A 118,772-nucleotide genomic window follows, 5' to 3' on the forward strand; every position below is an offset into this window, starting at 1 on the left:
CTTGTTCGAAAATAGAGGCTGAGCATTCCGTTATTTGCGCGCGGGTCTATTCAGATGGTATTCGGGACACATAAAATCGGATTAGGTACGAAGATTCAACATTAAAAATTGAAGTGGTATAAGTAAAACATACTTTTATAGATTTGATTTGTTCGATTATATTTCAGTAATTTAACTTCAAATATTTTTTATGACCTAGGCTGTTTTCGGCTATTGGTTTTTGTCTGTGATCAATATTCTGCCTTTGTCGAGTGAAAATCTAAAATGTGCGTTTGAGATGTTTGGTAGTATTCATGATTCTGTGGTGAGCAAAAGAGATTCAGAGTGAAATAGTTGATAGTGCCGGGATTCAGGGGGAGGGATTGGGCACCCACAAAATATTCAGTTCTGACCGTTTCAACTGGCACCCAGTACATTTTATACTTTGAAATATACACATGGGATACAATAGATAACCTTAAAAATATATATTTTCGCAAAGTAGGCCCACTGTGTTTACTGTTGTCAACCGAAGGTTCATTATGGAACTAAAAGCGACAAATCCCCTTTCTTAATCATAAGAATCTCTTTTATTTAGTGTGTTGGAAACATAAAATGTTTGATAAATGGTCGGCCCCTTAGTGAACTCAAGACAAATTCTAACGCCATCCTACTATTTTCCAATGGGGTTAACTCTCATAAACAGGGATGTTATAATTTCCCTCGGAGTTTATATAATATCCCAGGGATATTTGCTATATAATATGTTATAATATCGCCGGGATTTCCTTTAATATCCCAGAGATTGTATTAATACAAATTCCGTTTATATTGTAACATACACTAAACCGCAAAAGAAACGTCACCCCAAATAACATTGCATGAAAAGTTGTCATTTAAATATTTGGGTAATTTTTCTCAAAGTTTCTAAAATTTAACATTACCTTGTCCGGAAAAAACCCAAAGCAGATGACAATAAAACCGATCGCCCAAACGCATCACGGCAACGGCCATGGTAACCCGATAGAAATTTATTTTGCATTTGAACATAATGTAATGAAATGTAAAATCAAATGACAAATGTTTTCTTTCTATCGATCGAACACGCAAAATTCGTGTCTGCAGCCCAGTGTAGGCTACGGAGGCGCTGATAAATCACAATGCTTTTAAGAATGTCTTTTTCAAGTTACCGTACGAAAGCAACAGATATTTTACGTCCGTCTTCTAAGGTTCGTGGAAAGTATGTTTGAAACATAAAAATGTTAATTTAAGTTTCTTTTCTCGTTTTATAAGTTACATAAAACACTTTCCCAGGGGTTTTATGACACTCTAACGTGTTTTATCCTACACATTTGGACTCACGTTCATAATATGAAACATATTCTGTTGTATTATTTTACGTTTAAAAGACCACCGTAACCATAGTTTTGCGAGTGTGAGATGCACGTGATCATACCTGCATATGTTCTCCCACAGGTCAGGTAGTAGGTACACTCTCATTAACATTAGATCTGTTACTCCGATACGACACACCCTGCTGGCAGGCGTGATGTTTATGGGGAAGTACCTGTACACTGTATGCAGATAATGACACAGAGTGTGGATGTTTTGAAATACCATAGTAACATGTGTTTGAAAGTGTTGGGTAGTGGGAAACAATCAGGAAGTGACAACAGATGGGACGAAGCACATACTTCGTAGACCGCCTCCGTGGTCTAGTGGTAGAGCGTCCGCCCGGAGAGCGGAAGGTCCAGGGTTCGATCCCGGGCCGCGTCATACAAAAAGACGTTAAAAGATTGTACTTGTTGTTACCCTGTCTGGCGCTCGGCATTAAGGGGCTAAAACAAGGACTGGTCGGCTCGGAGTCAGTATACTGTGTCTGAGTGTGGGGTATTCATGTTAAACTGCGGCATGGTATCTCAGTGAGCTAGCACTATAAATCGGCATCAGTCCGGACTAGTACAAGCAGCCACACACACACATACACGTGCATGCACGTCGCTATATAAGTGCAATAATCTTGGACGCGACGTTAAACCCAATTTCACCTCACCTCACATACTTCGTGTATCACACTTGATGGTGTTATGTCAATTATTTCTTTACATCACAGAGCACTTGCATCCTGAAATAATAGTATAAATACTGTTGGAAAATGAAGTTTCCGAAACGGAAGACATCATGAAGTTTGCTGCGGGGCTGTTGTGCCTCTTCATCTCCGTCGTCAATGTTGCTGCTTGAGAGAATGGAGCTGAACTTAAACGAGGGGTGTCCCTTGAAGGTAAGAATGTATGGCGACGGTCTATAAATTATCGAGTTCAATAGCCTCAGTGAAGATCCAGGTTGAACTTGTCTTTAACAACCCATGCTTGTCGTATAACATTGTCTTTAACAACCCATGCTTGTCGTATAACATTGTCTTTAACAACCCATGCTTGTCGTAAGAGATGACTAACGGGATCGGGTGGTTAGGCTCGCTGACGTGGTTGATACATGTCATCGTATCCCAATTGCGAAGATCGATGCTGTCAATCATCGGATTGTCTGGCCCAGACACGGTTACTTGCAGACTGCCGTCATGGAGCTGTATTAATGCAGACTGCAGCGTTAAACAACAAACAAACAAATTCAGTTGTAAGCTGAATCTGCACAGCATGTCTTACAGACCCGAGCCCCATTCCACGAAGCAATCTTAGTGCTAAGTCTCTCGTAGTCCCCATACTTAACATGGACCTATGACAGTCGCTGCGATCGCTTTGTGTAGAGGGGCCATGGTGCTAATTATGGAATGAGAGCTCTTTGGGGTTCTAAGTTGCTGCAGATCTCTGGTTTATAAGACTAAAGTATTACAAACAATTGCTGTTTACTTGGAATGATACATCAGTCACATTAACCTAAACATGATATAGAATGTACCTTTGGGTGTGGTTTCAGGACGTTCGGGAAAGAAGATTGTTGATGGCATTGATGTGACGAAACTAAACAGCAAGTCTCTAAACGCCTTCATGGATGCTGAGGATGAGAAGTTTGTTGGTGAACTCGGTAAGTAGCAAGATACCAAGTATAGAAGCAAAGATAAATAGAAAACGTCACGCCAGAGAAGAACCGAAACAGACTCAATTGGGCTAAAATGGCAAAACGGGTGAAAATTATATGAATGGTCTCCAAAGGACAAGGTTCACATGGTCCACATGGTTCACTCAGAATGTCCTCAGACCCATAGTTTTAAACATACACTGGCTCCTGCTGTTTCCTATACCCCCCGAATCAGATTCCACTGGGCATGAAAGGCAAAATAGCAGTGAAAATTATATGTATATGGATCATTTTTTTATTCAGAAATGGCCTGATGAATTCTATGGATTCAAGTCTAACATTTAGGGTTGATATTATCACCATACTTTAAAGTTCTGGCCAAATTGGAAAATACAGAACACCATACATCATTGGTCTTACCAACCCCTGAAGATCCGGGTTAGAATAGGCTTCTGCAACCCATGCTTGTTGTCAGGCTCGCTGACTTGGTTGATGCATGTCATCATGTCCCAATTGCGTGAATTGATATTCCTGATATAAATCACTGGATTGTCTGGTACAGACTCAATTACTTACAGATTACTTACTCTAAACCGACTTTTGTTCAAAATGTAATGAAATTTGCTACATGTGTAGTTTCACGATTCAAAATTTTGACCTTTACACTTTGACCATGCTCCTATATTTTCTCACACTGAAAACATGAGCTTCTCAGGAACCACTGGACCAATGAAGATGAAACTCACATGCTTGTACCAACCAATGATGACACTCCAATTGGTTCAAGAGGTCCAAATCCAATCTGCCAGAGCAGCCATTTTAAACAATCAATTTATGTCATTTTGTAATCAAATTTGATATTTGTTCAGCAACTGGGTTTAAGAGTCGGTCTTTGTTTACATTTGGACTGTTGACAACATATCCAGGTGAGCTACAGTGCTGTGGCACTAGTCAGCTGTTTCTTCTTCTGTTATCAAGTTCTTCCTTGTCTTGTTGGTTTTTCTGTAAAACAGTGCCATTTAATCATGATTCTTTCACAATCAAACTTATGTCCCTAGATCTTCAAGTGGCAAGTCGATATCTGTCAAGCAAGAAGACAGAACGCAAGAGGTGGTTTGCCCTTGTGAGGTATGCACCAACTGCATTCAAGGTGGCCAGAAAAATCTACAAAAACTTCAGCGTGTACCAGTCAAAACCTCCAGGAGTGGGAAGTGGGTCACTCGTCAGTACACAAACCCATCAGGCAGTTACAGGCAAGCACGGAAAGACTTTTTCAGATTGAAACCGACTGATGTGAAACCAATAAAAGGGGGTTACAAAGGCAAACTAGGCAAACATGACATCAATGTACGTCGTCAAAGTCGTCCGACAATTGAGATCCAAACAAAGAAAGGAAACATGAACCTCAAGAGAAAGTTCCGGTACGGCCCTGGCAACTGATGCTGTATTCGGATGACCTACCTGATTCAGTAAAGTAATTGCATGAGTGTGGTGCTTCATATATTATTCCTAGATAGTGAGTGAGTACAGTTTTATGCTGCTTTTAGCAATATTCCATCACATCGAGGGACACCAGAAATGGGCTTCATACATTGTACATTGGGAATCAAACCCGAGCCTTCCACGTGACGAGCAAACACTTTAACCATGAGCTAACCCACCACCCTTTCCTAGATGAGACCAAACCAATATAATATTTCAGCGCAGACACCAATTCCATTTCTAACCTTCTCTCTTGTCATACATTGTCTCATAAAATATGTAAAAGAATACATTTAATTGGTGTGTGTGTAACTTGATTCTGATGTTCCACCTGATCATATGCCAACTCCAGCTCGAAGTATGAAGTGACGAGTTAGGTTCCCTTGTGTAGAGGACCCGTGAAAATGCGGGGTAGAAAAGGTCTTCAGCAACCCATACTTGCTGTAAAAGGTGACTATGCTTGTCGTAATAGGCGACTAATGGGATCAGGTGGTCAGACACCCTGACTTGGTTGATGCATGTCATCGTATCCCAGTTGCATGGATTGATGCTCATGTCAATCACTGGATTGTATGGTGCGGCGTTAAACAAAAAAACAAACAAAAAAACCTTGTGTAGAGACAAGACTAAAACCAGAGCAAAAACAATACCTGACTAAAAAATGCTGTTTCATAATGTAAGTTGAGGTGAAACGGGGTTTGACGTTACGTCCAAGATTGTTGCACTTATATAGAACGTGCATCCAGTCTGTACTGATGCCCATTTTAGTCCTAGCCCACTGAGATACCATGCCGCAATTTAACATGAATACCCCACTCAGACACAGTATACTGACTCGGAGCCGACCAGTCCTTGCTTACGCAACTTAATGACGAGCACCAGGCAGGGTAACAACAAGTACCATCTCTTAACGTCTTTTGGTATGACACGGCCGGGGACTGAACCCCAGATGTTCCGCACTCGAGGGCAATTTTAGAAGTTATAAAAAGCAAGACAGTTATTGTAAAAAACTATATCATTGGGTGTGATTTGGCACAGAGACCAGAGAGTGTGTGAGAGTCCCGTGTCTGAGTGTCTCCTGTGTCTGTCCTGTCATTTTAATCTTTTTTTGTTCGTTTAACAATGCACTCAGCAACATTCCAGCTCCATGACGGCAATGTTGCTTCTCAAGTTTGGACCAGACAAACCAGTAAATGTGCAACATCCCATACCAGCATGGTACGATGACACTCAAAGAATCACCGAGCCTGACTCCTTTCAGTTGTCTCGTACAACAAAAAAGGGTTGCATGCAATTCTCTTAGTAGGGGAAAAAACACGTCAGTTTCCTGCGTCCAAGCCTTTAATTTTTAAAATTCATATCTGATATGAAGTGTACAAAACAAAGGAAATCAGCTTCCAAATGGAAGTTGTAAGGGTGACAAAACCATGGAATGAAGTATATAAACATTGTTGTCGTTTCAATATGAGAATCAATATTTTACAAGTAAAAATATTTCATTCAATTAAAGACTGACCATTTGAATTTTCAGGGAGGAAGGTATTTATGAAAATAATTATTTGTCGCAGACATATATATTTTATCCTCAGATTTTACGCTGGGTTTTACGCTGCTTTAAGCAATATTCCAGCAATTTCACAGCGGGGGACACCAGAAGTGGGCTTCACACATTGTACCCATGTCGGGAATCGAACCCGGGTCTTCGGCGTGACGAGCGAACACTTTAACCACTAGGCTACCCGACCTTCCCACGTCCCTAATGACGTGACATGTGGAAGGATGATACAACTTGAAATAACTGTAAACAAATAACAGATCAAGCGTTGACACAGTGGGGATTATCTGTCCAACATAAATACTACAACACTGTACAGAAAACATTTAATTATTAATCATATTTCAAAATTCATACAAAAATCAAGCAACTTAAATATGAAACACCTCTATATTTAGCATATTAAAACAATTATATAAAATATTCATTTTTAAAGCATTAGACGCATGTTGATATGTTAATATAAGGCAATTTATGTTAAAAACACTTTCTTTTGTAACAGCATTCACGTAACAAGTTTTTAACTTATTTCATGTTGTTATTTAGTCATACAATGTTATCCAATTCTTTCACAGACTTCATTGGTAAAAATGCCAAGAAACTGGAGAAAATTGTTTTGAGTTTTTAAACAAAAATGATTTCAGGGTTGATGTATATTTCCAAGAACAAACACCGCATTTCCTCCATTAGATGCCAGGGCTCCAATACATGCCTGCCTCTAATCAATGACACGCTCTGTCAAGACAAATAGCAGCCAGGACTCTACTACACGCCTGATCCATCATTTGATGAAATTAATGATCCCCACACACTAGTTTACAGCATGTAATGATTACTCCCTTATAATTGTTTTGATCCCATAACAAAAACAACAAAACAACATAACATTATCATTATTTTGTCTAAATGAATCATTTTCAACTTAAAGGAATAATATCTATCCACCAGATTCCAATTTATACAGAAGGAGCTCACGGAATTTTATAAGTTAACAAATTATGCTTCCGTCATTAATTGGAATGGAGATTACTTTAATAATCTTTGGTCAAGCTGTCATGCACTTTTTATTTCTTTGAATACATTGATATCAAAAAGTATGTAAATACTCTGCAAAAATAAAAAACCAAAAAAAACCCCCCAAAACAAAACACAAAACAACAACTTCAAAGTAACTGCCTATTCACATTCCACAGAAACACAGTTGTTCTATACACTGCATATTTACACAACATACTGGTAACCTGCATGGCAGTATTCCCAGCCAAAACAAACACTAACAACTATAAGATAACTACAATAACAGACATTTCAGAATATAGTGAAACAGAATTGTTTTACAAAGCTGACATCTCATTGGATCAATACCCACAGTTCTTATATTTTCATTGGGCGATCAAAGTTCGTCACTTCATCAGTGGTTGGTGCACAGGGGTATCAAACTGGATGAAATATTCTAAAGTGCAATGTGATTTAACATAAAGTCAGTTCATTATCAAAACTGAAAAAAGAGAGGAATATTTTATTGCAACAATTACCGTATTTGACGTAATAAGCGTCCAGGGCGCTCTCAAAATTAGAAATAGGGGGCTCTTATTAGAATATTATTTTGTCGGAAAAAAAAGAGAGTTGAAAGATAAATTTCGTGGTTTATGCTGACAGCCTGAAACGTTTATATACGAGAGATATATTTTTCCAGAATTTAAGGGTGCATATAACACACGAGCGCGAATAAATAAGTATTGTGTACATTGATCAATCCAAAAGGGTGCTAATTGGGATTGCTCACGAGCGGGGTGCTTATTACGTCGAATACGGTAAATAAGAATGCATAAAACAAAATGCAAATCTCTGGTTTACACCTTTCATTGCAGGAATGTAATTCACACACTATTACGGTAGATCTTACCATCAGTGAAAAGAAAACTGACAAAAATTATCAAACTACTGTGGTCAAAGATACGAAAGAATGCTCATTTAAAGCATTTCTGCGTAGTTAAATCTTGTTTGAACTTTGTGAATGGAAACAGAAGTCTTCAACAAAAAGGAAAATAGAATTGGTTCTCATTTTTTCAATGTGCTTATGTATCAGTGTTTTGAAATGCATGCAGATGCACCACAAAATATTCTAATTCCTTTGAAAGCATTTATATAATATCATCTAAGCATGCTCAAGTACAGGTGAGGTGAGGTGAAATTGGGTTTTACGTCGCGTCCAAGATTATTGCACTTATATAGCGACGTGCATGCACGTGTATGTGTGTGTGTGGCTGCTTGTACTAGTCCGGACTGATGCCGATTTATAGTGCTAGCTCACTGAGATACCATGCAGCAGTTTAACATGAATACCCCACTCAGACACAGTATACTGACTCCGAGCCGACCAGTCCTTGTTTTAGCCCCTTAATGTCGAGCGCCAGACAGGGTAACAACAAGTACCATCTTTTAACGTCTTTTGGTATGACGCGGCCGGGGATCGAACCCCGGACCTTCCGCTCTCCGGGCGGACGCTCTACCCTCAAGTACAGGGAGGCTTGAGCAAACATTCATACCTACCAATCTTGAAGCAGATCTTTCAAATATAATATTATCTGTAAACTTGAGTTTTACAACCTACAAGTCTTGGTGAGAGAATTTCTATCTAATCTGTCTGTCCGTATCAAGAGTAGTTATTGAGCTATCAAAATAATACCATGGAATTGGGATTCGGAACTTTGTGAGTGAGTGAGTTCGATTTTACGCCGCTTTTAGCAATATTCCAGCAATATCAAGGCAGGGATACCAGAAATGGGCTTCACTCATTGAACCCATGTGGGAAATCGAACCTGTGTCTTCGGCGTGACAAGTAATCACTTTACCCACAAGGCTACCCGACAGCCCCTCGGAACTTTGTATTTCTAAGTAAAGTACACACCACTATGAACAGAGTCAAAATCAAACTTGTTGCCATGGAAACAAAAGGCACCACTTCATGATCTGTTTGATATATCTGCCAAGTTTTGTTGATATTGATCGTTTTTTTAGTTGTGCTCCGGGAACGAAATCCACCCAAGACGGATGGACAGACAGACAGACAGACAGACAAGGCGTTGACTGTATCCCCCCTGCATTATATGCCGGGGGGATAAAAATGAAATTAAAAATGCTTTACTTGTTTGCAACTTTTACGTACATTCCAAATATGTTGACATCAACCCTGAAAACAATTGTTTTTGTCTGATTACAGATTGATAAATAAAATCAGTAAAAACATAAAAATTATTAACAAATTTGTATGAATTCCATAGAAATCATATCAACAAAGATCATTAACGTTCAGTCATGTTCATGACAAAGGCACCGGTATATGGGGTTGAAAAACACCCGGGATTTAATAAAACAATACTATCTACAACAAACAAATCAAAACCTAACAGTAACATGACATGATATAAACAGAAATGAGAGCTTTTTTCATCTTGCAAAGTTCACCTATCATTTATGCACAATGTTTTTTTCCCAGAAACTTAAAATCACCTCAAGGTTAAAAAATTATGTAAATTTACAAAATATTATAAATTTACCAAATCATATTACCAGATATCTACAACAAACAAATCAAACGCTATCAGTAACATTACATTATATCAATGGAATAGCGTGATATGCTCATCCTAATAAGTTCCTTGAATTATGTACAATGATGCCTTTCATATTTTAGCATCCTGTGATAGTGCATTATTGATTTTCAAAACTTGCAATTGAAGACTTTCCAGTTTGTAGTTCACTGATGAGCATTGGACAACTTCTACATAAAAGAAACCGCAAAACAACACATTCCCTCAATCAACAAGACCTATCTCCACTGACCATGGTGCTTCTTCCAAGGTGCCATTGTGAAGTAATTCCAAGAAACCTGATTGGCTGTTGCTAGGGCCTGCTTGACCTTGACCTTGAGTATGGTTAAAGGCACTCATTGGGAGTGATGGCTGAATGTCAACGAGATCAGGAGACAGATTGTGTTCATAATCTGACATAGTTGATGAGGGACTCTGACTTGGGGTGGCCTGGAAAATGGAACATGAAAATTTGAATTCATTTTCCAAAACCATAGCACTATATTGTTTGTGTGAGATCAAACACAATACCTCACAGGCTTGTTGTAGTGAGTGAGTATGGTGCTGACAAACCTAGAAACATAATCGGGGCGAACCGGGATTCAAACCCACAATCATAGGTTTCTGGCCTGCCCAAGGGGCGCAACTCTGCACAGCGAATTGCGGCACCTAAGACGACTGGGCCATCCGTGCCACCCAGGCTTGTTGTAACCATCACCCTTGAATCAATATGTCGGCCTTGTGGTGTTGACGTGTCTATTTTTAGATTTATGTGATTTAAACTTGATGAGATCAAAAACATTTAATAAACACTCTAAAACCAAAACATTTTTGAACTAGACATAGGTGAATTTGATTGAAGTATGAGAACTTGTCGATGAAATATAATCTGGAAAGAAATCTGTCATAATCTGATCTGATGTCATCACCATGGTGGAGCCAAATCACTGACCTGGAATTCGAGATCACACGTTTCATACCAGTTATTACAAAAGGGTTTCTCACTCACAGGTGTGTAAAAAAATCTGAGCACTCATTGGTCTGAATACTCAGTGTTTTTCCTCATGCTGGAACATGGCCATGTCTTCATTTGTTCGTTAAAAAATATCAATCGCAAATTGGCCCGATGTATTCACGGGAATTGGTGCATTAAACATTTTGTTTCAGGCAATCTCATTAAAATCACATCTTAGTGCTCACTGCTGCTACACAAAGTTCTGATGACATTTCATTGCACATCATGTCAGAAGAACATTTTGTAAAACTTTGAACGACCCATGAAACGACTAACAGGAAGTCGACATTAGACAATCATTAGGCTATTGGTCAGCTATTGGTTACGCATTAGCGTAAGGGTTAAATGTTCAAATCAAACAAGCAGGATTCCATTTTAGACTATCTTTTACTAAGAAAGTTTCTTTTCTAATAAAACCACTTTGGTTCGTGAAATTGATAAGGGAACATCTCCCCATCTTTTGACTGGCGGTATGACCCATCAAAAACTGGATCAACTTACGATATTGTACAAACGAAGGACATATAGGTCAAGTTTCCGTTTGAACCTTTGAACACATAGTGAGGAGGTGATTCACTATGGTTTAATGAGGCTATGAACAATATTTCAGTTATATCGCAGAGTATCAGCTGACAGTGGGAGGAAATCCTAAGTGATGCAGAGGCCTTAGACGTTTACCATTTGGTGGAACCCACTAGCATGGATATGGTGCTGACAAACCTTGAAACACAATCGAGTGAGTGAGTGAGTGAGTGAGTGAGTGAGTGAGTGAGTGAGTGAATATGGTTTTACACCGGTTTCAGCAATTTTCCAGCAATATCACTGAATTTAATCAGGGCATTTTGACCTTTCTTGACGAGGTGATGCATCTAAATAATTAAAAGAATTTAATTCAAAATCCAAAGAGGTAATCAAATAAATAATTTGCTTTTATACTACTAATAATTACATTAATATCACTGATTCTGATCTGGAAAGAGTTTCATCCCTTGGTATCTCTGTACGTGTGTATGCTTATATATATAATCTGCATTTTAATTACATTTTTTTTAATTGTTTTTTTGTGTGGCATATTCTAGTTGTATCAAGACAGTGTGTATGTTTAATAATAGAATTTGTATAAAGGACTACAGTTCTGAAACTGTGGCTTGAAACTACAACTTGTACCTACCGACTCTGGACTAGTACACGGCACATGCATAGCAGCTGACCAGGTGGTCACGTTGCTACTGATGGTCGAAGTGGTTCCTGCTTGAGGCATTCCAAAATTGTTACAGAATTGCTGAACATCTTTCTGCAATTGAAGAAGAACTTAACATGTAGATGTAGTCAGTTTATATACAAATCTGTATCATTTAAGTAACAGGTTATTATGATCATAGTATATTTGGTTTAGGGACTGACGATCGTAAATTCTGGGTAGGGGTAAAATAAGTTTGTTCCAAATATTAAATAGCAGAAGAAATATCTTTGTGTCAGATGTAAAAAATATTAATTTAAAAAAAATTAAAAAAATTAATTATTTTTTTATATATTTTTTTTATTTTTCTATTTTTTTGGGTTGGACGTATTCGATAGAAAATTGTTTGAAGCGGTGTCCCCCAAAATATCTTGCAATCTAACATCTCAAACCAAGTGAGGATAAGACATATGAATGAACTTCTTTATTACAATTAGGAGCGACATTTCGGTGTAGGGTCTAACGTTGTTATCAAGCAAATGATGTTCAGAGTGTGGTTGACAAGCCTATTAAATTCAGGCACATCTCAAACCCTCCCTTCATCAGAATATTAAATGGTCAGTAACCTCTTCCATGAAGCGATCTTAGCGCTACGATGATTGTCACTCACATACTTTAACACAGACTTAAGACGGTCATAGAGCAGAGTTGCGTCCCCTGGGCATGCCAGCTACCTATGACCATGGGTTTGAATCCCACTTATGATTTGCTTTATCAGCACTATACCCGTGCTCGTGGGTAAAGTATTCAACGTCTGAGACTTGCATCACATCGGGCTTTCCTCCCACATGAAGCTGACATGCTGTGATATGATTGGAATACTGTTAAAGCAGGGTCAAACCCAACTCACTCACTCACACACATGCTCATATGTAAGTACATGTCAAATGGGAGAAGTATGTTTGCTGGCAAAATAAAAGAAATTTTGTTGACTGTCTGACACTTTCTCATAGTTACATATATTTTTACAAAAAACAAATTGAAAAAATGGTTTCTGAGTCTTATAAAAAAATTGTATTTATATATGCGTAAACATTGAAAAGAGGTTCTTAAAAACATTGTGGTAACTTATCAGCGCCTCTGTAGCCTCATGGCTCACTCACTAGGCAACAGATACAGAGGTTGAAAGTTTGATACAATGAAATATATGAAAGACATTAATTTTGTTGTTTGATTTTGCATCATTCCACATATTTCCGTATATAGATTGTTTTCAAATGCAAAACAAATGTCCAGCAAGGGCCATTCTATAGAATATCCCTCGGTCTGCAGGGATTTCATTAGAGTGAGTGAGTATGGTTTTATGCCGCTTTTAGCAATATTCCAGCAATATCACGGCGGGGGACACCAGAAATGGGCTTCACACATTGTACCCATGTCGGGAATCAAACCCAGGTCTTCGGCGTATCGAGCGAATGCTTAAACTAGGCTACCCGACCCCCACGATTTCATTAGAATATCCCTGAGACAGAGGGACTTTCTATAAAATATCCATAGGATAGAGGAATATTCTGGAGAAAGACCTTGCTGAAAGGTTAGGGACCAGTCATTAATTTAAATTTGTGCAGGATGGTTCAGGTTTTTGATGCAGTAATGAACTGAAAATATTGACCCTCCCTCATGCTTGTCATATTTTGGGATGACCCTCCCTGTGTCCAAGTACATTTTTATCATGATCCCCCCGGAATTGACAAAATGCAAAGATATATTTTCTCATGAACCTCCCCAAATATGTGTATTATTTTTTATGACCCTTCCCTAGAGTCTGTGATATGGTTTGGTGACCATGCTCTGATTTCATCTGACCCAACCATCTCACCCCCATTATAGATGACCGGTGCCTTATCCTGTGAAATGAAGGCCCCATAATACAAAAGGATTGTTATAAAACACTGCAAAAAGACTATCAATAGATTACATCAACCTTCCTCCATACCTGCAGGTGAGAGTTTGGGTTGTAGGTCGTCGGCTGGCTTGATGAAGCAGACAGAAACCGAGGGATGTTTCCGCCACTGCTGCTGGAGCTATCACTGCCCGAGAATCCGTTCTGATAGAACACTGTGGATGCCTGGTTAACGCTGTCCTGCATGGATGTGCTACTCCCAGGAGAATCGTCACATCGTCGCTTCTTGACCCTATTCGGCCCACCCCGGGATGTGTGTCGCCCTGGGCTCTGGCATGTTGACGTCACCGTCCAGATGTCCAAGTCGCCACCATCGCCACCGTAGGGGTTCTGAGGCTCACTGATGTTCATGCCACTGGAATTGAAAAGAGTTGTGTGTCACGCTGCCTTGAACAGTAGTTCAGCTATACCACAGCAGTTCATCTTAAGTTAACTGACTATAAAAATCAAGTTTCCACCCTTGCCGAACTAGGCTGGAATTTTGTAGCGTGACAACCCCACCAGTGGCTATTACATGTTATGTGCCTTCTATGTCCTTCCTATTGACCAATCAGATTTGACCTCTCATATTACTTGCATCTGGTTCAAACAAAATTTATCACAAATGCAAATAACCAGTTCTATTTTTGCCAATATTTCTTTTAATAAATTTGATCACCTTTTAGGGACTTGTCCTTTAATATGTGGGTGGGTGGGGGGGATGGGTTTGGGTGTGGGTGTGGTGGGGGGGTGGGGGTGTCATTAAAAAATGTCACATGAAATGGAGGGATGTTGGCAAAATATGATGCAGTGCTATAATTAATAAAAGACCAGTCCCTCAAGTCAGCAGCTCACCTGAAGCTGAGATCTAGACCCATGAGTGTGATCCAGCCTGGGTAGCCTGAGTTGTATTGCTGGTTCTTCTTCTCAACTGACACAGGAACAATGAAAGGTTTCAGTTCATGTGACACTTCATTTTCAGGGTATAGATTCAAGCAACCACAGTCAAAATCCATAAAAAATAACCCACTGTATTCTTGAGCACTAATCAGAAAGAAAATGGCCTATTATTTCTTTTCAGTAAATTTTGGGCTTGATTATTTTTATAAATAATCCCCAACAAGATCTAGAGGCTGTTAAACATGATAAAGAGGCTGTACAACACTACCTAGCGGCTGTACAACAAGACCTAGACTGTTCAACAAGACTTAGAGGCTGTAGAAGACCCAAAGACTTAACAATGAGACTTAGAGTTGTACACACCTTGAACTGTGTTGTATTTCTTGAATGATGCCTCACGATCTTTGTTGTGGGGGAAGAGAGTTTGTAACAAGGCTTCTCCGTTTTTCTTCTGGTTGATGAATGACCTCAAGATGTCCGCCAGACTGTTCTTTGAAAGATGTACCTCCGTTCGAGGTGGAGAAAACGTCACTGTGTCTGTAAACAACATTTGAACTTACATGACCTATTGTTAACAAAGACTGACTAATTCGATGACCAATCATGCTTGATGTCAATTCCCAAATATTATTGGGTATTTAATCCGAATCTTGAAATTTTCCTACCCTGTCTGTACCAAAAACTTTTGAGACTATTAGCCTGATTTTGGCATCACTTTCAATAGATTTCAGTGTTAATATATGGACTATTATTATCATGATTACTAAATTAAATGCTATTCGAATTGGGCATCAAAATTGAGGCTAAAGTTGTTGAATGCTCACCAAACTGACATGCCTGAAAAATAACTGACCCCAAAATATTTTGTTCGTCTGTTGTTTAAAGCTGCACTCAGCATATTCCAGCTATATGTGGCGGCCTATAAATAATTGAGCCTGGACCAGACAATCCAGTGATTGATATTGTGAGCTACGGTCCACACCATTGGGGTACAATGATAGAGCTCACAAACCCCACATACATAATACTCGAGAAAGTCTATTAAGACAAGGAAAAAACTTACCTGAACAAACGAACTATATATAGACATATACGTAATAAGATATATGTAAGCCATTAGCCATTAAAATATCAGTGTGCAGAATTGTAGAAACATATTCCAGAATGAAAGAACATGTTTACCGTATTTTCTTGAGTATAATGCGCACCCCCCTCTAGCGGATTCAGTATTTTGGAGAAAAAAAATTTGAACGTCAAACACAGAAAAAAATTACACCGTAGATCTACCCCTTCAGCGAAAATAAGTTACATACATAAGTCCAGATATATAAAGAACACTTTTTATAGCCAGACAGTGTAATTACATGATTAATTTGCGTTCTTCAGTATGGATTTGTTGACATGGTATTTCCGGTGTTACGTGCCCAGGGTAATATCTTTCCATGGGGAAAAAAGCATCAAAACTCATAATTTCATGTATAATGCACACCCCCTTCTACACAGCTGTGTTTTTTGGAAAAAAAGTGAGCACTATACTCAAGAAAATACGGTATTACCAAAAAACAAAGAAAAGAAATTAGATAAGTATTGTATTTCTGTGTTCAAGTCGTACAATGGTTTGGGCAAAGACCCCTGTTATTTGTTTGTTGTTTAAAACTGCACTCAGAGACATTCTAGCTATATGACAGCGGTCAGGAAATAATAAAATCTGGAGCAGATAATCCAGTGACAAACATCAATTGGGATACGATGACATGCATCAATCAAGTCAACAAGCCTGACAACCCAATCCTGTTAGTCGCCTTTTCCGACAAGCATGGGTTGCTGAAGACCAATTCTACCCCGGATCTTTGGTGTATATAGAAGTAGAGTCAAAGCTAACCTTCATATTTGAGGGCCACAACAATTCCTCCTGTGACTCCTTGATGGTCGCCGTTCACACACGACTCGGAGAATCGGATGAGGAAGGTCCCGTGTCTCTGGTTCATCAACTTCTTCCGTACACTGGTCTTGCTCACAAAACCCTTGATTTTACTGCAACATATTGGCAAACTGGTCAAACATTTGGATTTTGCATGTTAGCTAGAAGTCTTTAAAATTCTCAACTACTCGAGGCAAGGGAGTTTACTGACTATAAAAGTCCAGTTTCCATCCTTGCTAAATTAGGCAGGATTTACTAGGTTCAATTGTAGCGCCGCCAGTGGCTATTACAAGTTATGTCCCTCCTATTGACCAATCAGATTCCACCTCTCATGTCACTTGCATTTGTTTGCCCAGTCAAGACGGTCCAATTGATAATCAAGATTTATATTGTGATAAAACGGGCCTTACTTCGCGAAGTGCACGAAACCATGTGAGCACCTTGATTAAAAACATGAAAAGATTTGGAAAATATATGTTGATGTTAAATTGACGGTACACATGCTTTGCAAATCCTGCAGTCGACCGAAATCTAAACGTCTAACCGAATGTTGATTTCGTTATGCGATTTTGGTTGGACTATGCATCGACTCATTAGTCCAGCCAGAACATTACTCCATAATTACAGCCTAGTTCGGCAAGGGTGGAAACTGGATTTTTATTGTCAGTTAACTCCCTTGCCTCGGTAACTTCAAATTCGAAAAAAAGATTCAACTTCATGTTCCTGTGAAGACTTTTTATGAATGTTCAAAGAGTGTCAAAGGGCAAGAAGCTCACCTTACTGAATTCAAAACTGACTTCAAACTTAAAAAACCGACAACGATAAATTAGTATATTGGAAATCGGTTTCAAGTCTCCAAAATGAAAGCTAATTTTATTGTAGGGGTGAGAGGGTTGCCAAAAAATCTCTAGGAGAGGGTCATACAAAACAAGCATGAAATACTCACATCCCTTACCAATATGTCCGGTTTTGTGCAAGGCAAGAGTATCTTGTATGTTTTACAAGATTTGCTCTGGAAATGAGCACTACCACCATTTTCAGTCTAAGTCAAAGTCGTTGCTATGGAAACTTCAAAAATCCCAAACCAGTTCACCACTAGACCTATCTATTTGCAAAGATTGGTTAAGATATCTCTCGGGGTTTTTGAGTTCTGCTTGGGAAACAAAACGTTACGGACGGATGGATGGATAGCACCAATTCCTATATGGGTATAATAATACTCATATTTGGAGAAGGTCATGAAAAACTGGGCATCTTACGCTAAAATATAAAGTGCTTTTGCATTTTGTCTTTTCAGGGAACGGCATTGAAAAAAATGTCCAAGGACATGGGGAGGGTCAACCCTAAATACAAGCAGCAGGGGAGGGTCACAATTACGGTAGCAGTACATTACAGCACAGTGCAACCTCTGACCCACTCACTCCTGTAATAAATGACTGATCTCTCAGTTTTGTATTTTAACAATGGTTATAAACAGTTTGTGTTTTCAGATTTGCAGGTGTTATTGAGTACTGTAAATCTGGAAAGATTTGCGAACAGCAAAGTACTGTGAAAAACATAACAGGCACACACTCATTAGTAACTGATGCTCGTGTCTCCCAAACCCAGAGAATAAATTGAAAAAGGAGTCCAACTCAAATCTAGAATGATATGGCAAGTCTCGATTGCCTCACCTATAGGCGATTAAGGATTGTTCTGGGCTCCATTTGGATTTTAATGTTTTAATTTTGTAGATATATATTTTTAAATAACATAAATATATTTCTGGGACTAAATGTCAGTCTTACTTGACGTTAATGCTGTTGGTTACAAAGATCTTTTCTGGGCATTGAATTAAGAAACAACGCGCCCCGAGTGGTTTATTCTCCCTGCAGAGTTATATGGTCCGATAAACAAGGACCACAAGTCATTTATTTCTAAAATGAGATATCAACATTGAAGGACGTTGATAAAATGTACAAGCTTTATAAAAAGTTACCTGTATAGACTCCCTGAATAGAATCCGACCTCTGCAATGTCGAACAAGTCCATTTTATAAACAGGTGGGTTAAGTTTGGTATTTCTCGCATAATCTCACAACCCTCACGTCGATTATCTGTACCTCTTCTCCCAATACCGATTGTCATATCTCTCCCACTTTTGGATGCGTTTGTTCTATGGGGAACAACTTACTAGACACTTCCCTCTCAAAATTAACATCGATTATATAAAACGTAATCAAGTTGCGAGTGCATATTTGAATCGCCAGAAATGACGTCACGAGGGAACAATGTTTTATTGTGAAACAAACCACGCTCCGTTCTTCATTGTTCTTTGCAATTTATCACATAGCTATCTTATTTTACCCAATAACACCAGAAATGTGAAAACTCCTCATGCAACAAGTGTATCCTGTTCGTACCCATCCTTCCAGGGTTCCAGGAGAAACTTCTCTATGAGGTTGATGACAGCTTGGAACCACTTCCAGAAGGAGAATTCCACATTCTTATCTTTGTTGATGTTCATCTTACTCTGCAATACAAGGACATCTTATCAGGCATCACGTCTCCATGGCAACTAACCAGGAACTGTATAGTCAGGGGATTCTACGCCAACTGCCCCTGACATGGAATTTGGGAAACATCTTTATTTTGTTCAAACTTAGAATTTTTTAAATTTCATATTTTTAACCCTGTATTCTGAGAATGCACTCAATGCAATAATATAAAACTAAATATTAAGTAGACTTCCTGTTTACTGGTCCTGAATTCAGTGAAATTCAGTGAAATTTAGTTACTGTATTCGACATAATAAGCGCCCTGGGTGCTCTCAAAATTAGAAATAGGGGGCTCTTATTAGAATATTACTTTGGTGGAAAAAAGAGTTGAAAGATAAATTTTGTGGTTTATGCTGACAGTCTGAACTGTGTACGACAGATACATTTTTCCAGAATATAATGCCCATAATTAAGGGTGCATATAACACAGAGTGCGTATTATACACGAATAAATAAGTCTTGTGTACATTGATAAATCGGAAGGGGGGCTAATTGGGATTGTTCACTAGCCAATATATTAGCAAATATCACAGTGGGCGCTTATTACGTCGAATACGGCATTAGTTATTACATGAATTTATAATTCCAATTTGAGAATTTGTACTAAGATTTGTTGCAGACTTGAAGCTGGATATTGGTCTCTGAGCAGGTCTAGATAAATACCCGACAAGAGTAACAAAACTTTGAAAAGATATTGAAAGACTACCAAAATACAATGCCAATTACAAACAATCTTAAGGAGTTAAAATAGGGTTGTCATGATTTTATTCTATTACTTTTTATGGAAATATTTTATGTGTATCTGAATTGCTCCCTGTATAAAACAAGGTGATGTAAGTACAGTATATCCTAGGAACAGATACCCACACAACGGATGTACACCAAACAATGCATAGCAACAATCAGTGAAATAGTAACAGCTGATGTAAGATAGAATTCAGATGAAGTTGACACAGAAAGTGAAAGAGCACATCATTCAACAAGTTTTAGAAAGATTGTATACATCGTCAATACTGAGAAAAGGTTTTGAAAATACAATGTTCCGCCAATATCTTTGAATACATGTGACCATTTTGCAATGTGTATTTTAGTCAGATGATGAAATGAGTATGTTTTTAATGAAATCAAATGACCACTATTAAATGAAATGAACTTCGTTCGAACCTTGCCTGATTCTGACACAATGTATAGAACACATGGTCGCAAGACTACGACACATGCAGCTGAGAAATATTGTTGATGGAATCTAAGCACGAGTTGGTTTCCCTCTCACATCAACATGGCTGTGTCTGGGTTAGGTTGTTATGAATCTATAGGTTATTATCTATCTATCTATCTATCTATCTATCTATCTATCTATCTATCTATCTATCTAAATTAGGAATCTAACTGTCAGAGCAAGAAGGTAACTCGGATACTGGGGACCTATTCTGACCTCAAATCTCCACAGGGAGACAAGCATGGGATACTGGGGAATGGGGACCTATTCTAACCTCAAATCTCCACAGGGGGACAAGCATGGGATACTGGGGAATGGGGACCTATTCTAACCTCAAATCTCCACAGGGGGACAAGCATGGGATACTGGGGAATGGGGACCTATTCTAACCTCAAATCTCCACAGGGGGACAAGCATGGGATACTGGGGAATGGGGACCTATTCTAACCTCAAATCTCCACAGGGGGACAAGCATGGGATACTGAGGACCTATTCTGACCTCAAATCTCCACAGGGAGACAAGCAAGGGGTACTGGGGACCTATTCTGACCTCAAATCTCCAAGGGGAGACAAGCATGGGATACTGGGGACCTATTCTGACCTCAAATCTCCAAGGGGAGACAAGCAAGGGGTACTGGGGACCTATTCTGACCTCAAATCTCCAAGGGGAGACAAGCATGGGATACTGGGGACCTATTCTGACCTCAAATCTCCACAGGGAGACAAGCATGGGATACTGAGGACCTATTCTGACCTCAAATCTCCACAGGGAGACAAGCAAGGGGTACTGGGGACCTATTCTGACCTCAAATCTCCACAGGGAGACAAGCAAGGGGTACTGGGGACCTATTCTGACCTCAAATCTCCAAGGGGAGACAAGCATGGGATACTGGGGACCTATTCTGACCTCAAATCTCCACAGTGAGACAAGCGTGGGATACTGAGGACCTATTCTAACCTCAAACTTCCCCAGGGAGACAAGCAAGGGATACTGAGGACCTATTCTAACCTCAAACTTCCCCAGGGAGACAAGCAAGGGGTACTGGGGACCTATTCTAACCTCAAATCTCCACAGGGAGACAAGCATTGGATACTGGGGACCTATTCTGACCTCAAATCTCCACAGGGAGACAAGCATGGGATACTGGGGACCTATTCTGACCTCAAAAATCCACAGGGAGACAAGCAAGGGGTACTGGGGACCTATTCTGACCTCAAATCTCCATGGGGAGACAAGCAAGGGGTACTGGGGAATGGGGACCTATTCTGACCTCAAACTTCCCCAGGGAGACAAGCAAGGGGTACTGGGGACCTATTCTGACCTCAAATCTCCACGGGAAGACAAGCAAGGGGTACTGGGGAATGGGGACCTATTCTGACCTCAAACTTCCCCAGGGAGACAAGCAAGGGGTACTGGGGACCTATTCTGAACTCAAATCTCCAAGGGGAGACTAGCAAGGGGTACTGGGGACCTATTCTGACCTCAAATCTCCACGGGAAGACAAGCAAGGGGTACTGGGGAATGGGGACCTATTCTGACCTCAAAATTCCCCAGGGAGACAAGCAAGGGGTACTGGGGAATGGGGACCTATTCTGACCTCAAATCTCCACGGGAAGACAAGCAAGGGGTACTGGGGAATGGGGACCTATTCTGACCTCAAACTTCCCCAGGGAGACAAGCAAGGGGTACTGGGGACCTATTCTGACCTCAAATCTCCACGGGGAGACTAGCAAGGGGTACTGGGGACCTATTCTGACCTCAAATCTCCACGGGAAGACAAGCAAGGGGTACTGGGGAATGGGGACCTATTCTGACCTCAAACTTCCCCAGTTTATTCATATACTTTGTGGTCAATATTCTATGATCATTCTGAAATTTAATTCATACTATCAATGTGGATAATGTTTTTATATTGTGAATCTGTGTGCTACAAGTGAGAACTATATTGCTGTTTGGCGACCTGCTAGTGTTGCATGAATCATGCTACAGCAGAATTTAAGTGATGCGACACAATCATGTTGAACACAATGACAGCTGATTAAATTTGGAACAGATGATTTGGCCGACTGTGTGGTGTCAGGCCCTGATAGCAGGGGATATTGCTCAAGTTTTCAGTCAATGGTTTGCCTGGTCCAGACTCAATCAGTTCCAGGTTGCTGTGGATATACCTGGACTATTCCTGTCTTCTAAATTAAATGGCACCCATTCACTCACAACAACTCTGAATTGCTTATAAGCTTTGACATAATATTAAGTAGGTATTGTGAAGTGATGTGATGTGATGTGATGTGATGTGATGTGATGTGATGCGAATTGATGCCAATTGATGTGATGTGATGTGATGCAATGCGATGCTAAGCGATGTGATGTGATGTGATGCAATGCGATGGGATGGGATGTGATGGGATGTGATGGGATGCGATGCGATGCGATGGGATGTGAGGCGAGGGTGAGGTGAGGTGAGGTGAGGAAAAAGGGTTTAATGTCGTGTTTATAGATTATCATGATTATTGCACTTATATGCTTCTGGTAGTCCAGACTAATGCCGGTTTTATAGTGATAGCCAACTGAGATACTATGCCGCAGTTTAACATTAATACCCCACTCAGACACAGTATACTGACTCAAAGCCGACCAGTCCTTGTTTTAGCCCCTTACTGCCAAGTACTAGGCAGGGTAACAACAAGTACCATCTTTCTAACATCTTTAAGAATGATGTGGCCGTGGATCGAACCACCAACCTTCCACTCTCCGGGATGGCTTCACAAGGTCTTTACAAAGAGTGGATGAAGGAATGCTGCTGAACACAACAGTCAGCAATATTCCAGCAACATCACAGCTGCCTGCATATCATCCAATCTTGGCAAGGCAAACCAGTGATTGATAGTATGAGCAAAGAGATCAAAACATCAGGGTAAAAGGAACCTATGTACAATGAACCAGGTGGCCACCTATTCTATTTCTCAGTGTCACCTCTTCCAACAAGCATGGATTATTTGGGACCTGTTCTACCCAGAATTCCCAAAAGAAAACCCGCAGAGAGTAACCAAACAATGGAATCTGTACACACATTAAACAGAAACTGCCACAACAATTATAAAAAAGACACAAATCCAACAAAGTGTGCATAATGATAACAACCCACCATATTTTCCGCATGGAGGCCGCAGCAAACCAAATGTGTACACACCCAGTTTGTTGCAGTCTGCATGTTATACTGTGTTTGGTTCCATTGGGGCGGTTGGGTAGCCTAGTGGTTAAAGCATTCGCTCGTCATGCCGAAGACCCGGGTTCGATTCCCTACATGGGTACAATGTGTGAAGCCCATTTCTGGTGTCCCCCGCCGTGATATTGCTGGAATATTGCTAAAAGCGGCGTAAAACCAAACTCACTCACTCACTCACTCCATTGAAAATGTGGTGGGTTTTAATCATTCCGATGCACATCTAATGGGGATTGTGTCTTGTTTGTAATTTGTGTGGCTATTCCTAATTAAAATGTGTACATATTTCATAGTTTGGTTACTCTCTGCTGGTTTTCATTAGTAGGGCGGCATAGGGACGTGACACTCAGAATTTCTTCACCGAAATGGCACCGCTTCATACAATGTTAGAGAGTTTAATCTAACATATTCAGCCTGATTTATTAGTAGCAGAGAATATAAAACATGGTTAAAACACTTAACAATTGGCTCTCAGGCAGTGACTTTTGTAAAATTTGTATTTAGTAATATTGAAAAATAGATCCTAGAGCAATGACATTGAAGAAGACTAAGCTCCTAGGTCTGAGGCCCATTTCTAAAGTTACAATGTAATTGGCGTCATGTGATAAATTGAAACATTTAGTTTTTCTAACATGGGTCATCATTTACTCATTTTGACTGATATGAATCTTAAATCAGAAAAATTACAATGGTGTTGGAACAACTTGCTATAACTGCCAAATTGCTCCAGCTTGGTGTTTCTTTCAACAGATTTGTGTTTTTTCAATATCTGTGCAGCCCGAATCTGTTTCAGTCATAAAATGTCAGGAGCTTTCACTAAAACTTTACTGAGGGAGCATGGTGTCTAAATAAAATTTAGGCATATTTTCAACCAGAACATCATCAGATGCAGCAGATTCTGATTTTATGATCCAATGACTTAACAACAGAAATCACAGATTGATTTTGTGATCCAATGACTTAACGACAAAAATCACAGATTGATTATGTGATTCCACATTTAATTACCATATATCCACTTACTCCACATTAATTACCATATATCCACTTACTCCACATTAATTACCACATATCCAATTACTCCACATTAATTACCACATATCCACATTAATTACCACATATCCAATTACTCAACATTAGTTACCCTATATCTAATTACTCCACATTAATTACCACATATCCAATTACTCCACATTAATTACCACATATCTAATTACTCTACATTAATTACCACATATCCAATTACTCAACATTAATTACCCTATATCTAATTACTTCACATTAATTACCACATATCCAATTACTCCACATTAATTACCACATATCTAATTACTCTACATTAATTACCACATATCTAATTACTCTACATTAATTACCACATATCCAATTACTCCACATTAATTACCATATATCCACTTACTCCACATTATTACCACATATGCAGTGACCCTACAATAGAAATCACATTGTATTTACTATAGAAACTATGCGCAACAAAAAGCAAAAGAGGTAAACAAATCTGATGCTACAATTCAACAAATCAGTGACAATCTGTGTCACCAGACATGTTCTCGATTCCAGTAGATCTTGAACATAGTTGTTTTTGTAATAATTTGATGTGTTGCTTTACAATGGCACCCCATAACACAATAGCCTCTTGACCAATTTCCAGACCAAAAAGTAAATAATCTTCATAAGAGCCAATTAAAAAGCATTTTCTTGTGCATTTTACAGGTCTTTTTACAGTACACACAGCAGTGTGGAAAGGGGATGTAACTACCAAGTAACAGAAAAGGAGGGTATTACCAAACTGTACTTAGTCGGATAACAGGTTTTATTTTCATATGACTGGCTATTGCAGATAGGCCCAGAAAAAGTGCGTGAGTGAGTGAGTGAGTTAGGTTGAACAGTACTCCAGTTATACCACGGCGTGTCAGCTTAATGTGGAAGGAAAGCCTGTGGTCTTAGGCGTTTACCACTTTGGTGAAACCCATGAGCACTGGTATGGTGCCGACAATCCTTGAAAAATACTGGCTATTGCAGATAGGCCCAGAAAAAGTGAGTGAGTGAGTGAGTGAGTTAGGTTGAACAGTACTCCAGTTATACCACGGCGTGTCAGCTTAATGTGGAAGGAAAGCCTGTGGTCTTAGGCGTTTACCACTTTGGTGAAACCCATGAGCACTGGTATGGTGCCGACAATCCTTGAAAAATACTCGGGGTGAACCAGGATTCGAAACTACAAGGTTTCAAAGGTTTGTGGTATGCCTAAGGGACGCAACTCTGCATTTGAGGCTCCTTATCCCCCTACAAAAAGTAACTAGAAGCCTTAATTCAGGAGAGAAACTATGAGAATGAGAATTCAAAGGCAAAAACTTCATTTAGAACTGTTAATGTAAGCCAGAGGTTCACAGTGTTAAAACTATTACTCATCAGTGAATTCAATGAAAGTCTCTGTAACTTGTGAGACAAGATGGCAAAACAGAAAGCAGAAAACTATTTTATTTTACGAAGAATAATACCAATACCTACATAACTATTTGAATTAGCATTTAATTTGTTCCCTGTCTGCTCATCATGACGAAGGCCCGGGTTTGACTCCCCACATTCAACATGTGAAACCCATTTGTAGTGTCCCCAACATCATATTGATGCAATATTGCTAAAATCGGTGTATAATACACTTTCACTCACTCACCCTTTTATGTTGATACTATGTTTGTTTGTGTCATACATTAAATATTAATTTAAACATATTTTTTTCAAATTAAAAAAAAAAAATCAAATTGAAACTTCATCCACTGATGTCAAGAAGCAGCTCGTTAATCGCGTACAAGTCATAACTATTGAAAATACAATGTGTGTGAAATCTAAACATTTGTAACAGGAATACAAGAAGTTCATTTATTAGTCAAATGTTCCCAATTTTGTATCATGAAATGTAGCATCAGATTTGTTACTAAGACAACAGCAAGATACTCGCCATAAGGTGACTTACAGATAGACTCACCACGCAGAACTGAGAGAAGGTGACGGTTGGTCCCTGGCCTGGGCTGGTCTTCTTGATTGACTTCCCTGCAACACACACACAATACACAGGACGTTAGCCATGCACGTTCCTTGAGGCAAAGTCTATGGCCAATCAGAAACTTTGTACCTATTCTCAATTATAACAACACCAAATATGGGACATCAGACAGACACATTCAATGAGGTCATGTCTATGCCTAATTAGAAACCATGAAACCTTTCTTGACTTTGGCCACATCAAATAAGGGACATCTGATACACTTTGAGAGCAGCTGTCTGTGACCAATCAGAAAATGGGTAACTATTCTCAATCATAACAATACCAAATATGGAACATCAGACAGGTCATGTCTGTGACCAATCAGAAAATGGTTAACTATTCTCAATCATAACAATACCAAATATGGAACATCAGACAGGTCATGTCTATGGCCAATCAGAAAATGGGTAACTATTCTCAATCATAACAACACCAAATATGGAACATCAGACAGGTCATGTCTATGGCCAATCAGAAAATGGGAAACTATTCTCAATCATGACAATTCCAAATATGGAACATCAGACAGGTCATGTCTATGGCCAATAAGAAAACTGGGAACTATTCTCAATCATAACAATACCAAATATGGAACATCAGACAGGTCATGTCTTTGGCCAATCAGAAAACTGGGAACTATTCTCAATCATAACAATACCAAATATTGAACATCAGACAGGTCATGTCTATGGCCAATCAGAAAACTGGGAACCGGGCCAATCAGCAACCTTGGCCACACCACAGATGGGACGTCAACCGGGCATGCTCAGTGAGTAATGTTTTTACCAAATCAGCATTAAGTACGTATTTCCGACATTGGCCAGACCTGATTGTGTGCAAGGAACTGAAAAGGTGCATGCTGTTTTGGCAAGGAAGACAATGGACATGTTCAACCACTTGGGCTGGGACGGGTAACTCAAGTACTCAGGCTGGGTGGGTCCTGAGAAGGAACCAGCTACCCACAGGAATACCGGGACCCATGGTCATGTGATATATTGTTTAGACATTAAAAAAAACACCTCCATGGTTACACTGCAAGTCACTACTGTTCCCATTTCTTTCAGGCTATGCACACATCCCTTCTGACTTTTTCTTGGTTTGAGTAAAGACAAAGCTTTAGTCAACTTCAGTGTATGCACGATCATAATATATTTGTATCTAAATAGTTTTTCCAAGGGCTCCAGTAAAAAATTCCAAATTGGACAATTTTTACCCAACATTTGAAGCCTACAGCAGGGTACATGGGTAGGGTAGGGTAACAGGGGGTTAGATCCCCAGGTAGTCAATGTGGACTCATCCCAGGCCTACAAACATTGTATATTGATAAAATTAATACAAACATGTCTCTGACAAGAATACATGCACATACCACTGTCAAAGAAAAGGTTTAAAATAGCGCTGTGGTTTTGTAGCTCATCTTGATGTGGAGTCTACAGTGTAAAATGTCAACAAACACAGCCATTTAACAAAAGATATATACAATGCATGACAGATGACACATGGAGGCCACAACATAAGCTCACCTTCAGTCAGGTGAGCTAAAGATACTACTCATTGAACAGATTCACCATTTTTATCCATAAATATTAAAATGCAATTTTTTTTAACATTTCAACACACCGATGCTAATATGTTTGTAAACACACTGTAAATAATAACCTGCTGGTAGAGAAGTTTATAGACACAATTTTATTTATTTATTTATTTATTTATTTATTTATTTATTTATTTGCCATCAAACCCATAGTACAAAAATGGTTTACACATACGATTTTATAGTAGAGAGTTATTTCTTAAGGAAAGAGAAACAAGTGATTTATCTTATTGTGAAGATATAATTCAGGAACACGGCAAAGTTTAACATGTCATAAACATTTGTTCACATAATGTTTGTAATGATTAAAGATAATCATTTACAGTTTTGGGTATTTACACTCACTTTAGTAGAGCACACAGTGGTATATAACATGTGTTTCGTCTTCAGTTACATAACAATGCTTGCACAAAACAGTTTGATCATGTCAATTTTCGAAACCTCTATAAACCAACTGGCTACCCAGGGTGTTGTAATATTCTCAGGTTGTCGTATCAGCTGAGAACTGCATAACGAAATGCTGTGTTTGGTTAATCGCTGTTTACTGATATACTAAGTGACGTCTGTACAGGCTGACGGCTTCCTGGGACTCACGCCGCACATGTGTATAGATGTATAATGCTGATAGTCTAAGATGCTAGTATCCTGACAGATAATTATGGATCATATATTATTATAGGTATATTAATGTCAATCTGTTACAGGTGTTATGGTTGAGAAGTACCTGTGAGTTTCTCCCCGAGGAACCTGCGCTCATCCTCCTGCAGGTCGCGGGGGCTGATGGTCCGGAGGCAGGAGCTCAGCATGTCCAGCACCTTGTCCAGGGGCAGCTCGTTGGGGAACGGATGCTGGAAGTTGTTGTACTGGAACAGGGAGGGCAATAGAGCTGGGGTAAAGTTCCAACATACGTGGGGTACTGGGGACCTGTTCTGTGATTCAAGGGAGACATACATTGGGTACTGGGGACTCACTCAGTGATTCAAGGGAGACATACATGGGGTACTGGGGACTCACTCTGTGATTCAAGGGAGACATACATGAGGTACTGGGGACCTGTTCTGTGATTCAAGGGAGACATACATGGGGTACTGGGGACCTGTTCTGTGATTCAAGGGAGACATACATTGGGTACTGGGGACTCACTCTGTGATTCAAGGGAGACATACATGGGGTACTGGGGACCTGTTCTGTGATTCAAGGGAGACATACATGGTGTACTGGGGACTCACTCTGTGATTCAAGGGAGACGTACATGGGGTACTTGGGACTCACTCTGTGATTCAAGGGAGACATACATGGGGTACTGGGGACCTGTTCTGTGATTCAAGGGAGACATATATGGGGTACTGGGGACCTGTTCTGTGATTCAAGGGAGACATACATGGGGTACTGGGGACTCACTCTGTGATTCAAGGGAGACATACATGGGGTACTGGGGACCTGTTCTGTGATTCAAGGGAGACATACATGGGGTACTTGGGACTCACTCTGTGATTCAAGGGAGACATACATGGGGTACTGGGGACCTGTTCTGTGATTCAAGGGAGACATACATGGTGTACTGGGGACCTGTTCTGTGATTCAAGGGAGACATACATGGGGTACTGGGGACCTGTTCTATGATTCAAGGGAGACATACATGGGGTACTGGGGACCTGTTCTATGATTCAAGGGAGACATACATGGAGTACTGGGGACCTGTTCTATGATTCAAGGGAGACATACATGGGGTACTGGGGACCTGTTCTGTGATTCAAGGGAGACATACATGGGGTACTGGGGACCTGTTCTATGATTCAAGGGAGACATACATTGGGTGATGGGGACCTGCTCTGTGATTCAAGGGAGACATACATGGTGTACTGGGGACCTGTTCTGTGATTCAAGGGAGACATACATGGGGTACTGGGGACCTGTTCTGTGATTCAAGGGAGACATACATGGGGTACTTGGGACTCACTCTGTGATTCAAGGGAGACATACATGGGTTACTGGGGACCTGTTCTGTGATTCAAGGGAGACATACATGGGGTGCTGGGGACCTGCTCTGTGATTCAAGGGAGACATACATGGGGTACTGGGGACCTGTTCTGTGATTCAAGGGAGACATACATGGGGTACTGGGGACCTGCTCTGTGATTCAAGGGAGACATACATGGGGTGATGGGGACCTGCTCTGTGATTCAAGGGAGACATACATGGGGTACTGGGGACCTGTTCTGTGATTCAAGGGAGACATACATGGGGTACTGGGGACCTGCTCTGTGATTCAAGGGAGACATACATGGGGTGATGGGGACCTGCTCTGTGATTCAAGGGAGACATACATGGGGTACTGGGGACCTGCTCTGTGATTCAAGGGAGACATACATGGGGTACTGGGGACCTGTTCTGTGATTCAAGGGAGACATACATGGGGTGCTGGGGACCTGCTCTGTGATTCAAGGGAGACATACATGGGGTGATGGGGACCTGCTCTGTGATTCAAGGGAGACATACATGGGGTACTGGGGACCTGTTCTGTGATTCAAGGGAGACATACATGGGGTGATGGGGACCTGTTCTGTGATTCAAGGGAGACATACATGGGGTGATGGGGACCTGCTCTGTGATTCAAGGGAGACATACATGGGGTGCTGGGGACCTGCTCTGTGATTCAAGGGAGACATACTTCGGGTGATGGGGACCTGTTCTGTGATTCAAGGGAGACATACATGGGGTACTGGGGACTCACTCTGTGATTCAAGGGAGACATACATGGGGTACTGGGGACTCACTCTGTGATTCACGGGAGACATACATGGGGTGATGGGGACCTGCTCTGTGATTCTGTGACTCACCACATCATTAGTGTTGTAGCAGTACCACAGCAGTGACCCGAGAGCCTCACAGGCCTGGTTGCTCCCCGTGTTGATGATGATGGGTAATGACATTGTCTGAAAGCAAGGTGACATCTTCAGAATACTTACATTATGCTTATTTCAGAATAACTTAGCATGATAAAGACCAGTCTTGTTTCTTTGTTCTTTTTCTTCATTCAGCAATATTCCAGCTATATGATGGCACCCTGTAAATAAGTCTGGACCAGACTAGTAATACACATTATGATCCAACACGTCGCGATAAGATGACAAGGAATCCATTAGCCATGAAGTCATCTCTTACAAGCAATTTATCAGCAAAGTTTCAGATGAGAAGTGAATGACTCTTATTATTATTTCACACAAAATTGATTGGACGGGTATTTTCACTAAGGTAGGTAATTGTTCAGGATTTATCATCATAGAAAGAACCCCTCCCAGAAAACTAGTGCAATTCAAAATATTTTTTCATCTTTCGTTTCTTAAGGGTTGGCGGATTTAACGCTGCTTCTAACATTATTCCAGTTATATCAGGGCGTGTCAGCTTAATGTGGGAGGATGCCCGGAGTGATGCACGTTTCAGACATTTACCACTTTGGCGAAACCCACGTGCCCATGTATGATGCTGTCAAACCTAGCAATAAATCCGTCTAAACAGAGATTTGAACCATTGACCATAGCGGCACATTACATGCTTGGGCCAAACGTGCCCCCTTCTTTGCTGGAGGAAACATGATAACAACATTTACAACCAAGATCCTACCTCAAGGTCAAAGATCCATTCGCTCTGCAGAGTGACCTTGGTACTGAAGGTCACACGATAAAACTGTTTTGAGACGCGACTATCATCGTTGTCCTTCATGCGACTAAAGTCCTTCACCTTGAGTTCATTGAAACAAGCCTCTGGTCTTGACCCTGCAGTTTTAAACTGGGCCTCATTGTTTTGGAGGGAACAACTGACTTGTTTCCTGCGCATAGTGCCAATGTCTGTCTCAGCGAAGAAGTTTGCAACAACGTTTGAGGAAATCTGCTCTATCTGTAGGTAGCTGAGAGCCAGGATACTGCAAGAAAAAGAATTGTGGTCAGACCGGAAGAAGACCACTAATGTAGTAGAACATGTGGACCAAAGGGTATGTCAAGAGACAAGGGAGGTTCTTGTAAGTCATTTTATATATTTTAGTGTAAGTTGATTGAGATGCAGAGGGAGCCACGCCTTGAGTGAGTTGCCTTTAACATTGCTAGATCTCCCTGCCGGCCTACCTGGCTGAAGCATGGATCTCCCTGCCGGCCTACCTGACTGAAGCATGGATCTCCCTGCCGGCCTACCTGACTGAAGCATGGATCTCCCTGCTGGCCTACCTGACTGAAGCATGGATCTCCCTGCCGGCCTACCTGATTGAAGCATGGATCTCCCTGCCGGCCTACCTGACTGAAGCATGGATCGCCCTGCCGGCCTACCTGACTGAAGCGTGGAACTCCCTGCTTGTCCCCTTGTTTCTGGCGCCAACCATCTTTAGCACTTCTGGGGGCTGCGTCGTCACAATGAAGGTCCTGGTGCATAAACATAAATAATGTAATACCCCTACTTTTACCAAACCTTTAACAAAAATACATAATAACTGTTCTAAATTGTAAATATCCACAAGGACAAGCTCATCATTTGGTTGGGTACCAAATTCCAGCTTTAATTATTATAATTTGATCTCCGCTCCACCATAATGAAAACTATTACAGTGTTTAAGTTGTGTCTCAGTGTGTCAGCTAATTGAAGCAGGAATGTGTGTGAGTGTGTGAGTGAGTGAGTGAGTGAGTGAGTGAGTGAGTGAGTGAGTGAGTGAGTGAGTGAGTCTGTGAGTGAGTGAGTGAGTGAGTGAGTGAGTGAGTGAGTGAGTAAGTGGGGTTTAAACACTCATCCCATTCAGGGTGAAGGGTTCCTTAATACTCTAGGGATCCATATATAATTACTTATATTATATCTTAAACATAACTTTATTTCAGAGACTAGATATTAGTCTACTGCATCACTTATGCCACCACATCATGTCACATTCAAAAACAAAGTAACTGTCCATATTTATTATGTCCCTCTAAGAAATTGTGTACTTATATTCATAAACCTCACTATTCTCTCCAGTCCACCCTGGCCTAAAATAGGTAAGAGGCTGGATATTCAAGCCACAAAAGGGCAGTGGTTAAAACGTTGGCTAGCCGAAGTTCAATGTGTGAAGCCAATATCTGGCTTCCTACACCATGATATGGCTGCAATATTGCAGTGTAAACCTAACTCTCTCTCTCACTCAAGTCACAATGAAACTAAATTGCTCACTCCTCCAGCAGCTTCTTGAACATCATACGCAGCTGCATGATCATCGTCTCCACCTCCGCGTTATCCTCCGCAGCGATAGAGGGCGCCAACTGTTCCATTTGTTCCACAGACTGTAGTGATGTTGAGATGACCTCACGGAAATCGGGGCTGTTGGTCAGTTGAAACATCTTCCAGCACACGTTACCAAGATTTCCGCACCTGAAATGATGAGTCAGCTTCTAAATGCCCATCAAAGACGAAATTGAAAATATAGTCTTTTTTTTGTGTCTTTGTTGACAAAGCACTTAGCAATATTCCAGTTATATGACAGTTGCCTGCAAATAATCGAAGCTAATTATGGGCAACAATCCGACCACTGGGGTATGTGACACGCTATCGACCAAGTCTCATATGACCAGCATGGGGACATATCTTACCCAAATCCCTATTCAGCAGTTAATCATTAAAACATGAGCTTAATGCCTCAGTCCATGGGGTCTAAAATATCTACGGCCAATAGCCATTATAGGGCCGCCGCAGCATTCCCACGGTCACACACTGTAGCAGTCACATGTGTTTAGGTAGCCGCATGGCGTATTTTTAATTTGTGGAGAAAGAAAACCTGCGGCTGCTATAAGGCCTTTGAAGTGATGACGCACGGTCACCTTAGAGCATCCCTGCAGCGGCCATAGGTTTTTGACAAATGCCAAGGCAGACGCAAGGTAGCCGCAGGGTGACCGCTACACACCTGGAATATATATAAGGAGGGCTTAGCCACACACATTAGGACATTTCATTACAAAGTTTCCCAAAGTTTCCCAAGTTTTGCACCATGCTGCCACAACTTTTTGGGGGTCTGCAAAAGTTAATTGTAATTCATAAGACCCTTGGGCAGCCGCACGGCAAACGAAAGGCCACTGTGCGCCAGACATATCATTGATGTGGAACTGCTCTACCGCATGGCTACAGCGAACCTAGAAATTAAAAAAATTAAAACTCTATGCTATAATCCCTACGGCATGTAAAAGATAGGGATACGCCCTAGGGCGAAACTGAGGCCATCGTCTCCCTCGATTCCGGGGGGCTACGGCCGCCGTATCCTAGCCATAGAGCAAATTCGACTGAGGCATAAAGGAGATCCATTGAAAACCTTTTTTTCAAACGTATGCATATTAAAATACCAGCTAGAGGCCCAGCTGTAGCTGTGACGTCATAGTGGAGAGACCTCCACCATTTTGTTTCATTTACAGTGCATTAATCTACATGACAATGAAGTAATTTTTCGTTATTCTTGGCATATTGAAGATGCAAAATTGGGTATTGTGTGGGCGTGTGTGTATACTAGTTCATCAAACAAATGTACCAAGTGTGATTTCTTAAAATTTCCAAACAAAAAGGCTGATTTAGCGAGGAGGAAAGTTTGAATAAAGTGATGTCAGCGAGGAGAAAAATGGAAACTGAGTGGTCATGCCATTTTGTGTTTCTTGCATTTTGAGGCATCTGTCCATGAACAAAAGAAACTTGGTTACAAAAATACATTTAGCATTCACTGTTACAGATAATCCATGACTGACTACCCTCGTACAAAAATTACAAAGAACCATCAGTCTGATCACATTCATTCGGTAGATCTTCCTCGCTTTCCTCACTGTTTTCAACAGTATTTTGACTAACCACTGGCTCAAATCAATATGTACAAATATATGTAAGTTCATTGAGTGAAACTTCAATGTTTTCGTCAATGGCATTGTGAGTTGATGCCATGGCGAACACTAGTAATCTACCAAACACTATACAGAAACAGTGATCGTCAGCAAGCCTACTCTACACTTTGACATCAGGTCACGTGATGACAACTCTGCTCATTAGCTCTCGGTAGTTTCTGGAATACGAAATAGGTTTTCACATTTGTTTTTGTCACAAATATTGCCTTTAGAAAGGATACTTGTTTTAATATGCTTTATAAATGATTTAATCCCATATTTATTCTTTAAAGCCCCTTTAAGCAGAGATTGTGGAAGCTGACCATTTTTCCAGTTGTTCTATGCGAGGTTTTCCCGCGGCCCGGACATATGCCAGTTTCTGTTGGTGCTTGAACTCAGCCACCTTCTCCAGGATCTGAGTGTGGAGGACTTGAAGCCCCCTGAGCTGGACACGCAGCATGTTCTGTACGAGCTGAAACACCAAGTTTCACAGTGTACACAGTAGTTTCTCAAATCTCAGTGGATGAGTGAGATGGGTTTATCTTGACTGAACCCAGGTCTTTGGCCTGATGAGCAATTACTTTACCCTCTAGGCTACCCCACTGCCCCAAATCACAGTCAATGAGTAAGTGAGGTTTATCTATTTGAATTTATAAATTCAAAGGAAGATAAAATAAAATTGAACCATTTCAACATACTATTCCAAACAACAAATTGAAACCTCTTGATTTAGAACATTATTACATAAATTATCGAAACATTTTAAAATATCAGGAATTGAATCAATGTTTAAACTGAAAATACAACTTGAATGCCACTTTGAAGAGTTTTTAGTTATAATTGGAAATGTCAGCATAGTCAGCTCAATGAGGGAGGAAAGTCCAAAGTGATGCAGGTCTAAGATGTTTACCACTCTGCCTATTTGAAACTTGAAATATGAATCACAAAAAACATTTATGTCTTTGACCTTGGTATGTCCTTGTAGGTAGGTAAAGATTAAACATAACAACATATTAAGTTTTGATGTGGTTACTTGGCTATTTACAAATCAGAGGTGTCTGTTTTCTTGTGAATGTTGACGTTTAATGAACTTATGACACCCTAAACCTGATCCCTTAAGCCTGACCCTTTGAACTTGATCAGTGTAACAAGTTCCAAGTCTCCTTTAACACACAGTGGATGATACAAAATCAGTTTTAACTTAAAATGGGACTTGACCTTTGATAGACATGTCACTGAAACACAAAGTTTGTAAGACACATGGCAATATCAAGTTTCATACTTCTAAAAACCAAGGTTAATGCATAACCATGATCTACAATAGCCCTTTGACCTTGACTGTTGACTAATCTTAACCCAAATCTTTCCAAACAGGGCCCCAACCTTGTGAAGGGGTACACTAAACAAAATGACAAATGCATTAATACACTTTGATACAGTGTACGAGGGGTGTTCATTAAAGATTTCCCCTGACCCACTTCCGATGGACCTAGTGGGATGAAACTTGGCATAGGTATTAGTTTTTTTTCCACCTAGGAACCACCAAGAGTTACACACTTCTCCCATCGTTTTATGCAACTATGGAGACCTCGCTTGTAAAAGCCTTCATTTTGCGTCTCAAACCAGGACTTGACTTCAGAAATCAGTGTTTCATCATCTGTGAAACGTTTTCCCTTCAAAAATGACTTCATGGTTGGAAAGAGGTGGAAGTCAGATGGTACAAGGTCAGGAGAGTAAGGAGCATGTGGAAGGATTTCATAGCCACAGGACCGCGCTTCTGTCTGGGCAACATGAGAGTTGTGTACTGGAGCATTGTCTTGCAGGAGACGGACACCCTTGGTCAGCATGCCACGCCTCTTAAGCTTGATAGCATCCCACAATTTCAGCAGCAGTGAAGCATAATAAGCTCCTGTAATTGTGGTACCCTTTGCCAAGAAATCCATCATCACTACTCCCTGCTGGTCCCAAAACACAGTGAGCATGACCTTGCCTGCAGAGGGTTAGACACGTGCCTTCTTTGGGGGTGGTGACTCCATTGCATCGACTGAACTTTAGTCTCAGGATCATAGTGATGGACCGATGTTTCATCCTGTGTGATAAGTCTGTCAAAAAGATTTGCCTGTTTTTTTTGGCACATGTCCAAAAGATCCTTTGAGCAATTGACTCGTTCCTGCTTTTGGAAAGGTGTGTGCAACCTGTGAATCCATCGTGCAGACATCTTATGCATGTTCAAATTGTCATGGATGATTTTTTCAACAGACCCTACACTGATCTTGACATCTTGTGCTAACTGGCGAACAGTTATACGTCGGTCTGCCAAAATGGCGGTCTCCAGTTGATGGATAGTGTCCTCATCAATGGCTGAATGGGGGCGACCAGCAATGGCAGCTGTTTCCACAGATGTCCGACCACCCTTGAACTGGCGATGCCAGTGTTTAACAACGTCATATGATGGGGTATCCTCTCCATAAATGGCTTTCATTTCATCGAAAGTTTCTTTTGGTGTGCGACCTTTCAAATATAAAAACCTAAACACTGCTCGGTATTCTACTGGCTCAATTGTCACACCCTACTCAATCATAACACCTGTAAAAGTGGTAAGATTAATAGTTCGGTGCTGCAAATTCAGACATAACCCACAGATCAATGTATCATTACACATGTGAAATTTCAACCAAATATGATAACACTATGTGGTTTAGGGGAAATCTTTAATGAACACCCCTCGTAACTGCAAGCTTTTAAGTGACCTTGACCTCTGATCTTTTCATGACAAAAGAGTTCCTCTAAGCCATTTGCATGAACATAATGAAGTTCATGAAAGGATAGTAAATGAACTTTGCATGGTAGACATGAGACAATTCAAAAGAATCAGCGAAGGCAGTCTTCATCAACTATAGGCTGCTAATTAACCAGAAACTATTATTTTGTTTTGGACTTGTCAGAAAATGTCTCAAAGTATCAATACTGACCTGTCTGTTGCCATTGAACGAAAAAATGTTCTCCTCGATTATTCGCTTTGTCTCATTCTGTTTCTCAGTGATCATACACATCTTTTCTTGGTCCAAAGTTCTTCCCATTTGATTGAAGATAAGAGAGTAGTCAAACTCTTTCTCTTCTGAAAAATGAAAACAAATATGTTGACACATAAACATTCAACAGACACTACCATGCAATACATCCGTGGGTAAGTCCTGGTGAGCAAAAAATAGAACTCTGCCCCCTGTGGTTCAAGTTGTTTAAACTGTATTTTTTATCACGGGAGAACAACAAAATTGGATAAATAGGAGCAGCAGAGTATGATAATGCTGCTTTTAGCAATATTCCAGGCATATTCCAGGAAATACTTTCATCCAATGGGTGGTCACTAGTTTGGTCAGTTGGAGTATATGCTGATAAACTACTGTAAAGTATACAGTATATAGGCGTTAAACTCTCGTGCCTCATGAAACTTGTACATTTCAGCATGACAGACCTTAAACAACAAACACTTGACTGCACGACCCGCACAGTTCATATGAAATCGTGCAATCTGCTCGAATGTGAATGGTGGAGTTTGAGTGATCTGCAGTGTATATTCTATCGAACTCGAGTATCTGCCTGTGCTCTAGATAGATAGAGAACTTGTGTCAGTACTTCATGGAGATATTAGCGTACTGTTGTGAGATGTGTGTTGTTGAACAGGTGCACATATTACATAGCTCATGGAGCCCTGCTAATCGATGTTGAATATGTGACAATATTTTCAAGTTTTGAAAAGCTATTACGATTGCTCAGTGTCAGTTTTAAGAAAGAAATGAAGACACACTTAGGAAATTACAACCCCACAGAGTAACTTAACTGTTCATATGTCATGATAATATCGGACTGTATGCCATTAATAATGGATGACGTCATATCGTACTGCTCTCAACAATGAAGCACTATGTCATATCAGCTGACCAAACAGCACTGTGATTCACTATGTAGCTTCAGTAACCCTATTTCTCATTTTCCCGAGGCAAGGGAATGAACTGACTATAAAAGTCCAGTTTCCAAGTAATGGTGAGCAAAAAATAGAACTCTGCCCCCTGTGGTTCAAGTTGTTTAAATTGTATTTTTTATCACGGGAGAACAAAAAAAATGGATAAATAGGTGCGGGAGAGTATGATAATGCTGCTTGTAGCACTGTGATTCACTATGTAGCTGCGGTAACCCTATTTCTCAACTTCCCGAGGCAAGGGAGTGAACTGACTATAAAAGTCCAGTTTTCACCCTTGCCGAACTAGGCTGGAATTTCTGGGCTTATGTCCCTCCTATTGACCAATCAGATTCCACCTCTCATTTCACTTGCATTTGCTTCAAATATTAAAGCATAGCGTAGACGATCAAATCAGATCAATAATCAAGATCTATATTGCAATAAAACGGTTCTTACTATGCGAAGTGCATCAAATTACGTGAGCACCTTGATTACAAAAATGGAAAGATTTGGAAAATATCTGTTGACACTAAGTTGTCGATACACATGCTTTGCAAATCCTGCAATCCACCTACATCTGCACAGCAGTTTAAGAACCAGATGTTGATTTCGTTTTTCGATTTTGCATAGACTCATTAGTCCAGCCAAAATAATTCCATAATTCCAGCCTAGTTCAGGAAGGGTGGAAACTGGACTTTTATAGTCAATTAACTCCCTTGCTTCGGGGGAATGCCTATTTCTGTGCTGGTCCCTATGAACGATTATGATTTTGACTTGTCGCTACGGTCTGTCCCTGATCTGAATGTGAATCACACTTTATATGCTTCAGTGAAGTGCATGTGTCGTGAGCTAACCATACATGCAACATGATTACTTCCTGATCAAATACGAGCACTAATATTTTAAAGAATGCAACAATATATTTGCTTTTCGAGTTGGAAACCTCAAAGATTTTTATGGCGGCCTCATAGCCATACCCTTTAGAAGATTCCAACCTGTTAAGGACATAGTAAGTTGTCTGATCAAAATATAAGTACACATATTTGACAAGTGTTTTTGGAAATAGTGTTTTGGTGGGATTACAATTCATCATGAGAGATAAGCGTGGGACATTCTGTAGCCCTGTGGAGCGACAAGTCAATATCAAAATTGTTTTGGGGAGCAGCACAGAGATATGGTGCAGCTAAATCACAATGATGCACATGTGCAATGCCGTACAGTCATTACATTCCATCCATTAGGGGAACAGTTTGATAATGAGGTCTATCAAAGCACCCACCTATCAGTTCTTCCTTCTTCTGCTTTGCGATGGAGAGATGGTTGTTGGCTGTTTCAGCTAACTGTTCCAGGTTCTGACAAGAGAATGGACATAATGACAGGACCTCAGAGTGAGAGTGAATGAGCGGGCGGGTGGGTGGGTGAGTCTGTGGGTTGAGTCTGAGGCCACTTTGCACAGTATTCCAGTTATATCACGGCATGTTAGATTAATGTGGGAGGAAAGCCTGAATTGATGCAGGTCTCGGACGTTTACCACTTTGGTGAAATCCAAGAGCACGGGTTTGGTGCTGACAAACCTAAGAACATAACTAGGATTCGAATCCATAATCATATGCACAGCGAATTGCAGCGCCTTAGACGATTGGGCCACCTGTGCACCTGTGATTCAAACTCACAATCATAGGTGCCTGGCATACCCAAGAGATGCAAATCTGCACATTGAGGCACTTAGATGACAGGGCCATCCCAATACCACCAAGTGTAAGAGAGAACAAGAAAATTTATCACCATACTTCTTTCCTCACAGCGATGAGGGCACATGATATGACATGGCTTTAGGGGGCTGGGGGTGTTGGGGTGATCAGGTGCATGCACACACCCTGTTTTGAATCGTGGTGGGGGACACCAGAAATGGGTTTCACACATTGTACCTATATGGGAATCAAACCCAGGCATTCTGCATGACATGTTACAGCTTTAACCACTCGCCTACACCATCCCCTTTTGGGAGTTTGTGGCCTGCAGCAAGAGTTATGGTTGTTGGTTTACCTCAATTTCTCTCCTGAACTCTTCCAGTTGAGGGCTGAAGACATCAATGACGGGGACCTCCTCCTCTACATCCTCCTCCATCTTCACCTGCACCTACAACAACAAACAAGAACATAACAACAGGGGCACTTTTAATTCAGGTATGATTCATCTTCCCAAGGCAAGGGAGTTAACTGACTATAGAAGTCCAATTTCCACCCTTGCGGAACTTGGCTGGAATTATGTATTGGCTGAACTAACAAGTCAATGCATTGTCCAATCAAAATCACTTTACGAAATCAATATCCGACATCCGGCATCCTTATGTTTTTAATCAAGGTGCTCAAGAAATTTGAAACACTTCGCGAAGTAAGATCCGTTTTTATTACAAATATCTTGATTATTTATCAGATTGTCTTGAATGGACGACACCATTTTTGTTTGAAGCAAATGCAAGTTGCTTGTGTTGTTTGTCACTAATATGAGGATTACGGGTGACTATGGGGACCATTTTCATTATTGTGAGTGAGCGAGTTTAATTTAGCACTGCATCATCCCGAGGCAAGGGAGTTAACCGACTTTAAAAGTCTAGTTTCCACCCTTGCCGAACGAGGCTGGAATTCCTAGGCCCGATCGTAGCGCCACCAGGAGATGACATATCCCCCTGGTGCAATGGAGTTTGGCTACTTATATTCCACTTTTGGTTCATCGCCATTGGATACCTTCAGTTACCGGTAAGAGAAGAAAAATATAATGCTGTTCAGTATTTTTCAAAATTTCCAATCATCAAAAGGCACCAGTTCACCACTAGACTGATCTGTATAGCAAGTTTCATCCAGAAATATTTAACAGTTTCAGAGTCCTGCTCCGGAAATGAGCACTACCCTCATTTTCAGTATAAGTTAAACTTTTCGTCATAAAATCAAAATAATTTAAAAAAACAAATTAAGAAAGAACAAAATCCCCAATCATCAGAAGGCACCAGTTCAGTTCACTACTAGACTGATCTCTACAGCAAGTTTCAACAAGAAATATTAAACAGTTTTGGAGTTCTGTTCCAGAAACAGAAAACAACTTCATGAAACATCATAACGAAACAAAAAAACAGAATAAAATAATATTTAACGGTTTTAGAGTCCTGCTTTAGAAACGGAAAATACTGATCGCTATATCCCCCCTTTTTTTCAACCCGGGGCATGCAGTCAACAAGCCCAACCACCAAATCCATTTAGTCACCTCTTCTGACAAGCATAGGTTGCTGGGGACTTTGGTTTGTTTGACTCAAGTTCATACCCACTTTATTACCTACGAGGGAAAACATATCAGGGTTCATAAAAATCACATGTTCCCTAGGGTTATATCACGTTACAAGACAACAGTGTATTGTATCCGTCATCTGGACGTTATTCAAATCTTATTTAGACGTGAGGTCAAAATGACGTCACACTAGAAATCATAGACATCATAGCTGAAGATTGTTGACATCAATCAACAAATTGTGGTTCTGCTGCTGTTTCGACTTGCTTTCCTCACAGGTAAACACTAAAATTCGTCTCTGTATGTAGACATCTTATCTGGCAATAAATAGAGGATATTACATTTGTGTTTAGATCATACTATGTTTATGACACCCGTGCCTAAATTCCTGTATTTCCTCTCGCTTGGGAAATACCAAAACTTTAGACAAATTCATGTCAGTCCAGCAGTTCATGATTTCCGGAATTTCATCGTGGCACCAGTTATAATATACAGCTCCTCTAAAATTTATTTTGATTCACCCAATCAACTCACTGTTGTATTTTATAAAACATTTTTTATATAAAATCATTTAGTTCAGTATGCATAAAAATACTTATCATGATTTGTTGTACGTGATTTCAAAACTTTACATGAGCTACTTGACATAATCTTGAGCTATGGATCTGTGATATCACATGTGATGTGTTTATGAGTGTCAGTTCACACAACATACCAGTATGTTCATTTGAGCATTAAACCAATCTAATATCTTTTGAGTATGAATAAGGCTAAAAAAACTATTCTTGGTTCTCAGGCACTGGCTGCATCATCATAAAGTTTGCCGCATGTTTCATTTTTATTTCCAATTTTAAAAACAACAACCAAAAATCCTTAAATATTCCAAGTCCAAGTCAGTTATATTAAATCAACATTGACAGTAAATATTATTTACCAACTTTCGTTACATTCCCCAGACTAAAAGTACTATTTATTGGGTTAAAAGAAATGTCTTCGTTCTCAGGCACTGCCCGCATCATCATAAAGTTCAACGAACGTTTCCTTTTTATTTCCATTAAAAAATAATAATATCTTGAAATATCCTAGGTCCAACAGGAGTCAAATACTGAATTCCAGTACTTTAGTCATCAAGGAATAAATTTATGTAGGGAGGCCCTCTCCCAGGTTGATTGTACACAGTTGTTTGTTGATTACAAAACTGTTTATTGGTTACATACTAGTTTGAACACCTCCCCGCAAAAAAAGAAGAAAAAAGACACCACCGGCCCGCTCTATATTTTCAAAAACATTGCCTGAGAACCAATTCTTTTATTATTTAAGCCTAATTCATCATATATTAACCAACATGTATACTATTCGTGTTTCTTGTGTCGGTGAGTGTATTTCCAGCTATCTTTGAACCTCTAGCTAATGGCTTTTAAGCCATTATTTGTTTGTTTTGATTTCTCAATTCCAGATTATTACCATCCTCTGTACTTACTCTGTAGCCAGAGATAATCTTCTTCTCGTCATCAAGTCCATGAGTAACAGCTTTCAGAAACTCTGTTGGGTTCTGGCCAAAGGAATCCTGCAAGAGAAAAATGTTCAACTCTGATTGGCTGGTTTGTTTTTTAACGCACTCAGCAATATTCCAGCTATATGACGACAATCTGTAAATAATCGAGTCTGGACCAGACAATCCAGTGATTGATGTCATGAGCATCGATCCACGCAATTGATATGCATCAACCAAGTCAGTGAGCCTGACCACCCGATCCCATTAGTCGCCTCTTAAGACAAGCATAGTTGCCTTTTACGGCAAGCATGGGTTGCTGAAGACCTATTCTACCATGGATCTTCACGGGTCGTTCAACTCTGAGGCGAACCTGTGCATCTTGGAACATCTTGGCAGGTACAGACTCATCTGAACGTGAGTTGAAATTGGGTTTCACGTCATATTTGAGATTATTGCTCTTAAATAGCAACATGCCTGCTTGTATTAGTCCGGATTAACCCAGGTTCTATAGAGATACCTCACTGAGATACAATGCCACAGTTTAACATGAATACCACTCTCAGACACAGTAGCTTTCGTTGGCTGAAAACAGCGACTCTACATATCATCTCTATGTATTCGCCATGAAGGAGGAACGCTGTGTAATATATGTGAGTTACAATGTTACATCACATCGGCAATATAGTGCAACACAAACACATGAAGCAGTTTACGGTGATGAATGTGTGGAGGAGGCTTTGAAACTAAGTGCTAATGACAGACAAAAGGGGTAGAAACTATATTTTATTAAAAAGTGCCCCGCACTGGAGCTGACCTGGATATGTTGTCAACAAAAACAGACACTTAACTGCTGTCAGCATTGATATTCAAATATTTTCTAAAAAATACTGTAGACTAAAACCTGGCACATGCCAAAGTTCAGATCTCTCAGTCTGGCAATTCCAGAGGAGAAAAGGTTTTTCATAGCCAAATCTGCATTTTGAGAGCCATATCAAAGTGCAAAAGTCAAATGATGATTAAAAATTTAAAATATCTCAACAAAACGTGAAAATAATTTTTTAGCCCAACTACTCACCACACACGAGTGAGTGGGTGAGTGAGTGAGTGAGAGAGTGTTGGTGAGTGAGAGAGAGTGTTGGTGAGTGAGAGAGTGTTGGTGAGTGAGAGAGAGTGTTGGTGAGTGAGAGAGAGTGTTGGTGAGTGAGAGAGAGTGTTGGTGAGTGAGAGAGTGTTGGTGAGTGAGAGAGAGTGTTGGTGAGTGAGAGAGAGTGTTGGTGAGTGAGAGAGTGTTGGTGAGTGAGAGAGAGTGTTGGTGAGTGAGAGAGAGTGTTGGTGAGTGAGAGAGAGTGTTGGTGAGTGAGAGAGTGTTGGTGAGTGAGAAAGAGTGTTGGTGAGTGAGAGAGAGTGTTGGTGAGTGAGAGAGTGAGTGAGAGAGTGTTGGTGAGTGAGAGAGAATGTTGGTGAGTGAGAGAGTGTTGGTGAGTGAGAGAGAGTGTTGGTGAGTGAGAGAGAGTGTTGGTGAGTGAGAGAGAGTGTTGGTGAGTGAGAGAGTGTTGGTGAGTGAGAGAGAGTGTTGGTGAGTGTTGGTGAGTGAGAGAGTGAGTGAGAGAGTGAGTGAGAGAGTGTTGGTGAGTGAGAGAGTGTTGGTGAGTGAGAGAGTGTTGGTGAGTGAGAGAGAGTGTTGGTGAGTGAGTTGGTGAGTGGGAGAGTGTTGGTGAATGAGAGAGTGTTGGTGAGTGAGAGAGAGTGTTGGTGAGTGAGAGAGAGTGTTGGTGAGTGAGAGAGTGTTGGTGAGTGAGAGAGAGTGTTGGTGAGAGAGAGTTGGTGAGTGAGAGAGAGTGTTGGTGAGTGAGAGAGAGTGTTGGTGAGTGAGAGAGAGTGTTGGTGAGTGAGAGAGTGTTGGTGAGTGAGAGAGAGTGTTGGTGAGTGTTGGTGAGTGAGAGAGTGAGTGAGAGAGTGAGTGAGAGAGTGTTGGTGAGTGAGAGAGTGTTGGTGAGTGAGAGAGTGTTGGTGAGTGAGAGAGAGTGTTGGTGAGTGAGTTGGTGAGTGGGAGAGTGTTGGTGAATGAGAGAGTGTTGGTGAGTGAGAGAGAGTGTTGGTGAGTGAGAGAGAGTGTTGGTGAGTGAGAGAGTGTTGGTGAGTGAGAGAGAGTGTTGGTGAGTGAGAGAGTGTTGGTGAGTGAGAGAGAGTGTTGGTGAGTGAGTTGGTGAGTGGGAGAGTGTTGGTGAGTGAGAGTGTTGGTGAGTGAGAGAGTGTTGGTGAGTGAGAGAGAGTGTTGGTGAGTGAGAGAGAGTGTTGGTGAGTGAGAGAGAGTGTTGGTGAGTGAGAGAGTGTTGGTGAGTGAGAGAGAGTGTTAGTGAGTGAGAGAGAGCGTTGGTGAGTGAGAGAGAGTGTTGGTGAGTGAGAGAGTGAGTGAGAGAGTGAGTGAGAGAGTGTTGGTGAGTGAGAGAGTGTTGGTGAGTGAGAGAGAGTGTTGGTGAGTGAGAGAGAGTGTTGGTGAGTGAGAGAGTGTTGGTGAGTGAGAGAGAGTGTTAGTGAGTGAGAGAGAACGTTGGTGAGTGAGAGAGAGTGTTGGTGAGTGAGAGAGAGTGTTGGTGAGTGAGAGAGTGTTGGTGAGTGAGAGAGAGTGTTGGTGAGTGAGAGAGTGTTGGTGAGTGAGAGAGTGTTGGTGAGTGAGAGAGAGTGTTAGTGAGTGAGAGAGAGTGTTGGTGAGTGAGAGAGAGTGTTGGTGAGTGAGAGAGTGTTGGTGAGTGAGAGAGAGTGTTGGTGAGTGAGAGAGAGTGTTGGTGAGTGAGAGAGTGTTGGTGAGTGAGAGAGTGTTGGTGAGTGAGAGAGAGTGTTAGTGAGTGAGAGAGAGTGTTGGTGAGTGAGAGAGAGTGTTGGTGAGTGAGAGAGAGTGTTGGTGAGTGAGAGAGTGTTGGTGAGTGAGAGAGAGAGTGTTGGTGAGTGAGAGAGAGTGTTGGTGAGTGAGAGAGTGAGTGAGAGAGTGTTGGTGAGTGAGAGAGAGTGTTGGTGAGTGAGAGAGAACGTTGGTGAGTGAGAGAGAGTGTTGGTGAGTGAGAGAGAGTGTTGGTGAGTGAGAGAGAGTGTTGGTGAGTGAGAGAGTGTTGGTGAGTGAGAGAGAGTGTTGGTGAGTGAGAGAGAGTGTTAGTGTGTGAGAGAGAGTGTTGGTGAGTGGGAGAGTGTTGGTGAGTGAGAGAGAGCGTTGGTGAGTGAGAGAGTGTTGGTGAGTGAGAGAGTGTTGGTGAGTGAGAGAGAGTGTTGGTGAATGAGAGAGAGTGTTGGTGAGTGATAGAGTGTTGGTGAGTGAGAGAGTGTTGGTGAGTGAGAGAGAGTGTTGGTGAGTGAGAGAGTGTTGGTGAGTGAGAGAGAGTGTTGGTGAATGAGAGAGAGTGTTGGTGAGTGATAGAGTGTTGGTGAGTGAGAGAGTGTTGGTGAGTGAGAGAGAGTGTTGGTGAATGAGAGAGTGTTGGTGAGTGAGAGAGTGTTGGTGAGTGAGAGAGAGTGTTGGTGAGTGAGAGAGCGTTGGTGAGTGAGAGAGTGTTGGTGAGTGAGAGAGTGTTGGTGAGTGGGAGAGTGTTGGTGAGTGAGAGAGAGTTGGTGAGTGAGAGAATGTTGGTGAGTGAGAGAGTGTTGGTGAGTGAGAGAGTGTTGGTGAGTGAGAGAGTGTTGGTGACTGAGAGAGTGTTGATGAGTGAGAGAGTGTTGGTGAGTGAGAGAGAGTGTTGGTGAGTGAGAGAGTGAGTGAGAGAGAGTGTTGGTGAGTGAGAGAGTGAGTGAGAGAGTGTTGGTGAGTGAGAGAGTGTTGGTGAGTTAGAGAGTGTTGGTGTGTGAGAGAGTGTTGGTGAGTGAGAGAGTGTTGGTGAGTTAGAGAGTGTTGGTGAGTGAGAGAGTGTTGGTGAGTGAGTTCTGGAATGACTAAAAGACATAACACAACACCTTTGAGGATTGTGCACTGTGTACTGACCTTGATTTTTGTCTTGGCATTGGCGATCTCCACCGCCTCTAGTACATGATATTGGTCCTCCTTCAGGGTCTCAATGTCATCAGACATGAAAGTCATCAGCTCCTTGTACAGCCGGCATGCCTTCTGCTCCTCTATCACGTCCGGCCTGAATCAGGAGAACATCATCATCATCATCATCATCATCATCATCATCCAACCACATCATCACCATCACCACTACACCTTCTATACGCCACCACAATAATCATCTGCATCATCATCATCATCATCACTATTTCCCACCACACCATCAATACACCATCATCATAACAAGCGTATAGTCGACGAAGTCATCTATATCCCCTGCCCATTTTAACACGTTATGGTCCCAAACCAGGTAACTGACCCAACATTTCCTTAGCCCATGTCAAAATAGCTGCAATGGAAATTCTAACATTTCTAAAACTCCTTATATCAAATGGCACCAGGTCAGTATGTGCTTTATACATAGACATGCAGTATTTGGCAAGGAAATATTCAACAGTTTATTTGTTTTTCTCCATAAGTGAACCCACCCTATATTAAAACTTAAATCCAACTTGTTGTCATGGAAACATAAACAATAAACAATATGGTCCTGGTAGACATGCAAAGTTTTGTAAGTAAGAATTTAACGTTTTTTGTTACTCTCCGTAAACGAACACCACCCATATAGAACCTAAGTCCAACTTATTGCCCTGGAAACATAAAACAAAAAAAAAGTTTCTAAAATTCATAAATAGCAAAAGGTCCCAGTTCAGCATGAGTCTCATAGACATGCAAAGTTTCGTAGAGAAGTATTTAACGGTTTCTGAGTTATGCTCCGGAAACGATTTCGGGACTTACGCACACACACATGGACGGACGGAAACCATATCAATATCTCCCGCCAACTTCATTGGGGAGGGGGATAATAATCATCAGTTATTCTGTTAATGTGAGCTAAAAATGATAATATATTTTTTTCAAAACATCTGAACATGCAGCAGCTGCAGATGCCAGTTGCCAAATCAGTTTGTCGTCTCACGTATCTATGTTAATGCCTAAAGTGATATATTCATAATATAATGGATAATGTTTATCAAACATTGTCATGTTATTATGAACTTAGCAAATCCATGTCTACACAACCATGCAGAGAAACATCCATGAGGAAGACGCTCACCAGATATTGTCCTCGAACCAGCGTGCATACTTGCGCCGCACAATCATGGGTATGTGCAGCTGGTTGTACAGCTGGCATAGCTGGTTGCTGAGAGGCTGGTCCAAGTTCTGCTGCAGCTGCTCTCGGATCTCCTGCCACGACATCGCCACTATGTGTCTGCAATGTACACGTGGTATATAACATTCAATATACAATATATACAATATGTTTACAATATATACAACATGTACAATGTATACAATATATATAATGTATACAATATATAAATAATATACACAACATATACAATGTATAAAATGTATACAATATATTCAATGTATACAATATATGTAATATATACAATATATACAATATTATATACAATGCATGCAATATATATAATATATACAATATCACCATATATACAATACATGCAATGTAGCCCAATTGCGTAGATCAATGCACATGATGTCAATCACTGGATTGTCCGTTCGAGACTTGATTATTTAGAGGCCATCATCATATGGCTGAGTATGGCATTATACAACAAACAAACAAACTTACCCCCCGGGGTAACCACAAACATAAACAAGCAAACAAGCCATAAGCAAACATAACACATTAATAATGCAGAGAAACCTGCTTTTTTGAAGCAGTTTGTGCTGAACATAAGTAATAAGATTTTTAAAGTCATTTACTCAGTAATTATAGAGATTACACAATATTGTCAATTAATCTGTTGTTATGAAAAACATAATAATATAGTTTGGTTTTTATCATTGGAAATAAACAGGTTGTCATTAATGAAACAATAAACAACACTTATGCACCATTTGTAGACTAACATCTAGTCTCTGAAATGAACATATCGTACAGAAAAAACAGTTGTTCAGTTATCTTAATAAAAATATAATAAAAAGGGAGCCCAGTGATTCTCTTCATTTTCAGATACTGCAGGATTCTAGACTTGCCAAACATTAGACTTGCATGGGCTGTATTTGATTTATATTTGTATAAGGGTCTGTAAGACAGACTACACCATTTGGGGCAAGTGATTATTCTGTTTGCACCCTAGGTATTATTTTGTTTGTTTTACAAAGATGACCTCTACAGTACACCTATGACCTCCTACAATACACCTATGACCTCCAACACTACACCTATGACCTCCTACACTACACCTATGACCTCTACACTACACCTATGACCTCTACACTACACATATGACCTCCTACACTACACCTATGACCTCTACGCTACACCTATGACCTCCTACACTACACCTATGACCTCTACACTACACCTATGACCTCTACACTACACGACCGCCTACACTACACCTATGACCTCTTCACTACACCTATGACCTCCTACACTACACCTATGACCTCTACACTACACATGACCTCCTACAATACACCTATGACCTCTACACTACACATGACCTCCTACAATACACCTATGACCTCCTACACTACACCTATGACCTCTACACTACACCTATGATGAGGCCACACACAGAGTTACAACAGATTCTCTCTTCTACAGACTTGCTACAGTATCGACCAAGCTCGATGTTTATTGGGGCTGCTCCTTTTCTTAACTTAGGAAGTGCACTCCTGTGTGATCAGGGCACAGGGTGAGAAGCATAGGCATCTGGAGAGTATTCATGTTTAAAAATACAATATATTCTTATCTTATTACCTCCCTTACCCGAAGCACTCTGTGGTTGTAAAATGGCATAATTCCAGTCCATTTTAAATCTATCAAATATCACACGTTGTACTTCAGCTGTAATCAGTCAGGGTGGCCTCTTTGGGATGCGGATTTTCAATTCCTACCGCAGGACCCGGTTTTTCGCGTGCGTGGGCAAACTCACTGAAGCGCATGTAAAAGGACTTTGAATATCCTGTGTATTGGTGTCACTTCACCGTTAGCGCTTGGTTGATTCCCGGCCTTCATTACCACCAGGAGACTCGTTTAGGTAATAAAATACATGTTAAATTTTTTTGCAGAGGATAAAATGCTCTTAACCAAGATCTCTGACTTATTACATATCCTGAAGTTTAAATTTTGTTTTCTTCTGGTAGCCCAGTTATTCCTTCCATCAATATTTCCCCATTGACGGACTTATGGAAGGAGCCACGCCATATCACCATTGACAGCCATATTTGGTGCAAAGTTCCGTAAGCATAAATAAAAACATATGGTACGTATAAAACATATCTTTACTCATACACGTAAAAGTCAGAAGGAGTGCGTGAATAGTCACAGAGAAATGTGAACATTTGTGACTTGCGGTGTCGAAACTATATATCATTACACTAACCACAGGTGTTGGCAGTCCTGAGTTATCCGACCCAGCCATACCTATGACCACCTTTAGAAACATATAAACATCAAGATTGGTGACACTCAAGTATCATATAATTCATAATGTCATGATCACTGTAAGGAACCAATAAGATAATGTTGTTATCACGATCTGATAAATATGCAGAGGAGGTCACCCAGTGGGAACTACTTTCAAGCTCCACAGAAATGATCAAATCTTATAATACAGTACATTACCATGATTACACCATTTCATTACCTTTACAGCAAACTTAAGGCCCAAAACACTACTATGATACCCATATCAAGTAACCATCGAGTGGTTTATCCGGAGAGCAGAAGGTCGGAGGTTCGTTCCCCAGCCACGTCATACCAAAAGAGGTAATAACATGATACTTGTTGTTACCCTGCCTGGCGCTCGGCATGAAGGGGCAAAAGCAGGACTGGTCAGCTCGGAGTCAGTATGCCGTGTCTCAGTGGGGTATTCATGCACACACAATACAGTACACTACACCATTTTATTACTTTACAGGACCCTCATATTGCCTGTAAGACTCAGGAAAATAATTATTGGGGGTCCCTTGGACCCCTCGTTTTGTAGGTCAAGGTTAAACCACAACAGGGTTTTTCTACGTGTCTGTTTATGTATACAAACATTGCTGCAAGTCATTTGGAACTTTAGGAAAGATTCACCCAAACACTGCATTCATACTGGTTTCTGAAGCTACTTCAGGGAAAATATGTCTTCAACATGTTAAACAATGTTACACGATGATTACTTTAAGAATGACATTATATGATATAGAAGTTATTACCCTTGTGTGTTTTGTATCATAACATGTTTTGTATCATTTATTAAGTATATAAATAGAGGTTATCATGCAAGTGTGTTTAGGGATGGTAAATATCCTGTATTAGGAATAAACATTGTAGTTAGCAAGCCTTGGTGATTTACCACCTCCATGGTGGTTAATTACTGTAAAGGCGACATTTCGGTATAGATCCCGAAAATCGCTTTTACATTAATTAAAGAGATTGCTATCCATAAATTGTGTCTAATTCTACTGATATTACTGTTGGCTTAGCACATAATGAACAGTTATAAAACTTTGATACACCTTTCAAGAATATTTAACAATAATATCAAAGTACATAAGGTGAAATAAATATGGGGATATGAACACTATGATAATCATGGTAATATGTGTAAACAACCCACAAAACCACATTCATTAATACACACAACCTCCTAACCAGGAAATTATTCCAGAAAATGCAAGTGAAAGTAATTGTGAATAAATATGCAAGGTTCAAGTAAGAGTGATTTTGTAATTGAGTTACAATATTAATTGCATCGGCAATATTTCAGCCAGTAAGCAATGGGAACAACTTGTTAAGGGTACATACTTCTCGAAAAGGGACAGAAATCTATATGTTCAATATCACATATTTTTACATAAATCATACTGAATCACAGCAAAACAATGTATCTAATTTGTACTTGGCTGTAATTACTATTAAAATACTGGCTATAGTCCATCAGCAACTAAAGTCAACCCACCTAATCAGTCTGTTACTTTCGTCACTAGTATGAATCCGAGTCCTGTAAAAGTCTGTTTGGTCAAACTCAGAATGTATAAGTCTTAGTCTACATACCATGTATACACTAGAACTGAATTGTTTGATAATCAATTCTTAGAAATTGATGGATGGCAAAGCAGACAAAACAATCATGAATGAAAACTTCTTAACTATACTGTAATAGTGATGTTTGTTATAGATCCTTACACTCTTGTCAAGCAAGACAGTCTTGCTTTACAACGGTACAAGGGTCTATACCAATCAGTCACATTACAGTATAGATCCTTATCCATGTACATTGGTCAAGCAAGACAGTCTTGCTTGACAATGGTACAAGGGTCCATACCAATCAGTCACATTACAGTATAGATCCTTATACATGTACACTGGTCAAGCATGACAGTCCTGCTTGACAACGGTACAAGGGTCCATACCAATCAGTCACATTACAGTATAGATCCTTATACATGTACACTGGTCAAGCATGACAGTCCTGCTTGACAACGGTACAAGAGTCCATACCAATCAGTCACGTAACAGTATACATGGCATAGATCCCTATACAATGGTCAAGCAAGACAGTCTCGCTTGAAAACAGCATAAGGATCTATTCCAAACGTTGCTATTACAGTATATTAAAGAAGTTGTTATCCATGATATTTTTGTCTACTTTGTACACTAAACCGGTGCAAAGAGCCAAGTTTGGCCTGGTACCCTGAAAATTCTGGGCACAGAATGGCTACCCATGTGACCTTAAGGTATCCCTGCTTTGTGCGTGATTCCCGACCAAGATTTACATCATCACTTCCTCCACAAATAGTTGTAAATAATCCTAGCCTATCACAAAAACAAGAAAAATGTAAAGCGCTAAAACACCAACTAATGACAGATACTGATATAGTCGGACTTACGTGACACTAACGTTACTGCCTCCAGAGCACAAGGCTTACTGCACAGTAACCATGGTAACGCCTCACCACTGAACTCTGGTCCAGTTCGAAAAAAAATATTTATATGTAAATTTGAAGACTATTATTTTACAGTCACTGAATGAAGTTAATGCTCCACTGATATTAATGAAAGAGTAATTTATTCAAGCCATATAGTATTACTCCACAATCAGGTTTTCCTGTAACCATTCAATATGGACCAGCTCATGGCTGGATGGAAGCACATTGAAAAGGGCATTAAAAGCGAGATATTTGAGCTACAGCATAATTTTGTGTACAGCCAGAAATGCCCTGGCATAAAGCCACAAAAGCTCTTGTCAACAAAAAATACTAAAGGAAGTTTAGTATTTTATTTATAACTTGCTGTATATAACTTTTATAGAATTTCTCTGTTGTGTGTAAATAGGCACACATCTATGTGATCAACAGCATAATCGGTAGTCCATTTGGCTCTAAATGAGAACAATGAATTGCAGAATAACTCAAAATTAATTAGGTCATGGTGAATTGAGCATATTTTGCATCGACATGCAGCTTATATGGAACATTATGTTCTTATCTACATCTGTTTGATGTCTGCAGCTTATTTGTTGCTATGACCAAAAGGTCAATAGAGTCAATGCACTGTTGTCTCCATTGTGCAGAGGAGTTGTGTCCCTTAGATGCACCACAAACTGCTGATTTGTGGTTTGTACTGATTATAATCCTTGGTTCATCATCAAAGTGGTGGATGGGACATGTTTCACAAGAAGGTGTTATCTCAAGATATAATCATGCAGCTTGTTGGAAAAGGTGTGTGTGTCTTGTGATCACAAGTCAAATACAAATTAAGATGAATGTAAATAAATTGCCTGGTTACCATGGTTAGCTGGACAAATTCCTAAGCAAAAATGTACTCTATGCTTTTTTGACAGTGACATGACTACTAGAAAGATGAACAGACAATTGCCTACAGATAATTTTCAAACTTTGTCACCGATTGCCTTCACGGCAATCCATTGGTCCGCCTCCATATTACTTGACCTTTATCAAAAGCAATCTATACCCTTTTCTCCAGAAGCGCCATATTTGTTCAGAGTTTGATTGGCCTGTCATAACGTCATAATGAAATGTAGTCAGATTTCCCACACAGTAACAAAATTAAACACGGAAATGTTTCGAACATATTTCGGCCAAATCCAACTGTTCTTCGTTCGGAAAAAGACCGCTTCACCTGTGAAAGGCCTCACCTACGCCCCTTTTAGATACCTATTTTTCTGGTATAGGAATTTATCTAGACATGAGCAGAAGCTGATATTTGACCAAAAGTCTGTAGAAAATAGCAGAAAAAATTCACAATTTCAATTAACATAATTAAAAACGAACAAAATCAAAACATATTAGAAAATTAACATTAAAAGAAAATATCACAATTCCCCCCTCCCTTCCCCCCTTGCCTGACAAAGGCACTTAGTTTGGAATCGTAGATAAATCTCTGGATAATTATGATGATGATTATAATTATCCCAGTAATTTTTCAAGGTCAATTGTCAACTCGGACTCAAACCCAACTGAGAAGGACGACGGCACATTTCCTTTGTAAACACAAAAATACCTGACCTAAAATTTGCATAAATGTATAAGTAAATCATCTCAAATGATATAGTTTTTTGGGGATTTATCCAGCTGAGAAACCTACCCTCTATATTATTAAATATATAATATAAGTTCGTACACAAGCATGAATATGTTGCATTTCCTACCAAAGTATACACTGCACAAGTGACCATGTATAGCGCTGTATAAGTAGGTTTTGAACGACAGTAAATCCAATGTAATGAATTATCTACACAAACTATTCAACACCAAATACGGATGATTTCACTGAAAAGAATGTAATAGTACACATCCACAGAATGTTCACAATAATCAGTGTATCCTGGTTACTGCGTCACAAATCCGTCCAGCAATTGTTTACGTTTTTACCTGTTAATGGATGTCGCTGTTTCAGCCAAGCATATACTCAGCATAGACTTCCTTCCCTGTTCACCAGCTGTCTACTGTGCTAGTTCTCCCTTATCGTGCTGTACTAACTAAAGTCTTCTCACATGTATCGACTCTCGAACCACAAGATGTCGATGCTTCCCCTGCCTCCTACACAACAATGTCTACGCAAGGTTCTCAGAAACAAAACGTTTACATTTTCCTGGTATTTGGGACGAAATAACAAGAACCGGGGATTCCCCGACTTTCGATTCCTGGGGAACACTGGGATACCGTCTATGAATATATATATGAACAATGGTAGCGCAGAGTCGGGATAAGGAAAACCCAATCTAATGAGAATTGACTCACGGGAAAGGTCAAAAGTCAAGGCATAGTAATCGCGGGACTGTGAGATTTAAATATTGCAAAGCTGGAGATAAATTACTTTGGACGTTTCAAATTTTGAATTAATTATATTTTTTTATATAAATAATATTTGTTCAGTGTGCCGGGGCAGTATATATCGTATGTATTTTATAACTTCATAATTATATCTTCATCCAAAGGAGAGAATATCGTGATTTTGTTATCCATATGGACAATAAAGGTCCTTTTCAGCAACACCTCTAATACTGATTTCACGTACCCCGTGCCATTGTTGGCGGAAAGAAGACACCGCTGTTCACGTAACTGATAAATGTTTGCTGACATGATATGACACTACACGAGCATCATACTGAGTTTAGGCCACTCGTGTCAGGCTTCAATCACGTATTTCCCAGGGGAAAAACAAACAATTCTGACACTGATTCGTGAAATCTATATGACACCAATACACAAAGGTAATACTAATGATAAACTATGATAAAATATTATTATTACCTTTGTGTATTGGTGGCATATAGATTATATATATATATTTAAAATAAAGTCAACGTTATAGTCCAACATCTTTATATCAGTTTAGGACAAGATAAAGTAGATGTTGGACTAACGTAGACTTTATTATTTTATTACTTCCACATTCCTGGGGGACACCAACGCACGCACACGCACTCGCACACGCACACACACACGCACACACACACACACACACACACACAAACAAGTATGTAGAAGGGCTAGGGATTGTACTTCTGTCCATAATATCACATACACTATATGAGGAGGGCAAAAGCAACTGAGAATTAAACTGTTGTAAATGTGATTATGTCTAAACTGCAACAGTTCGTAAACGGTAATCTGTTGCTGGGTAATTTTGTGTAAATATAAATTGGTTCAAGAAGTTAGGGGTGAGAAATGGATTTGCAACCACATGGCCCCCACCGTGTTTGAAATGTTGTAATTTGCTGCCTAAAAAGGGCAAATCTATTGATTTTTCAAAGATAAGAGGTCTAAGATACACATCAACATTTTCTTTTTAACTTTTTAAAGTTGAAGTGTTTTTTTATTGCTGACAAAGCGCAAGGACAGGGGACTTTATGGATGTAATATCGCTAACTATGCTATCTTAAGGACTTGCAACTTAACCTGAGAGAGAAAAAGGTTGGTTTATCTATTTCATATAACTGTTGTATGGTGGCAACGTCAATAAAATGAAATAAGTTCTTATAAGTGCGAGTGAACATCTCTTTTCCATGATGGACATTCTTACCTGAAGTGCTCCTGGACACAATGGAACAGTCTTATGCCATCCCTACCCTTAAAACGGGAAAGTAAGCAAAACACACTCCCAGTATGTCCAGCGTAGGATTTTTGTGTACAAAATATGTTTTGTTTTAAAAAAAAATCCACTTATTACTCATTACGTCAATCCATTATACCTTACCTACTGTAATCGTTCAGATTAACACATGTCCTGATAAACGGTGTATTTGTTGTTTAAGGTCGCACTCAAGCTACGGTTAAAACGAACTCAAAGGGACCACTTTTTAGTTCGTTATAACCGTAGTTCGTTTTAAGCATATATACAGCAAATGGCCAAGTCAAAACATAAATTCGATATATCCGCTAGTTCCTTATAAACGTAGTTTACTGTAATTCAGCTATATTACCTGAAAATAATTGAGCAACGATCCACGCCGCCGGGGTGCAAACACGTGCCATTGACAAAGTCATCGTACCTGACTACCCGATCGATTTGTCTGCCTCTCACGACACGCATAGGTTGCTGGGGACTTATTTGAAGCCGGATTTAACCTGGCATTGAGTACTGTCCTTTCCCATCAATAGTGCATGGCCGGAAGAGGTCCGGGCTAAAGAGGGTTCGCTGTACAGTTCTGTTTGTTTGCTTGTTGTTTAACGCCGCACTCCGCAATATTACATCTATATGGACCATACAATCCAGTGATTGATATCATGAGCATCGCAAATGGGATACGATGACATGCATCAACCAAGTCGCCTCTTACGACAAGCATGGGTTGCTGAAGACCGATTCTAACCCGGATCTTTATGGGGCTTCACTTTACTTGTTCCACATAAGGAATACCCCTCTTGTTTCCCCATAAACTGTATTAGCATTGAACGCAATGGGAACATACTTTAGCGAGAACCTACTGGAAGATGTGATGGGATGTTGAATGTCCGCCGGTGTTACGCGAGGAAGTGTTGGCAAGTGGACTTGTACACGCCACTTGGCTTTAGTCAATCCCTGTTTCTTAACAAAGCATACACAACTACTCAATATGTATACCATCTGCTGTAGGGTACATATTCGTATATTCCTTGCTGACAGATGCTTGGAGTTTTTTACTGGTATTCGTTAAAAAAACATGTTATTTCCCTTAGAGAACACTCGCTGTCGGAACTATACTTTGTTATATACATAAATAAAATATTCATGAATTAACATGAGAACACACGATGACGGAACTACCTCTTACTGTATATTACTCCCCATACAATAATAATAATAATAACAACAACAACAACAATGCCAGGATCACACGAATGGTCTTTGCTGCATTTGGTTATAATAATCTGTCAAATAATAATATTTTTCGTTCGATTTTACATAAAACGCGAGCAGCGATGGTGGCAAACTATCCGTATCTCACTCGATGATTCCAACCAATATCTGTAACAGATACGGTTACAGCAGCTACCTGTCTCTGTAACAGATACGGCTACGACAGCTACCGGTCTCTGTAACAGATACGGCTACAGCAGCTACCTGTCTCTGTTACAGATACGGCTACGACAGCTACCTGTCTCTGTAACAGATACGGTTACGGCAGCTACCAGGCTCTGTAACAGATACGGCTACGACAGCTACATGTCTCTGTAACAGATACGGTTACAGCAGCTACATGTCTCTGTAACAGATACGGCTACGACAGCTACCGGTCTCTGTAACAGATTCGGTTACAGCAGCTACATGTCTCTGTAACAGATACGGTTACAACAGCTACCTGTCTCTGTAACAGATACGGCTACGGCAGCTACCGGTCTCTGTAACAGATACGGTTACGGCAGCTACCAGGCTCTGTAACAGATACGGCTACGACAGCTACCGGTCTCTGTAACAGATACAGTTACCGCAGCTACCGGTCTCTGTAACAGATAATGCTACGGCAGCTTGGGGCCTCTGCAACAGATAATGTTACGGTTGGGGTTGGTTGGGTGTAAAGTGGAGAGAGTGTGGTGTGGGTTGGGAGAGGGTTAAATCAATTTTCCCGTTTCCAGCAATATATGTGTACACTTCCACATACACCCTCTTACTATAGATCAGTACGGTGCTGTCTCCAAATGATGTTATTACAAAGCTAATCGTCGCCAAAAACTAAACGTGGTATACAATTCTTGCCATTTTTCATCCATGCCACGAGTCAAAAGACCAAACTAGAAACATTGACACAAAATCATCAACACTGACAACACCGACAACAACATTGACGACACCAGTATCAGTATCTGCGACGACATAAAACAACAGGACATCATCAACAAATTGATTTTGATTCTCCATTAGAAATGTACAGCATTTTGAAAAGGACAGACATTTTTATTTTACCCGGTGATTATATTTGTTTTCACCTATATAGCTGCAAAAGGAGATACATGTATCTTTAAAATACAAAACTGTGAGAATGAATATATTTCAAGAAAAACACCTGGCTTCTTTGTAATTATTGTGGCAGACAATTTTCAGTCTGAAGCATAGATATTTGATAAAATACCAGTCCCGCCCCCTAAAATGTAAAATGGTCGACACAACATTCTTTAACTGTAGTCCTGGTCATATTTACTGTTGCCATGGAATGTATTTTCACAGGGAAATAAGACTAATTTCTCAGGGCCGGATGAACACATGCAATAAGTGTTCTGACCGCACCTACAACTTTGTTCAATTTGTGGATTATTGCAATAAGTGGCAATTAAGGGTTAATTCTACCAAGAGTAAAATCATTATTTTTCGTAAGGCAGGTAGGCTTAAAAGCTATGAAAAGTTTTCTCTTAATGGCAGCCCTCTTGGGATAGTCCCCAGTTATAAATATCTTGGAGTACATTTTTCTAGCTCGGGTTCCTGGTATAAAACTCAAAAGATATTATCCCAACAAGCTTGGAAGGTAATATTATTGTTACAATCACATGTGTACAATTTTCACAAACTTCCCCTGAAAATGTAACTTCGTATTTTTTATGTTAAAGTACTGCCCATATTATTATATGGCTCAGAGATAAGTGGATTTCATCCCTCTAAAGATATTTTAAATGTTCATGATAAATTCTGCAAGCTTATTTTGAAACTGAGAAGAACTGTTCCTAATATTGTAGCAAGAGCTGAACTTGGGAGATACTCGTTAAAAGTAAATCAACATCTGAAAATCATTAAGTACTGGCTGCGTTTATTAACTCAGAACGAAAACAGTATATTATATCACACGTATGTGTACCAGTATGACCGGGCAGAAAAGGGTCTAGATTGCTGGGCACTGAAAGTTAAAAATCTGTTATTTTCCTTTGGATATGGTGAAATTTGGAATAGACAATCACTTTCTTGTATTCATTCATTTATATCCGCTTTTAGAACAAGATGTATTGATATTGATAACCTTTTGAATCTTTTGACAAATTATCTTCATTATATTTGTATAAATCAATTAAACTATCAAATGAATATGAAAATTATTTAAGTGTTGTGAATATTGCTGCATTTAGGATTACTCTCTCACAATTTCGCCCGTCGAGCAGTGATTTTATGGTATCACAGGGTAGAAAGTTAGGTATTCCAAAATGTGAAAGACTTTGTCCATTTTGTATCATTCCAAATGTAGAAACAGAATACCATGTTTGTTTAGTTTGTCCGTTTTATGACGATCTTAGAAGAAACTTTCTGCCAAGTTATTATTGTACATCTCCATCAGAGCATAATTGTAAAGTTTTATTTACCACCAGTAATGCTTTCACAATCAATAATCTTGCCAAGTTTACATTCTTTGCTCTTAAAATGAGGAGCAAGCAGTTGTCCATTATATAAACTATTAATTCTACCATCATATGTATATGGTCTCAGATACGTTTGTACTGATTAGTATTGATATTACTACATGCACTGGTGGCGCAACATGTTTGAATGCTTGAATATATATTGTAAAATGGGCCTGTGGCCTGATTTACTGAAATAAACCACTACTACTTTGTTCAATCAACAGGTGAAGCTGTGCAAGGTCTGTCCTTCGGTGGTAGGCAAATCACTGGCTGTAGCGGAAGATCTCGATCACTGCAGTACCTTTCCTGACGGGTTACGGCGGTGCAGGGAACGAGGTCACCGGAAAAGTATGACTAAACTTTAGGCGTGCGATAGTCCACGTCATAACGTACTTTGATAGCTAACTTATCAAACGGTCTGTTATCATTTGACTAGAGCGCATGTCAAATAACCTGAATTAAAATATTTTGAAAATAGGGACACGGTTGGTTTGTTTGATTGTGTCGTTGTTTAACGACTCGCCCTGCAATACGTCAGCAACATTAGAGCGGCCTTTAAACACCAGCAGTCGGGTCTGGACCAGACAAACCAGTGATTGACATTATTAGCACCGTCCATGCCATCGGGATATGTGGATGGATTCAGAATCAACAACAAGATCCATTTAGTCTCCTCTGACGACCAGCACAGGTTGCTGGGGATCACAAGATCCATTTAGTCTCCTCTGACGACCAGCACAGGTTGCTGGGGATCACAAGATACATTAAGTCTCCTCTGACGACCAGCACAGGTTGCTGGGGATCACAAGATCTATTTAGTCTCCTCTGACGACCAGCACAGGTTGCTGGGATCACAAGATCCATTTAGTCTCCTCTGACGACCAGCACAGGTTGCTGGGGATCACAAGATCCATTTAGTCTTCTCTGACGACCAGCACAGGTTGCTGGGGATCACAAGATCCATTTAGTCTTCTCTGACGACCAGCACAGGTTGCTGGGATCACAAGATCCATTTAGTCTCCTCTGACGACTACCACAGTTTGCTGGGGATCACAAGATCCATTTAGTCTTCTCTGACGACCAGCACAGGTTGCTGGGGATCACAAGATCCATTAAGTCTCCTCTGACGACCAGCACAGGTTGCTGGGGATCACAAGATCCATTTAGTCTCCTCTGACGACCAGCACAGGTTGCTGGGGATCACAAGATCCATTTAGTCTCCTCTGACGACCAGCACAGGTTGCTGGGGATCACAAGATCCATTTAGTCTCCTCTGACGACCACCACAGGTTGCTGGGGATCACAAGATCCATTTAGTCTCCTCTGACGACCAGCACAAGTAGCTGGGGATCACAAGATCCATTTAGTCTCCTCTGACGACCAGCACAAGTAGCTGGGGATCACAAGATCCATTTAGTCTCCTCTGACGACCACCACAGGTTGCTGGGGATCACAAGATCCATTTAGTCTCCTCTGACGACCAGCACAGGGTTGCTGGTGAGCACCCGATCAATTTAGTAGCATCTTACGATATCAGATGTAGAAAAGAGGCCCTATTCTCACCCCGGAATCCCCGAATCCACACGGTAGCTTGTCCTTTACATGGCCCAGAAGTCCTTAATGGGTATACGAAATACAAACCGTCGTCAGTAATCCGCCTCAGCCCTTATCTAAATACAAAAAAAAATCGCTGTGTTTGTCTAGAACTATGTGAGTTGGCTTCGATTGTTTCACATATAAATCCCAGATTCAGGGTTAGTCTTAGCAACCCGTGCTTGCCGCCGTAAAAGGCGACTATATTATATGCTTGTCGTAAGAATCGACTAACGGGATCGGGTGGTCAGGCTCGCTGACTTGTTTGATGCATCTCATCATATCCCGATTGCGTAGATCTATGCTCATTTTGTCAATCAGTGGACTGCCTGGCCAAGATTCGATTACTTACAGACCGTCGTCATATAGCGGGCATATTGCTGAATGCGGCGTTAAACAACAAACAAACAAACAAATATACGTCAAACACTACTCACGATAAGCTTCCACGGCCCTTCTCCTGCAGGCAGGAAATCGCTTGATATATTAGTTTCTAAATGCAGATTGTTTACAACGGAATATATTTCCTTGCTTTCATTTCCTGACTAATGTTGCCGATTTCGGTTTCAATAATTGAGGGCAACGAAGAGAGGCGTGCTACACCAGGTACAAACATTGAATATGGGTCCTGAATAGCTCTTTATGTTTGTTTTTTGTATTGAAGGCGTTCAAGTCGGATGACAGGCGAATACGTTTTGCATGTAATTATACAAATGTCATTCAAGTCTATTGAAAAGGCTTTAAACACCTTCTATTTCCATCCACACGTTCAACGGCCACGTTCAATTTCAATATGTTTGTTTCCTCAGGGTAAATAGAAAATGTTTTCTTCTGCAGTTCAATTTTAGCATGAACGTATGTTTGATTCCTATGACATAGGATCAAACGAATAATAATATTTAAGTAAGACACGACAGTGCAGCATTCACCGACGTGTGTGTATTTACTTGGATCGAGAGATCGGTAGATCGGGGTATTGAATGGCAGATCGGGGCACTGACGGGTAGATCGGGCTATTGACGGGTAGATCGGGGTATTGACGGGAAGATCGGGATATTGAATGGTAGATCGGGGCACTGACGGGTAGATCGGGGTATTGATCGGAAGATTGGGATATTGACGGGAAGATCGGGTATTGAATGGTAGATCGGGGCACTGACGGGTAGATCGGGATATTGACGGGAAGATCGGGATATTGACGGGAAGATCGAGATATTGAATGGTAGATCAGGGTATTGACGGGAAGATCGGGGTATTGACGGGAAGATCGGGATATTGAATGGTAGATCGGGGCACGGACGGGTAGATCGGGGTATTGACGGGAAGATCGGGGTATTGACGGGAAGATCGGGTACTGAATGGTAGATCGGGACACTGACGGGTAGATCGGGGTATTGACGGTACCCATCGGGATATTGACGGTAAGATCGGGTATTGAATGGCAGATCGGGGCACTGACGGGTAGATCGGGATATTGACGGGAAGATCGGGATATTGACGGGAAGTTCGAGATATTGAATGGTAGATCGGGGTATTGACGGGAAGATCGGGGTATTGACGGGAAGATCGGGATATTGACGGGATGATCGGGATATTGAATGGTAGATCGGGCTATTGACGGGAAGATCAGGATATTGACGGGCAGACTGGGTATTGAATGGTAGATCGGGGCACTGACGGGTAGATCGGGGTACTGACGGGTAGATCGGTGTACCGACGGGTAGATCGGGATACTGGCGGGTGGATCGGGGTACTGACGGTACCCATCGGGGTATTGAAGGGTAATTCGGGGTACTGACGGGTAGACGCTTCGTCCAGAGGGGGCTTCAAAACGCCTTGCGCAGATCCAGAGACGGGCATTCTTTTCGAAGCATACTAAACATTAAGTTATACGAACATTACTATTTCGTACATTCAGAAATGTCATTAGTGATCTAGTATACTAAAGTAAATGTATTGTAACAACACTATGACTAACTCATTTGATGACATATTTACAACACAATTACATGATTACTGAACACGAATGACAAAATCTTGCGTTGACGATAAATATTAGTGTTAACTTTTTTTATTATTTTTATTACATATTTGGACAAAGTTTTAGATGGAAAGAGATGTTATTTAAAAAGGATAAAACAGGTTTGACACTGCCAAAATGATATAGATCTGCTAAGAATGTTAGGAAACTGCAACTGCATTGTAAACACTGATCAGAAAAGAGAAAAGTTTCAATAGATTAGATCAAAGAAGTGCCCTACACCTTCAAACTGTCAATGGACTATATAAATGCCCTGCTTATTTTCTAGAATATACAAGTACATGTTTTGTGAATCTGGTCTGTCTCCCAGGCCCATCTTCTCGAGGCAAGGGCGTTAACTGACTATAAAGATGCCCACACCCTATGGAATAAATTAAAAAAGGAATCCAACTCAAGTCTTGAATGATTTGGCAAGTCTAGATTGCCTCAGCTCTAGGCAATTAAACCTAATTCTGGGTTAATTTATATATTTTATTTTGTATTTTGTAGATTTAAAAAAATAATAATTCTGGGACAGAATGTTAGTCTTTGTTACAACATTCAGATTATTTTTTTTCGCTCGAAGTAAGAAACTAAAATTGAATATTAGTTGTTGTTTTAGCTATTTTAGCTATAGCACGGTCGCCTGTATATAATCGAGTCTTGGCTAGACAAACACGTGCTTGATATTATGAGCAACGTCCCATTCTCTAGGTCTATTTTGACACGTAATCAACCCGGTCCGGTTTAGCCCCTCATACGACAAGCAGACGAGTGTTATGGCAGAGAGAGAGGGGACATCGCTTTCTCGCCTTCAATTATGGCCGCGAGAGAGCGATAAAGGGATAAAGCGATAACACCAGGCGATAAAGCTATATCGCTTTCTCGTCTCGTGCTATCGCTTTTTCGTCTCGTGTTATCGCTTTCTCGTCTTGCGTTAACTGCTTTCTCGTGCTATAGCTTTATCGCTTTCTCGCCGCCGTAATTGAGGCCGAGAAAGACGATGTCCCCCCTCTTTTCACTGCTGTTTTGCTTTTTGTGCCCTGTGAAGTCTGTTCCGACCGATAATATAGACTTGGCGTTCTAGTTTTTGAATTTACTGGGCATAATTCAACCGTAGAATCACCACAGGAGTAATCACCGTACATGGTGATGGCTGGATCAATAATATACTGCCGGGCAAAAGAAAGTATACACCCTTGTTTGATGGTGGATAAACATGAAACAAACCAGAAATGGTTATTCGATGGCGATGTCTTTGATACGTGTTATAGTTGTGTTTTGGACTTCTTTTGAGGTGTTTCCGGCGACCGTTTTGATAACGTCTGTATTGGGGTCAAATCCTATTTTCAAGTGTATACTTTCTTTTCCACGGCATTTTATGATCAAAACCCCAATCGCCAATTCTCAAATATTGTATTCAAACGTAATAGAACCCGATTAAAGTTGTGGGATGTCTTTATGATATAGAACAGGAAAATCTTTTTCTTCTTCTTTTTCATCTTAGTACAAAGGTTTCAGTATCAACTACGGCCATAAAAAATAGCATTTTAAAGGGGATAAAAACTGATACAAAGGAGTGAGTGAGTGAGTTGGATTTAACGCCGCTTTTAACAGTATTCAAGTTATATCGCGGCGTGTCAGCTTAATGTGGGAGGAAAGCCCGAAGTGATGCAGGTCTCAGACGTTTACCACTTCGGTGAAACCCACGAGCACGGGTATGGTGATGACAAACCTAGAAACATAATCGGGGGGAACCGTTCGAACCCACAATCATAGGTTTCTGGCGTGCCCAAGGGACGCAACTCTGCACAGCGAATCGCGGCGCCCTAGCGACTGGGCCACCCGTGCCCCCTATACAAAAGAGTGAGTGAGTGAGTTTGTTTTTACGCCGCTTTTAGCAATATTCCAGCAATATCACGGCGGGGGACACCAGAAATGGGCTTCACACATTGTACCCATGTCGGGAATCGAACCCGGGTTTTCAGCGTGACGAGCGAACGCTCTAACCACCAGGCTACCCGACCGCCCCTATACAAAAGAAGTAAGAGTGAAACTGTATACAAATGAAAAATACAACATAGAGCTGTTAACCTTTTAATGTCAATTGTAAAAAAAAACCATGTTGAATAGCTACAAGAATGAATTTGATATAAGAGTTAGTGGGATTTAAAGCCGCTTGTAGCAATATTCCAGTAATATCACTGTGGAGGACACCAGAAATGAGGTTCATACATTGTACCCATGAGAAGAACCCGGACTTCCGGCGTGACGAGCGAACGTTTATCCACTTGGCCACCTTACAGCCCCTTGACATATGAACTAAACAATAACTATTATACTTTAATAACCTGAGAAAAGCAAGACGTCATGAATCTCATTATCACTATCATAATATTGATAGTTTACAATTCAAGGGTGTCAAACACCTTTGTCATCACATTTTAGTCGGTTAATTATTACATTGAAATAAAATATAATTGTCTTTTCATATTTGTCAATTATTATTTTTAATTTCTTGTGTTTCCATGGAAACAATTTGGACCTTTAATAATTATTACTACAATTATTATACATCGTTGAATTTGATATATAACTGAAACTCTAAATATCTTAGCGGTATTCTCTATAAAGTGCTTGGCAGAGATTTGATTTGATAAAAGGCAGTTCAAAAACAAACATATGCCCAAGTCTCTACGGCATTTTAAATAACACAGTTGCCCTTTTGGGTTTCAGACAGAGGGGCCAGTCATACTCTACATGATTGTGACCTTTGGGGGGTATTCTATGCAAATTAACTTTGAAATGAATCATTGATATCAGTATTAAATGTACATGTACTTAAAAAACCCGATATGTCTAATTCACATAAATATCAAGGAAATTAGATCAGATATTGGCGTGATCAGTTATTGGATAACTAACGTGAAATGGGGTGACGTGAAATGGGGTTTGACGTCCCGTTCGAGATTATTGCTTCTGCGTGTGTGTGTGTGTGTGTGTGTGTGTGTGTGTGTGTGTGTGTGTGTGTGTGTGTGTGTGTGTGTGTGTGTGTGTGTGTGTGTGTGTGTGTGTGTGTGAGGTTGCTTGTACTAGTCCGGGCTAATGCCGAATTTATAGTTCTAGCCCAGCGAGATACCATACCGCAGTTTAACATGAATACCCAACTCAGACACAGTATACTGACTCCGAGCCGACCAGTCCTTGTTTTAGCCCCTTAATGCCGAGCGCATTTCAACGTCTTTTGGTATGACGCGACCGGGGAGCAAACCTACGACCTTCAGCTCTCCTGGCAGACGCTCTATCACTTGACCACGGAGGCGGTCGATGCATATTAATGACTGCATATTAATGCCTACTGATCAACCCCTGCTTGACTGAGATTTGGAAATCATTAAATTTCTGTAAATAGGAAGCAAGTTTGATAAAGAGCTAGGTGGCAAGGCACGTCAACACTTTCACTTCAGTTGCTTAGTGTCTAACATACCACTAATACACATTAAAGTTGTCATCCTACGTTAAACATCATCTGGAATTTCCACATTCCCACCCAATTCTGTATTCTCAACAAATTCATATTTAATCAAAAACTTCCTGAAATTGAAATGCATGTTCACCTTACAAACGAATTCAAACGCTTTAACCCAATCGGTTTCTCATCTTTCAGGACACAATGTCGAGTGCTGAAATCACAACTTAACGTTCACGTGCCACCATACGCTATCTACAGTGCAATCACCTTTTGAAGCATATTAATATTTACATATACACTCAGATGAAAGTACACCTTTCTCTTTAACACTTATGGTCCATCTTTATGTTTGGGGTCATAAGTAGTTAGCTCAATTCTACATTAGGGTAATGAAGTCTCATTATTTATAGTATTACGATTAAAATTGACTTAAGTTGCATGAGACCCATCGATTTCCACATTTGTGTCAGGTATACCAAAATCTCCCGATTCGCCAGACAGCTTATAATCACATAGGCCATGGTTGAACTGATTATTAATCCATGGATGATATCTTTTCAATGCAAGAGACTAACCCAAATCTTAAAATAAATAAATACCCACACTAGGTTACTAAACACAAATAATTATAATTATTGAAATAATATATTGCTTTACTTTTTCATATATTGTTACATGCTTAATTATGTAATGCATGTGCTCTATTTGCAGATCATTTTCATCATGATATTGACAACATTCTCAAACAGCAAACATACCGAGGGGCAAAAAAAACTAAACCTCTCAGTTGAAATCATCATGGTTTTATTTTCAAATGAAAATATCTTAAGATGCGATATTAAATCCAGAAAATGAACACTACGGGCGCATAGTCAGAACCCAAAGAATACTTCTCGTGGTTATATTTTGTAAGATATAATTTAATTTAAAATCTTTAAAAACTAAAAACACAAAAAATATTTTAATTTGATTTCTTCAAAATATTGACACACTTGGGGGTGTTATTCAACCACTTTTAAAAAAAATATTCGATACAAAAATAACAACAATTTTGCTATATGGAGCCGAGACTTACTGTATGGAATTACATGTATATGATACAGTGGAGTAACTACATCTCTATGCATGTAAGCGATTCCTTGGCGTCAAACCTAGCACCCCAAGTTTAATGGTGTATGGAGAAAGTGGATGATATCCCTTACATATTTATGCAAATATTGAAGTGATTAAGTAATGGTTAAATTAATGCATATGCCATTTGAAAGGTACCCGAAGAAATGTTATAATATGATGCTACAATATGATGACACGCAGGGTTGTTGTAATTGGGTAACTAAGGTCAGAAACCTTCTTAACTTTTGAGGCCGTGGAAACATATGGTTAACTCAGCATACTGGCATATCATCAAACTTTATTGAATGACATGTACATTCAATTGGCATGCGTCTCTTTCATTGTCCAGTAAACGTGCTTCTTTCATTGTCTCGAAAATGAACATGCTTTTCTTTAAGAAGCGTCTTGTTACTGAAACATATTTATTTAATGTAAACGTTAGTAAATTCCGAGTACAGCTTGCAATATTGCGTTGTAGCTCACGTGTATTATATATTGAGACTGGAAGATATACAGGTATTCCACACGAAAATAGAATTTGTCAGTGTTGCAACTTAAACAAAGTCGAAAACCAATACCATTTTGTTTTTGTTTGCCCTGCATATTCGGAGCTACGACGTTAGTAAATTAATAAGTTTAGCAATTTTCTTTCTCCATTAAACTTTAGTGTACTCATGTTATCAGAAAATGTTATATTTTTGCGGAATTTATCAGTATATATATTTCACGATATGAATTTTAGAAAATCTGACCCTTACTACTTGACAATTTGTAATCTACTATAGGCCTGTGGTCTTTAAGTATGTAAAATAAAGATTGAGTCAACAAAAACATCGCACAATACACAACTACTGATGGGTATCTTAGACTTCATATCTTTGAAAATCAATACATCTGCTTTTTTCGGCATATATTTACAACATTTCAAACATGGTTGGAATCACGTGTTTGCAAATTCATTTCTTACCCTAACCACCTGATGTTTAAATAATCATAATAAAATTTAACAACAGTTCTTTCAGTTTTTAATTACATAAAAAGAAACGGTATACTTTCTTTTGCCCATCAGTGCATAGTCCTAGTAATTCTAATCCAATTTCACAAGGTTTTCAGGCATCCAAATACTTTCGGTGAGGGGGAAGCGCACCAAAGTTCGGGGCCCATTACAGTGCAGTGATGTGTTGTGTTTGATATCCCACTTATCACATCACTACTTCATATCGACATGGTTTCTTTGTCATTGCTTGTTCAAAAATAATAAAAAACTCAAAACGTCAACTCCAGAGAATAACCAGTCTCGATTATCCGCCGACACAGTTACATTTAGTGTGAGTGGCAAAATAGTGTGACATTTATATCAATCGATCCCTGAAGATAAGTAGTTTCCTTGCATTTAGTCTTTAGTCTATATAACATTAGTTTGCTATTCGAGCGTTTTTCGTCTATTTATAATGTCCAAGAAAATAGGAATAGGCCCGCTGTGATTATTTCCTTCTATTTAACCCAGTCGAGGATATTCACTCATTAGAGTGTTGAGTTAATTAAAATCAGTGATGACACCAGGTGTTCGCGAAAATGGTAAGCATATCCTGCTCTAGCACCCGCTACTCACACAATTCCTACTTTTTGAACCATTTTAGCCGGACCGGAAAGCATCTGATAACTTTGATGACAATTTCTCAATGATCTGCTCATTTCTTAAACTGTGCTGACCTTGATGGCCTCTATAATATCGTTTTCGATTAAGGGTGTCCTCTGGTCCGGATTACCACAACGATATTCCATCTGCATGACGGCGGTCTGTAAATAATCGAGCTTCTAACCCGCATCTTCACTTTACTATAGAGACATAACATATAAATATGGAAATAACTCAGCGTCAGTTTTGCATAAGATTATACTTAATGGTATTTAACTTTCAAACATGTTTAACAATAGATTGATAAGACCCATGAAGATCCGGGTTAGAATTGGTCTTCAGCAACCCATGTTTCTTGTAAGAGGCTGCTAAGGGGATGGGGTGGACAAGCTCGCTGACTTGGTTGATGCATGTCATCTTATCCCTAATGCGTAGATCACTGTCAATCACTGTCAATCACTGGATTGTCTGGTCCAGATGCGCATATTTACAGACCGCCGTCATAGAACTGTAACATTGCTGAGTGCGGCGTTAAACAGCGGCTGTGCAGCGTTGCGTCCTTTGGGCACGCCAGAAACATATGATTGTGGTTTCGAATCCCGGTTCGCCCCGAGTATGTTTCTAGGTTTGTCAGCACCATACCCGTGCTCGATGGGATCACCAAAGTGGTAAACGTCTAAGACCTGCATCACTTCGTGCCTTCCTTTCACATTACGTTGGAACACTTTACAACTAGAATACAGTTCAAAGGAGCGTTGAACCCAATTCACTCACTCACTCTGCTTTTAGTAGAGATTTCGTATGATTATGGAAATGGGGTTTGTCGCTTGTATTTACTGTAAGGATTTCGTGTGATGAAGAAATCATGTGGGGATGGAGGATTCACCATCAGGATTCAACAGATTCGAGTGATTTCTGCGACTTTAACCATGCTATGGTTGATACCAGTATATCATTTGACTGCAAATGTGTTATATGTATATAACGTTGATGTGATACTTAATACCACCACCAAGGCTTCATGTGTATGTTTGTTGTTTAACGCTGCACTCAGCAATATCCCAGCTTCTATGGAGGCGGTCTGTAAATAGCAGAGTCTGGACCAGACAATCCAGTGATTGACATCATGAGCCTCGATCCACACAATTGGGATACGATGACATGCGTTAACAAAGTCAGCGAGTCTGACCACCCGATCCCGTTCGTCGATTCTTATCACAAGTATAGTCGCCTTTTACGGCAAGCATGGGTTGCTGAAGACCTATTCTACCATGGAGTCAGTTTTGAGTCAGTTAGGACAAAATCATTGTGTTCTCGCTATACAGCTGTCACACGTAGGTCTGACGGTGTGACAATTGCATTGGGATCCCAAGGAGCATTTAAAATGTTAAATGTTTAATATTTGATTTAGAGCCGTCACATATTACATACTCATATTATCTACCACAGACCCTACTCCTCCCAAACCACAGGGTCATTCTCGAAATAAAAATCGAAATGTGATTTCTTAATACAATTACCGGTTATCTGAAAATAATATATTTAAAACGGTTACATTATTGACTTATTTATATTTATATTTCATGACTGAAATTATTGAACAGTATCAGAAAACCTCCCACACAATCCCACTCACGTTCAGCTCAGCACCATATAGTGATATCATATTGTCACGAATAATGTGACAATTATTTCCAAAAAGGTACAGAATAAATGAATATATCGCCATTCTTGTCACACGCGATTTAGTTTACAAGCAGAGTTATTTTATACCTGAACATTGTGGCCTATAAAGCCCTGATTTAGGATAGGATTATAAACGTTCTGAAGTTTGCTGAGAAAACAATATGTGACATGCTGGATTTTCTCATTAATTACATCAATGTGAACTTTGGGGAGAAGACATTTCTACCAGAACAAATGATCAGTGACATGTGGTTAGAGATCCTAGAAGAATATTCTGTCAGTGCCCCGATCGAGCCTTTCAAGGACTACATGGATAGAAGGAAACTTGGGGGCCAAGCGTGGAACCACTACGACACTCATGGACTTCGGACTACCAACCACGTCATGGGTTGGCACTGCAAGTTGAGTCTGCAACTAGCCGGCTCACATCCGAACCTATTTACGATAATCCAGTTTATCAGGAATGAACAGGAAAATGTGGAATGCACTGTGATGCAGTTAACATCTGGTGGCACCACACAAGGTAGGTGAATTTGACAATGCTCTACAGAGGTACAAACAACGGATTGAGAACGTGACCTGGGATATCGAGACGCGGTGTCACATTTGACTGGTTATTATAATTAATTGTTAAATGTCAATTTTAAAGTAGTGTTGGGGTACCCAGTGTGGGTATGCCAGGCACACATCATCCCTTAATCCTTAAATCCCATGCAGTAATCCTTTATGTAAACATTATATTAGAACAAAAGCGACTGGCATTCCGGGACGACCCCTGAAGAAGGCATCTCCATAGGCACGACTGTGTTCCCCTTCTTGCCGTTGCGTTTCTTTAGGCATACTCAAGACAAGGCAAGTTGAAGTATAACTTAAGCGCCAGGTATATTGATGATCTCAAATCGGTCAATAATGGTCAACTAGACAAATCCCTTTCGCTGATTGAACCACTTGAACGATAAATAAAACCGTCTCATCTGTTTCATATGTAGATCTATGCATAAAGAGTCAGAGTGACAATACACTCTCCACAAGACTACATGGCTAGAGAGAGACTTCAACTTTCCAATGGTCAATTTTTTCCTTTATGTCGAGCAATATATTCCTGCAGTTCTAGCCCTGAGTGTCTACATTTCACAACTTTTTAGGTACAACTTTTCTTCCAAAATTTCAAAGAGCGTCCTACAACTCTTGTTAAGAAGTTGTTTGATCAAGGTTAGGACATTCAAGACCTCAGTGAACCTTTCAAAATGTTTAATGGTAGACACATGGAGCGCATTTCCAATATTGACGCATCATTGTCAAAATATCCCTATTTTGATTTGTAACATATGTTCCCGTGTTTTGTTTGCGGTGAACAAGTGACTTGGCTTTGCATGTGCTTGTGACAGGCGCAACCAGTGGGGCAGGATGCGCTCATCGTTTCGCGAACACCTAGTATTTGATAGTTTCATAAAACGCATACTTAGGAGACAATCGGAATCATACTATGAACTCGTAGAGATTTCTTAATGAAAATGGTTTTGTCGATTTTAGTAACGATCAAGTCCTGTCAATGGAGTTTCGGTGTATGCAAACATCTTGCAAACTCTCATGCGGAAATAAAATATTCTGAATTTCAAACGGAAACATTTCATTCTGAACAACGGGGACAAGTGTTGGTATTCTGTATTTAGACAATCAAGTGACGACCAACTACTCTGCTTCAGAATACAGTCGACGTATGTTTGCTTGTTTGTTTGAGTTGTTTGCCAACGTCAGAGAGCAACTAGCCAGCGTCAGAGTACAACTAGTCAACGTCAGAGAACAACTAGCCAGCATCAGAGAACAACTAGCCAACGCCAGAGAACAACTACTAGTCAGCGTCAGAGAACAACTAGTCAACGTCAAAGAAAAACTAGTCAGAAAAACTAGTCAACGTCATAAAACCATTCATCAACGTCAGAGAAAACTAATCAAGGTCAAAGAACTAGTCAGCGTCAAAGAAAAACTAGTCAGAACAACCAGTTAACGTCAGAGAACAACTAGTCAACGTCAGAGAACAACTAGTCTCGATCATCCACCGGAATCCACTGGCCGTTAAAAAATAGAGGTGAAAATCAAATGGATGGATCCCTGAACAATCAGTGTGACAAACCGGAGGTTCAAATTATGAGCCAAATCCTGCGCCGTAGGGGTACGAGATACGCTATCAACCAAGTTACTGCTAGGATACCCGTATCAAATACATCACCATCGAGTGGTCTGTCCGGAGAGCGGAAGGTCGGAGGTTCGTTCCCCGGCCGCGTCACACCAAAAGACGTAATATCATGATATTTATTGTTACCCTGCCTGGCATGCTCGGCATGAAGGGGCTAAAGCAAGGACTGGCCGGCTCGGAGTCAGTATGCTTTGTCTGAGTGGGGTATTCATGCAGACAGACAGACAGACAGATGAGCTGTAAATATTGTGTATGTGAGACAGGTGTTGACGGATGAGCTGTAAATATTGTGTATGTAAGAAAGGTGTTGAAGGATGAGCTGTAAATATTGTGTATGTGAGATAGGTGTTGGCGGATGAGCTGTATCTATTGTGTACGTGAGATAGGTATAAAAACGTGGTCCTTCTCCAACGTAATACAGTGTGTATCTAAATTGAAAGAGTGAGTTCAGATTTAAATTGGGTTTTTGATCCTTAAACCTACGAATCTATTACCACGTTTTTATTATCACTGTTTTCTTGTTTAATGACACCCTGGTTCCTGGAGAACAGCCTCGTAACGCTACTGAGGTAATAATGGATCTAGGGGACTTCGACCGAGTCCAAGTAAATTCAAAACGTCAGTCTCGATTATCTGCCGAAAAAGATTTCACTGGCCGTGAATGGCAAAATAGTGATGAAAATCAGTGATGACACCAAGTTTTCGCGAAAATTATACGCATATCCTCCTCTACTCAAACAATTATGTTTTTTGAAACATTTTAGCCAGACGGAACACATCTGATAACTTTCATGACAATTTCTCATAGGTTTATGGCGTGCCCAAAGGATGCAACTCTGCACAGTCCATTGTAATATTTTGACTATATCATAAGCATGTGTGTATGAATTAATATCAAATTGTGATAATACCAGGTAAAAATACACGTTATTTCACAAAGAAGATTTTCTTCATATCTTACTGTGTCTAAAATATGATTATTAACAAGATGCGTCACATGATTGCCGCTTCCCACGTGATGGACTCGGAGGTCGCATTCACTGATCTCATCGTTTGACGCCGTATATTTAACATTTAGTGTGGATTTTTGGAAGAAAACATCTTCAAATAAAAATATCATCCATGAAATAGCATCATTCGAAATAAACTGCCGGACAAAAGAAAGCACAAAAACGATGTTTGATGAATTTGTATTAATTGGGTCATATTTGGTCAGTTTTCAAGTGTCTACTTTCTTTTGCCCGGCATTTTATAAATGATTTCTGAAATACACAGCACGTGCACTTGCGGGTATAACAGGGTTTTGAATCTCATCAATTCCATTCAAATACATGTACTTTGTACCAAGTGTGCAAAACGAAGTCATTGAGTCCCAACCTTTATATCATTTAAACACGTTTATAGCCTACACTTAGTACCATGTGATATATCAATGTCGTTCTCAAGTGACACCGGTATCATTAAATTGATCAACTCGAAAAGAACTGGAAAATATGTTTTATTAACTTAAGGGCGTCTTCTGGTATGGTTTTGTTGAATGCATGTGTACTCTGACAAAGAGAGTTTGTGATGTTTACTTTATTAACGTTTTATCAATATCTTTGTTTGTAAAACGCCACACTCAGCAACGTTCCAGCTAGTTGACGGCGCATCTGGACCAGACAATCCAGTGATTGAAATGTGTCATGGATCTACGCAATGATGACATGCATCAACCAAGTCAGCCAGCCTGACCACCCTATCCCGTTAGTGTTAATTACGGCACACATGGGTTCCTGAAGAACAATTCTAACCCGGATCTTCACGGGTCTGATATATATGTTTTTGAACATGTTTAAAAGTTAAATACCATGAATATACTCTTATACATAACGGTTAAGACGTTGAGTTATTTTCATGTTATGTCTCTGTAGTAAAGTGAAGATCCGGGTTAGAAGTTCGATTATTTACAGACCGCCGTCATGCAGGTGGAATGTTGTTGTGCATAATCCGGACCTAAGGACACTCTTAAAGGGAAACGATATTATAGGGGCCAGCAGGGTCAGCCCAGTTTAAGAAATGAACAGATTGATGATCGTGGTTCGAATTCCGGTTCGTCTCGAGTATGTTTCTAGGTTTGTCAGCACCATACCCGTGGTCGTAGGTTTCACTAAATTAGTAAACGTTGGAGACATGCATCATGGGCCCACATTCGAAACTAATCGCACTTGTTCTTGAGAATATGTACTACGTAAACAAACCCGTATTACGAACTGTTATTTTGTCTATTTAGAATAAGTATTATGACTTATAATTGTATTAGAATGTACAAATGCGAAGACACTACAGCAGTTTTCACTTCTACGAACATCGAAAAACTAGGTCGTGGGGTCATATTCATGAGTTATTCCTTTTATGGAACAAGTTCTCGGAAAAGTTTGTGGTGATAGGCTTGTATCATGTCCGAGTTCAATTCAAGGTTAGACATATTTTCAGGCTTATATCGCCACCAACACTTATGATTAGATTGATATATATATATATATGTGTTATACTGGAAAAAGTAGAATGAGTGGTATTGCCTCTGTACTGAGAGTGTAACGAAGGTGTCGCGCGCTGGGAAGGAGCTTTATATGAACAACTGATAATGCGGTTTCGCCTAATGAACTATAGTTGCGTCAGAAAGACAATCTCATTAAAATCAGACCTCAGTTCTCGAAAACTTTAACTTCGAACGATAGTTACGGGTTTAACGACTGTGTCCATACAATCTAGACCATCTATTTGCCATTCCATAATGTGCTTTTGTTCAGGTTTCAAATTTGAAATCGAGAATAAATAAGTTTCGAAGCGTTGTCGCCAATTTGAAATTAGTACCGTAAAGCACGAGAAAGCTGCCTTCTGATTGGTCATTCCATTGATCGGTCAAAGTTCGCGCAAGGTCGGTCTGACGTGACCCGAAATGGGATGTCCTCAGATATTTGTTTAGCGGTAGCGAGAACTAAGATCTGATTTTAATGAGAATTGGTCAGAAAGACGTTCAAACATTGACAGTGAATTTCAGGGTTAGAATCAGCGTCATAGCACGATGTCGTCATACTGGTTTCACGAGAATGAATACCAAGTTATACAAAGCACTGTTCTAAAGTGCCCTTCATACACTGGTGAGAGAAATAGCCTAACGAGTTGTTAGACAGATTCGTTACTTTTACGAGGCAAGGGCGTTAACTGATTATAAGTGTCCAGTGGAAACTGGATATTTATAGTAATTTAACTCCCTTGCCTCGGGTAGATGTTACTTTTACTGATATTAACAAAAAGTACGATATATTTTATCAAGCCCTGAAATTTGTATTTATCTTCCAAACCTTGCTTTAATATATACACCAAAATAGAAGTACAGTTTGAGTTATAAGCATATAACATTTGATTACTTTATGCTGTTGGAGTAGATCTGTTCTTTTACTGAAACAAATGTACATTTTACTATAAAACTGTAAGTCGTACTTCCATGTGGAAAGGTTCAATCCTTTAACTGCAAATGCGTCATATTTATATAACGTGGATGTGATACTTTAATAAAATATATATCTATTTGAGATATGGAAAGAAGGGTTTAATCTTTCAACAGTCACTTGTGAGGTGCCGAACAAGATGGCTATCACGGCGCTTGAAGCCCGGTATCAGCTGTTATCTGGTTATTGTGCCCAGACGGAAATAAGCTAGAGTATGACCTCACCCTGGTCCGTTTCATACCACCACCAAGGCTTCATGTGTTTGTTTGTTGTTTAACGCTGCACACAGCAATATTCCAGCTATGACCACCCGATCCCGTTAGTCGTCACTTGCGACAAGCATAGGATAAAAATATGTGTTCTCGCTCTACAGCTGTGACATGTAGGTTTGACGGTGTGAAAATTACATTTGGACCCAAAGGAGCAGAGTGAGGATAAAATGTTTAATTTAGCGCCGTCACATATTGCATGCTCATATTTTCTATCACCGAGCACCCCCCCCCCCCCCCCCCCCCCATATATATATATATATATATATATATATATATATATATATATCGCCATTCTTTTCACACGCGATTTAGTTTACAAGCAGAGTTATTTTACACCTGAACATTGTGGCCTATAAAGCCATGGTTTAGGATAGGATATGCTAACATCAATGTGAATTGTGGGGAGGAGACATGTAGGCAGAAAGAATTAATCCCCATGGCACCAAACATGTTCCCTTTCTTGCCGATCTCTTTCTTTAGGCACACAAATCGGAATTCCTGTCCGGATTGGCAAAATCAAGACGAGGCAATTTAACCAATAAGTGTAAGTTAAGCTTCAGGTGTGTAGTTGATCTGATATCGTTCAGTAATGGTCAAATAGACATTCCCCTTCCACTGATTTAAACACTTGAACGGTAAGAAGTAGATACCAGTTAAACCGTCTCATCTCTGCATAAGCTCTATCCATCAAGATTCAATAATTTTGTTGATGGAAGAGTTAAAAAAGATTAGAGTAAAGATTCAGAGTGACAACACACTCTCCACAAGACTTACATGACAGGAGGGATGACTTCAACTTTTTAAATAGTCAGCTTTCCCTTCATGCCGAGCAATATTCCTGCAGTTCCAGCTCTTTGTGTCTACTTTCTACTTTTAACAACTTTTGAGGTACAATCGAGCAAGCTCTTTCTACCGAGATTTCAAAGAAGAGTTACGTACAACTCTTGCTGAGTGTATGGAATCACTGGGAACGATCCAATCCTGTTCGGTGTATGTAAACAACGTGCATCTGTCACGCGGAAATAAAATAACGTGAATTTCAAACTTTGAACCGGAATCAACGGGGACCAGTGTTGGAATTCTGCATTTAGTGAAGTGACGCCTAACTACTCTGCTTCAGAATACAGTCGATATGTGTTTGCTGGTTTGTTTGTAGTTAGATGTCAGTATCATTCCAGCTTTATAACGACCTCCAGTATATGTATATATAACACGTCAATGTCAGAGAACAGCTAATCAACGTCAGGGAACTACTAGTCAGCGTCAGAGAACAACTAGTCAGCATCAGAGAACAACTAGTCAGCGTCAGAGAACAACTAGTCAGCATCAGAGAACAACTAGTCAGCGTCAGATAACAACTAGTCAGCATCAGAGAACAACTAGTCAGCGTCAGGGAACTACTAGTCAGCGTCAGAGAACAACTAGTCAGCGTCAGCGAACAACTAGTCAGCGTCAGGGAACTACTAGTCAGCGTCAGAGAACAACTAGTCAGCGTCAGGGAACTACTAGTCAGCGTCAGAGAATAACTAGTCAGCGTCAGAGAACAACTAGCCAATGTCAGATACCTTGTCAGCGTCAGAGAACAACTAGTTAACGTCAGAGAACAACTAGTCAACGTCAAGGAACAACTAGTCAGCGTCAGGGAACTACTAGTCAGCGTCAGAGAATAACTAGTCAGCGTCAGAGAACAACTAGCCAATGTCAGATACCTTGTCAGCGTCAGAGAACAACTAGTTAACGTCAGAGAACAACTAGTCAACGTCAAGGAACAACTAGTCAACATCAGAGAACAACTAGTCAGCGTCAGAGAACAACTAGTCAGGGTCAGAGAACAACTAGTCAGAGAACAACTTGTCAGAGGACAACTAATCAACGTCAGGGAACTACTAGTCAGCGTCAGAGAACAACTAGTCAGCGTCAGAGAACAACTAGTCTCGGTCATCCGCCGGATTCCACTGGCCGTAAAAAATAGAGGTGTCAATTATATGAATGGATCACTGAACATCAGTGTGTCAAACCAGTGTTTGATATTATGAGCAAAGTCCTGCGCGGTCGGGGTACGAGACACGCTATCAGCCAAGTCACCAGGCTTGATCAGTCGATCAGATTAACTGGCTTCCTACAACAATCATGGGTGTTTGATATGCAATTAATGAATGATGTGAGTGAATCGTGTTTAACATCGCCGTCAGAAAGTAATTTCAAAGCGGCGTGTAAGTACTCCAGTGTGGACCAGGCGAATCATTGACAGAAACCATGAGCAAGGGCCACGTGATCAGGGCATGCAATCAACCTAGTCGATCAGTTTTATCACCCGATCCAGCTTTAGTCAGCCTTACGACAAACATGACATACAAAGCTCTATACAGCTATTTTAACCCAGAATCTGTTTTAACGTAAGCTCCTCGAGAATTTTTTTACTTTTACTTTCGGTCTCGGGGAACGAATTTCTTCCTGGTTCGGGACAGCGGGGCAATCCAATATTCCTCCTCCGCCATTCTAGGGGTAATGTTCTCGGCACACAATAGACATTCTTGTGCCTTTCGAAATCTCGTCCTTTGAATGTGTCCTCAGTGATCTTTGATATAGAAAACGCTATTTAACCATGCGTGTTTTAGGCAAACACACGGTATTAGAAAACACCCATTGTATCAAGATAAAGATTGATAGATGTGACAATATCGTGGTATATATAAAATTCGTCATATTTTAAATATATATAAACTGCCGAGCAAATCAAATTTGGATTTGACCAAAATATTACAAACGTCATCAAAACGTTACTTGGATTAAAACAGTCGCCAAAACACAGCAAACGTAAGGCCCAAAACACTACTATGATACCCCTATCAAATACATCACCAATCGAGTGGTCTGTCTGGAGAGCGAAAGGTCGGAGGTTCGATCCCCGGCCGCGTCATACCAAAAGATACTTCTTGTTACCCTTCGTGGCGCTATATAAGTGCAATAATCTTGAACGCCACGTTAAGCCCCATTTCACCTCACCTCACATCACCATCCTCAAGTATTTCTTGTTTGTTTCATTTAAACTACCATCAAACATGGGTGTATACTGTCTTTGCACGGCACTTTACTTTGTACAAATCACATTAAGAACCATCATATTGCGGATATTGGGAAACTTCAGCGTGTTACATAACTTTTCAACAGTAAACTTTCCCTTCATGTCGAGAAATAACTCAGCAGCTCCAGCCTTTGGTGTCCACATTACACAACTTTTGAGGTACGATCTTCTAAGAGTTCAAAGAGTGATATACGATTCTTGTTCAAAAGTTCTTTGATCACCTTGGATCATGTAGTTTCACAGGAGATGTGTGTGGTGACACAAGAACAGAGACAAAGGTCGTAACTGGATAGAAATATAAAAAATACACACATACCATGTAAAGTGGATGAGCTGTTAATTTTGTGTATGTGAGATAGATGTTGACGGATGAGCTGTAAAAATTATGTATGTGAGATAGATGTTGGCGGAGGGCTGTAAATATTGTGTATGTGAGATATGTGTTGACGGGTGAGCTGTAAATATTGTGTATGTGAGATAGGTGTTGACGGATGAGCTGTAAATATAACAAAATAGGTGTTGACGGATGAGCTGTAAATATTGTGTATGTGAGATAGGTGTTGACGGATGCGCTGTAAATATTGTGTATGTGAGATAGGTGTTGACGGATGAGCTGTAAATATTGTGTATGTGAGATAGGTGTTGACGGATGAGCTGTAAATATTGTGTATGTGAGATAGGTGTTGACGGATGAGCTGTAAATATTGTGTATGTGAGATAGGTGTTGACGGATGAGCTGTAAATATAACAAAATAGGTGTTGACGGATGAGCTGTAAATATTGTGTGTGTGAAATAGGTGTTGACGGATGATATGTTAATATTGTGTATGTGAGATAGGTGTTGACGGATGAGCTGTAAATATTGTGTATGTGAGATAGGTTTTGACGGATGAGCTGTAATAGTGTGTATGTGAGATAGGTGTTGACGGATGAACTGTAGATATCGTGTATGTGAGATAGGTGTTGACGGATGAGCTGTTACTATTGTGTATGTGAGAAAGGTGTTTACGGAGGAGCTGTAGATATTGTGTATGTGAGACAGGTGTTGACGGATGAACTGTAGATATCGTGTATGTGAGATAGGTGTTGACGGATGAGCTGTAACTATTGTGTATGTGAGAAAGGTATAAAAACGTGGTCCTGCAACCTAACACAGTTTGTATCTAAATTGAAAGAGTGAGTTAATATTAACGACGCATCGCTTTTCACATTTTCAGTAAAATCAATATTGATATCAATACAAAAGAAACTCGCAGACAAAAGTAAAAAAAATATATACAAATATATGAACGATCATACACATGAAGTGACAAATTCACCATTTATCATACAGACACATTTCCTAAGTTTACCTGTTGACCCACAAACGTTTTAAGAGATTGGACAAAGTACATTTAAATAAACAAGCACTCTAGATCTAGGAGTGTAACAATTGATCGAAGTATCAATACAAAGTAGCGCGTATGTCAATTGCCCGATGACATTGTTGACAACTTAAAGTATCAATACTTAACAGTGCCGCGAAATGTCAGAATCAGTTTATTCTCAGAAACCACAAAAGGTGGTATAAAGAGCATATTACAATAAATAGTTATGCATATGTACAAAAAGCAGACAAGATGGCAATTAATAACAACATGTGATTACCTAGCATTTTTAATACTAATGGACATTTTTACAATAAATCTCGATAATTTTTTAGATCCTGTGTGTTTGTTGTTGATAAGAGTTTTACAAATTTTATAATATTTGGCCATTCAGTATAATATTGTGAGAGAAATGTTCGCCTCTCTCTTTTAAAATAATTACATCTGAATAAGTAGTGAAATTCATCAGCAATAGATGGGGAATTACATAATTTACAAGTTCTATTTTCCTTTGGAATATTTTTCCATCGGCCAGTCTCATTAGGTAAATTATGATTACAGGTTCGAAATCGTAGTATTGGAATTGCTATTCGTTTTGGCAATAGAAGATATTTATCGAGAACCGGAGTGTCCTTTAAATGTTTATAGTATAAGCCTTTAGAACTAGAATTAACTTCACTTCTCCATTTCTGAAAAAAGGGATCTTTAAGTATTTGCTCTACTTCTGACACTAGCCACTTTGTTGTGCAGATTGACGGATTGTTAAATACATAAGATAATCCAATACTGTCTAATATATCCATAACACATCTAACCCAGGGATTTGTTGATGCAATAGTCTTGTTCCCGTCAATTGACAGATATTGATATAACAGCTGTGAAAGTTTATACACGCCAGTTTGATATGTTAATTTGTGCCAGAAAGATATCATTCGTTTACAAATTATTATTCTTAATGGTAGCCTACTTAATTCGCCATATATCATATAACGAGGAGTTGAATGTCTTAATCCTGTGATAAGTCTGAGGAATTTGAGGTGTATTCTTTCTATAATTTCTAAATTTTCAAAGCCCCAGATTTCTGAACCATAAGTTAATATTGGTAATACCATCGTATCAAAAGCTGATAATACACAGTCCAAAGGTAAATTTAAATTCTTGATTTTTTTATCAGGCAAAACATTGCTTTCAAAGCATTATCACTGAGGGACTTAGGACTTGATACTAGTTTTCTATTCCTGTGAAGTACAATTCCTAAATACGTATAAGTGTCGACAATATCTAGAGTTTTATCAGAATAGTGAAATTTATGTTTCGAATTTTTCGATGGGCCACCACCGAAAATCACAATTTTTGTTTTATTTATATTTACATGTAATTTCCACTCTTCACAATATTCATTAAAAGTGTCCAAGGCTTTCTGTAAACCTTCTGGTGATTCATCAAATAATACAGCATCATCTGCATACAATAGAATTATGAATTGGATCCATACAATTAAGTCTTTATCTTCATCATAGTTGAGATTAACTCCTCCACACCCTGATGAAAGCAAAAAGATTTCCACGTCATTTATGAAAATTGAGAATAATAGAGGGGATAGGTTTTCTCCCTGTCTGACACCTATAATACAAGGAAAGTAACCTGACATTTAATCATCACACTGTATCAACGATTTAATATTTTTATACATATTTTGAACTAACTTAAGAATCTTCCTTTGATGCCAATAGTCTGCATTTTCCTCCACAATCCCACTCGCCAAACAGTGTCAAAAGCTTTAGTAAAGTCTATGAAAGCGCAGTATAATTTTTGTTTATTAATTCTTAAAATATGCATAAGCATATAAATTACAAATATATTGTCAGCAGTTGAGAAAGATTTCCTGAATCCTGCTTGGGCAGGTGTTAGAATATTATTTTTATCTAAGAATTTAGTTAAACGGTTGTTTAAAATTCTGGTGAATAGTTTTCCAAAGCAACTAAGGATAGTGATTGGCCTATACGAGTTAGGATCAAGTTGGTCACCTTTTTTCTTTTTATACCCACTAACCAAGATTCTGGAAGTATACCCTTTTCAAATATCAGGTTAAATAGTTCAACTAACAAAGGGGTTAATAAATCAATACTATCAATAAAATAATCATTTTCTATAAAATCAATACCGGATGCTTTATTTCTCTTTAGTTCTCTTACTGCTATCATAACAACAATATTGATGGTAATAATAACAAAGACACATGTTGTAATCACAATAAAGGACTTGGCGGGCGTGTTGGGATCTGTCATCACATGGAACAATGCATGACAAATACACTGTTGGACGGTATATGTAGTAATATGGCTATCGCTATACAACCCAACAGTTTTACATATCGTTTTTAAAACCAGTGAAGGCGCAATGGTGTGTCACTGGATTGTCTGGTCCATCATTTGATTATGAAAACTCGATTGTTTACAGGCCGTGTAGCGGGAGTTCTTACACTTGCGTGTTTAATGCGAATGGTGTGAGTGGCGGTGCTACAGGTAGGCAGTACATGCTTACCCTTCTCACGCTGGTGTCGTCAGGTATTTTCAGTGTTGTCATATAGTCTTCACTGCTGTTTTGACTTTTACAACCCGTGGAATCTGTTTCGGCAGGTGACCCGTGAAGATTCGGTGTAGAATAGGTCTTCAGCAACCCATGCTTGCCGTACAAGGCGACTATGCGTGTTGTGAGAGGCGACTAACGGGATCGGGTTGTCAGGCTCGCTGACTTGGTTGATGCAAGTCATCGTATCCCAATTGCGTGGATCGATGCTCATGATGTTAATCACTGGATGGTCTGTTCCAGTCTCGATTATTTACAGACCGCCGTCATATAGGTGGAATATTGTGGAGTTCGGCATTACACAACAAACAAACAAGCCACACTGTTGAGTCCCTCCAAAGAGACCCCCGAATCCCGCGTACCAGAAGGGGGTTGGCAGCCTTGATATTATGATAATAGTAAACGGGTCCTAAGTCGATACAGGTAGGCCCAAAAGTGTATTTCCAGTCCCCTGGGGAAATATACTACAGGATGCTTGTTAGAAACTACAATTTCTACGTTCACGTAATGGATGAACAGAGGCGTATTTTCAACCATAACATTTGCCCGTCAATTGTCAAATGTTTCGATGTGGAGAAGACCCAAACCTTTGACTTTAGGGGAGTCAAGCTTACCTAGCCACACACACACACACACACACACACACACACACACACACACACACACACACACACACTATTACATCCTTCCCTTCCTACGAGTCCATTTACAAATAAATATCAAATAAATTAAGTTATTCATTCGAAATTACAATTTCAAAAACGATATTTTCTAACGTCCGGGTAAGCAGTTTATACAGTGCTAATGGTTATTTATGACAGCTCACATTCATAAGTGAACTCATTTGCATCCAGAGTAACTGTCAAACCGCTGTATCCAAGGAAATACACCTATCAGTAAATATCTATGAGAGTTACCTGTTTACGTTAGGACTTCGCAAGACCGTTGGTTTACTATCCATAGCTTCCATGCTAAGAGAACGATCGAGATGAAGGACGTACAAGCACTTGTGGCCTGTCAAACTGGTGGTCTCTCCAGAGCGGTGCCCAGTCGCCGACCGTCTGTATGCTACCGTAGCTATGTTAAATAGAGCGCTAGAGGTAATGCAGGCTCGGGGATCTTCTATATTGTTTAGGTCTGTGAATGTTCATGTTAGTCCGCGTATCTTTTTATTGATTATTTGGGTAGTATTTATTGTATTGTTGTTGTTTCGGGAGTATTTATGTCAGTTTCCGTTGATCGTGGATTCAGCTCTCCGATACACCAGGTTATGATCCTTGTCGAACGGCTACTATATGCGTCACTTCCGGCTTTCCTTCTATATTTAACTCTCACGCCGTAATTACTGAAATACTGTTGAAAAAGACCTAGGCCGGCTCACTCACTCGTAGGATATGTTGATCTTACCTCGGTTAATTTGCTTGAGTTGTCAGTACTTATTAATTCTTTACAGTATATTGACACATATACACCCCATGATACGGATGACACATATACTGTCATACCAGATAAAAGCCATACAAAATATGATACAATGACATTTTCACCCTTGCCACTGAAAAAGCTTGGAAAATGGTATTTTGAACTAAAGAAGAAAGGCAACGTATACACTACGTTCATCCTTAGTTACGTAAGGCAATGTATACACTACGTTCATCCTTAGTTACGTAGGGCAATGTATACACTACGTTCATTCTTAGTTACGTAGGGAAATGTATACACTACGCCACCTTAGTTACGTAGGGCAACGTATACACTACGTTCATCCTAAGTTACGTAAGGCAATGTATACACTACGTTCATCCTTAGTTACGTAGGGAAATGTATACACTACGCCACCTTAGTTACGTAGGGCAACGTATACACTACGTTCATCCTAAGTTACGTAAGGCAATGTATACACTACGTTCATCCTTAGTTACGTAGGGCAATGTATGCACTACGTTCATCCTTAGTTACGTAGGGCAATGTATACACTACGTTCATCCTTAGTTACGTAGGGCAATGTATACACTACGTTCATCCTTAGTTACGTAGGGCAATGTATACATTACGTTCATCCTTAGTTACGTAAGGCAATGTATACATTACGTTCATCTCTAGTTACGTAGGGCAATGTATACATTACGTTCATCCCTAGTTACGTAGGGCAATGTATACACTACGTTTATCCTTAGTTACGTAGGGCAATGTATACATTACGTTCATCCTTAGTTACGTAGGGCAATATATATATATATATATATATATATATATATATATATATATATATATATATATATATATATATATTATGTCCATCACTAGTTACGTAGGGCAATGTATACACTACGTTCATCCTTAGTTACGTAGGGCAATGTATACACTACGTTCATCCTTAGTTACGTAGGGCAATGTATACACTACGTTCATCCTTAGTTACGTAAGGCAATGTATACATTACGAAATGAATGTTCTTCTCAACAATAATTACTCTGGCAATGTCATCATTATATGCATTCCTCAACAATAATTCAGGACAATTCGCACACAACATTCCTCCATTAATGACTTTTCCCACAAGAATTATTCAGGACAATGAGTGTGACGAAGTTAAATATCTAGACCTCAATACCTGCCTAGGGCAATTCACACACAACATTCTTCCATTAATAAATAGTCCTCAAAGTGGCTCAGGGCAATTTACACACTCCCATTAATAAATATTTCCCAACAATTATTCAGGACAATTCATTCAAATCATTCCCCCATTAATGACTTTTCCACAAGAATCATTAAGGGCAATGAGTGTGAGGAAGTGTAATATAAAGACCTCAACAGTTGCTGGAGACAACCCAAACATATTATTCTTTAATCAACACGGTTCGCCCCAATTATGTTTCTAGGTTTGTCAGCACCATACCGTGCTCGTTGGTTTCACCGAAGTGGTAAACGTCTGAGTCCTGCATCACTTCGGGCTTTCCTCCCACATTAAGCTGATACGTCGTGATATAACTGAAATAATGTTAAAAGCGGCGTTAAACTCAACTCACTCACTCACTTAATTAACAAATAGTCCTTAGTAGTTGCTCAGGGCAATTCACACATATCATTGTTCCATTATTACATTGTCCTAAACAGTTGCCAAGGGCAATGTACGCACAACATTCTCCCATTAATAAATAGTCCTTAGTCCTGGCGACTTCCATACTGGTCAGACAACGCTTTCAAAAATATTTTGACAAAGTTCTCGATACAGAATTTGAAAACTGAACAAAGTTGCATTCTGGAATGTTATATAGATGGCCGAGATTGTAAAGCAGTACTTGCAACGGGATATGCAAAGTCTCTGCCGTTCAAATAGGTATTCCACTGAAGCGAGAGAAAGACGATGATGTTGACGGTGTCATTTGTACAGTCCGTCGATGTTTCGAGGCTGCTTGATTAGAAAACACATCCCGACTGTCACTTTCCTAATCTGATAAGCGACGCTTTAAGTAGTCGGATGAAAGGTCGTCCTGACATCAACCGTGATGGGGCGTCCTCAGATCCTTGTTTAACGGTAGCGAGAACTAAGATGTGATTTTAATTAGATTTCTCAGGGAAATGAGTGTGACATCGTCAATACCTTTCATCTACACAAGTCCAAACAGGTGGAAACCACTCGGTGCCAGGTCTGGCGAGTATGGAGGGTGTGGAAGCTCTTCGAACCTTCGTTGTCGCACAGCAGCCTTTGCAAGTCGAGAGGTGTGAGTAGAGGCATTGTCATGAAATGGTAGAACTCCAGCAGTCAGCATTCCTCGACGCTTTTCTTTGATAGAATCTCTCAGGCGATGAAGCAAATCAGCATAGTTGGCACCAGTAATCGTCTTTTGACCTTCTAAGTAATCAACCAGGATCATACCCTTTGTATCCCAGAATACAGTGGCCATAACTTTCTTCACTGATCTTGAAAACTTGAATTTCTTTTGTGCCGGAGAAGTGGAACGGTGCCATTCTATGGATTGACGTTTTGACTCGGGATCATTGGGGTAGACACATGTTTCATCACCCGTACTAATCTCTTTTTGAATTTGAAGAAATCCTCCCCAATTAGCTCGAAAATTTCTCTGTCAGTTCTTTTTTCCTTAACATCAAGAGTTAGAAACTTAGCCTCCCAACGAGCAGATATCTTATGCATCTGTAAATGTTCATGAATAATAGTTTCGACGGATCCATAGCTTAGACCTGTGTCTTCCTCAAGTTCAGCAATGGTAATACGTCTTTCTGTGACAGTATACGTTTTTCTATCTCCTTGATTGAATCTTCATTGAGAGACGTCCAGACCTAGGGTCATCATCAAGGCTTGTCCTCCCAGCCTTAAACAGAGCTGCCCAACGTATTACAGTGGAATAGCTAGGGCACTTATCTCCACACACTTGTGACTTGCGGTCATGAATTTCTTTCAACTACCTTTCTCTAAAGTCTCTTCCATTTGTGTCCATTTGGACCCCTATCACGTTCAACTGGCTGTCACTAATATACAAGACCCGTGAAGATCCGGGGTAGAATGGGTCTTCAGCAACACATGCTTGCCGTAAAAGGTGACTATGCTTGTCGTAAAAGGCGACTAACGGGATCGGGTTGTCAGACTCGCTGACTTGGTTGATGCATGTCATTGATCCCAATTGCGTGGATCGATGTTCATGATATTAATCACTGGATTGTCTGGTCCAGACTCGATAATTTACAGACCGCCGTCATATAGCTGGAATATTGCTGAGTGCGGCGTTAAACAACAAACCAACCAACCAACCAACGTTTGAGGTGACTGTATGAATCGGGTGGTCAGGTTCGGTGACTGGGTGACTACGTGTCATCATATCCTGTCGGCGTGGGACGTTGCCGATAATATCAATCAGTGGTTTGTCTGGTCCAGACTCGATTATTTACAATTCGTCGTCATATAACTGGAATATTATTGTGGCGTAAAACAACAAACCAGCTGTGGCAATAAGGTGAGTGAGTGAGTGAGTGAGTGAGACACCACAATAAGCAATATTCCAGCTACATTACGGCGGGCTGTAACTTGCCATGTTTGGTGCTAGACAAACCGGGGGTCGACAGCGTGAGCAAATGTCCATCGCGACTATCGGATCCTCATTTCCGTCATCTCTTTGCGACATGTTTGAAGAGCTCAAGACCCATCCTGACCGGGAATTCCCCTTGGAATAAAGGAAAGGCAAACAAGAAATAATACATCGTACTTAAATAGTTACATCACAGTTATCAAAAACACAAACGGATAAATGATTAAATTATTTAATGTGTGTCGACAAAAGTGTGACAATATAGTAATATGATATGATAATATAAGCGACAAAGCCCTTTTCATATTCATGAAACTTCTGCTAAAAGCAGAGACGATTGTACGATTCCGACAATATCACGAGCGTGCGTTTAGCGATCAGTAACATAATAGGTGAGCGTCTCCTGCCCAACCGCTGGACCCCGTCACAAACACACGCAAAAGCAGGTAAACTGTTCACCTGAAACAAACATATGGTATAAGTAAAAGTAGGGAACATTTACATTTCGATTAAACCGTCGCATTAAGGTCCCAGACCTGCCTCACACAGAAACACATGCTAATTAACGTGTGGTGTCTTCTTACACAACTGACTTTGGGCCCCTGTTCTCCCACTAACAAATGGGTACCCGGTAGGATGAAATAGTTTTTGAATGCAGATAATGCACCGAACAGGCAGCATGGGTTGTATACTCCCCAGGGAGCTGAGAATGCAAATTTGAATGCACGCCGATCCAGTGCAAGGGGCGGTAATGTCAGGAGCTTTAGGAGAATAGGGACATGAAAACATTTCATTTTTCTCAATCAAACCGACAACTTCCCTCTTCGTATTGCACAACAAATCCTGGGGATGACACTGGCTTTCCTGAGAAGGGTAAACGCAGCGTTGAGCTGATAAACAGAGCAGGCACATCGACACGGCATTATCTACGGTAACAAGCGACCTCTCCTCGGAAACCTAGGTATGACAGCGAAGAGTACACGGCCATGACAGGCTTTCCCCGAGAGAGGTTTGATTGACAGATGGGCGGGCCGTGCATTGTGTACCCGGGTCACGCTGACCTAGGCGTCTTCACCCGACCTGGTTTTCGGTGTGTAGTAATCTACATAGAAAAAAAACCCGTTTAATTTGTGTGGGTTCAAATGGCGCTCAAAAATCTGCATGCAGTGTTATATTTCCATGTAAATCTTTTTTTTTTGCTTTTCTACCTGTTTATGTCATGGAGTGATATTGCAATGAAACGTGCGTACAACGGTGTCAACCATGTAGGTTTCACAACTTGTGTCCGGCCAGTGTTACCTCTCACAATGAATAATTGTGATCATATGTTTTCGAAACTAGACTCATACACAAGCAAAGAGAGAGAGAGAGAGAGAGAGAGAGAGAGAGAGAGAGAGAGAGAGAGAGAGAGAGAGAGAGAGAGACGGACATACACAGAGAGAGAGAGAGAGAGAGCTTAACACATACGTAAGCACAGAGAGAGAGTAATATCTTACACGTGTGTATATTTGCGTGCATGCATGCGTGCGTGCGCATTGTCTATCGTCGCATTCAGCATTATTCCCTCTATATGACGGCGGTCTGCATAGCTCAAAATAGACATGATTTTCAACCTGCGAAATGTGTACAGGGCTAACATACCAACAAGGCCGGCATTCGAGGAAAGCCAGCGAGGTGCAATTGATAAATGACTGTATGAAGCTTCCATCTCCTTTCCAATACCATGCGACGACCTCCGTCACACGCAAATGAAACGTTTCTCGGAAGGCGACGATTTTCAAGGAAAATCGTCCGAGCGATGTTGAAGATAATTTCAAATTTTAAATGACTAATGTTTCTATGACATTGCCAACGCCCTTGTCGACGGGGTGATGAGCTCTTGGGGAGTCAAGGACAATATCGGCATCACTGCCCCGGAACGTTTAATAAAGAACATGTAATTTGCAACAATAATTGATTATTGGTTAGAATTGATCTTCAACAACGGGATCGGGTGGTCAGGCTAGGTGAATCGGTTGATGAATGTCACCGTATCCCAATTGCGTAGATCGATGCTCATGATGTCAATCCTTGGACTGGTCTGGTCTGATCTGGTCCGGACTCGATTATTTACAGACCACCGTCGTACAGCTGGAATATTGCTGAGTGTGGCGTTAACCAACAAACGAACAAATACAATAATAAACAACAAATACACAAGGAGCGGAATACCTGCTGTGACAACGCAAACACAACAATGAGCGGAGTTTCGAGCTCAAACATATACTGAGTCAAATTAAAAACTTCACATCTTTAAAAGTAATCCCATATATGATATAAAACGGACAAATGTATCAGAGAAGGTAATTTTTAATCATTAATGTCCAAAGAAGGATTTTAATTAACGGTGGTAACCATAATTTGTTCCCATCACCTACGGTATTCGGTAATAACATCAACAGTTTAAATCATAAGTCCAAAGCACGAGAATCTCATGGCACACAAGTTCAGTGGCGTGTATGGCCACCATGCGCGTTGACAACTGCCACACAACGCCTCCGCATGGACCTTGTGATGCTTGTGAACACATGATTGGGAAGACGACGCCATTGTTGCTGCAAAATGGTGCCAAGATCTTGCAAATTCTGTGGTTGGTTCTGGAGAGTGCGCAGACTTCTGCCAAGAGCATCCCAGACGTGTTCGATGGGATTGAGGTCGGGAGACCTTGACGGCCAGTCCATGACGTTGACTCCCGCATTCTGAAGGAAATCCCTTGTCAAAATTGCTGTGTGGGGTCTGGCATTGTCGTATTGGAAGATCAAACCGGGTCCATGTGCTGCCATAAAAGGCAGAAGTTCTGGTGCCAGTACCTGGTCGCGGTAAGCAGCAGCGTTGAGGTTGCCACGGATGACAAGAAGCACCCCACACCGCCTCGAAATCTGTCAACTTCCTGTACACAACACTGGGCGTAACGTTCATGACGGCGCCTCCACACCCTGGCCCTACCATCAGCAAATCGAAGATTAAATCGGGATTCATCACTGAAGACGACTTGATTCCAATTCCTCTGAGTCCATCGTAAGTGTCGTTGTGCCCACAATTGACGTTGACGTCTGTGTAATTGAGTCAGAATCGGCCCGCAGTATGGCCGTCGTGCTTGAAGGTGAGCAGTTCTCAGACGGTTTCGAACAGTTTGCGCACTCAGTCTTCCCCTAAACAGTTCATTTCTGGTTGATGTAGCCGTCAAAAATCGGTTACGGAGGTGACGAAAGACAATCTGACGATCCTCTGCATGTGACGTCACACGTGGTCGACCTGGCCGAGGGCGATCAGCGGTGGTACCCGTTTGCTGTAGACGCGTCTGTAAATCATAAACAGTCCGTCGACAACAACCCACCATAACTTGGTGGTATGCCGATGACACGTTCACGTTGCACATTTGAAAGGCGTGGCATGACAAATGGCCGTAATGACTTGTGTTTTTCTTTTTTTGTTAATGACTGCTAACAAGTATGGCTGAAAACACGTGCGGTATTATGGCAACGTGACCAGTTGCACGTGAAAAAACACTTTTGCCACTATAGTGCTGTGCACATGATTTTGATCGATTCACCTGCACAAAAACGGGTGTTATCTGAAGACAATACGTTGCCATTACTGTTTGAATACACAATAAGGGCCCACATGCGATGATAACTGGTCAAAATGTTAAAATTTTAGGATTGTGAAGTTTTTAATTTGGTTCAGTATATTTGAGGTGAGCACAGTTTCCAGGTAAGACAAACATGAGGTGAGCGGAGTTCCATCTCAACCTCAGCGCGTTTCCTACGAGCACATCCTTCTCGCGGCCTCCTATACACCAACACTCGGAATACCACACAGTGTCCATCTTGAAGGTCCCTGGGGGGCGGCTTCTGTATGGGGTGTCGGGTCTTCACGATGATGTTTGTGGTCGGACTTCTGCAGGGTAGACGGGTATGAATGAATGAATGAATGAATGAATGAATGACATACAATCAGACACGTCACTGAGCCTCACACCTCGAACTCCTTTTAGTCGAATCATTCGACAAGAACAAATTCACAAATCGACACGAGTTCGTTGTTATCTTTATTACCCACGTGGTGAAGATACAGGTGGTAAGATACTAAATCCGTACGTCACACGTGTGTCGTACAAGGTTGACCTTGTTTTATTCGTTTTGATTGGATAACCGTGACCTCAGTCACACCGGGACTACATTTTTCATTCATGAAATACCACATTCATTCTCGTTAGATACCATTTTTACGAAACTCGTGAACTTTCTATGGTAGCTTTCGCTCCGTCAGATACCATAGAAAGTCCACTCGTTTCGTAAAAATGATATCTAACGAGAATGAGTGTAGTATTCTCTATGTATAAACAAAAACATACATCGTCAACCCTTCACGTGTTTGTATATATTTTTCTCCTCCAAATTGGAGGTGACATAACTTCGGGCTCACTCGGCTGATTCCGCTACCTACATAATACTTTGTGCGGCAATGGAGTAGTGATATTGCTTGAATTCACTGTAAACCGTGTAACGCCAAATCATGCCGCATATAGTTCGTATAACATGACATCCGTTTTGCAATTCTATGATTCTATATTCTATGATTACCAAAAATTGGGTCAAAACGTTGCTTTGAAAACATAAGAAAACGGGTACAGAAGGTTCACGACTTGTCTGGAAGGGCGGGATGGGGTTGGATAAGGAGGACCACAAAAGAACATCTTTTTCTATATCTCTAAATGGTCAAAGCATAACAAATTCAATATGGCTGCCTACTCGGCTCTGAGATCCACGAACCTTCAAAATTTGCATTGTGGACCTCCTCAAATGTCAACATTTTAGCAGATAACCGAGATTAGATGTGACCTGGAGAATATCTCTCACACTAGGCCAGGCTGAGACATTTTGTTTCAACAAAACTAACGCTTGTAATAATGGTGTAATGTGGAGGCAGGTGCCCCCAACTAAAAACTTAGTCGTCATGTAGTCCTTACCAAATTCTTCTAGAAATTATAAAGATTGAAGATTGTCACTTAAGTAAGACACGTGGTGATTCCGTGTTAGAACAGGTCCCAACAACCAACGCTCTTGGTAAGAGGCGACCAAATGGATCGGGTGGTCAGTTTCGGTGACAAGGTTGATTGCGCGTCATCGCCCCCTGGGACGTGGATCGTTGGTCTCAATAACAATCACTGAAATGTCTGGTCAAGATTCAATTATTTACAGGCCGTCGTCATCAAAATAACGTCTCGATGCCCGAGACATATTTCCTTTTTTCAATCGTATGTAAACATTATGTTAGGTATGTTTATACATCGAAACAACAAAGATCGTGATACCGCCCACAATATCGTGGTCACGTAACTCGTCCAGCTGATTGGCTGTACTAAACTGCCGGTCAAAAGAAAGTATACATCCATGTTTATTCGATGGAGATGTATTTGATACGGGTATCATAGTTGTGTTTTGACCTTACGTTTGCAGTCGACTGTTTTCAGACTAGTAACATTTTGATAACGTTTGTATTTTGGGTTAAAATCCAATTTTCAAGTGGGTACATTCTTTTGCCCGACATGCGGTATAGGTGACCGTGTTTCTTCCAAAAACATTTATCAGTGTGATACACGATCAATATAACGTTATATCCTGTATGGATAAAAGTGACAAAAAGTGCCTTAAGGAGAACCCTGACCAGTACTGGAGGAGAAAGTTACAAAACTGTCGTGCAATCTCATGAGGGAGGAATCATGACTTTACGTGACATGTATCTAAAACGTGAAGTATATGCAAAGTTTGGGACGTTGAAACTCAAAATGTAAATATATCTGTCAAACGGCGTACGTTAATGACATCATTGATTAATGAGATAACCAATAAAATTAAACTTTTGAAATGACTTTTGAAGATATTCAGCGATGAAGAAGTGTAGTTTTACCATTAATATACAAGACAGGTAGAACTGTACTACCGGTAGGGCAGGACATGCTTACCCTTTTGTCGAACACCTGGTGTCATGACTGATTTTAGTTAGTGAGTGAATATGGTTTTACGCCGATTTTAGCAATATTCTAGCAATATCACGGTGGGGGACACCAGAAATGGGCTTCACACAATGTACCAATGTCGGGAATCGAACCCGGGTCTTCGGCGTGACGAGCGAACGCTTTAACCAATCGGCTACCCGACCGTCCCAACTGATTTTAGTGACCCTTTGCTATAGTGTTCACCGCCATCTTGATTTTACGCCCAATGGAATCTGGTTCGGCGGATAATCGAGACTATTCTCTGGAGTTGACATTATATTTTTACATCCAATGCATGCATTGAAAACAGTTTAAATTATATTGTGAAATGACTACTACATTCATATATTCTTATCTTTAGGGACCGACCGTTTATCAATATATATAATATACTTCCAGCTACAGGTGCAAAACATATTTTATACAAATAACACGTTGCAACAATATGTTTGGGTGACAGACAATCTATTTCTTTCAAACAGTCTGAAGCTTTTTTGGGGACAGTTTATTCTGCCCAGTTTGCCGCACACTGCTGTAACAATATCCGCTTGAACCCGGATTTGCTCTATATATCTGGTATCGTGCACGGTCACGACACTGCAGATCTTCGATTACATCTAAATGTATGGCATCAATTATGTTAATTGTCACTGATGGACGGCCGTTGTTCCAGCCAGTAGTTTTTAAGCATCGAGGCATTCAATTTTCGCCAGGACTATCTGTAAATTCAGCTCTTGAAATACGTGCATGCATTCATTCATCCAATCACTATTGTTGTGTTTTATTTCAAGAAAATGTATGGGTGGTGGTATGGCAACAAGAGATCATGCTATGTCCAGGCTAGGGACCCGGTAAATGACACTGACTCACACGGGGAATACTATTTTGTGAAGTATATGAGGTGGGTGCTGGAAAATCCAAAATGGCTGTTACTGACGGTATACGGTCTCATATTAGGTCAGTAACAACCATCTTGGATTTTTACTGACGGTATACGGGCTCGTGTGGGGGTCGGTAGTTCTGCCCTCTGATTGGTCAATCTAACTTTGAGGCATAATAAATGTATATATGAATTACCCAATTTACCGGAACTGGTTGTCCTCCTGTAGTACGTGTCACTTTTGTCAGTAGACGGTACCCCAGCCAAGGTCACTAATATCTATTAATTATAAAAATAGGATTTATTTTGAAATATATGCATTCCTGGTAATAACATTCAGTATGGTAATGGTAAGAGTGACTGAATGAGTGATTGAGATTTGCGCCATTTAAAAGAGGATTTCAGATACACCAGAGAGAGCGGGTGGCCCTGTCATCTGAGGCGCCACAATTCGCTGTGCAGAGTTGCGTCCCTTGGGCTCACCAGAACCAGGTGATCGTTGTTTGGAATCCCCGTCCGCCCCGATTATGTTTCTAGGTTTGTCAGCATCATACCTGTGCTTGTCGGTTTCAACGAAGTGGCAAATGTCTGAGACCTGCATCACTTCGGGCTTTCCTCCCACATCAAGCGAACTCGCCGTGATATAACTGGAATACTGTTCAAAGTGCCGTTAATACAAACTCACCCACCCACTCTCTCAGTTATTTCACGGCGTGCCAGATTGATGTTGGAGGAAAGTCGGAAGTAATGCAGGTCTGAGACGAGATCCTTGGCCTGCGCGTCATACACGCGCTTTGTTCAGCACGCACAGCACCTTGACCCACTTACATTTTATCCTCAAACACGGATTTAACACCTTTTCAGTGTCTATTTTTAGGTGAATACTATTCAAGCTCTTTTTTAAAATGTCGCCAACCTTTTATGTCGCTTAAAGATTCTTTTATCAATCACATTGGGGTTTCTATCATCAGAACGCCTTTATTGTGGAAGCGAGATCTCAAAATCTATTGTATTTGCCTTAAACTAACGTCTTTTTATGTCGCCATACAAAGGTATTTATGTTAAAGAGCGCTATCACAAAATCTTTATTGTAAACATGTTTGCTGGGGAATGTCTTATACGTAACGTCTTATTGTGAATCTCAATAATTATTATTGTGAAATAATGTGCCATCTCAAAATCTTTATTGTGAACGTGTCCTAATCTCAAAATATTTATTGTGAACTGTCGTCGTCTCAAAATATTTGTAGAAGCATGTCTTAAACAGAGACCTATGTGTAGGTCGGTGCTTAAACGTGACGTTTCATTGTGAATGTGCCATCTCAAAATCTTTATTGTGATGTGTCTTAAATTTGTGTCTTTATTGTGAATGTGTCCCCATCTCAATGACTTTCTTGTCAATAACTGTTCATAAAAAAATCTAATCCCAATACTTTTTAGCAAATTAATATCTAGGCATTTTTAATTATAAGCTGTGTCCTTTTGTGCAATGCCTTTATTGAGAGTTTGACATACGAGGGGCGTTCAATAAGTTTTGCAACTTCAATATAAGACCAAGTCGCAGAATATCTTTTGCACTTTTATTTTTCAATATAATCTCCATTCACCTCAATACACTTATTCCATTTGTCCTTCAAGCTTTTAATACCACTTTTATAGAAATCCACAGATTGGCCCTCTAACCACGCCTCTGTGGCAGTCTTTAGGTCCTCGTCATACTGGAAGCGTCTTCCACGTAGGGCAGATTTCATTTGCCGGAACAGGAAATAGTCACTGGGGGCTAAGTCTGGGCTGTTGGGTGGTTGATTTAACTGTTCGAATCCACATTCACATATGGCGGCCTGTGCAATTCTCTACCTGTGAACCGGAGCATTGTCATGCAAAAGTAGAATACCACGTGTTAACATCCCATGGCGTTTTTAGCGAATAGATTTTTTGCGATTCTTTCATGACATTAGCATAATACTGTCCATTGATTGTAGTGGCATGTAATCAATCAGTAATATGCATCTTGCATCCAAAAATATGGTGGCCATTCCCTTGCCAGCCGATGGTTGAGTGGCGAAACTTCCTCGGAGGCGGAGAATTGGGGTGCTTCCATTGCATGGATTCCAATTTAGTTTCTGGGTCCCAGTGGTGGATCCATGTTTCATCACCTACTACTAGACGAGAAAGAAATCCGGCTTCATCAGCAGTATATAGATCCAGCAGGTCTCGACAACTTTCAGTTCTCTGATGGCGATCTTGAGCTCTGAGGTTTGTAGGTACCCATTTGGCAGATACCTTGGACATACCAAGATGCTCATGAATAATGGTTCCAACAGTTCCAACTGAAATTCCCTAGAAAGTTCAGATACCTTCACTCGTCGGTCAGACAAAATTCTTCTTTCTATAGTAGCAATGGTTTCCGGTTGAGTGGCATCTGAAGGCCTGCCTGACCTTAGGTCATCATCTATGGACTCCCTACCCCTTTTAAACTGTAGAGACCAACGGCAAACTGTGGAATAGTCAGGAGCATCCTTACCCATCAATTTACACATGCAATCATGGATTTCTTATGCTTTGCATCCCTCCTTGGTAAGGAACTTTATTACAGCGCATTGTTCATGTTTGAGAGAATCCATGATTGTGACCACCCTTTGGTGAATGAAGCCATCACATCTAACATATTGTTGTGTTGTGGCATGGAACTTGATATGACTCGTGTCACCCTGATGTTATGACTAGTGTCACACCTGCCACAAGTTGACATTGTTTGTGTAAACACAAAATGCCAAAGTTGCAAAACTTATTGAATGCCCCTCGTATCTATACGATAAGATTATTGCACTTATAGCCACGTGCATGCATGTGTGTCTGTTTCTACTGGTCCGGACTAATGCCGATTTTATAGTGCTAGCCCACAGATACCATGCCGCAGTTTAACATGAACACCCCACTCAGACACCATACTGAGTCCAATGACGAGCACCAGACAGGGTAACAACAATAAACATCTTTTAGCGTCTTGTGGTATTATGCGGCCGGGGAACGAACTCCCGACCTTCCGCTCTACTGGGTAGATCCTCTACCACTAGACCACGGAGGTTGTTTTTAATTGTGACAGGTATTCGTATTGAACTGTTTGTTCAGTGATTTCTCAACATGGCATGCTTCAATCCAGTGACTTGCTGATGAATGACCTCGACTCTGAGGTAGGCTACTCCGTAGCATTGAAATGAACACAAATGAGTATAGGACAATCATAAAAGAAATTACCATGGAGGGTGAATCACGAAAGAATATTATGACTGGTTGCATGGTCTTTGTGGGTATGCTGTCACATCATATCCCACAAATAAACGATGGGTGAAGGAATTTCAGCATAGAAGGTGATCCCCCCTTTGGTCGACCCACAGCACCACGAAAAAAACATTGATGGCGTCCATAACATTGTCCTGAACAATAGGCGCATTACATTCCATGTGAGAGGGGACAACAGGCCTCTTGTGTGTGTCAATAGAAACATTCCTTAATGAACACCCACATACATCAGAGTTTGTGCATGATCGGTTCCTGGAATCATCAGATACAATTATTTGTTCGTGTTTGTTGTTTAACGCTGCACTCAGCAATATTCCAGCTATATGGCGGCAGTCTGAAAATAATAGAGTCTTGACCAGACAATACAGCGATCGACATCATGAGCCTGGATCTACATACACATTTGGGATACGATGACATGCAGCAACCAAGACAAAGAGCCTGTTCACCCATCCCATTTGTGTTGAATGTGTTGCTGAAGACCAATTCTAACTGGGATTTTCACATCTGGATAACATAAAGGCTACACAGTCACCACCCCTAATGCTCTGTTAACCCTATATAATAGCAACCCTAAAGGTTATCATTCTCGGCTAGTGACAGGGGATCGACCTCTCTCTGTGATCCCCAGAGCTGACAATCAAAAGAGTGGAAACACTTCGGGTCTCCCAAAACCAAGAAGTTTAAAGCAACCTGATCCAATAAGTAAGTAATAGCCACCTTTGATTTGTTTACCAGGGCGAACATTGAATGGTGAATTTTATGCCAACTATAAACTATGTGGGAGTGTATTAAAGAGAAGCGTTGGGGAAAACTTTGACATGGTGTTATGCTCCATCAGGACAATGTTCCAGTTCACACCAGTCATGTTCAAAAATGGCTGCTGACCTTTGACTTGTGGTTAAAGTGTTAAAGGAAATCAAGGGCAGGTAATTCAAGATTGCGCACATTATGGGTCCAGGGGTTACTGTAGGTTTACCGAAATGCCAGCCCTGGAGACATAGAGCTTGCCATGGGACAACAGGAATACTGATCAAAGCAGCATTAAACTGAACTCACTCACCCACTTTCCAAGGTTTAAACATGCAATAATACAAATCAACAAACACATTGGTCTGGATTTTCTTTACTCCACATGATAAACACAGGAATACTTGTACACGTTTTAATATGACAAAGCTACTTTAAAAAGATTAGTATATTCCTTTATACATAAGCATCCATTGCTAAATCAGAAGCAGTGAAGATTGACATCACCATCAATAAATAGGCACACAATTCTAATATTTTCTCCACTTGTGTGTCTTCAATTCTGAGACAATATGTTTCACAAACTAGTGATTCAATGTACAATGAAACACTAATCACCATACATGGATAGACATCAGTCAATAAATTTTCTGTAGTTATAACATAAAAAATCGAATTGGCCGCATCAATCACAGTGGGTAGAGCTTATTAAGGGTGGCCCAATAAATAGCAAAGCACATGGCCATGTGACACATTTCAATGCATTAAGTCCATGAAAATGGTTTAAAAAGTCTTATTATTCTGAGAAAATTCTGACATACAAAACAAAGGTCATGAGCTTACATGCTTCTTTTATTTTGGCAGGACAAACATATTTTACTTTGTCAAGTTGCCCAAAATAACAAATGAATAGAGCCACAAAGCTGAGTAGCTCACCTGACATACAATTGTATGGTGCTTCCACCTAGCCTTTGTACAAAAATCTATGAGGTGGCAGGCCAGGCCCAAAATGACATTTTCAATATGGCTGCCAAATTCTAAGAGCACTTTTCAGAGAACCCATAGTGGAGATCATTCATACATAGTTTCAGCTCCATAGGCCTTGAAGTCAGAGTAGATGTCGAAATTGCAAAAGTTTATGACGGACAACATGCCACGACATGAGCTCACTTGACTATCAGCCAGGTGAGCTAATAAAAAGGTAGTCTTGGTTGGTTTCAGGTTATATCTAATCTTCTCGATATTATTTATTTATTAAAATAAAAAAACATCCTCAACCATCACAAATTATCTTATTTTAATTTTGCCATGTTTAAGTTCAATAAACAAGAAAATAATTTGGGTTGATATACAACATCACATGCTAACTGAGAATGTTTTAAAAGACATGATGGGACTTCCCACCATCCCATGTCTAGTACTCATTTGAGGCGACAGATTCAAAAGAATAAGGAAGTGAAACGAAGATAACATATGATACATTTTATATGAAAAAAATGTTTAAACCCTTAAATCTTCAGGTATCAATGTTACCTGGCCCTTTCCTTCCTTAATAGGAACAATGATACTAATGTCCGACATGATTAAAATAATTGAAGATAACATCGCAGTGTAGATGAAATGTATTTTGGTCTGTATTGCAATACATAAACACAAATTATTTTTCTTAAAATCCCAATTTTGAACAAAGGAACAACTTTTCTCAATTTGTCTTCCAAAAGCGCTTAGTTTAAAAACCTTGATAAATCTCTATCCTGAGAAGATGATCTTAAACATTTTCTAAGAAGATTAGTTGGTCAATCTTAAACATATATCTACATCTATATTTTATTTCTGTAAAGCTCCTATGGTCCTAGATATCCTATCACTGTTTCCGGCTCACAAGCTTCAGCAAGTTCGAAACAATGTTTAGAGACAACAGACAGATGCCACACAATGCCCTAAGCTCACATGGACCTTGAGATCCCTTGATCCTTGAGATTAAGTGTGATTATTAATGTATAAAAAAAACTATTACCCTCCCAAATGCATGTCACTTCTCTGGCAACCCCCTATGTACATGCTAATATTTCCTGACCCATAAAAGATGAAAATTCCCTCACTTGCCATTATGAAAATTACACAAATATTATTTAACTCATAGGGTTATAATGCGAGTGTGTTTTGGATGTAAATATCCTGGATTAGGAATAACCACTCATCTCTCACATAGGTACCTGAACATAGCAAGGTTTTCTGGAATGTGCGCATTCATATATGACATGACAAGGTCAGTGATTAGTCAGTGAGACAGTGACAAGAGGTAATATAGTTACAACTAACTTTACTGGCAGTGGCATAACTACAGTATGTCCAAAAGAGACAGTTGTCTACAAATAATTTTGTGGCAATCCATTGGTCCGTCCGTTAAGAGTACTTGCCCTTTATCAAAGGTAAGCTACTCTAGTCTATGAGACATCAAGTTTCTGCCCTGTTGGTCATAATGTCATGAAATGCAGTAAGATATCCAGAGAGCAGCAAAATGAAACAAGGTAATATTGCGAACATGTTTCTGCCAAACGAAACTGTTTAAATTTCAGCAACAGACCCCAACTAGCAGAGGTGCAGGTTTGGAAACTGATCCTGCCGATGTCCTGTTAAGCTGGTTCGTAATTTGTATCTCTCAAAATGCCTTAACATGTGAAAGGTCTGATGTTTGGCATGTTAAGACTATTATTGATGATGATAACTGGGAGTTTGTCCAGATCCACGATGGTCAATTCTGACTCGATTGCCAATAGACAAGGACGATGCTATGATTGTGAACACTGAAAGTAGTGCCTACCTGAGCGGATTATGTAAACAAACTAGATTTTGTAAGAATACAACTAGTTCCTCTAGTTTTACCCAAGTCTCTGACTAATGGACGAGTGGTCGTATCTAACCCTGCTTATATCATGATTATATGACAAATATAGTTACTAAAAATTTCCATGTACATGAAAAGCAAAGTGTGCTTAATATATATTTCTTATTCTTGTTTCAGCCCACATAAATCACTAAGACATCCAGTACAAATCATAAATAAGGTCCCTAGCTGACACAGATCTTATGGCGATTTCTTCTTCACGATTCGGTTTGCCTTGAAAATGTAGCCCTTTGTTTTGACGATTCCTCGACACTTGACAAGGACAGAGTATCGCAGTGTCCATGCAGGCTCCCAATGTTCGCTGTCTTTCTCTGTCGCGCACACCTTAATGGAGTCTTGTAGTGTCTTCACCGGCATGATCTCTGGAAAGAAACACAAATGATAATCAAGATCCAACCTTCTAGGTCCTGCCACAAACAAACACAACAATAAACAACTGTCTAGGTCCTGTCACAAACAAACACAACAATAAACATCAAACTGTCTAGGTCCTGCCACAAACACAAATAATGAAAATAAAATCTTCTAAATTCCATAAAAAATAAGCATGAAATTTTCCTAGTTCTGACACAAACAAACAACAAAATCAAAACTTAAAGGTCTTGCCAAAGACAAATACAAACAACAATCAAGAGCACGCTTTATTGATTCTGTGGCAAATAAACACAAAGGATAACAAGATCCAAACTGATTGGTCTTGCGCCAAACAAACACAAACAAAAAGCTAATGTTCTGCTGAAAGGAATAATTAGGATTCAAACCCAAACAATGTGTATCTTTGTTCATTGTTTGTCAATTTGAAATCCTTTTTGATTTCAACTATCACGTAATTAATTAAATGAGAATGTAAGGTTGATGATGGGTGCAATTTCCTTAGTCTGCAATCTCTAACCAATCTGATTAAACAAACAAACAGTTAAACGAAAAAATTATTCAGGAAATAGTAAGTCAGTCATAAACATGTTCCCAATTCACTAGAATGGCATGGGTTAGAGGGAAATATTTCAAGATTCTTGCAATAGCCGCTTGCACACTGGTGGTAGCAATGATACTCGGAGGGTTTAGTGAGTGAGTGAGTGAGTTTAAAGCCGCTTTTAACAGTATTCCAGTTATATCACGGCATGTCAGCTTAATGTGGGAGGAAAGCCCGAAGTGATGCAGGTCTCAGATGTTTACCACTTCGGTGAAACCCATGAGCACTGGTTTGGTGCTGACAAACCTAGAAACAATTGGGGCTAACCGGGATTCGAAACCCACAATCAAAGGTTTCTGGCGTGCCAAAGGGACGCAACTATGCACAGCAAATTGTGGCGCCTTAGACGATTGGGCCACCCTTCCCCCCCGGGGGGGTATGAAGGTGTCACACACTGGGAAGTCAACGACATGTACCTGTTTCGTCGCTGTGTGTGAGGAGTTGGATATCATTCTGTTTCGCGTACTCTGTCAGATCAGCGGGCATCACACAGCATGACGCCAGATTCACCTGGTTCACACATGGCTTCACCTGCAACCACCAATATATACTAGTCAGTTTTCAGTCTAAATGAAAAAGATCCAGAATATCTAAAGCAGCATTTTTTTCCTGTGTATGAATAATAATATGTTTAATGGTTGTGTTTTCCATCTTGTCTCAAGCAGAAAGAAAGTCTCACACAGAGTAGCTAAAGGGAGACAACAGAAGTTTTTGGTTTCAGATTTTCAAACAAATACACATTCAAACACGATGTAGACATGGCAATATGTGAACAAAATATCATTTAACATTTCAATGCCATTAAATCATTCAACCTTACAGTTTTTCAAGCAGTTGTGTCAAATACTAATATAAAAATTGGTTCTGCATTGTTCAACCTGGGGTAAAACTAGGTCATTTCTAATACCAAAACCAATGTTGAACATAAAGAGTGCTTCTCAGGTACTGACTCGTGGCTGGACAATTATTTGTATTTCCAATGAAAACAAGCTGCCTGTATAGTTGTAATATACGAAGGGAGACAACCCACCATGGCCCAGTTTTCCTCTAGCCATGCCATGTCAAGGTCACAAGTACCAAGGGAGACAACCTACCTTCCGGGGCTAACTCGGGTCGGGTGGGTGCTGAGTTGGACCCAGATACCTACAGGACTACCCGGACCCGTGGTTAGTCACGTTATATAATGTTTCTAAAGTGTCACTAATATGTGTCACTTACATGTGTCACTAATGTTCACATTTCTCTTTCACTATGCACACAATCCTTCTGACTTTCATATGTTTGAATAAAGATAAAGCTTCAGTCAAATTCTGTGTTTGCATGACCAGATCATTCTTTTTGTGTATCTTGGGCTACGGTCAAACTAGTCCCTATGGTACATTTTGTACCTATCTCTTAAGACTTACAGCAGGTACCCGGGTAGGGTAGGGTAGGGTAGGGTAGGGTAGGGTAGGGTAGGGTAGGGTAGGGTAGGGTAGAGTAATAGGGGGTTGGGTACCCGGGTAGTAAATTTGGACTGTCCCAGCCCTACTACCTTCACTCACCCATGACAAGATCACAAATACCAAAGGCGACAACCTAGCTTGGCACAATGTAGATTCACCCATGCCAAGGTCACATATACCATGAGAGACAACCTACCTTGGCCCAGTTATATAATTCTTCCAGTCGTGCCTTGTCAAGGTCACATATGCCAAGGGAGAGAACTGTCTCTGCTTCCACCAGTTCCTCCATCACCTCCCAGTAGGGCTTGATCTGCTCCACTGTAATCTCCTCATCCAGCTCCGGCAGTGCCAACATCAACGTCTCCAAGTATGTCACCGTCTGCAGCTCCCGGAATACTGTAGCATGGAATATGTCAGTAAAGGAAAGTGTTCCATAAAATGCTGAAGTGATAGTCTGGTACAAATTGATATACATGATGGGATTTATCCAGGATTTCATACTTTGTGACTTTGGAAGGCAGTTTTTCGCCCTTTCAGGTCGGGGGTATAAAAATACAGTGATCCCTCGCAACAACGCTACCTTGGCGGTCCAAATAATTGATGAGTGTTATAGATGATCAGAGGCTAAACTGAGGTGGAGTCGTAGGGGGTCGATGACCAACACAACAGTACATGCTCTGCCAACCTAACACAATGTACGATGCACATTTCACAGTTTAAAAGAAAGATTAGAAGAGTAGTTGTTTATGATTCCTAGTGTAAAATAAATATGTCCAACTTCATTCCATAAAAATTTAAAAAAATAAAAATTAGAAAAATCCCAAAATATCAAAAGGCACCACTTCAGTATGTGCCTGATAGATTTGCCAAGTTTCGATCAAATACACTGAATGGTTTTCGAATTCTGCCCCGGAAACGAACCCCATCCCCAATTGAGTCTATGTTTAACTTCATTCCATAAAAATTTAAAAAAATAAAAATTAGAAAAATCCCAAAATATCAAAAGGCACCACTTCAGTATGTGCCTGATAGATTTGCTAAGTTTCGATCAAATACACTGAATGGTTTTCGAATTCTGCCCCAGAAACGAACCCCATCCCCAATTGAGTCTATGTCCAACTTCATTCCATAAAAATTTTAAAAAATAAAAATTCGAAAAATCCCGAAATTTCAAAAGGCACCACTTCAGTATGTGCCTGATAGCTTTGCCAAGTTTCAATCAAATACAGTGAATGTTTTTTTAATTCTGCCCCGGAAACGAACCCCATTCCCAATTGAGTCTATGTCCAACTTCATTCCATAACAATTTAAAAAAATAAAAATTAGAAAAATCCCAAAATATCAAAAGGCACAACTTCAGTATGTGCTTGATAGATTTGCCAAGTTTCGATCAAATTCACTGAATGATTTTCGAATTCTGCCCCGGAAAATGAAATGATTATGGACGGACAGACGGACGGACAGACAGACTGGCTGATCGCTATATCCCCCTGCATTATATGCCGGGGGGATAAAAATCAATAGACATGAAGAATTACCATTTAAATTGTATTTCCTGCTCTCCAAGACATTGTTTTATGCAGAGGTTACGAGTGTACTTTCTCATAAACTATGCCAGAAATAGCAATCAGCTGTATACATGTTTTCTCTGAATCTATCTGAAATTTTTATTTTATCAGGAATAATATATTTTTCCAATATTGTGTTATTTTCGTTGCAGCTTTTACGATATATATTTAAAATGATAAGAACCATCACAAACATAAGTCCAGATATACAATGAACATGATTTTATAACCAGATAGTACAATAATGGGAATAAATTGCGTACTTCAATTCGGAATTGTTGACTGATATTTCTAGTGTTGTGTGCTCATGGTGATCAGCTGCTAATGTTTTTTGGGGGTTAGGAAAAAAACATCGTGTTCATGTAGAACTTGAGTTTATTCAAAATGTAAGTACATTTTGGGAGCCATGCTTTACTGCGCGCTATAACCGAGTTAGCGCTATATTGAAAGGCGCAATAGTGAGGGAACACTGCATTGAAGTTTAAAACATGAAGAAGGCAATATTTCCTCAAAGTTCCACATATCGAAATCAAACTTTGCACTGCACCTCTGCTATTGGTATAGAAACTGTACCCACAGTTGGAAAAGAATACATGAAGTTATTTTCAAGTTCATAGGTCGCACAAATTTTGAAGTAAAAAAAAATTGAAGTTCAAAACATGAAAAAATCATATTATCGAACTTCACACCGCACCTCTCCCATGAATATAGAAAGTTCTGTTTATACTTGAAAAATATCAATGTAGTAGTTCTCAAATTATAGGTCTCTCAAATGCTTAACTAAAAAACATAGCTGAATTTCTTTCAGAAAATCCAAATATTTAGATCAAACTTCGCACTGTACCTCTCCTATTGGTATAGAAAATGTTCTTTCTTTAGAAAGATTCTAGGCAGTAGTTTACAAGTTATACGTTGCACAAATGTTGAAGTAAATAAAATGTCTAAGTTTAAAACATGAAAAATATCGGGGGAATAAAAATTTATGAAAATTTCTAAATCAAAGAGTAACAGAACATTGTGTAATGATCCACTGTTGTATTTCCAGGTGTTGAAACTGGTATTTCCTTACTGCAGTTTATTTACTGATCAAATGCAGGCATCACAGACATGCACTCTCGGCAGTGATCAATGCACTTAGCCACATGTCCCACTTTATTTTTAAAATCAGGTGTTTGTCTTGAGACACTGAACATGTTGTTAATCTTAGTTGCATACAAGCATCACTTCTCTCCCAAACAATGACAAAATTAGTCCTAAGTTCACTCAAATGTATCAGTATTAACAATGCTACTCAACTCCATATATAAATCTTCATAATGAAATTAAGCTTAACATGCATCAGGTCCATCCCAAATCACATCCTACTTGTACACATCTCCAAACAAGATTAATCCACCACCTGGTCACTGAGAATATCCCAACAAAAAGGTGAGTACTATATATATTCATGTTATTCAACACATAAATACTCACACTTATCAACTGTTTCTCTGATAACTTGCGGCGACTGCTCAGTCGATAAAAACAGCTTCCCTGAAAGACAAGATGTGTTAGTACATACAAGAGGTGTAACCATGATGTGCCCCACTTAGAAAATGCATGAAACCATCCAGAAAGACATAATGAAATGTGGAAAAAACACAGGTCAAACAAACTTATTATTCAGCTTCCTTGTACATGTTGTATAAAGAACTTACATAACCAATATGCCTGCATAATAGTGAGCGAGTGCATGTTGGTTCTGCACCTGACAGCATGGTCAGCACTATTCCAGCTATATCACAACAGCCTGTAAGTCATTCATACTGGGGGGCGGTCGGGTAGCCTAGTGGTTAAAGCGTTCGCTTGTCACGCCAAAGACCCGGGTTCGATTCCCGACATGGGTACAATGTGTAAAGCCCATTTCTGGTGTCCACCGCCGTAATATTGCTGGAATATTGCTAAAAGCTGCGTAAAACCATACTCACTCACTAATTCATACTGGTAGACTGCTCTGTGGTCCAGTGGATAGAGTGTCTACTGAGAGAGTGGAGGCACAGTTCGATCCCTGGACCCATCATGTCAGAAGACGTTGAAAGATTGTACTTAAAATAGATGTTACCCTGCCTGGTGCTTGACATTAAGGGGACTGGTCGGCTCAGAATGAATATACTATGTCTGCGTAGGGTAGCCATGTTAAACTACGGCATGTTATCTCAGTGGGCTAGCACTACTAAACCAAACTAAGTCCAGACTAGTACCATCTTCCCAAGGCAAGAGAGTTAACTGACTTTAAAAGTACAGTTTCCACCCTTGCCGAACTAGGCTGGCTATTACGAGTTATGTCCCTTCTGAGCCTCTCCTTTAGACCAATCAGATTCCACCTCTCGTATCACTTACATTTGCTTGAAACAAAACAGTGGCGCCCAGTCAAGACGATCTGATCGATAATCAAGGTCTATATTGTGATACAACGGGTCTTACATCACGCAATGCGTGAGCACCTTGATTAAAAACATGAAAAGATTTGGAAAATATCTGTTCACAACGAGTTGGCGGTGCACATGCTTTGCAAATGCTGCAATCGACCGAATTCTGCAGGACAGTTTACCCTGGACTTTAGTCAGTTAACTCCCTTGCCTTGGGAAGATGGACTAGTACAAGCAACCACATACATACACAAAAATGTGCAATCACATCGTCATATAAGTGCAGTAATCTTGACACAATGTAAAACCCCATTTCATTTCACCTCATTCAGTCTGGACCAGGTAAAACAGTGATTAAAAACATGATAAAAAATCTGGCACAATTACACACCATCAGTCAAGTCCAGGGGACCCGGGTAAATCTTTGTTAAAGTATGTAACTTAGTATCACAGAGCTACAAAAAGGGGCCCTGATCTAACTTGTACACCACGGGGTATCAGCTTCATAAACAGCATGAGTTCAGCAGCCTAGTATTCATGGTAGGGAGGGAAGACGTACCAGTGATCTTGAGGTCTTCTCTCTCTTCATAGCCGAGCTGTTCCTTCAATTCGCAGTTGACACACAGCAGATCGTTGGTGTACTGCAAGGAATCAATGTCAGTTAACGCCCTTGCCTCGGGAAGTTGTCGGTGTACTACATACTTCCATTTTTGTCGAGGGCACAATCATCTAAGGTGCCGCGATTCGCTGTGCAGAGTTGCGTCCCTTGGGCACGCCAGAAACCTATGATTGTGGGTTTGAATCCCGGTTCGCCCCGATTATGTTTCTAGGTCTGTCAGCACCCTACCCGTGCTCGTGGGTTTCACCGAAGTGGTAAACGTCTGAGACCTGCATCACTTCGGGCTTTCCTCTCACAGTAAGCTGACACGCCGTGATATAACCGGAATACTGTTAAAAGCGGCGTTAAACCAAACTCACTCCTCCATTTTTGTCAAAAAACCATGTCACACTGGTTTATGTCTTACATGAATCTGTATACAGTGCATGTAATAAAACCACAAATGCACATACAGTTAACTATGTTTATAACGAACATGCTTATAATGAACTGACAGATATAACGAATTGTCTTTTTGGTCACGGCAATTTGCTGTGTATATGCTGTATACATGCTTATAATGAACTAGATTTAGTGCTCCATTTGAGTGCGTTATAACCATAGTTTACTGTACATTCATGGTCATAAGCAAATATCTTCACAAGTACAGAACATGTTCATATGAAATTTAAACAAGTCTTCTCCTGCATGTTAGAATGTCCTGAAACCAAAATGGTCCAGTAAGAAGCACTTAATTAGTGGATAACGAATCACTCAGCATCCCTACAAGAAGACAGAAACTGTTCCATTAAATATTATGAATGATGCAGACTTGGTGATTTAGCTGATTGTGTGTCCACGTGCCCAAATGGTGTAGGTCCTTGTCATAATTCCAATCACTGGTTTACTTGCTCCAGACTTCCGTATTTTGGCTGGGAATATTGCTTAGTGCTGTGTTAAACAACACATAAATAAACTTACCATCTAACAATGTCCATTACCAAATGTACAGTTAATTAAGTATATCTTGAGTTATCTGCCCTTGGTAGCTCCTGAACAGTTCCAGAGCATGTAAAATGATGGCCCCTTTCATGAGTAAAATCGGACCATGTTTTTGTGTGTACTTCAGAGTTATCTCCCTTGCCGAGGCATTCAGGCCTATCAATAATTTACCTGTAAAATAGGCCATGTACTGGTAAAATTTAACTAAGTCGGTAAAAAATATTGAATGTACTACAAGTAGGTGTCGGCTAGTAAAAGCAGAGCAGTACATTGTTGCGATTTAAGGGCTACACCAGTAGTTGACAGCAAGAGCCCTGATTCACCCTTGTGGGATATAATGCCACACAGTCAGCTGGACCATACAGTGAGACATCCTTATCTTCATTTAACTAAATCTTACAATAAGCATGGGAGCCTGGGGACCTATTTCTGCCCCTGGATAGGAAATTAGATTCTACTTGCTTAATGTAAAAATACTCACCTGTAGTTCAGTTTTATCAGCCGTAGACAGAAATTTATTCAAGGCTGCTTCAATGCATTCCTTAAGCTGGAACAAAGTAAATGATTTTGACAATTTAAACACATGATACACTCTTCAACAGTAATTTTTTTATATATTATTATGACAATGTACAATCATCAACCTTTTTTTTCGAAACCCCATCTTAACTACAAAGTTTCTTTGGTTGAGCTTCAGCTTTTGATCTAATACATGACAACTTATTCTCAACATGCTCAATGATATCACTCTCAATTCCCAATTCCATTTCATGAAGCTCTTAAGGGATTTTGATCATTTTATCTTAATTAGGACTTCTATGAACATGATCAGCCTTATTTTTTTTATAAAGCTAGATAATTTAACACTGCATGTAATACTGTCAAACTAAATGTAATATATTAACATGATATAAGGCTTTTTATCTTTAGTTAACTGATATTTGCTGTAGATAAGGCCAGAGAGTGTCAGATACAACTGTCATCATGTTTCTTAATTGAGTCAAAGCTTTCCACAGTAGAGTCATTGTATTTAAGAAAGAAACAACAGGTGGGAGTTGCTTATCATATAACAAAACACTGCAGGGAGAATAAACCATGAGGGGCGCAGCTCCGAGTGGCTTATTCTCTCTGCAATGTCAGACAAGTCCATTTAGGTGGGCCAAGTTTGATATTTCCTGCATATTCTCACAATCCTCACGTTGATTATCTGCACCTTTTCTCCTAATACTGGTTGTCATATCTCTCCCAACATGGGGAACAACTTACAAGACACTAACCTCTCAAAACTAACGTCGTCAAATATGTGACATCATTAAGTTGCGTGCTCATATACAAATCTCAAGAAATGAAGTCATGATAAACCAATGTTTTATCAGGAAAAATACCATGCTTTGTTCTTTATTCTTTTTGGCAATTTATGTTATATACCGTATTCGACGTAATAAGCGCCCAGGGCGCTCTCAAAATTAGAAATAGGGGGCTCTTTTTAGAATAATATTTTGGTGAAAAAAAACAGTTACAGGATAAATTTCATGGTTTATGCTGACAGCCTGAAATGTTTATATACGACAGAAATATTTTTCCAGAATTTAATTGCCAATATGTAAGGGTGCACATAACACACGAGTGCCTATTTTCTCGTAATTCAAGAGTGAGTGAGTATGGTTTTACGTCGCTTTTAGCAATATTCCAGCAATATCATGGCGGGGGACACCAGAAATGGGCTTCACACAATGTACCCATGTCAGGAATCGAACCCGAACGCTTTAACCACTAGGCTACCCGACTGCCCCCGTAATTCAAGAAGGTAAAATGGTTATAAATGGGAACTAATACATATATATATATATATAAAATAAAAGTGTTTTTGTAAACTAGAGCTTGCTATAAAATACGCCGCCACAGTCTTTATTTAGTAAACACATATTCAAAACTCTCAAGACCACTGGGCGTATTCAATAACATTGCCTGTAGAGATGATAGATCAATGAGAGGAGGTTATGCACACTCGTTGACCCCTGACGTCACAGGGCATTGTTTCACCGGTGTGACTTGCAACAAAATACATCATAGGGTATTGTCATGCGTTTGAAAAGTTTGTGGTACTGTATTCTAAAGGTAGGCCGCTAGTGTTAAGTTATAACCCTGCGTCTTCATATGTACTTGAAGAAAATTCTATTATATTTCCTAATATTGACAGTAGCTGGTGACCTCACCTAGGTGAACACTACCAAGCTGAGTGTCATTCATTTCCAGATGAACGTCAGTATGTCACGTGATTACATTGTCAATCGAGTAGAGTCATACAGAACTACTTTAGGGGAATTCCACAATGTCTAAAAATAACATTAAAAATCATTAGGGACAACTGATGACATCGATTCAGGCTTTGAATGATGTGGGCTTTGAGGCTAGACAGATCATATGTCGAAATGAAGCGTCCATTCGAAGCTATAACAGAGTCATACTACGGCTGCTGTTGACGGGGATTACCGCTTGAGGCGGCGCGGTTGGATTTCCCGAAGCAATACACGGCAGTGTGGAGCTCAGGGATTTCTTTTGGTAAGTCGAGCATTTCTGTTATAGCTTCGACTTACCAAAAGAAATCCCTGAGCTCCACACTGCCGTGTATTGCTTCGGGAAATCCAACCGCGCCGCCTCAAGCGGTAATCCCCGTCAACAGCAGCCGTAGTATGACTCAAACACACACCCAAAGTTCACAGAACGTTAATATCAATCCATTTTCAGCATCAGCCGCGTTTGGATTTCTTTCCAACACTAACTTTTTCTGGGTGCTCATTTCAAGTGACTGACATTCCGTAGCCGCCATTTTCTACCGTTTGTAGAAACCAAGGGACGTCACTCCAAATGGAATGTTTGGGACAGATGACGTCATGACGTCATGGCTTCCCGTAGCAATGCTCATGGCAAGAGGAGGTAACTCTTCCTGCAATTATTCTCAAAGCTAGTTTACCACACCTCAGAGGGTCGGTTCAAAATCCCATCTCTAAACTCATTGATTAATGCAGAAAGCGGGAAAATCAGAGTACTTCACAAACCTTAGGGTAAAGGTTGCGTGCGTATTTCATAAGCTGCTATTTTAAGAATTTTCTTCGAAGTTGAGTTACATTGATGAAGTCAACTGTTATTCTTAAAACTATCAATACAGCCGAATACTCGGATGTGAATAGGTTTATTTTCTTCTGCAATCATTTGTTATAATTTTTAGTGTGTTGTAGATGTAATTTATAAGGGACAATATATCGGACCCCACCCTATTTCTATTAGCATTATACAGTTAGTACAGAACTACGCAGTTACTTCCCTTCGGACATGTTTCACAAACACAACAGTATTTGTTTTTAACAATCCAGCAACAATCCTCGTAATTTGAAGCAGTAAATGTAAGAATGTTGTACTGGAGAATATATTTCTGACATTGGGGTATTTTTTGCAGTGACAAACTATGATATGTGTTTAAAGTTTTAAAAATACTAAAATAACTGTCAGGCTGAACCATTTAACATTGTCAATGTCATGTATGTGAGACTGAAACGTGTTTATTATCATTAAAAAACGTAGTTTCAACGTAGGTAGGAGGAACAATTATGATGTTATATATATTTGTTACAATAAATAACTAAACATATATTTAATGAATGTAAAGTACAGTGAACTTGTGTGAAATATTGAACAGCAATCTGAGTCTTTCATGGGGGATGGGGTGGGGCAGATTGGATGATTGGAATAATCTTCTTGATACTAACAGAAAATTGAGAGACTGTGAATCTGTAACATCAACTTATTCTCAACGGTTGTCAGAAAATAATAAGGTTGCACAGTGGCTTCATGATCATTTTGAGTGTGCACTTTGTGAGCGAAAAAACTTCAAGAGAAACATATTGCATCACTTGTTCAATTCAGCACTATTAGTAGTAGTAGTAGGAGTAGTGGGTCTGGTTCCTTTTCATTTACCATGAAGTGCTACGCGCATCATGGAATTTGCTCACGTGAGGCACTGTCTTCATCAGCTGATGAACGTCAACAAATACAACTTCAATCCTTAAATGTTTTTTTTTGTGTATTTAGCCTACATGTTAGTATGTACATTAAGAACTGGTGGGACGTGTAGTCATGGACTCTGTTGCGACTAAAATAAAAGGGGTGGGATTTGGGTTATTACAACTAACTGATAACGTACCTGCATATCAAGGAATATACTGTTGTTTCAATGTAATTACCCGTCTAAACAGGTGTGAAACAATCTTGTCATCGAGTTTGTACAATCAGACACTCTTCGTGTCGTTAACGACAGAAATACACTATAACAGATATATAACAGGTTTTTTGTCTATTAGAAGCAAACATTGAACAACAAAAATTCTAGATGCGTCGTTCAAGATGATGAAGCACTTTCACTACACGCAACATAGGCCTGATGGGATTTGAAGTGTTCGTACGGTGCGTTCCATCATTCAAATTGATCATTAGAACATTTATCGGCATTTTTCGATAATGACAACTCACCTCCTCCGTCGATGTCTGATTCGGCTTCCTCTTTAGTCTGTTCCAATTAACAATATTACCACTGTGAACTTGCAAGGTGCCCGCTTTGGGAAACACAGGAATATCATCCGCCATGCTTCTCACTGTTTGGGTTCTGTTGCCTTCCTCAAGTGGCGGTCTGTATTCTATTACATTAGGGGTGACAGGTTAATTATTTAGTACGAAAATCCCAAACAACATATCAAACATAGGAAATCAAAAGAATATGTGTTATACCATTACTTTTGAATTACAAAATAAACGCTGGAATTTGCAAAAAATATATATTATAATATTTTGCGTCGTAATTAAGATAAACCTACGTCCCCGTGAGGATTTGGACTCGTCCGGAGGAAGGAGGATCACCAAGCGCAATCGGAACATCTGCTGTCGATGTTCGCTGAGAACTCCGAGTAGATCTGAATGTAGTACATGTTGTTATGTTGTTCTGGGCTCGCGTTTTATTTAAAAACTCCAGACGACCGAGGTGAACCAGTGTTGACCGAGATATAACCTTGGTTGATCAATGTTAGCACGTGTTAACTGATTTACGTCATACGTGACCAAATTAAGATGCCCATACAGTTCTACTGAACTACGGGAACTCGTTGGATAGTTATATGTTTACATTTATGGGGTATATATTTCATTTACTGACCTATTATGAGTTCCTGTGTACTGAACCCCTGGCGTCATTGTTAAACATGTTAAAGATAATATAACTAAATAGTTGTATTTCCTTGGAGATAAAACAAATGCCGGCAAATTTTACTCGCTCAATTTCAATAACAGTATAATATTTGGAGTGGCAATGAAGGCTACCCAGGAGCCGTATTGAGTCTAGTTACGTGTATTTTACCACAGTAAACCTCTTGAACATGGACATTACTATCTTATCATGTTTACCCAACGTCCAGAAAACACAAGTAGGTATAGGTCTTAAAATAGAATACAAACTAAACCATACGTGGATTCAGGTGGTATGGAGGGTGGAAGGAAGTTTGCAGGGATGCGTATTTATCATGTTGCTGATAAAAAGGAGAAAAAACACATATCTAAACAATTCGCCGGCAAGTTTTCGTCAAAATAACAATCAACTGACTAACTTGTCAAACATGAGCTAATTGTTTCCCTATTTATGTACTTGAATCTTTTGTACTTTAAGTGCACCTTATATATATATCAGATTCATTATCAATTATTTCGAATTGAATTTTACAAAAGAGATAAATTGTCTTATCAGTGCGTGTAACAACGCGATATCTCGGACTGAATTTGAATATCTCTTACATAATTTGTTGTAGTACATATGAAGGTGTTACTGACAATGACATGTTTGAATATTCGAAATGCTTGCCATATTGGTGTGAGAATATTTTTGACAGCGAGTATTAATCAGATGTATTAACAGATGTATTACCTCATTTTGTTAAAACAGAAATAAGTCAATATTCTCTCTTGGCAAATGTCTACGTTGCCCAGTAATAAAGAGTGAGTGAGTATGGTTTTACGCAGCTTTTAGCAATTTTCCCATT

General features: G+C 40.0%; 2 protein-coding genes and 1 pseudogene across 5 annotated transcripts; 1 reads left to right on the plus strand and 2 right to left on the minus strand.

Annotated features, from left to right (window-relative positions):
- Window positions 1–54: 54 nt before the first annotated feature.
- Window positions 55–4,455, plus strand: LOC124139347 (annotated as a pseudogene).
- Window positions 4,456–8,130: 3,675 nt separating this feature from the next.
- Window positions 8,131–86,829, minus strand: LOC124139325 (signal transducer and activator of transcription 5B-like). 4 transcript variants are annotated; one of them, XM_048388926.1, is made up of 21 exons: window positions 86,687–86,829; window positions 49,001–49,156; window positions 47,818–47,962; window positions 43,836–43,922; window positions 41,120–41,212; window positions 40,353–40,425; window positions 38,085–38,230; window positions 35,436–35,584; window positions 33,431–33,628; window positions 32,563–32,655; window positions 31,868–32,165; window positions 31,084–31,179; window positions 28,968–29,106; window positions 26,590–26,654; window positions 19,005–19,114; window positions 16,565–16,716; window positions 15,046–15,219; window positions 14,638–14,713; window positions 13,837–14,158; window positions 11,832–11,954; window positions 8,131–10,095 (listed from the first exon to the last, which is right to left on the minus strand). In XM_048388926.1, exons 1-21 carry the CDS (start codon window positions 86,737–86,739, stop codon window positions 9,871–9,873), a joined length of 2,973 nt encoding a protein of 990 aa, XP_048244883.1. In that variant the 5' UTR covers window positions 86,740–86,829; the 3' UTR covers window positions 8,131–9,870. The 4 variants fall into 4 exon arrangements, with proteins under 4 accessions (XP_048244883.1, XP_048244881.1, XP_048244882.1 ...); XM_048388924.1 differs by having other exon boundaries at window positions 26,578–26,654; XM_048388925.1 differs by lacking the exon at window positions 86,687–86,829 and adding an exon at window positions 55,810–56,083 and having other exon boundaries at window positions 26,578–26,654.
- Window positions 86,830–102,150: 15,321 nt separating this feature from the next.
- On the minus strand, window positions 102,151–117,636 carry LOC124139324 (glutamate--cysteine ligase regulatory subunit-like). The gene is made up of 8 exons (XM_046506316.2): window positions 117,561–117,636; window positions 117,220–117,383; window positions 113,174–113,239; window positions 111,652–111,733; window positions 110,158–110,217; window positions 107,313–107,512; window positions 106,088–106,202; window positions 102,151–105,060 (listed from the first exon to the last, which is right to left on the minus strand). The coding sequence occupies exons 1-8, from the start codon at window positions 117,619–117,621 to the stop codon at window positions 104,879–104,881; spliced, it is 930 nt and encodes a 309-aa protein (XP_046362272.2). The 5' UTR covers window positions 117,622–117,636; the 3' UTR covers window positions 102,151–104,878.
- Between the last annotated feature and the right edge of the window lie 1,136 nt (window positions 117,637–118,772).

The sequence above is a fragment of the Haliotis rufescens genome, unplaced genomic scaffold, assembly GCF_023055435.1.
Source record: "Haliotis rufescens isolate VD_foot unplaced genomic scaffold, xgHalRufe1.0.p SCAF_8, whole genome shotgun sequence".
Classification (NCBI taxonomy): Eukaryota; Metazoa; Mollusca; class Gastropoda; order Lepetellida; family Haliotidae; genus Haliotis; species Haliotis rufescens.

Coding starts and splice junctions, on each gene's coding strand:
- LOC124139325 (XM_048388924.1), bottom strand. CDS start 86,739: ATGGAAGCTATGGATAGTAAACCAACGGTCTTGCGAAGTCCTAACGTA. Junction 49,157..86,686: donor CGAAGTCCTAACGTAAACAG/GTAACTCTCATA, acceptor TGTACATTGCAG/ACACATAGTGGCGATGTCGT. Junction 31,180..31,867: donor AATGGATCTTTGACCTTGAG/GTAGGATCTTGG, acceptor CCTTGCTTTCAG/ACAATGTCATTACCCATCAT.
- LOC124139324 (XM_046506316.2), bottom strand. CDS start 117,621: ATGTTCCGATTGCGCTTGGTGATCCTCCTTCCTCCGGACGAGTCCAAA. Junction 117,384..117,560: donor GTCCAAATCCTCACGGGGAC/GTAGGTTTATCT, acceptor CTAATGTAATAG/AATACAGACCGCCACTTGAG. Junction 105,061..106,087: donor CACACACAGCGACGAAACAG/GTACATGTCGTT, acceptor GTTTCTTTCCAG/AGATCATGCCGGTGAAGACA.